We start from the raw sequence: 115683 nt of genomic DNA, 5'->3' as shown, positions 1-115683 counted from the left end.
CACGTCCCATTGATGTATGTCAGTCACTATTGAGAACGGGACTATTCCCACCTCTCGTTCCCACCGCTGCAACTCCTGTGTAGCCAGGATCTGCAGCTTGACCGCCAATAATCCAACCAGTGAAGGTCAAGTTTGTCCCGGGGGAAAGTTAAACTGTCATTAATTAGTGGCACCAGGATTGTCTCAACCCACGCCATAGAAAAAGCTACCAATGAGCAACCTTGGCATATGGGGCCAAATCTTTTTTCAAATAAACGTGCTAAGTTTTAAAAATCTAAGATTCCAAAATCCTGTTTAAGCAGGAAATATTAAAACCGTATATTAGAGCTAATTTTATTGATCTTTTTTGAAAGCAGTTATATTTTATTGCTAAAATGTCAATTGATTGAGGTTTTTCTATGTTTTAACTTATATGACTAATGGTCTTTATGCATCGATAGTCATAACCTATAACATCATCCGTTACAATATTAAAATATTGGTATTAAAAGTTTTTAAATCTGAAGCTAAAAAGTTCTTGTATTGGACTCCCGAATTTGACTTTTTTTTTTCTTCCGCCACTGGTTTAAATTCAATACCAGCAATGCTGGAATTAGTAAAATCGTACTTATGACTTTTTACTGACACTGCTACTTCCATCCCTAGGCACTCCATAGTTTTTTTTATGCATAACAAGGCAGGTATTTGACCGCAATCGCACCTGGTGTTAAGTGAGATGCAGTCTGGGATGATACATATCAGCCATGTAAGAGCTTATTTACTCACGCCTTGAAAAGGCCTGGATTATAGTCTTCGGGAAAGACAGCAGCAGGCAGCGAATTCCAGTCCCTAGCTGTTCGCATTATAAACGAGTCGTCGAAACGCTTAGTGCAAGCTGGTGGAATTTCGACAATGTAGGGATGGTACGCTAACCTGCATCTGGTTTCCCAGTGATGGAAGGGGGCTGGTGGAATTAGATCGTTGCCCAAAACAATGTTATTTTACACCACTGCTGAGCTACAAATATCTTTCCACCATTGAGCTACCATCTCTAAAACTGAGCTGCAGTCCAAAACAAACAGCAATTGTAATCTTATTATGTACCTGACCTAATACCATTTTGAGAAAGGTCAGGCATGAGTCAACGCTCCTAATATACGCAGACCTTATTCAGCATTGTTTCAATATGATTATGATTTACTCGTGCTTGCATATTCATACCGCCAGATGGCGTTATGAAGGCCACGAATCACAGTATTGAGAATATAATATCACGGGACTGTTCCCACCTCTCGTTCCCATGGCTGCAACTCCTGTGTAGCCAGGATCTGACTTGACCGCTAATAACCCAACCAGTGAAGGTCAAGATTGTCCCGGGGAAAGTTAAACTGTCATTGGACTCGCAAGAAATCTGTCATCAGTCATAGGCCCTTTCCAGGGCGCTTATATGTCCCAAATATAGCTTGCCCTACCACCATTCGGGACAACATATAGGCTGGTGCTGAGAAGAAGTGGTGGAAGAAACTCCGTCAGCCTTGCCAGCCTCTTTTTCAATTAAATGCAGAAAATGCTTACTTTAAACAAGATTTAACTACGAGCGAAATTCAAATTCAAATTCAAAACGTTTATTTGCCAAAAACATATACCGCGATATCGAAGGGTAGCGAGAGTTATTGGTAGAGTCTGGTCTGTGAACACGTAGAATTTTGTCCAATGACCCCAAGCAACCCACCCTTATCGCTCGCGCGTAATTATATTGCTATCTCGCTCGCACACACACTGCGGGTGCCATCGCACAGTCGCGACAGCAATATAATTACGCGCGAGCGATAAGGATGGGAAGCTAGGGGTCATTGGACAAAATTCTACGTGCTCACGGACCGGGCTTTAACTCCGTTCATTTCAGCCAAATGACATCCACTGCTTCACAAAGGCCTCCCTCAAGGTTTCCACAGCGAGCGGTCCTGCGCTGCCCACGTCCTAAGATCGGGCCTGTCAAATGTAAAGACATCTTTGGTTTAACAGGTTTAACCACAACTGGGCGGGCGGGGCACACAGCTCGTAGAGACGATGGCCGTTGGGGCAGAAAAGTTCTCGAGTGGAGACCACGGGCTAGAAGACGTAGCGTGGGCAGGCCTCCTACTAGGTGGACCGACGATCTGGTAAAGGTCGCGGGAGGAGCCTGGATGCGGGCAACGGACCGTTCATTGTGGAAAACCTTGGGGGAGGCCTTTGTCCAGCAGTGGACGTCATTTGGCTGAAACGAACGAACGAACGAAATGCAACAGGGAAGCTCATGGCCTGCATCTCACCTGATGGAATGTGATGATCAGGCCGAAGATGGAAGCGAGCGTCAGCCGGAATCCTCAACAACAGGAACTGGCTATGAAGACCAAAGTTGTCCACGTGACATTCGATGAAATTCAGTGTTTGAAAGAATTTTTTTTTTTCTTTTCGTCCAAAATCTTTATACTACAACATCAGTATTAGTACATAGTTTGTTTTAATGTTTTTATGTAATTTATCACTTCACTACACAATAGAACGCAAAATAACACGTAACATTATATTAATTAATTAATTAAAAACATTATTTATTTATTTATCATTCATTTGCATATTTAGCATCGTACAAAATGACCGATCGTTCTTTTCATTCAACCAAATTATTGGATTTTTCATGACATTGTTTATCTTAATTGATTTCCAATATTAGCACGAATTATAAATTAATTTAAAGTTTTGAATCCCTGAACCTATAATTAAACATTATACTAAATAAAGTTAATTATATTTAAATTTATTTATGACTGCATCTAAAATTCTGAAGTGCGTCCGAAATATTAAACTTTTTAGCCTTGTCTTCTATGGAATTTGATTAAGTTGTGTTTGACTTTTGGTCGGTAAAAAATGTCAGATCTTTCTTAGAGACATTACAGGTTAAGGTTTTTGTAAATAGTCAATTTAATTAAATGGCAATACTGGACGTAAGCCTCTCTCAAGGAAAACCACAAAGTGCAATAATAAAGTATTGGAGAGTCGAGCCATAACGTCGAACTCCTATGTTCTTCTGATTAATTTAGTTGCGGGTCCAATGACAGTTTAACTTTCCCCCGGGACAAACTTGACCTTCACTGATTGGGTTATTGGCGGTCAAGCTGTAGATCCTGGCTACACAGGAGTTGCAGCGGTGGGGACGAGAGGTGGGAATAGTCCCGTTTATTTGTACATCACAAAAATCAAAACACACATAACATTAGCCTTTCTTTGTTAATAAGGTGTATTTGTTGTTATTACTTTGTATTATTATTTGACGTCAGAGAGTGATTCAATAAATCAGAACGATCACCCATCATCTCTCAACCACAGCGTGGGTTGCTTAACTCAATTAATCACTGACAATCGTAATGGGATCACATATTTGCTTAAGAAAATATCTTCCTTTGTACAATTAATTAATTGACAGCTAATCTTGATAATTATACGACGAAGTAAACAATGGGCTTTATTATTTCATAACCGATCGGTTTAATTGTAATCTTTTGTAAAATAAGGAAAACTGATGATGTATAATGTACGTAGACGTAATTATACATTACCTACGTATAATGTGTTTGTCTTTCTAACTTTATGAAGATTTTCAACCTAATATAACTGGTGACTGACTGACTCAGTCAGACACCAGTTATATTAGGACAGCCCAAACCACTGGACGGATCGGGCTGTTTGGCATGCAGGTAGATGTTATGAAGTAGGCATCCGCTAAGAAAAGATTTTACGAAACTCCACCCCTAAGGGGGTAAAACGGGATCCACGCGTACGAAATCGCGGGCGGCCGCTAGTTCTCAAATATTTACTAGGTATTATTTAAAATTTTGTTTGTCCGTATTCTTAAAAATGAAAAGGTACCTATTCATGTAGACCGAAGGTGGAAGCGAGCTTCACCCGGAATCCTCAACCACAGAGGAACTGGTTATCTTACCTCTAACTCCCGAAACACAACAATGCTTTTAACATTGTTTTTATGGCGACAGACATAGTAAGATGGTGGTAGCTAGCCAGGCGGACTTAAAACAAGCCCTACCACCATCCAAACCGATAAAATTTGCCCCCACTGGGAATTGAACCCGAGTCTTACCACTAGACCACAGAGGCGGTAAAATTTTATAGTATTAGTGCTATTTTATTTAGCAACTAGCAGCCGCCCGCGACTTCGTACGCGTGGATCCCGTTTTACCCCCTTAGTGGTGGAGTTTCGTAAAATCCTTTCTTAGCGGATGCCTATGTCATAACATCTACCTGCATGTCAAATTTCAGCCTGATCCGTCCAGTGTTTTGGGCTGTGCATTGATAGATCACTATGTCAGTCAGTCAGCTTTGAGTTATATGTATATATTTAGATTGCCATTTTACCAATGTTTTACCTGTCATCGTATTTTTATCGCGAGCGAATCCGTGAGAAAAGGTATTGTCTTAAATGATTTGCATATAGGTATCATCAAGAGATAGGTATTATGTCCAAAGGCTTTCAGTCTGGTCAGGGCTGAGTACATCCGGTCTGCAATGGCGTAAGCGACCTCATTGTAATAGGTGCAGTCGGGTAGAAAAGGCTTCTAAAACTTGTTTACTTTCATTTTTAGAACGAGAATATTCACGCCTCTCGTTCCCACTGCAACTCCTGTGTAGCCAGGATCTACAGCTTGACCGCCAATAACCCAACCAGTGGAGGTCAAGTTTGTCCCGGGGAAAGTTACTGTCATTGGATCCGCAACGAAATTAATCAGAAGAACATCATAGGAGTTGATAGGATATGTTTGTATTTCGATTTATACCGAGCGCCTTTTTGACACGAAAGTAGGTGCTGACTGTATTGTGTTTATTGTTCTTTTTGTATGTTTGAATTTCGTGGAAGTCATAAAAGTCATTTCTTTTCTGCAAATAGGCTTTTAAAAAGCGCTTTAACTTCGGGACAATAAATGGGCCAGTACTGAGAAGAAGCAGCGCAAGAAACTCAGTCACCATTGTCACAATTGTTTTCGATCGCTTTTCCGCACGTCAGTACATAAACGGAAAATACGGATGCGCACGCATCCTTGTGGATGCAGACGGATGTGTTAGGGAAAACATTTTCTAAGATCACTCATTAACGTAATTGTTCATTACGGACACAGCACATCGTTTAATATTTAGTTTTTTGCGGTAATCTAGGCATTGTACGATGGATCTAGATTTTAGATAAAAGTAACATAAAGACAAGAAAGAAAATTGTTGAAGTCGGATTTTCTTCCGCAAAAATTTAAAATTATGGGGTTTAAAATAATTCTTGGACATTTTACACTCCTATTTTATCATGAACTTAGCATAGTTTGTATTAAGGCCACTAGACAACGGACAAAAAGGAGATATTATTGTGATATTTATAAAATTTCTGGTGTAGAGTCACGTCATCTTAAAATAAAGTAAATAACTTGAAAAAATCGAACTGCCTTAGGTGGGAATCGAACCCACGACCTTTCGCTTGCCGGGCGACTTCTCTTCCATCTGAGCTACTTAGACACTAGATGAACCCGTCGTTTTCTATGAAAATATTACGACATTTTATAATAGAGCCTTTAAAATATTTAGATTCTAACACAATTTATTTTACAAACCAAACTCAACACGGGCAAAGTCGCAGTCATAACTAGTCCATAATTATATGAACAAATAAGTACTTAAACATTATAGTAATTAGTAATACTTTAAGGTCATTTTCTCGTTCTAAGAAGAAATCATCACATACTTCCTTAAATGTTTCTGATTCATACAATATCGGTCAAGGTTCGGTGACAAAGGACTTTGTTGCGTAAAAATGAATCAGTTATATTTTATGGAATTTAATTATGAAATGTATACTAATAAAGAGATTATCGCCCGTATCCATAAACATTACTTTGAGGTCTTACTGTGCGCGTGGACGCACAGGGTGACACACGAACCAATCACAGAGCTCTATTCAACGGTTTGCGTTCGATTGTTTGTGAATGCAGGCATATGGTTTATGGTAGGACTAGTTTCTGAGTGCGGCTTTGTCTTATTAATATAAATAAATATTGTCTTTTATAATGCGAACAGCTAGGGACTGGAATTCGCTGCCTGCTGCTGTTTCAAGGTCTCGCCTCGTGAATAGGCACTTACAGGGCAGATATGTACCATCCTAGACTGCATCCCACTTAACATCAGGTGCGATTGTGGTCAAATACCTGCCTTGTTATGCATAAAGAAAAAAAATATAGAAAGAAAAAGAACAGGCAAATAAAACTCTCCCAGCAAATTAGACTGAGACTGATGATCAAGATTGAGTTTCTTCCGCCACTTCTTCTCAGCACCAGCCCATATAATATGTTGTCCCGAAGTGGTGGTAGGGCAAGCTATATTTGGGACGTGTACAAGTGCCCTGGAAAGGGTCTAAGTACTGAATCATCATCATCATCATCATCATTTCAGCCACAGGACGTCCACTGCTGAACATAGGCCTCCCCCAATGACTTCCACATCGCACGGTTGGTAGCGGCCTGCATCCAGCGCCTTTCCGCTACCTTTATCAGGTCGTCGGTCCACCTTTACGAGATCGAATCAGAAATGAGGAGATCCGTAAACGAACTAAAGTCGCTGACATAGCCCGACGGATCAGCAAGCTGAAGTGGCAGTGGGCTGGGCACATAGTACGCAGAACTGACGGCCGATGGGGCAGCAAGGTTCTGGAATGGAGGCCACGTACCGGAAAACGCAGCGTGGGACGTCCCCCCACAAGTACTGAATAAATGATTTTAATCTTATAAACGTTGCAGGAAGGCGCTGGATGCGTACTAAACCAATCGGGCAATCTGGAAATCTTTGGGGGAGGCCTATGTTCAGCAGTGGACGTCCAGTATCTGAAATGATGATGAGAATTAGTTCCTAATACTGTTAAAATTGTATTTTATTGTTTCATCTTTGGTGACGTAAAAAAATATGTAGATTGTAAGCTTAACCTTAGCATTAGGTATACTTTATTTTTTTTTTTACAGTCATTAGTTTTGTTTCTTTAGTATTTTGACGGCCAGTTGTATTTTTTACTGTTTTATTATTTTATTTACCAATGTGCGAAAACACACAAGGTAGATAAACAAAAGACATAAGAAAACATTAGGTATATACTGCAGTAAAATGCAACTTTGAAGGTAAAAAGAATACACAATACAATTTGTTTGTTTATTTATTTAATTAATTGATATGAGTGTTACTTTTGGGTTCTACTTTAAAATAAAATGGATCTCTACCTACATTATTGCTGTCCTGAAAAATTTGGTTCATTTTTATCTCAAAGTATAGTCCCGTTATTCCCACCTCTCGTTCCCACCGCTGCAACTCCTGTGTAGCCAGGATCTACAGCTTGACCGCCAATAACTCAACCAGTGAAGGTCAAGTTTGTCCCGGGGGAAAGTTAAACTGTCATTGGATCCGCAACGAAATTAATCAGAAGAACATAGGAGGAGTTCGAAGTTAAGGTTTGACTTCCCTCCAGTGCAAAGCGGATGAGAGATGAGCATCTAAACATGTCCCAATATAGCATGCCCTACACCACTTCGGGACATCATATCGGCTGATGCTGAGAGGTCGGAAGAAACCCAGTCACCCTTTTTGCCTTTGTTTATTTATTTTGCTTTTAAAACCGCAGTTTAGGTTATTTATTTGTCAATCATCAAGTGTTTTGTTTTGAAGAATTAAGGACGTAGCACACTTATCAATCCGGAAAGGGATCGTAACCGTATCAACACGAGGCGGTCAATATTCTTTGTATGAAACTCCATACTGCAACGCACACTTTTCCGGACCGTAACGTAAACGCCTCGCGGTTGACGCACGAAAGGCGATGACAGACAGCTCGCGAAGGCGATACGGTGTTGATCCCTTTCCGAGTCGATAACCCACTGGCCGTCCCCATAGACCAGTAGCGCAAAGCATATCCCGACGAAAAAAAAAGTGTTGTCCAACTATAAGCCTAGTCCACCTGACTCAGAACGAGTTTACCTATAAGAAAGAATTACTAAGTGGCATAAAATATCTGTCATCAATATTGAGATAATATAAATATTTTAAGTCTAGATGCAAAATGTCATGCGTTTAACCTTATGAATGAACCAAAACTAATTTAAATCCTCATTTAAATGAATTCGTTACACTCAGCAATATGCTATTCTGAAAATGTTAATACTATACCATACTGAGTCATAGATCTGTGTGACATCAGGTAATAATAGTGCAGGATCTATATAAATCATAGTTTGACATGTTCGCGAACGTCACTTAGCATCAATGATTACATACTTCTAAACAGGTGACTGCCAATTTCATATGTAGAATATATTTACATCCACTTATTTACTATCAGGTCATTTAGTCTCCATTGCAGGAGCACGACTCTCTCTAATTGACCAGAGGCAAGAGGATTTGTCCTACACTCCCCACGCTGGCCAGACGGGTTGGGGAGGAGGCCTGATGTTTCGCATATTTGTCCCTTAGTCACCTCTTACGACATCCTTTAATGAAATATTGTTGTCAATAGTGACTGAGTTTCTTGCGCTGCTTCTTCTCAGCACTGGTCCATTTATTATCCTGAAGCAGTGTAGGGTTGATACTGTAAAAGTTCTTTTTAAAAGCCTATTTGGCTAAAAATGAGTTTTATGAATAGGCTAGTTGCCTAAAAAAATTTTTTTAGTCCGTAATGTTTAATATCAAAAAATATTGGACACATATATTTTTATTTGTCAATCTAACAAATAATTACATAGTTATGGTGCGTTGAAGTTGCGCACGACGTCACAACGTGCGGCATTTTTAAGCAAGCGTTGAGTCACGGGCCTCTTCTTATGAACTTTGGGGCNAGTATTTTTTGATAAGTTAACTGACGGACTAATTAAAACTCTTGCTTTTTGACCCAGGCAACATCCCCATTCGTTGCCTGCTGCTGTCTTTACTGAACACTATAATCCGGGCCTCTTCAAGGCGAGAGTGAATAGGCACTTACAGGGCAATTACGTACCATCCTAAAAGACTTTAGGCTCACTTATCATCAGGTGTGATTCCATTAAAATATCTACTCTGCAAAACTAAGATTCTTCCGCTGCTTCTTCTCAGCACTGGCCAATATGTCCCGAGCAGTGGCAGGGTTATCCATTTCATTAGTGCCACAATACTGGTCAAAATTGTATAAAATATTCTCCAGATTCTGAAAAAAAAATAGCGAAGAGAAAAAATGCTGGTTTAAAGTGGCACCAACAATAAAATGGCTTTTAAACACATTATACAGAACTAATGGCCAATTTCCAGCACTTATCATTAATGAATAATTTACCATCATATTATTTATGACAATGCCTAAATCTAGATTCGTAACAGACTAGGAATGTTATGGATATGTAGTTTCGGTTATGGATACGGTTACGGATATAGGAATAATATTATACCGGTTTCGGTTACGGTTACGGATATCTGTGCTTTAGAATGAAATTTGCAATAGTTGTCCAACACGGTTCATTCATGGCCGCACACTTTATTACTTATTTATTTATTTATTTTTAGGGAAACATACAGTTACAATAAAAAAATAAAAATTGAAAGGTACTAGATGGCATTACAAAGATAAATCAGGCTGTTATGCCTTTACATAATGTTATACAAAAAACTATTTAAACTGCCTACATCCGAAACTTTTCAATCGGTTACGGTTTCGGATATTTTTTATTTTGGATATCCGAAACTTTCGGTTACGGTTACGGATATCCATAACATCCCTGTAACAGACATAAGAGTTGTTCTATATGTCAATAGTTCAGTCGGAGCTATGCGGTCCGCCCACGGTGCGGATTCGAATCCGGCCGCCAAATGTACCATAAACTTTGGATTAAGATGTGAGACCGGTTGCACCGATGCTTGACGATTGGTTAACTATACTGGTAGAGGCTTGAATTTGTGTATGGTCAGGCCTGTTTATCTCCGCGAGTTTACATCAAAAACAAAACACGCACGATGCCCCCCTACAGGATTACTATTCGACAAGGCTTCACATACGAGCGAACATTGACTCACGCACGCGTATTCTTTTGTATGATGGAAAAAAATAAAGAAAATGGTGTACTAGTACACCAATTTTTTTATAAGTTAAATACTGCACAGTATTTAGTTAACTGCCTAAATAATAATAAAAACACAGAATGTACTTTTTTAAGTTGCCTGAAGACACTGAGAGGTAAATAAGTAGTTAATATTATTCATGATAATTCATGGCTAAGTCATGTAGTATTTCCTCCGCCATTTTCAACAAATATATATATACGTTTTTAAAATAGGTTACTTGTTAGGCTTTACAAAATAACGTTCATAACTCGACTCCTACTCGAATATTAATAGGTAGGCGAATATAATCTAACTATACCTACCTTGTTGATGAAAGAAAGATTTGATTTATTTATTTTATTGATTGTATAATCTGAATAGGTCGTATTTTGTGACAAAAATGTAAAGCCTGAAAGCTCTTTCTTCCCGTTTGCTAAAATTTGCTATTGATTTATCCAAATTTTGTGGTAACAGCGAATTTAGCTCAATTAGGTACCTAACAGCTAGTTATTTTCTCGTTTAAATATTGTTTTACAAATACCTCTGCAAGTAGTATATTTAGTTAAACTTTAAATAATGTTACGAACGAGTTACTTATCGAATGGTAGTGCAACCCGCCCGACTCTTCAGTAATTTATTCTTTAGAATAAAGTTCACTTGTCATGTGAAATGAGTCAGTAATGGCCACCATATATTTACTGGACTTGGAAGTCCCAGGATCCGGGATGTTTATAGTTCACAGCACAACAAGCTACCCATTGTTGTTCTAAAATAGTATTTAATACGATTCAATAAGATGCCACAGTATTAAACTCGATATGAACCAGTCATCGTCTTTGTGACACCCAAAGTAGCCAAAAAGTTCGCAACACGTCTTTGTTACAATGATGGCTATCGTTTTTATACTTAACAGTTGGTACCCCTGGCGATTGACAGGACCTTACTCTACAGTGGCGCCATCTTGATGAGTGCAATTGCGATAGTCCTCCTACCACTTTAGCGCTCACCAGTTGGCGCCACTGTCTTCGCTACTAGCAAGTGACAGGACCTTACTCTACAGTGGCGCTAACTGGTGAGCGCTACAACGATAGCCCTCATTGGAATAAGGTTGTGTGTCAACATTTTGGCCACTTTAGGTGTTATTATTTGACTTGACTGTACTATGTAATTTATTAGGATAATTAATGTTGGTTTGCTTGGATTAAAATCTACACTACTATTATAAAGAGGAAAGATTTCATTATTTGTTTGTATATGTCAACGTGAAATTGTGAACTCTGTCAGTTTATAATATAACGCGTTAGATTGTAAACTAACAGTGGGTTAGGTTAGGTTAGATTGTAATTTAACTACGTCAGATTATAATCTGACGGTTTTCACAATTTTACGGTGACATATATAACAGGCTCCGAAACTACTGGACCGATTTGGAAAATTCTTTCACCATTAGAATCCTAAATTATTTCTGATGAACATAGGCGGTACAAAGTTCGCTGGCGTAGCTATTAGGTAGGTACAATAATGTTGTTTTTTATAGCTTCGTTCGTTCTTTCGTTCGTTCGTTTCAGCCAAATGCCGTCCACTGCTAGAAAAAGACCTACCCCAAGGTTTTCCACAATGAACGGTCCTGCGCTGCTCGCATCCAGGCTCTTCCCGCGACCTTTACCAGATCGTCGGTCCACCTAGTAAAGTAACATCAAGTAGCAGTGGGCGGGGCACATAGCTCGTAGAGACTATGGCCATTGGGGCAGGAAAGTCCCCGAATGGCGACCACGGGGAAGACGTAGCGTGGGCAGTTGAGAAGGTACTTAAGTAAATTTCCCAGAGGATATTCTTAGTTCAGCTCAATTTGAGGAAGATGTTGATTATTTAATTTGTTTTAATAGCTCTAATAAAGGCTCATTTGGAAAGATACCTATTGATCTAAGACTCGATTTGAAATGCCTATCTTTTTAGGTAAAACCTTGGGGTAAAATCTATTTTGACAAATTACAGGAAAATCAATCAATTGCTTTTGACCAAAAACTGTCTACCTATTTGGTTTCTTTAAATGTTAAGTTTTATGATTTAATAAGGAAATCTACTAATTTGACAAAGATAGAACGAAATTGTCTGTAACCTATCTTTTTATACCATTTTTTGGAATTTACACTTTAGTCCGTCAATTACATTATAAAAAATATTGGATAGAGATTTTTGATGTGTCAATCAAACAAGTAATTACGAAGTTATGATGAGTTCAAGTTCCGCGTGACGTCACAAACTACAATTTTAAGCACTCCTTGACGTCACGGGTCTGTTCTTTTGAACTTTGGCGCCCTTTATCTCTTTCAATTTTCAATACATAGTTTGAACAAGTGAAGTCAATTAAAGCTTGTAAAAAATGAAAAATACGTGTCAAGTATTTTTTGATGGACTAGTACCCACCACTATTGCTTTTTTACCCAGGAAACATTACTATTAAAAACCTTCCTCTTGAATTACTCTCTCTATTGCTGAAAACTGCATTACAATCCGTATGGTTTATAAATAAATAAATATCGTTGGACATTTTACACTGCGCTTCTAGTCCCAAACTAAGCAAAGCTTGTACTATGGGTACTAGACAACGGATATAAACATACTTAAATACTTTTTTTTTTTGTAAATACATACTTATTATACATAGAAAACACCCAGTCCAATACAAAGAAATATGTTCATGCACACAAATGTTTGTACTGTGCTGTGTTTATAAGATCTAAGCTCAGAGACTGCGGGAGTAACTTTGGTTTACCTATACGTACTATGTAAAGAAAAATATTTTTGATTTGTTCGTTTCAGCCAAATGACGTCCACTGCTGGACAAAGGCCTCCCCCAAGTATTTCCATAACGACCTGTCCAGCGCTGCCCGCATCCAGGCACCCGCGACCTTCACCAGATGTATTTTAATTCGTTCGTTCGTTCGTTTCAGCCAAATGACGTCCACTGCTGGACAAAGGCCTCCCCCAAGGTTTTCCACAATGAACGGTCCTGCGCTCGTAGAGACGATGGCCGTTGGGGCAGGAAAGTTCTCGAGTGGCGACCACGGGCTGGAAGACGTAGCGTGGGCAGGCCTCCTACTAGGTGGACCGACGATCTGGTAAAGGTCGCGGGAAGAGCCTGGATGCGGGCAGCGCAGGACCGTATTTTAATTACTTTCACCAAATATTAGGTTACAGGTATTAATCAGTATTCAGTATAAATAAAGAAGATCATTATTATGTTTTCATGTTGTAAGAACAAGTTTTGTTCACTGTTTACGGCCACCGAAACTAGATGGCGCTAGCTACATCAAAGTGCTATCGTAAAACCTTTGAAATATTCTTTCAGTTTTTTTTACAATTCAATACTTTATTAATTTATATCCATATAAAATATGACAAAGATCGACAGAATCACGAAAAGTTCATGTCAATTTAGGCAGTCTTAACGCTAGGATGCAATCTCTTCCAGACTAGGGTGATTTTATGGTTTCATGGCATAATGTTTGTATTAATTTGTGTGTTTTCTATATAATAATTTGGAAATAAGGGTATATTAAAAGACGAAAATGTTAGAATGTTATAAACTGCCTATCTCACATCAATATCTATTATAGTACTCGTAAACCCTTAAAAAAGGGGCTAAGTTTCTTGAGATATTTCTTAGAATTATATTTTAGGTCACTATATTCCCTAAGTACTATACTCCAAGATGGTAAAGGTCGCGGGAAGAGCCTGGATGCGGGCAGCGCAGGACCGTTCATTGTGGAAAACCTTGGGGGAGGCCTTTGTCCAGCAGTGGACGTCATTTGGCTGAAACGAAACGAACTATACTCCAAGGCACTTTAATAAAGCCTAACACTGAAACTGAGTGAAGAATCAAAAACTTTTATGAGTTTTACATTTAAACACACTTCAAGACTAGATCACATAAATTGACCATAATTTCATCTTTAACGTTCTTAATAGATTATCCCCGAAAGGTTATTTCCAAAGCTACACGACTCTATTCTTCTTTTCCCACATCAACGAACATAAATAAGATGGACCGACGACATCATAAAGGTAGCAGGAAGGCGCTGGACGCAGGCCGCTACCAACCGGGCAACATGGAAAGCATTGGGGAGGCCTATGTTCAGCAGTGGACGTCCTGTGGCTGAAATGATGATGATGACTATGATTATGAATAAGAATCGGGAATATTCCCACGTCTCGTTCCCACCGCTGCAACTCCTGTGTAGCCAGGATCTACAGCTTGACCGCCAATAACCCAACCAGTGAAGGTCAAGTTTGTCCCGGGGGACAGTTAAACTGTCATTGGACCCGCAACGAAATTAATCAGAAGAACACAGGAGTTCGAAATTGAAGTTTGACTTCCCTCCATTGCAAAGGGATGACATGGAAGTTGAACCATAATTTTGAACTATGATTAAGAAGTTTCCTCCCCGAAAGTCAGGGGTTTTTTCCCAAACGCTCGCGCGAGGTCAAACCTGCCTCGCTATATAAGCGCTTGTCTCATCCTCCAGCGTTTTGTTGTCACACAGACTTGTTGGTGTTTCGAAAAACGGTGACGTCACGAAAATTTTAAATACGAACGCGTTCGGCTCGCAAGTTTCAGTGCGTGGTGCGATCTAGTGAAGTGACTACGTGGTGCTTATAGTCGATGTGAGTTATTTTTATTTATTTTATTTTATTTAGTGCAGTGACGGTTGATGAAAGTGAATTTTTAATTTAGGGAAAATAAGTCAGCGGATTTTTTTTGGAATTTAATCGTTTTAGAAAGTGCGTATTTTGGAAAAATTTATGCAATTAAAATTAGTAGGAAGAAATACAAATTAGAGAAAATAAATCTTCTGAAATAATACGTAAAGATTTTAAATTGTTTTTAAAATAAGTGCACTTATTTTTTAAACATAACATAATTATAAAACTAACTAAACATATTATAGTACTTTGTTTAATTCAATACGTTTAATTATTTGTTAATCTGTGTGCGGACTATTAAATTTAATTTAAAAAGTGTACTCGTAAGTCAAAGTTATGCCGCATGACTAAAAATCACGTCTAGCCATCTGCTTTTTGAAATAATATAAGATTGTTTTCAATATACAAATAAATACAATTAAAACTATCAAAAATAATTCGCAGTTCATATTGCTTATTAATTTCACAATATTACAAATAAGTTTCAAAACTAATTTCTTTAAACTACAGTTAATATTTTGACCAAAAGTATATTCTCTTAACGTATTATATTATTTCAAAGTATTTAAACAAAATATTTATAAACAATAACCTAAAATTAACATGAAATGAATTTTTGGAAGTCACTTGCTCGTTGAAGTCTTTTGTACGACGTTTCTCAGTTCAAGGAGAAAAAACATATTTTGAAACATTTTTGTATTAATAATGTGTGCTCGTGAATTAATATTAAATATTTGTCTTCGAGGAACTTTACACAATATGCAATTTATTATGTTAATCACATTTGTTTTACATATCTTAGTTTTTAAATAACTTGGAAAAATCTAACTGCTTAGTGGGAATCGAACCCACGACCTTTCGCTTGCCGGGCGACTGCTCTTCCATCTGACTCATCGTGGTTTCAATTTGCACCTTAGGCATTCGATTCTCACATAAACAGTTTGATTTTTCCAAGTTATTTTACAAAAGATCGAGAGGCGACTCTAAACGCCATACATTTTTAGAGTAGGCGCACACCGTTGATTTTTCGTCGGCCGATAGTTTAGTCGGGCAGTTGATCAGTATGGGCATGTATGGGAGTGCGCACACTACGCCGATTCGATTTGGCCGATTCTTTTTTTTTTTTTTTTTTTTTTATCCACAACGAGGAAGCTCTTGGTCTGTATCTCACCTGATGGTAAGTGACGATCAGGCCGAAGGTGGAAGCGAGCTTCACCCGGAATCCGCAACCACGGAGGAACTGGCTATCTTACCTCTAACTGCCGGAACACAACAATGCTGTTAACATTGTTGTTATGGCGACAGACTTAGGTAAGATGGTGGTTAGTCCCGAAGCAGTGGTAGGGTTAATATTGGGACGTGTAAAAGTGCTTTTTAAAAGCCTTTTTGCAAAAATAAATGAGTTTTATGAGTTTTTTTAGTTCTAAATGGCTCGACGATACTTTGAAGTTGAGATGAAAGATTTAATCTACAATATTTAGCACTAAAAAAAACTTGTGAAGATTAAGCCATCTATGGTAGCGGTAGCAAATGTTAGTGCAATAAGCGCGAATATTAATTGACGATTTATAATAGGTCTGTGGTTCCCAAAGTTGTCTGGGCTATACGACTCATCTAATAAAAGTTCCCAAACTCGGGACCCAGCTATAGGAAATTTAACCATTACCAATATACCTACCTAAAATATAATACTTTCTACCAGCAGGGCCCACTCAAAGTTCGCGATTGATAGTTTGGGAAACCATGCTATAGGTACATACATTCTAGTTTGTGCGTTTATTAAATTAAGAGTAGGTATGTATGATTTTTCGTTTCGGTTCGGATTAGGTAATTAGGTACTAATTTTGATACGGGATTGTTTGATTATACGATACGATATATTTAAACATGTTTCAAGAGTATTTAGCTTTTGTATTATTATTGTAAATATTGATTCAACAATGAGGTTTCGAAACACCATGTAGGTACGTACAGGTATATACTCGTATAAGTACGTACAGGTATATGACATGTAGTCGTCTCGCAAAATTGGAATGATGTCTAGCCTTCAATGATTCTCATTTATTTAATTCAATAACCAACTTATTGACTATTATTACAGTAATTTATTTAATACAAATTATAATTTCGTTTTGATTTATAACTACTGTAAATACATTATGCTAAATTCATATCCTTTTTTGACATGAAAGAAAATAAAAGTGTTGTATTTTGTTTCGCAAAATCTCTTGAATGATTCATTTTAGTATCAATTTTAATACGTAACTTAATTGATATCGCCGAATTATAATAATTATCTACGAAATTCTGAACTAGCAAAGTTGAATCTAATTTACATCTGACTTTTTGACACTAAAAAGTATGTCAGTCGGTAAAAAGTGGTGGCATTTGGTAAGTTCTCGGTCAGTTTTATTGGAAAACTAGCGACCGTCCGCGACTTCGTACTCGTGGATCCCGTTTTACCCCCTTAGGGGTGGAGTTTCGTAAAATCCTTTCTTAGCGGATGCCTACGTCATAACATCTACCTGCATGCCAAATTTCAGCCCGATCCGTCCAGTGGTTTGGGCTGTGCGTTGATAGATCACTATGTCAGTCAGTCAGTCACCTTTGAGTTATAGATTGTTTTATTTTTATCCTCAAAAAGAAAGCTCTTTAGATTATAGTAGGTACTCTTGAATTGTTCATGGAAACAAGAGATTAAATGTTCATATATTCTTAATTCATCATCATCAGGTCATTTAGTCTCCACTGCAGGAGCACGTCTCTAATTGACCAGAGGCAAGAGGATTTGTCCTACACTCCCCACGCTGGCCAGACGGGTTGGGGAGGCCTGATGGTCGCATATTTGTCCCTTAGTCGCCTCTTACGACATCCACGGGAAGAGTGGGGTTGGTCCTATTCTAACCTGAAGGCACCACAGGTCATAATTATACGAGCAGCTGGCCTCACAACCCGTCTGGCCAGCGTGTAGGACAAATCCTCTTGCCTCTGGTCAATTAGAGGGGGTCATGCTCCTGCAATGGAGGCTAAATGACCTGATGATTATGATGAATGAATAGTATTTATTTAGTTTAGGATGGAGATTTTGAATGAATTCTATTGCGTTTGAAGTTTTACCAATAAAATCAAACTACGTTACCGCGAATTGTTATTCGACAAAATTATACAAATCTTAAGTTTATTTTGTACAATTTACATAACTCAACCACTCGGTATCCGGGATGACGTCACTTGGCGAGTAACACGCACAAAATCGACTTTGACACTATCGTAATAAGGTGTATTTTGTGACGACAGTTTTGCTATCTACGATTGGAATACATAAGTTTCGTTATTTATTGGGCAAGAGGATTATTTTTTAGGAAAATCTTATTTAATGTCGATATATTATGCACAGACTAGTATAAATAAATAAATTGCCTAAACATTCCTAAACAGCGCCATCAAGTCCAAAAACTAGGCAAAAATTCATGAAATATGTAATTCATTGAAAAGGAGGCTGACAATAGTGACTGAGATTCTTGCGCTGAGTGCTGAGAAGAGCAGCACTGGCCCATTTATTGTACCGAAGCAGTGGTAGGGTTAATACTGGGACGTGTAAAAGTGCTTTTTTAAAGCCTATTTGCATAAAGAAATGAATTTTAAATAAGGTTACAAGGTCACCTTATTTAGCAACTGGAAATTTCTTCCAGCCTTTAATTACTTGTTTTAGTAAACATATTATTTAAACAAAGCATATGCTATTAAAATTAACGTAACATACTCAGAAACGGTCATAAAGTATGTATATTTTAGCATAGCAAAGCAAATATATTTTGACACATTCATACGCGTTGGGTAAGTTGAGACTTTAAGACTTTGTGTGTGTAAGCAGTGTAAGCTGGAATTACTTTACTTGTAGCTTAATAAGACGAAAGACTCCCACCCATATCTCAGACACTGACCCAGTTAAGAAATAATTCAAAGTTGTTAAAAATCATGCAAGCAGGTCCAGTAGTTAAGCTACAGTGAAGATATTTATACTGAATTCCGGCTTTTTACTTAAATTTCACAAAAATCTCAATAACTTTGGAACCATTGAAAATCGCGGAACATACATGGGGGTTATATCGATAGGTATTGAAGTCCCCCATCGTTTGACTTACGATGATCCACCCCCCCTTTTACACCCTGTATAGTTTAAAGCACTTTTTCAGGGCACTTATACACGTCCTAAATGTCTTATGCCCGTTTTCACCATCAATTCCTAATTTTTAAGTGACCCCTATGGTACTCGTAACTCATAACAGAAATTTTGTTTTCATAGGGGTCACTTTTTAAAAATTAGTGCTCGATGGTGAAAACGGGCATTATTCTATCACTTCAGGACAAAAAAGCTGGTGCTAAGAACTGTTGAAACAAACTTATTTGTTTGGACAATAATTAGAAGTTGTTTCCTCATCATCATCAGTTTTGACCATCCCAACCCCTTGCTTAATAATCCTTTTAGGGTAGCTGCCAAAGCCACGATGACCCAAACTTCATGATGCACCAAACTTTCTTACCTATTTTGGGAACATGCGCTGACATATCAAGCAAATAAATGAATTTTGATTTTGATTTGATTTGATAATTTCAGCTTTTATAAAATAACGTAGGTCTGGCATTTACTAGCTCTTAGGCGAGTTGCACCACCTTTGACCGTAACTTTAACGATAACCGGTGATTTTTATATAGAGTTTGAAAATAAGATGGTGCAACCCAGCCTTACACCCGTATTCACAAACGATGCTTGCTTAAGTGAAGCAGCAAATCGAATGCACAGAGTTTAATAGAGCTCTGTGATTAATTCGTGTGACACCCTGTGCGTCCACGCGCACTGTGAGACCTCATAGTAATGTTTGTGAGGGCGTTAGTTTATGTGCTTTCGTTAAAATTTTTAGATAGACCGATGTCTCTAAAATATATTTTAAAATGCATTGAAGAACCTACCTCAATACAATTTTTCAAAAGATTTATCAACATTACAAATGCAACTGACCTTTTTAACATACGGCTTGTATTTAGAAATGTCATACAGAATTGATGAGTCGAATTCGCCACGGCCATACAAACGATGTTAATCCTTCAATTATGTGGATTAGTGATGTCAACGGTCAAGTCGATTTGGCAATATCGATAGAATCGTAATTGGCAAATAAAAATATATCGTGAATAATTTTTAAGAGGATAAAAAATATACGTTATGTTGGATTTAGTTACTGTTTAAACAGAAAAGAGATTATTGGGTATTACAAAATATAAAACTGTTAAAAATTCTTTTTTTAAGCGGTAAGCTTAAAGCTTGCTTTAAGTTTTAGGGGGTTGAATTTAGCAAAATCCAAGGCAGGTATTTGACCGCAATCGCATCTGATGTTAAGTGAGATGCAGTCTAGGATGGTACATATCTGCCCTGTAAGTATACCTAGTTGTTGCAATTCACGAAGGCCAGTGAGCTTTACATGTGTGGTGGCTCGCTACTGTTCGTTTTACAAAAGTTTTGATAGACATTACACTATCGTTATGTGCATGTACACGTACATACACAAGTAAAGCTCACTCGCCTTCGTGAGTTGTAAGAACTATACGAGTATTTAAAGTACGGCCAACGAGAAGCGATACCAAATGTAAACAAACCCAATGTCATGGGTGAACCCGTCTGACTTTGACATATTTTGGCGGGAGAACGAGACATTACGACAAATACACAAGATGGGAAGAGACAGAATATTGTCAACTCGACAGTCGCATCGACCTTTTGTATCGCTGCTATAGTCTGGTCCGGTAGCGCATTTTCTTACATAACTTTTCAATTCCTATCATTGGAGGTCCGAAAATATTTCTCATACAATTTGATACCATAATGATCATTCTTCAGAAAAAATTTAAAACCTACATATTTAAAAACATAATCATTGATATTCATAATATCACTAATCATACACTTAGTTTTTACTAATATTTGTTTTCATATATTTTTCTATACTAATGATCGAAACTCATAATCATTCGAATAAATAACTATAATATTCATAAATGTGATGTATCCTAATATATGTTTTCATAAATTTATTACTCATAAGTGTATTTATCCATATTATTGAAAATCATGATGTCTATATTCGTATTAAATCGTATTTTAATATTAAATTAATTTGAAATGGTCCAAAACAGGCTATTTTGTGCCACAAAACTAACGTGACAGAAACGAATCGCTGCAAAACCGACTCCACGTAGTCTTGTCTGCCCTACCCCTAGAGTGTAATTTAAAAGCCGGAGGCGCGGAGGGAGGGCAGCCCTCGCCCGCTGTAACGAGGCTCAGGCGCCCGGGCGAGCTGGAGCGGCTGAGGCTGGTCGCCGAGGCGCCGAAGGCGCCGATGGCGGTCCAAAAAGCCGAAGCTGCGGAAGCAAGCGTGGGTGCCTGAGCCTCGTTACGCAAGGGCGGAAGGGCTGCACATCCCGCAGCGCCGGAGACGACGAGATACCAATGCATGCTGCATGCTTGCTTTCATGCTGCATGCTCTGCATGCTTATTTACTCTATTAAATTATATATGATTTTTTTAAAGATACGAGTATGTCTGTTATAAAGTAAATTATTCTGAACAACAACATTATGAGTTGAAGTATGTTCTTAGTAACAACATTATTAATTAAAACAATATGATCAATGAAAGTTATGAAGAAAAAAGATCTGAAAATAAAAATTATGTATTTTAAATGGTTCTTGGTAGTAACAGTATTGATAAAAAAAATATGATTACTAACTGTTATGAGCTCCGATGGTAGTAATAAAAATGTATGAATAAAAAAAGTATGAAAAATAAAATTATGAAGAGAGATTATTATGAACACAAATCGGTAGTAAGACAAAGAATAGGATTTAGAATTGTATGTGAGCCAATATAGAACCGTCTGGTCCGTGAGCACGTAGAATTTTGTCTAATGACCCCAAGCTACCCATCCTTATCGCTCGCGCGTAATTATGTTGCTATCGCGCTCGCACACTCACTGCGGGTGCCAATCGCACAGTCGCGACAGCAATATAATTACGCGCGAGCGATAAGGATGGGTAGCTAGGGGTCATTGGACAAAATTCTACGTGCTCACGGACCGGGCTTTAGTTGGCCGTACTTTACTCATTCTCGCCTTTAAAAAGGCCCAGATTGTAGTATCCTTTATGTTATCGATATAATTTCACAACACTACCCCTTACGGATCAGTAGAGCCTGCTAAGACTATTGTCTTAAAATGAACATTTGCCTGTAGATCAAACCATTTACATTATTGTTTTAATATGCTAATTTAAACCTTGCTATGGTTTAGGCACCAATAAATACACCCAAATATGTATGTCGTTACAGCATAAGGTAATAAAAATTTAGTTTTGCAATACATTTTGAGTGGATCATTTTTCTTTATGTTGTTTTGATAGACGTCAATGTTCATATTTGTTTATTTCCTTGTTTATTATATTATTATCTAACTAGCTTTTGCCCGCGACTTCGCTCGCTTGGAATTTTGTCTGTCACAGAAAAACTTTATCGCGCGCGTCCCTGCTCAAAAACCGGGATAAAAACTACCTATGTCCTTTCCAGGGACTCAAACTATCTCTATGCAAAATTTCATCAAAATCGGTTCAGTGGTTTAGGCGTGAAGCAAGACAGACAGACAGAGTTACTTTCGCATTTATAATATTAGTATAGAGTACCTATATAGATTATCTAATAACAAGATATTGGTATGTCGCGAAAAATTAAAAATCTCTTTCTACACAAAGCCTTCAGTGGAGTAGGACCTAAGGATATTATGGCTGACTATTATTTAAAAGACAAGAGGGCATGGATTTTACTTGCTTTGCTCTTATTCGATATCAAGTGCGTGCCAGAGTGAGAAAAAAATTAAAAACTAATCTTATCTCCTAAACTAAGTAAAATCATAGAACATACATGGGGTGATTTAGATACACCTTAATAATAATAATAAATACACTTTATTGCACACCAAACAAATAACATAACAGAAGAAAAGGAACACACAAGGTACAATTAGGCGGTCTTATCGCTATGAAGCGATCTCTTCCAGACAACCTATGGTGAGGACAGTTACTTGAAACAAATATGAAGGGATGTAAGGAATCTTAATTTTAGCTTTGAATGTAAACTCCCTTGCGATCCTGTTTAAATAAATAAATAAAAATAAATATCCTTGGAGATTTTTACACTACGCTTCTAGTCCCAAACTAAGCAAAGCTTGTACTATGGGTACTAGACAACGGATATAAACATAATTAAATACTTTTTTTTTGTAAATACATACATATTATACATAGACCACCCAGACACGTCACAGAAATTAAAGTTCATCATTTCAATTTCTGCCCGGCCGGGAATCGAACCCGGGACCTCTCGGCATAGTAGTCCGTTCCGAACCACTACACCAAACGGCCGACTATAATGGTTTAATACAAACATGATTTTTCTCTTAAAAAATCACTTGCTTCAAGCAGGACGTGAACTGGCGACATTTCACTCGTCGACTACTCCATCACAAGCGATGCTTACTTAAATGAAGCAGGAAATCGAACACACAGCGTTGAATAGAGCTCTGTGATTGGTTCGTGTGTCACCCTGTGCGTCCACGCGCACTGTGAGACCTCATATTTGTAAATACGGGCGTAACCACTAAGCAATAGAGACATCGGTACACTGTCGAAATATTCAAGTGTATTTTACGCTGTGTCCATGCAAGTATCACCCTTATGCGAAGCGGCAAGCGAAAGGTCACAAGTTCAAGTCCTACCTGAGGCAGTTTTTTTCAAGTAAGAAATCTTGTGATATCTTTCGTCACTTTTTCGAAGAGCGTCATAGTTATACATCTCTATATAAGCCAGTGGTTTCACGTGAGGATTTATTTGGCACAAAAAGTTTTATATGCACTCTTTTGGATATAATTTTATAGGATAACTAGCAGCCGCCGGCAACTTCGTACGCGTGGATCCCGTTTTACCCCCTTAGGGGTTGAATTTTGCAAAATCCCGTCTTAGTGAGCACCTACGTTCTAAAAGGAACCCTCATGCAAAATTTGAGGTCCAACTACTTGTAGTTTCTGAGATTTCGTAATGAGTGAGTCAGTAACACTTGGGTGTTTTCACATCTTTGGAACCAATAAAAGCATTAACATTAACTACTACGTGACGTGCGAAACGTAAACTTAATATTATTCAAGAATTCTTTCTTTCCGTGGATGTCGTAAGCGATTAATGGACAATAAGCAACTTATTCGTTCCAAAGAACACTCCGAGTGACACTTTGCCATCCTTTAATCACCTATGGATAGGTGATCAAAGTGTACCTACTTTTTATCCATAGGTTATCAAATGACACCAATGATACCTGGAGTTCACTTTGAACACCTGGATTATATCACCCAGGTGATCAAAGTGGACTCCGTCCGAGTGACACTTTGGCATCCTTTGACCACCTATGGATAGGTGATCAAAGTGGACTCCAGTGTACCTACCATGAGTTTACGTAAGGTGTGCTCGCTAGCGACTGCGTAAAAAAATGACATTAATTGTATGACATATTGTGCCGCGCCCCTAGCGGCTACTTTCAAGAACCAAAATCTTCATAGATATTTTTGACGTACTCGCTAGCGAGCACACCTAACGTAAACTCATGGTAGGTACACAGGTGACATTTTGATGTCCTTTGATCACACGTGGAAAAGAATCACCCAGGTGATCAAAGTGAACCCCGAGTGCCACTTTGGCGTTCTATAATTACCTATAAATATAAGATTTTAAACTTTCGCGTTCCATTTCAATTATACATAGTAAGACTCGGGTCTTAACGTGACCTATGGATAGGTGATCAAAGTGGGCTCCAGGTGACATTTTGGTGTCCTTTGATCACACGTGGAATAAGAATCACCGTCAAAACACCCAATATTTGATAATAAGCTCCTAGTTTCACCTTCGCTCGAGGTCAGTTTCATTATTGACACTTTAGTCATACTCGTAAGAATACGTAATGCCGTTTGTAGGTCACTGTTTGTGCTCGAGCTAGCACCTTATATGATTGTGATAGGTGTGATATTGCAATGACAAGGGTAGGATGATGTGCGTCAACGTTAAAACCGGTCACAGATTTATGTGATAATTAAAAGATAGATGATTATTATTTAGAATCTTAATTTCAAACCTATATAATACTAGCGACCTGCCCCTGCTTCATACAGGCATGTACAATGTATTATTCCTACTTAAAAAAACTTTCATCTTGAATCACTCTATCTATTAAAAAAATCCATTGCGTAGTTTTATTCATTAAAATCGGTTAAGTGGTTTAGGCGTTTAGCGACACAGACAGACAGACAGAGCTACTTTCGCATTTATAATATTAGTAGGGATATCCTAGACGAGTGAACACAAGCTGAGCCGCACTACTCGTGTATATTTTGGTAAATGAATAATCAATTTCATTAACTCTATTGATTGATATTTTTTCTTGCATCACAGTAGCCATTGTTGAAAGTTAAAAAACAGCAAACAAGTTTTTATTTTATTCTTTAATTGGACGTGTTTATCCAAATATTTATGAACATTTTAACACTACCTTTTGCCAGTGACTTCTCTCGAGTAGATTAGAGACTACCTCTTCACAAACGATACTTGCCTAAGTGGAGCAGCAAATCGAATGCACAGCGTTTAATAGAGCTCTCTGATTGGTTCGTGTGACACCATGTGCGTCCACGCGCACTGTGAGACCTCATAGTAATGTTTGCGAGTCAATACGGGCGTTAGTCATGGTCTAATATAGTTTTCATCGCGCTTCAAATACAATCGTAAATTGTCAACTATGTATTTTTAATCAATCTTTATTTTCTTACTAAAGGCATAAATATAAATATTTCAGATCTCTTACTAGATAAATTTACTCAATACTCTACGTTTTATTGCATCCATTATGTACTTAATATTAGAACATTTTGGGCCCTGTAGGGCACGGCAATTAGGAGAGAGGAGTTGTTGGTTGGTTCCTGATCAAACTTGTCTTTTGTGTACGCTTTTACATGTCCCGTTAGTACTTTAACCCTACCACTGCTTCGGGACAACAAATGGGACAAATAATGGAACCATTTCACCTCTTTTCATCCCTTTATTTGGGACAAATAACGATAGAAAAGTTTATCAACATTTGTTCAGTGGTTTACCTAAGAATGAAATCGTAACAGACAGATAGAGACTTTGTTTAATAATAATATATCTGTTTACTAATAACATTCATATATTTTGCCAAAATATCATCAGTCAATTTATTTATTATGAGTTCTTTACAATCATGTTAATCTGACATTTGTAGACATTTATTCGATTGAATGTCAATTAATCAGTGTGTTCATTTAAAAATAACAAGCTTTGCCCGCGGCTTCTTACGCGTGAAAATAAATTGAATGTTTTTTCCCGTTTTTGCAAGATTTTTCTTTACTGCTCCGCCCCTATTAGCTGTAGGGTGATGTGAAACAGCCATAGCCTTCCTCAACAAATGGGCTATCAAACACAAAAATATTTTATCAATTCGGACTTGTAATTACTGAGATAAGTCGAACCTTAACTTCGAACTCCACATATGCTCTTCTGATTAATTTCGTTGCGGGTCCAATGACAGTTTAACTTTCCCCCGGGACAAACTTGACCTTCACTGGTTGGGTTATTGGCGGTCAAGCTGTAGATCCTGGCTACACAGGAGTTGCAGCGGTGGGAACGAGAGGTGGGAATAGTCCCGTACCGATATTAGCGCGTTCAACAAAACAAACAAACTCTTTAGTTTTTTAATATTAGTATTAATAAATGCTACTTAATTATATCAATTGTGCTAAGCCTCAATGAATCATACAACTTACATTTTTAGAGAAACATAGCCGGATGTTTGCAATGTATCGCGTAAAAAATATTCTTCAACTGTGTACTTATTTTTTGCAAACAATACTTACTCAGAATTCAATTGAATAAATGATGAATGTGAGTACAGTTCGTTAGGAAGAGCTCATTATATTCGTTTTGTTATTTCCCAGATTTTAATTATAGTAGAGATGTTGAATTTATTAAGTAACTAGCGGCCGCCCGCGACTTCGTACGCGTGGATCCCGTTTTACCCCCTTAGGGGTGGAGTTTCGTAAAATCCTTTCTTAGCGGACGCCTACGTCATAACATCTATCTGCATGCCAAATTTCAGCCAGATCCGTCCAGTGATTTGGGCTGTTTGTTGATAGATCACTATGTCAGTGAGTCAGTCACCTTTGAGTTATAATTTGGAAGATTGTTTTAATTAATTTCTTATTTATTATTTAATTTATCCATTGGACTATTTGTTTATTAAAAATCTTTATTTCACACATAAAAAAAGCGGTACAACAGGCGAACTTAATGCCATGTGGCATTCTCTACCAGATAACCTTGGGCAAAATAGAAAATTTAGGTAGTAGACTATTGTGGTGAACCTATATTTTGACGTTCATAAGTGCCACTTGTGGTCTAAACTGAATAAATATATTTTTGATTTTGATTTTTTATTTTGAACCCACTCGTAACACAAGCATAATGTACGATCACTATAGTTTACATTATGCATTAAACAAAATATATTATTATGATAGAGCTTGAGCTATAGGCTATAAAAATTAATAATTTATGCTTAAATATTTTAAAGAAAGTAAAAAAGTACCTAATACCTGTAACATAAAAAATAAATTACAAATAACCCAAAACTGTTGCCAAGTAAACTTAGAGCTATCTTAACTACGTACATAAATAAATAATGTAAGTATAATATTATGTAAATATCTTTTATTGGACTGGTTTGGAGCAGGATCTTTAGTTATTTTAGTATAATTGAAGATATATACGAAATTTATGTGAAAATTGTTGGTGGGCTTCGTTTATCTAAGATTTTGATGTCTATCGTCTAGTAAATAAAATATATTTAATCTTTTCAAATACCAATTTTTAGCATACTCAATTTTTTATAAGTTATCTAAAAGTTACTGAAACTCGAAGAAAGTGACTAAGCGTTTCGATAACTCTTTTATAATGCGAATAGCTAGGGACTGGAATTCGCTGCCTGCTGCTGTCTTTCCTGAACACTATAATCCGGGCCTTTTCAAGGCGAGAGTGAATAGGCACTTACAGGACAGATATGTACCATCTAAGGCTGCATCTCACTGAATCAGGTGTGATTGCGGTCAAACACCTGCCTTGTTCTGCATAAAAAATCAAGCAAAACATTGTGTTATCTTATTACACTGTAAGGTTCTACTATTTTAGCAAAAAAGTGGTCTGATATGCTATTATAACTACTTAATAAAAGTCGCGTTGGAGTCCCGTTGCATGATTTAAATGAAAAAAAGAACTAATTTGCATATTTTTTAAACAGACAAGCACATACAGACATCTAATTGTGTCTAGAATGTGAAATGATTCAGAATTTATTGCAGCTAAAATTTATAAAATTATAGACAAACAAAAAAGCGTTGCTTGCAATAAATTAATTTTTAATAGAGATGAAAACTGGATTTCCAATTATAATCGAAGCATTTTAGATACATTATTGTTTATAGTGTCTGTTTTTTAAGAATTTTAAATAAATTGCATTTCTTTTAATTTAATGTGCTAAATAAAATGCTCAAAAAAAGTCCTGCCAACGTGGGGAGTGCAGCCCAAATCCTCCATTTCGTTCGTTCGTTTCAGCCGAAAGACGTTCACTGCTGGACAAAGGCCTCCCAAGGATTTCCAAATCCTCCATTTGCGGGTAAATTAGACAGGGTCGTGCTCCTGCAATGGAGACTAAATGACCTGATGATCCTTTTACAAATAAAATACGCCTTCGTGTTTTGAAACCAGATTGATTTCAAAATGCTTACGTATCTCTCTCCAGTGTCGGAATAAATAACAATACTACAATGTGTCCAATAAAAACTATAATCAATTGATAACAACTGTGGGGACATGCGATGCGCGCGTCGTTTACGTAAGATTTCCTTGAAGTGTACGACGAAAGACGTTGTTTTCAACCACAACGGGGACGCTTTTGGTCTGTATCTTATATGACTTAAATTCTATCAGGGTTTAAGGTGTTAAGTGGTCAAGGGGTCAGACTGGCCAACTCGTGATCCGGGGAACGCGGGATCGGTTCTCGCCGCCGCTCAACTATTGTGGTGAGCTCACTCGTGACACAAGCATATTTAGCTCCATACATAGTAAATATTTAAAAAGACTAAGAATTCCCTTCTCGTTTCCACCGCTGCAACTCCTGGGAGTTAGGATTAGGAGCTAGGATCTACAACTTTGTCCTCGAGGAAAGTAAAAAAATCGTGAAGAAGCTTGTCTGTATAAAAAGGCAACTGTCTTTGTCGGATCTATCAACACAGCTTAAATGTTAATGTTAACAGCATTATTGTGTTCCGGCAGTCAGAGGTAAGATATAGCCAGTTCATTCGTGGTTGAGGATTCCGGGTGAAGCTCACTTCCACCTTCGGCCTGATCATTACTTACCATCAGGTGCGATTGTGGTCAAATACCTGCATACAGGCCAATAGCTTCCATGTTGTGGATAAAAAAAACTTTTAGTTACTTGTTTTTGTTTTTTTCAGGCAGTAAATTATTTATGACGTCTAGGCATCTAATAATAAAGGATTTCCCGAAATTCACCGCATAAGGGGATGAAAATAGGGTCCAAAGATTAACGTGAGTGAAGCAGTGGAAAAAAAGCTAGTTCTCAATAAATCATATTCACAGAAAATGTTATTAAAATGTCACATCATTCATCAGGTAATCAATCCTAAGAAACTCTATTCCGATGCGCCAATTATCGTAATTAACTGTAGTAGACACGTGACTTGCCATGTGACAATGGCATTTCTATGGTGTTCTTTCTATGCCATGGGTATGATTTTTTTCAAATTCAAGACTACGGCTTTTTTAATGCAAAAACCTTTATTTGTCATCTGCCATCCACATTGAAATGGAGGGAGGTCGATCTTAGCTTGGAACTCCTATGTTCTTCTGATTAATTTCGTAGCGGGTCCGATGACAGTTTAACTTTCCCCCGGGACAAACTTGGCCTTCACTGGTTGGATTTGCAACGGTAGGAACAAGAGTTGGGCTTAGTCCCATTCATCTTCTTCATCATCATCGGGTCGTAGTCTCCACTGCAGGATCACGCCTCTCTAATTTACCAGAGGCAAATGGAGGATTTGTCCTACACTCCCCACGCTGGCCAGACGGGTTGGGGAGGCCTGCTGATGTTCGCATATTTGTCCCTTAGTCACCTCTTACGACATCTGATCCTTTTCTGCCGGAACCGGCATGGTTACGACATTGCTGGCTCAAATAATTCTGATGTCAGATAAGAAATACCTACTTATTCTCTGAACTGTATTTCACATTAATCATGGAGTGATGTCAAACATTTGATGACGTCCATAAAACTGACAGAGCGCAGGCGACAAAAAACCAGAACGTCTCAAAAATATCTAGATACAACATCTAAATCGATCCATTTATGCTATAAATTACGCTTATTACCTATTGTGATGGGATCTTCAATGGTAAAGGTGCTTACACATTACAATATTTGCATGTAACAGCTATTCTATGTCGAACCGAACATTATAGATTATGAGACGTTTATATAAAGGCTCGCTAAGATCAAATCTTTAAGTTTTTTTATCACCTTTTGGTATCAAGTTAAAATTTTGTTTGGTTTGACTGATAGAGTTTATTCTAAGTCTGCCTTGCTTACTACCACCATCTGACCTAAGTCTGTCGCCGTAACAACAATGTTGACAGCATTGTAAGATAGCTAATTTCTTTGTGGTTGAGGATTCCGAGTTAAGTTCGCTTCCACCTTCGTCAATCACGTAATGCTCAGATTTTTTTATTATCTAGTAATTTTTTACTGACCGAAGATCTGGTGAACATCGCGAGAAGTGCAAGACTGGTCAATATAGAAATTCGTTAGAGAGGCTTTTGTCCAGCATTGGACGTCATTTGACTGAAAAGAACGAACATTTATGTTGCAATTGACTGCTACAATGCGTGTCCACCTTAAGACCTTATCCGAATGACAAACAGTCTTTCATATCTATATTTTGGCGTTACGTAAAAACAATACTTATAAGCTGTAACAAAGGTAAGCTCGTGACCCATTGGGTATGACATAATGCATTACCTGGAGATATACTGCCTAATATATGACCAGGTCATACAGGTTATTCATTTTATAAACACAAGAAAGTCAAGTGTAAAGATGTCACTCGTTTTTGGATATGTATGAGAGTGCAGGTCAATTTTCAACCGACTTCAAAAAAGGAGGAGGTTCTCAATTCGACCCGTATGTTTTTTTTTTTCTATGTTTGTTACGCGATAACTCCGCCAATTATGAACCGATTTGAACAAATCTTTTTTCGGCGTATAGGTAATAATACCTCAAGGGTGGTCCCATTTAAATTTAATAATAGAAAAAACAACCCCCAAGGGTGGAAAATTGGGGATGAACTAAATGAACTTTTTTATACGCAATATCGCCGCCGATTATAAATCAATTTGAACGATTATTTTTTTATTGAATAGGTATTATATTATCAAAAGGGTGGTTTCGTGCGAATTTGAAGTAATATTTTACCCTTGTAATTCCACTCTAGTTACTTTGGTTAACAAAAAACTGTAGATTTTGCCAAAATACTTACTACTTTTTTTTAATGCAGAACAAGGCAGGTATTTGACCACAATCGCACCTGGTGTTAAGTTAGATGCAGTCTAGGATAGTACATAATTTATCTGCCCTGTAAGTGCCTGTTCACTCTCGCCTTGAAAAGGCCCGGATTATAGTGTTCAGGAAAGACAGCAGCAGGCAACGAATTCCAGTCCCTAGCCGTTCGTATTATAAAAGAATTATCGAATCATTGTCAAAATATCTTCAGACAGAAATACCAGTAAAACTAGGTCATTTAAAATGTGCGCGATACCCTCCGGTCATATCGCTGGCTTTAAAGCGTCCGTTTAACATACGAGTGTATTACATACAATATAAACGATACTACGCCCAAAGATTCGGTGAAAGTGTTTATATAGTATGATGCTTTAATACTTTAAGATGCTTCTAAGTGGCGATAATAGGCAAGAGCTTTTTAACCTACAACGCAAACGTAAAAGAGGGTATTGTGTTTTAACAAACATGTTCTTTTATGACACTAGTAAAAAAGGCAGTCATTTACGCCCGTATTCACAAACATTACTGTGAGGTCTTACAGTGCGCGTGGACGCACAGGGTGACACACGAATCAATCACAGAGCTCTATCAATGTGTGCGTTCGATTTGCTACTTCACTTAAGCAAACATCGTTTAGTCTCCACTGCAGGAGCACGCCTCTAATTGACCAGAGGCAAGAGGATTTGTCCTACACTCCCCACGCTGGCCAGACGGGTTGGGGAGGCCTGGTGCTCGCATATTTGTCCCTTAGTCGCTTCTGACATCCACGGGAAGAGTGGGATTCTTCTATTCGACTCTACAGAAACGATACCGTTAAATGTATCTGTCTACAACCATTTAACGGTATTAAGAACAATTTATTTATCTAAAATTAAACTTTGTTATGTCACCTGTCATCCGCTTTGCGCTGGAGGGAAGTCGAACCTAACTTCGAACTCCTCCTAATGTTCTTCTAATTAATTTTGTTGCGGGTCCACTGACAGTTTAACTTTCCCCCGGGACAAACTTGAGCGTCACTGGTTGGGTTATTGGCGGTCAAGCTGTAGATCCTGGCTACACAGGAGTTGCAGTTGGGAACGAGAGATCCGAATAGTCCCGTACTCTAACGGAACCACACAGTTAAATATCTACAATCATTTAACGGTATACTGGGGCTTAGCAACAACTTATGTATTTAAAACTAGCTTTCCGCCCGCGGAATCGCCCGCGTGTAATTTTTTTTGTCACAAAAAACTTTATCGCGCGCGTCCCTGTTTCAAAAACCGGGATAAAAACTATCCTATGTCCTTTCCCGGTACTCAAACTATCTCTATGCCAAATTTCATCAAAATCGCTTCAGTGGTTTAGGCGTGAAAGCGTGACAGACAGACAGAGTTACTTTCGCATTTATAATATTAGTATGGATTAACAGTATATTTGAACTAAATGTCGATGTGCATCCTGTATATCGGTAAATTGTAATTTAAAACTTAAAACTAGATCGGCAGACATGTCTGCTTCCGTTACCTAATTACCAAACGTGATAAGAACTGGTATTAGGATAACAGATTGGCAATTAGTCTAAAGATTTAATGCACTAGCTTTTGCCCACGACTGTGTCTACATGTTCAATAATGACAAGTAACTCTCTTTATATGAAAAGCGAAACAGTGACAAAATATGGGACTATTCCCACCTCTCGTTCCCACCGCTGCAACTCCTGTGCAGCCAGGATCTACAGCTTGACCGTCAATAACCCAACCAGTGAAGGTCAAGTTAGTGGAAAAGAGTCTAACTTCTCGTATGTTCTTCTAATTGATATTTATATTGCGGGACCAAAGACAGTTTAATTTTCCATCGGGAACAAAAGTTAGTTAAATTTTTATATAAAAATAATTAAATATCCAAATCGTTTTAAAATCCTTGAACATTCACGAATCGAAACGAATTTTCAGCCAAACAAAATAAATGTTTGTATTGTGCGGGGTACGAACCCACAACTTCTGGCATTGTAATAACAAAACCACCTACAAATTCAACCCACTGCGTGAAAAACGCCACTGACCCTTCGTGTCACACTTATAACTACATAACATTACCCACATTTAAGCAGTCGGCTAAAATCGGCAAACAACTTAACCTCCGTAACCTTATCATCACAGCGTAGGCGCAAGGCCGTTGAAAGCCGGTAGGCGAGCCACAGTCTAGTGATGGGACACTACCGATATCGATACTACTTTCTAAAGAGGAAAGATTTGATTGTTGGTTTGTATTGAATAGGTTCAGAAACTACTGGACCGATTCGAAAAACTCTTTCACCGTTAGAATTCTACAATATTTCTGATGAAAATAGGCGGTACGAAATTCGCCGGATCAGATTATTGTTTAATCCTCCGTAGTTGATGAGGATTCCGAGTCAAGCTCGCTTCTATCTTCTTACTTTCTATCAGGTGAGGAGGTGCAGGTTAACAACTTCCATTGTGATGAAAAAGGATACAAAATAATAAATAAAGCCTTTGATTGGTCTAAATATCGAAATTCAACTAATTAAAAGTTGAATCTATACTTCAAATTGTAACGAGTTTAGAGCTCGGTTCTATAGTGCGCACCTAAATCTTGATATTGATTTGAAATCAATTGATACTTGAATATTATATCGATATTTAAATCGATACGTACACAACACTAAAACCGGTGGCCAAACTTGTAGGTTAACCGAATAACTTTGGCATGACGAAGCTTATGTAATGAAGCTTAACGAAAGTGGCTTTATTATTCAGTTGAAGCTTACACCGGTGTACCATCTCATAATATGTTTAAAACAAGCTGTGCCCGCGACTTCTTACGCGTGAAAATAGTTTGAATAATGGGCTGTAGGGTGAAGTTATATAGCCTTAAGCCTTCTTCGATAAATGGGCTATCTAAAACAAAAATATTTTTTTAAATCGCACCAGTCGTTCCTGAGATTAGCGCGTTCAAGCAAAGAAAGCTTCAGCTCTTCAGATTTATATTATTAGTATAGAGAAATAAACTAGCTTTTGCAGCTGTTTTGCCCGCGTGAATTAAGTGTGCTATAGCCTGTGATAATTAGGGATAATACCTATAACATTCTGATGGTGAAAAAATTATTGAAATCGGTTCAGTTGTTTTTGAGTTTAATCGCTACAAACATACAAAAAATAATAGCTATAAAGCAGCTTTTTGCCCTGTTCTTCTGGCAATGTATAATAGGACCATCCCGACTCTTCCCGTGGATGTCGTAAGAGGCGACTAAGGGACAAATATGCGAACATCAGGCCTCCTCCCCAACCCGTCTGGCCAGCGTGGGGAGTGTAGGACAAATCCTCTTGCCTCTGGTCAATTAGAGACGTGCTCCTGCAGTGGAGACTAAATGACCTGATGATGTTACATAATAGACTTATGACCTTATTAAATAGAGCACATTTAAGATGAAGATAAATACTCCATTGTATACTTAATGTTATTACAATGCAAAACACACATCCATTCGTACCTAATCAATATTTGCGATCTGGGAACAATATATTTTGATAGGTATCGAGGGTCTTATAGACTTATTTGGTTAGGTCGACTGTTAGAACTCAAATACAACAAGTACAATTAAATATCGAATGACACAGTATAGTTTTGTCACGTAAATATTTCTATACTAATATTATAAATGCGAAAGTAACTCCGTTTGACTGTCTGCCCGTCTGTTTGTCTGTCACGCTATCACGCCTAAACCACTGAAGCGATTTTGATTAAATTTGGCATAGAGATAGTTTGAGTCCCGGGAAAGGAAAGGTTTTTGAAACAGGGACTCGCGCGATAAGGTTTTTTTGTGACAGACAAAATTCAACGCGGGCAAAGCCGCGGGCGGAAAGCTAGTAATCTTATATATCGTAAAATGTGAAGCTGCTTCTCAGCACTTGCCCAATGTTGTTCTCGAAGCGCGCTGGCAGGGTAAAAAGATGAGACATGTAGAGGCTCCTTAAGAGCAAAATATTTGACGATTTGTAAGTACTATTTTTAGTCTATACAAATAAAGAACATTTTAATAATAATAATAAAAATCGTTTATTGCTTGCTTTACAAAAAAGAAATTACAAAAAAAAACTTATATTAAAAAGGTGGAAGCAAATTTTGACTTTGATTTATTAGATTCTATAGCGACCTCCCCGGCTTTTCACGGTGCTATGTATTCTTCTTCTTGTCGTGTCGACAACAAACCTACACAGTGTCAGCCCAAAACTCCGCTACAAGAGTGTTGTCAGTAGCATTCATTAAATCTTCCTGCGTGCAGTTGTTTGGGCACGCAGGGCACGACATCATGTGCTTCATCGACTGGGGAATACAACCACACTTGCCGTATGAGTCCCAAATTTTACACGGGGGGGTTCCTTTTAGAATGTATGTGCTCACTAAGATGGGATTTTGCAAAATTCAACCCCTAAGGGAATAAAACGGGATCCACCGTATGAAGTCGCGGGCGGCCGCTAGTTATACATATAATCCTTCCTCTTGAATCACTCTATTAGCCAAGCTGAAGATCCTGACTGTACTAGACTATACAGAAGATAGATAAGTCCCATTAACTTAACTTTAGTTACTGCCTAACTTTACTGTGGTCGCCTACGCTCAGCCTTAGACTGAGTCTGATTCATACGCCTTCGACTTCCATTTATATCGACACTTAGTACAGCAGAGGTGAAATGAGTAAATCTCTACATAGGTAGTTATCAGTTTTGGCGTAGGCGTAGTTATTTATAAAAATTTGACAGCTCACACTTTACCCTGGTTCATGATTCATACGTACTTCTCGTGGCTGTCCAATTGTATGAAACTAGCTGACCTGGCGAACTTCGTACCGCCTATGTTCATCAAAAATAATGTAGGATTGTAATGGTGAAAGAATTATTCAAACCAGCCCAGTAGTTTCGGAGCCTATACAATACGAAAAATCCGGGAATCTCGGGAAAAGAAACAAATACCGGGAATTATTAAAATCAAATTTCCCCCGGGACAAACTTGACCTTCACTGGTTGGGTTATTGGCGGTCAAGCTGTAGATCCTGGCTGCACAGGAGTTGCAGTTGGGAACGAGAGGTGGGAAAAGTCCTGTAAAGGTTGTACAAATGCACCTTACTGCAGCATTCCTGCACTGTGTACTTTAACATGTGATGCATCGTTTCTAATTTGGTTCGGGCAACCTTGGACGCCGTCTTTGAACTTTTCTTCAAATAAATGACATTATATTCTTAGGCAGTTCTGTCGAATCATTAATTAAAATCAACTTTGTATCAGTTGAGATTGATTTAAGCGATAGGCTTTGGCCTTCTTACCTAAGTATTTGGACAAATCCTCAGTACCATAATATGAAAGCTAAAAATCTTGATTCAGAAACTAGGGGTAAGATAAAAGGAACAATCTAACCAATACATCAATACATCAGTGAACGACAGGCTTTTCGTAGGATTTGATTAGGTAGTAAATTGTACCACAAAATTTGGCTAATAAATTAGTTCTCGATTGGGTACCGTTTCAAAAATTAGGATAAAAACTATCCTGTTTTTCCCTGGCTCTCAAAAAGTATCTCTATATCTTTCTAAAAGTATAATAAATTCAGTTCGATTTAAGCGTGAAAGAGTAACAAATATCCTTACAAACTTTTACATTTATAATACATATTAGTAGGTAATTAAGCTTTAATTTGACACTAAAATAGTGTCATATCCGACGAAATTCATTAAAAACATAACCCATCTTCTCACAGGCGGGCAAGCCATCATCATTCCAAACAAAAGAGCTCCACGTTATAGTTCAAGGGCGTATATTTTAATACTAATTATATACAAATTTATCTTCGACGTATCTTCAAATTCGAGTTAAAATAACTACGACTACGTCAATATTGGTTCCTCAAATATTGGTTTCTTAAATAGTAAAGAATCTGTGGTAGGAATACCAAAAAATATTAACTACTTAGCCGGCGACTTCGCACGCGTGAAAATAGTTTCAATAATATTTCCCGTATTTGTGACATTTTTCTTTACTGCTCCGCCCCTATTGGCTGTAGGGTGATGTTATATAGCCTAAAGCCTACCTCGATAAATGGACTATCCAACGCACAAATATTTTTTCAAATCGGATCAGCAGTTTCTGAGATTAGCGCGTTCAAACAAACACATTTTTCTAAATATAAAAGTTTGTTAAAATTGCGAGCCTAAGTTACTTAAAACGAGTTTGATTTTACATAAAATTTATTTGTATTGATGATAAACCATGATTATATCATCGAATATGTATTTGTCCCTATTGTGTATTGACTTGCCTTAAAACGGACTTTAAACTCATCAACACCTGTTTATAATCAACCAGTTTTTGTTGACAGTATCCGTAATAAATCAAAATTAATATTTTTTGTAATTCGAGATTATGTCATAAATACCTACCTATCTTCATTTTATTAATGCGATTGTTAATTTTTGTTGAATCATTCCAGTCATATTAAAATGGCGGCTTTTGTTAATAAATCTTCAGTGAAACAAAACTCAATTAAAATGTCTTTCAAGTTATTAAATAAAAAGCTTAACGGGTTTTAAGACTGAAAATATATGTATAAACACTCATTTAATATATTAGGTACGGCAGATAATCAAATCAAATCAAAACATTTTCTCAATATTTAATAGGTACTCAATACTCAATCGTTTATTGCATAACCACATTAGCACATTCACATTAGGTCTTACAATTTAGGCAGTTATAAAATATAGCATGATATATTTAATAAATTATATTCTTTTAATTAAACCTTTGAGTAATTTAGACGTAGCTTACCCCTCAATTGGAGGCTAAGTTTGTCTCAGTGGAAAGTTAAACTACTTATCATGGGACCCGCAACGAATCTAATAATTTGTGTACCAAAATTGACGTACCATTTCTCTTGTTCCAGAAAAATGAAGCCACTACAGGCAGTGGTGGCCATCTGCCTGGTCCTCGCCATAGGCGCTCGCTCCGAAACCCTCGAGAACACCAAGGAGTCTACCAAAGACGTCATTTCAGAATCTGAACAAAGCGAACCTCAAGCAAGAGCCGAACGCTGCACAAGCTGCTCAGGAGGCGTCAAGCTAAGCTTCAAATCTCCCAACGATGTGCTTGCAGCGATTCAAGCGCTGCCCGGAGGAGAAGTCCACACTCAGCAGTCTTTCGAAGGCTGCTCAAGCGACAAGGGCTGCGCTGGACTGAAAGTAAAAGATGGACGCGTCGTCGAAAAGTTCGGAAACGTAGACGCGTTCCAAGCAGCTGCAGCCGCTGATACTGGCAACGAATTCCAGTTCCATGCTGGCGGTGGTTTGGGAAATGTCTTCGAAGGTGGCATCCCTGATGGAGGTCCATTCTGGTGGATGAACCAGAACTCGCCATTCAAAAACGGCGCCGCTGGAGGAAACTTTGAAAAATTCAGCAAATCGTCCAGCTCTTTCACTAGCAGCGGAACAGCAGGCGCTGGTGGCGTTGATATCGCTGCGAATCCATTCCTGAACGGTGATTTCTCGAAACTGGCAGGAGGATTCGCTGCTGGTGCTGAATCTAAGCCCGGATTCTCGTCTTCTTCATTCGAATCGTCCTCCTTCAGTTCTTCAAGCAAAGGGGACGTTGATATCTCGAAGAACCCCTTCCTGAATGGAGGCGTTAAGTTCGGACAGAACGGTTTCGCCGCGCAAGGCGGATTTGGAGCTGGAAGCGCGCAGTTTGGCGCTGGAGCGGCCGGTGCTGGTCAATCAGGCGCAGGACAATCCGCTAGTCAATTTGGAGCAAGCCAAAGCGCTTTCTCTGCATCTAACAACGCATTCGGAGCTCAGGGCAGTCAAGGAGCTGGAGCTGGAAACAGCGGGCTCACATCAGGATCCGCTCAAGGCGGTGCCTTCGGCGGCAGCTTCTCCGGCTCTGCCTTCAATTCTGCGTCCAACAAATTCGGTGCTTCAGGATATACCGGATCCTCTCCCAGCCCATTCACGGCTTCAACCGGTTCCAACGTGAACCTGATCCAAAGTTCGCAAAAAGGCAGTGAATTCGACTTCGAACAGCAGCAGCAAACGCAGCAGAACATCGATGAGGCTTTCCAATCGACTGGAAATGTGCATGCCCATGAGCATTCTGGTGGAGACTTGCAGCAGACCTGTGCTGGACAAGGCTACGTGTGCGTCCACAAGGCTCAGTGCAACAACGGTGTAGTGAACACGAACGGAGCTGGTGTTGTCCAGGCGAGAACCCAGGTGAGTCTTCTTGGTTTTTTTTCGTTCTTGTAACATGCAATAGGTTAGAATATTATGAACAGATTTGTGATTTTAAGCACACTTATCAACCCGGAAACGAATCATAACCGTATCAACTCAAGGCGGTCAGTATTCTTTGTATGAAACAACGCAACAACGCATACTTATCCGCGCCGTAACGTAAACGCCTCGCTTTGCGGTTAACAGCACGGTGAAGGGCGATAGTGTGTTGATCCCTTTCCAGGTCGATAAGTGTGCTATGTACCTTAAAAGTGATGAATTCTCTCCAAGGTCAACTCTGGCCCAAAATTATAGGTAATCTTTCAGCGGTGCAGTTTGCGTTCTTAACTCGTGCCCGCACGGACAAATCGCATCAATACAAATTATAATAAAGACTGACAAAGTCATACAGGCTGCGTTCACTTTGACCACAGACCGCAGATCGCAAGTGAGGCAAATCCTTGACTAAACAATGCCAATAATTGTTTTCAAATTATCATCATTTACTGTCTAAAGACAATCTATAATGTCTTCGGGCTATATTAAATGGTCAAGGCACACAAGATTCCACCGTCTTATAGGTCAATCATTAAATAGGCATTATTTGGACATTAAACAACTATGTAACGTACTGTTAACACTACAAAATAAACACAGTATTAACTGCTAAAGAACCAAGCAAGTGACTTTTTATCTTCGTTCGTTTTCACTAAGAGACGACCCTCTCTAATTTACCAGAGGCAAATGGAGGATTTTTCCTACACTCCCCACGCTGGCCAGACGGGTTGAGGAGGCCTGATATTCGCATATTTGTCCCTTTTAGGTTATGATATTTTGTTCCCAAGGATACATTTAATCAAAAGATAAAAAGTTTGAGAGAAATAAACCCATATAAGGGTTAAATAAATATAGTATGACTATTTAAAAAAGAGCTTTCACATTTAGGCGATTTAGCAGCGCGACAAACGCGCGACAGACGCGCTGCCGAAAATTTCATACTATGTGCTGTGTACTAAAAACGCCGCTGTCGCGCACTGATGTTGCGCTTCTAACGCCCTAATGCTTTGTGAAAGCGCTCTTGTATTCATTAAGCAACATTTGTTGATAAACTGTTTATGACTAGTGTGAAACAAGTTTACCATAAACACAGGTTTCTGAAACTTGGCCGTCCACACTTGCTCTCCACTCATAGCGGGGAGCACGGCAACATGTATCATTAACAATGTTTCATCACCTATGTTTATGGACTGTTTATAAACTGTTTACAGAGATGATGACGATTATGAAACTTTGTCTATGAACAGTTTAAAAACAGAGTATCAACAAATGTTGCCTAATGAATACATGGCTTGACAAACTACATTTCGCGGGCAAAATCGCAGACAAAAGCTAGTTAGTTATACTTGAACTGTACTTAGACCAATCATCAATAATATTGTTTTGTATACGTCCGCATTGCAAAACAAACGTGGTTTACAAATTTATCAAACGCTATCTTACTAAAAGGTTGGCCTGTCAATGATACCATCAAACGTGACCTTTATGTCATCGCGACCTTTGCTTTTTGTGTATTTAACAAACTGTAGGCAGTTTCTGCAAGTGTGACCCGGAGGTCTTCGGTTTGGTTCCCTGCTGGGGCATAGTATACTAGCTTTCCGCCCGCGGCTTCGGCGTGGAATTTTGTCTGTCACAGAAAGACTTTATCGCGCGTGTCCCTGTTTCCAAAACCGGGAAAAACTATCCTATGTCCTTTCCCGGGACCCAAACTATCTCTATGCCAAATATCATGAAAATCGATTCAGTGGTTTAGGCGTGAAAGCAAGACAGACAGATTCTGATAGACAGACGAGTTACTTTCGCATTTATAATATTAGTATAGACTAGGTTTGTATGCGTGAAAATAGTTTGAATAATATTTCCAGTTTTTGCAACATTTTCCTTTACTGCTCCGCCCCTATTGGCTGTAGGGTAATGTTTAGCCTAAAACCTTCCTCGATAAATGAGCTATCCTATATCATATAATATCTAGTTCCTGAGATTAGCGCGTTCAAGCAAACAAACTCTTTAATTTTATAATAGGTAGGTACTAGCGGCCGCCCGCGACTTCGTACGCGTGGATCCCTTTTTATCCCCTTAGGGGTTGAATTTAGCAAAATCCCGTCTTAGTGAGCACCTACGTTATAAAAGAAACTCCCATGCAAAATTTGAGACTCCTAGCACTTGTAGTTTCTGAGATTTCGTGATGACTTTCGCTTTTATGGATATTGATTAAGCACAGATAGGCTCCGAAACTGCTGGACCGATTTGGAAATGTCTTTCACTATTAGAATCGTACATCATTCCTGATGAACATAGACGGTCCTACGATCTGATAAAGGTAGCAGGAAGGCGCTGGATGCAGGCCGCTACCAACCGTGCGATGTGGAAGTCATTGGGGGAGGCCTATGTTCAGCAGTGGACGTCCTGTGGCTGAAATGATGAAGATGATGATGACAGGCGGTAGGAAATTCATCAGGTCAGCTAGTGGGCTTAAACACACCTCCTCTGCGATGTCGGCTAAAAGACTCATCTGGCTATCCTTCGTAAGGACGTATAGGTAATAAATTAACATACTCAGAATTACAAAACTGGCTACAGGAAGGCTTGAAGCGATATCTTTATAAATGATTAATTTATTTCTGTTTTGGGGTTCCATAGAGATGAGCAAAAACTTTGGTACTTATTTTATCAGTTTAAAAAGTGTTGTTTTTTGGAAACTCTTTCATCTAAAAATAATTTGTCAAAATGTATAATGACAAAATCAGTAAATCAACATAAAACTAATTATTATAATTTTCTTATTTTTCCCTTTCACTTTTTTATGCAGAAAAAGGCAGGTATTTGACTGCAATCGCACCTGGTGTTAAGTGAGATGCAATCTAGGATGGTAGGTATAGTTACATAATTATTATCTGCCCTGTAAGAACTTATTCATTTCATCCACTCTTGTAGCGGAGTTTTGGACTGACACTGAGGTGTGTTGTCGACACGATAAGAAGAAGAAGTGCTTATTCACTCTCGCCTTGAAAGGCCCGGTTATTGTTTAAAAAATTGATATAGAAAAAGCAGGTTGTGTCTTCACAGTTTTTAAAATAAACTGGTTGAATGACTAATCATTATTAATATTAAAATCTAATTTATATAATCCAAATCAGCTTACATATTAAAATTTTTCTAGGCCAAATCCTTTGGCAAATTAGAGAGTTTTGTCCTTCTGCAGTGGAGACTAAATGACCTGATGATGATGATTCATTTAATAAAATAATATTACAGGACTTCTATGATAAAATGAATTAGTGATTTTTATGAAGTTGTGTCCATCAAAGTTCATCATCATAGGATGGGACGTCCACTGCTAAACATAGGCCTCCCCCAATGCTTTCCATGTTGGTCGATTGGTAGCGGCCTGCGTCCAGCGCTTACCTGCTACCTTTATGATGTCGTCTGTTCACCCAGTGTGTCTTAATATCATTAGCTAAGGCGACAAATACCATGAAAAATGTATACGGAACCTAATGACGTCAACTCAACTGTCATAAAGTATTTTTGAAGACGATTTATGATTCAAGGTGCTTTAAAAGAAACCAGGATACGGTGATGACAAATATGCCTTATGGTTATGGTCATGGCAAGGGTAAAGTGCTTATTGAAGACTAGCTTTTGCCCGCGACTTTGTCCACAAAAAGATCGGATTAAATAACACATAACGTTGTGTTATAAAGTCACTGACTGACTGACTCATTTACTCATCACGATATCTCAGAAACCACAAGTGCTAGGAGTCTCAAATTTTGCATGGGGGTTTCTTTTAGGACGTAGGTGCTCACTAAGACGGGATTTAGCAAAATACAACCCCTAAGGGGGTAAAACGGGGTCCACGCGCACGAAGTCGCGGTCACCCGCTAGTATCGTTATAAAATTCAACATTTATAAGGTCGTCTGTCCATCGAGCGGTCATAATACGCTCATTAATTTGCTTTGTCCTTAAAATATTTTGACCATAATGTCGAGTTATATCCTAATGTCTGGTATATTCTATGTTAAGAAGGAAGCTTTAAATTTATGTAAATACATTAGATGGAGACGGACTTAAGCAATTGTGGAAAACATCGCTTTAATAGATAGCTAAAACATGTACGGTCAGCAAAGTTATTGTAAAAATATTGTGGCCGATTTTTTTTCCAAAATGTAATGAAAATTAAAATCATTATCAAAATATTTATATTAGACTAGCTTTCCGCCCGCGGCTTCGCGCGCGTGGACCGCTGAACCCTATGTTTTTCCAAAATAAAATTTAGCCTATGTTACTCGTGGATAATGTAGCTTTCGAATGGTGAAAGAATTTAAAAAAATGGTCCAGTAGTTTTTGAGCCTATTCATTACAACCAAACAAACAAACATACAAAATAGAACACTAAGAAATAACATAGTATACAACTAATATTGTGACGAGTAAAAGAGCTTTTTAAAAGCTTTTTTTATCCACAATGGAGAAATTCTTGGCCTACGTCTCACCTGATGGAGTGACGATCAGACCGAAAAGAAGCGAGTTTTACCCAGGATCCTCAACCACAAAGAAACTGGCTACCTTACTTGCAACTGCCGAAACATAACAATACTGTTCTGTAATCTATAACGAAGTCAGAATTTAATAATAGTATTTTTTTATGGTTAAATTATGTATTACCTGTAGCTATCTTTTTTGCTGACTCTACCAACAAATCTCGATGTCCTTTGTACACAGTTTCGTAGCCGATCCCGCGACCTGTTGCCAAACTGATTTTTATTTGCCATGCGTTTGAGACACGTTGTTGCGATAATACGATAATAGATGGCGCTGTGTGTCTTTTAAATCGCAGCAATGGTTGGTTGTTTGTTTGGATATGAAATTAATACGTGTATTGTTCTATTATTGTGGCTTTTGAGCCTGGCTTTTGGAGTTGTAGTCCCATTGGTAGCTGTATTACACATTTCAAAGTATATATTTCAAATTCAATGACGAACGCAGGACCGGCTGTCATGGAAATCCTTTGTCCAGCAGTGGACGTCATTTGGCTGAAACGAACGATACACGTCCCAAATATAGCTTGCCTACCACTTCGGGACAACATATGGGCTGGAGCTGGGAAGTCGAACCTTAATTTCGTTAAACTTAACATGGGAGATGTTCTTCTGATTAATTTCGTTGCGGGTCCAATGACAGTTTAACTTTCCCCCGGGACAAACGTGACCTTCATTGGTTGGGTTATTGGCGGTCAAGCTGTAGATCCTGGCTACACAGGAGTTGCAGCGGTGGGAACGAGAGTTAGGAATAGTCTCGTATATTGGCTGGAGCTAAGAATTTTTATTACTATGTAAGTCTTATTTTCAATTCTGCAGAAACTAAAATGTATCTATACCTTTATTGATACTTAAATCACAAATTTAAGATCTACACTGTCTAAATACTTATTTTCAATTTACCGCACAGACTTGTATTAAAACGTGTCGCATATTTCAAGTGTGACTCATAGATAGACAAACTTGACAGCTGTTTAACATATAAATGTTTATGTTTATTGGTTGGCGACTAACGAAACTTATCTTGGAAAATGTAGGTATAATTTTGATATTTTAATACTTTTAATAAACTACACATATCGTAGATAATAAATACAGAGTGATTTTCTTATCAGTATCCAATTTTTTTGATAAGCTCTATCGAATAATTTAACAATACAACTTTATCTTAATTTTTTTAATCGTGCTTTTTCGCGAAAAAAAATATCGAAAAACTAATTCGCGGCTGCTCATTTCTTAATTTTTAAAGGTTAAGCTTATTTTCGCGCACCATTATGTCAATTTAAGCTTTGGAGATAACTAAGTACGTATTTTTCTACGGAACGAAGCAAATTATCCCCGTGTGCCAATTTTGAAACCTCGCGCAAAGGATAAAAAAAATGGTTGGTGGCAAGGCTTGTTCTAAGTCCGCCAGGCTAGCTACCACCATCTTACCTAAGTCTGTCGCCATAACAACAATGTTATCAGCATTGTTGTGTTCCGGCAGTTAGAGGTAAGATAGCCAGTTCCTCCGTGGTTGAGGATTCCGGGTGAAGCTCGCTTCCACCTTCGGCCTGATCATCACTTACCATCAGGTGAGATACAGGCAAAGAGCTTCCTCGTTGTGGATAAAAAAAAATGAAAGTTACTGGTTCTAAGTCGCTCCTAAAAATTTGGATACTGATAACAAAATCCCAATATTATATGAGAAAGTAGCTCTGTCTGTTAGGTACTTATTAATGTGTCACTATCATGATGCACTGAAGTAACGAGAATTTAACTAAGTAATAAATAATTCTCAGTACCATTTATTACTTACATAATAGTAATGAATGGCGATCTGTCCGTCCTACCGTTAGCGTCTTGGGAACTAATTAGTAAAATTAATTAAAAGATTCAAATAAAGGTTAATGAAACCAGTTTGATTTGGTAATGTTTTGATGCGGATAACCTTTAAACTTAGTAACTCCCAGTCTTACTTTAAGACTGCATTTTAAAACAACGCTTAAAACTAGATTCAATTTCACTGCAGGAGCACGTCTCTAATTTACCAGAGGCAAGAGGATTTGTCCTACACTCCCCACGCTGGCCAGACGGGTTGGGGAGGCCTGATGCTCGCATGTTTGTCCCTTAGTCGCCTCTTACGACATCCACGGGAAGAGTGTATCCTATTCTCTTGGTCAATTCAATAACACCCGTATCCACAAACGATGCTTGCTTAAATGAAGCAGCAAATTGAACGCACAGCGTTAAACAGCGCTTGGCTGGCAGCCTCAATATGGTCTCGGTCAAGAGGGCGCGCAATCCGCAATCTTCATCGTGTTGGTTCCCGCTGAAAACCAGCTTCTTGACATGGCGCTTGTTATGTCGAGTATAGCTGAGCGGACGCCTCTTCAGCATAGCTTGTAGTTTAATGTTATATGTACTGTATTTTTATTTTATTTTCTATGCTGAATAAAGTATTCTCATTCTTATTCTATGTGATTGGTTCGTGTGAGAATCTGCGTCCACGCGCACTGCGAGACCTCATAGTAATGTTTGTGAATAAGTTCGTAAGAATCAAATCAAGAACAAACGTATGACAATAATTATACTTTACATTTTCCATAGAAATTATGAATTCTCGGTACAAAACGGAAGTCACGAGATCCAAGTAGGATTTGATTAAAAAATCAGAAAAAAAACAGATCGTGTAAAACAATGAACAATGAGTCGCACGGTAAAAAAAATAATTAGAGACACAATTATTTATGGATTGCGATGAGCGCGTGTTTGTGCACTTGAACTTGGATGTTGATTTTGTAGAGAATTACTGATAAAAACTCATTTACTTATGCAAATAGGCTTTTAAAAAGCACTTTTACAGGTCCCAGTATTAACCCTACCACTGCTTCGGGACAATAAATGGGCCAGTGCTGAGAAGAAGCAGCGCAAGAAACTCAGTCACTATAATTATTTATATGATCCCGACATCTATAGGTAGCAGGAACGCGCTGGATGCAGGCCGCTACCAACCGTGCAATGTGGAAATCATTGGGGAGGCCTATGTTCAGCAGTGGAAGTCCTGTGGCTGAAATGATGATGATAATACCTGGCAGATCCTGCAAAAAAACAGTTCCAACAAAAAACGGAATGTCTCTATGGTAAAAGGCCTTAAAAGGCAAACACACGTTGTGTCTCACTTGGTGGACCGACGATCTGATGAAGGTCGCGGGAGGTACCTGGATGCGGGCAGCGCGACCGGTCTTACAGGAAATCCTTGGGGGAGGCCTTTGTCCAGCAGTGGACGGAATTAGGCTGAAATTAGAAAGTAAGGGAACTCTATTAACATATTACAGTACCTAATAATTAGTGATTTCACACTAATAATAATAAGTATAACTCGGTTAGACGTGTGGAATGCATATTTTAAAATAATGACTCAATAACCAACTTATAATTATAATGCAACAAAATTATAATAATAAATTATATTAACATCAATAGACATCTACGAGGGATTCTACAATTTATTACAACAATTAAAACTGTATAAACATGTAATAATGTAGTAAACAATATAATTATACATAATACATCATGTTAACTAGCGTAGTTTTTTCCTTAATTAATATTAAATAGACAAAAAAAAATCTAGTAGTGTAATAGTAGGAACACCACCCCCACTCTTCCCGTGGATGTCGTAAGAGGCGACTAAGGGACAAACATGCGAGCATCAGGCCTCCCCAGCCCGTCTGGCCAGCGTGGGGAGTGTAGGACAAATCCTCTTGCCTCTGGTCAATTAGAGGGTCGTGTTCCTGCAAAGGAGACTCAATGACATGTTGATGAAGGCTAGAGCCGTAGAAAGTTCAGGGTTTACAATCTGCTTAATTCTAAGTCGATTGTTATAATACATCATACATAAATACATAGCAACATTTACAAGAGCAGCCGTAGACAAAGGCTAGTTAATTATGTTTTTTGTCTCATCTAATAACAATGATCTACATGATTGTCTTGTTTTTAAACTGGCTTCTATGTTAACATATTCACTATTCAGTGATACCACGATAAGGCATTGTAATGAGCAAAAATACAAATGCTGGAGTAAGGAAATAGCACACTTGTCAACCCGGAAACGGATCGTAACCGTATCAACTCGAGGCGGTCAGTATTCTTTGTGTGAAACTCCATACTGCAACGTAACCGCCTCGTCTCGCGGTTGACAGCGCGAAAGGCAATGACAGCTCGCGAAAGGCAATGACAGTTCGCGAAAGGCGATACGGTGTTGATCCCTTTCCGAGTTGATAAGTCTGCTATGACCTTTCAACAGGGTGAAGTCATTAAAAAGTTATGATAGTAACTTATTTGTAGCAAATAGGCTTTTTTATAGCTCTTTTACGCGTCCTAGAAAAAAATATAGCCTACTTAGGTACTGGCTTTTGCCCGCGGCTTCACACGCGTGAAATTTTGCTTGTCACAGATCGTCATAAAATATAGCCTATATGTTATTCTGGGTTATAAACAACAATGTAAAGTTTTACCAAAATCCGTTCAGTAGTTTTTGCGTGAAAGAGTAACAAACATGTTGACATCCAGACATTCATACTTTCGCATTTAGGAAAGTAGGACTGCTTCGGCGCGTTTAATACATCTGTCAAACTTTCAGGAATACTTCTTGAAAATTCGACATGTGTTTAAGAATAAGTTAATTATTGAGTTGGTTAACTGTAGCACGTAACTCCGTCACTGTCTGAGGTACGGGAGGGCGTTTTTGAGACGTCAAATCCGTTCTTAGTGAGCACCTACGTTCTAAAAGGAACCTCCATGCAGAATTTGAGACTCCTAGCCCTTGTAGTTTCTGAGATTTTGTGATGAGTGAGTGAGTCAGTCAATCAGTGACCTTTCGCTTTTATAGATATCGATTATGTCCTAGAAACTCTAGGTTTATTTGGTCTATTACTCTAACCTGCCTTTCCAGAGAGCTCTACATAACTAAAGTCCATAAGCCCAAAAACCAATTAACTTTGAAATCATAAAGCATCGAACCATTGCTTCATAATTAATTATCTCTTAATATAATAAAGAAATCCATAAATATTTGCCGTCTCCAATTTATATTGCGCAAAGTGTACAATTGATTCACGGACAGTAGCTCCACTTTTTAGTACAACGTCAAATACTTCGTGACACCCAAAGTAGCCAAAAAGTTCGCAACACGTCTTTGTTACAATGAGGGCTATCGTTTTAGCGCTCACCAGTTGGCGCCACTGTAGAGTAAGGTCCTGTCACTTGCTAGTAGCGAAGACAGTGGCACCAACTGGTGAGCGCTAAAGTGGTAGGAGGACTATCGCATTTGCACTCATCAAGATGGCGCCACTGTATGGTAAGGTCCTGTCAATCGCCAGGGGTGCCAACTGTTAAGTATAAAAACGATAGCCCTCATTGGAATAAGGTTGAGTTGTCAACTTTTTGACCACTTTGGGAGTCATTATCTACCAAAATGATAGGTATTTAATTACACATAATACAAAAAAGTATTTAAGTTTGTTTATATCTGTTGTCCATTTAACCATAGTATAAGTTTTGCTTAGGCTGAGTTGCACCGCCTAACTTTGACCGTAACTAAACGATAAACGGTGTATTTTGTATGGAGTTTCACAGATTTTTGACGTTTGTCAAAGTCAAAGTAAAATGGTACAACCCAGCCTTACTGCAAAGGTATTAATTAAAAACTTTATTGCACATATTATACTGAAATGAAAAGGCGAACTTAATGCCATATGGCCTTCTCTTCCAGTCAAAGTGCGAAGCAGATGTTTTTTCGTTTCTGAGCCCACTGTCTGTCTCTACATTAGTAAATATCATATTAAACAGATCGCCCTGAACGTCTGTGTTACGCAATTATTAATATGTACATATTGACGAATCATTTTAGCGAAAAAACATGACATTGGGTCGCGTAGATAAAATTTTAATTGATGATGTTTTAGTGACCGTACCTATTTGTAGCTTCTGAATTACGATCTTTTTTTGTTTTGTGTTTTTGACAAATCTTGCCTATCTTTTCAAAATAAAAGTAAACTAAGTTACTAATTGGGATATCAGCTATCTACCAGTGAAATTCCCGTCAAAGTCGGTCCAGCCGATTCGTAACAGACAAACGATTTCGAAAGTTGACTTAACTTCTAGTTTCTTACTCATTTAGGGTATTTTAGAAACTCATATTATTTTGACATTACTGATTGATTTTTGTACGAGTATGATGCCTATCACAGCCATTCAACGCTGTGCATTCGATTTGCTGCTTCACTTAAGCAAGCATTGTTTGTGCGGGCGTTATACTTTTATCGACGTACTCTTACTAAAGCTATCTGTTGACATATCTTTCTCTGTCATCGGTTTGTCAATATGACAGCTGTCAATTGACACAATGGACATTTTACAAAATGACGACCGCTGATTTGTAGTGTCGTAAGTTAAGTAAAGACGTATTGTGATTTTTCAGATCATATCAAGACATGTCTTGAGTGCGTATCAATAAAATGGATCTTGAGTTCAAAATGTTGTATTCTTTTCTCAGAACTGTCAAATATCTTGATCTGGTAGAACAAAAAATAATAAAGTCATTAATTTTCAATATAGGCTTCTTCGGGACAATAAATGACCCAGTGCTGAGAAGAAGCAGCGCAAGAAACTCAGTCACCTATAAAGGGTTAATAAGTAATTTTACTTTCGGGACTATTCCCACCTCTCGTTCCCACCTCTCGTTCCCATCTCTCGTTCCCACCGCTGCAACTCCTGTGTAGCCAGGATCTACAGCTTGACCGCCATTAAAAATCCAATCAGTAAAGGTCAAGTAATTTTATTTATTAAACATTTTTCTAACATCCAAACTACATGGATGTCGTAAGTGGCGACTAAGGGACAAATACGCGAGCATCAGGCCTCCCCAACCCGTCTGGCCAGCGTGGGGAGTGTAGACAAAACCCTGCATTTAAAAACATAACCCTCCTTCTGGCGCAGTTGGGTAAAAACTTAGTTTTGCCTAATTTATAATCTACAACAAATAATGAGGTGTCAACAAGAATTATTGCATAAAAATGTGTGTCGAATTAGTGACAAATAGAATTGGCGAGAATTAACAAACTAACATCTTAATCTGATGTTATGTTAAATAATACTAAGGCACATTAGTTATGTTGTCAGCTTATTCATAAACATTGTCCATATTGGGCAATATCAAGCCTTGAAGCATTATGCCCGCGAATTCGTACGCGTGAAAATAGTTTGAATAATATTTCCCGTTTGTCCAACATTTTTCTTTACTGCTCCGCCCCTATTGGCTGTAGGGTGATGTTATATAGCCTAAAGCCTTCCTCGATAAATGGGCTATCCAACACAAAAATATTTTTTCAAATCGGACCAATAGTTCCTGAGATTAGCGCGTTCTTACCATAATTAGTTGATTCAGCATCCTCATCAGGACTTTTAGTCTCCACTACAGGAGCACCACTCTCTCTAATTTACCAGTCGCTAAAGGACGTTACCTACAAAATTAAATATCCGTCCGTCTTTTCTTTAAGTTTTCTTTACCTTTGTTTGGTCACCTGTCATCCGTTTTGCTCTAAATAAGTCGAACCTTAACTTCGAACTCCTATGTTCTTCTGATTAATTTCGTTGCGGGTCTAATGACAGTTTAACTTTCCCCCGGGACAAGCTTGACCTTCACTGGTTGGGTTATTGGCGGTCAAGCTGTAGATCCTGGCTACACAGGAGTTGCAGCGGTGGGAACGAGAGGTGGGAATAGTCCTGTACCTACAAGTACAGAGAAATGTCCACTGCTGAACATTATATTTTCCTCTTGCTCAAAAGCAATTTTTGCATTTCCTTGTATATTATGAAATGTTATTAAGTATACATAATCCCGCAAATATGTGTGCTTAATATTCAAAGATTAGAAATTTGAAGCTCAAATCTGCATGGTTTCAACACCGTGAGTCAGAAATGCAAAGCCGCGGTTGGATGTTAGCGACGATTATCCAATTTAAGGATGCGTAATACTCGTAGGTTACATCGATGATTTTTGTTCGCTTTCGAGCATCATATTTATTTTATTTAATAGGACATCCAACTAGACATACCTACACTAAAACCATCTTAACAACATTTTGTTAACTTAATCAAGAGCTACCTTAATTATTATACGTATTATTTGTGATTTAAATCTACTTCTATCGTGAACTCTTAAAATCACAACTAATATCACCATAATCCTGATGTCAGAACTTAAGAGCAAATATGAGCATGAGCATTTTGCGTAAGTATATGCATATTGCATATGCCGTAGAAATAAATGATAGAGCCCTATGTTCTCGCTAGTAGAGCTGGTGCCCTTCTTTCAATTTTTTTTTTTTGCAAGCTTCCCAATTAACTACCATGTCTCCCCCTGCATTGCGACGAACTGCTTAATGTAGTTTCTATTTGTATATATTTAAGCGTAGCTTCCTCGCTTATAGTCCAGCCACAGCCTTACAGGGCTCGGCGTAATTTGTCCATACATCAGCAGGGACTTGACTGACAGATGACAGCGAGATATGCCTCGCAAAGGGCATTCAGTAAAAACTTGTTATTAAACGCAAACATTTGATAAATATCTTCAAACTATGTTTACATAAAATTATAATTAGCGGCTCCTTTGATATGTTTTAGCTAACTCTAGCTGTTCCCGTGACTTCGTACGCGTGAAGATTGTTTAAATATTTCTCCGGTTTTTGCAACATTTTTCATTCTTGTTTGGCTCATATTGGTCGTTGCTTGATATAATGTAGGATATAGCGTATAGCCTTCCTCAATAAATAGACTCTAATAGAAGGATTTTTCAAATCAAACCAGTACTTAGTTCAAGCAAATAACTCTTCAGCTTTATAATATTAAAAATATCTATAGATCAAAATCTAGTTCGAAACTAAACAGCATAACCTACATTAATTTCAGTCTGTCACAGAAATACCTTTATCGCACGCATGTCCCCCTTCCAAAATCTGGGATAAAAACTATCCTACGCAATATACGCGAATTTAGTGAATTTAGATGAAATCTAGTTTACTGATCTCATTCAATGGTTTTAACTTGAAAAAGTAACAGACAGACTCAATCATTTTCATATTAGAATATTATTAGTACGGATATTATTAGTATGAATAATAATCTTAACACTTCAACACGCAACAGTTAAGTTATGGTCGCCGAGTCGCAGGTTCGAAAGACAAACACGGTCCTTTAATCTGGATTATGCAAATTGAATAGGCGCCGATAGAAACTGACAGTTTTGTGAACATCCGTACCTACTAACCAATATTCAGTCAAAATTTCTTTATATGTATAGACTATTATATTATTATAGTGCTTACAAATTTCAAATATTTTGCTCTTAAGGACACACTACATGTCCCATAATCTTTTTTACCCTACCTTCGAGACCAACATTTGGCAAGTGCTGAGAAGAAGCGCCGCAACAAAGTCAGTCACCACTGTCTGCCGTATTATAATGCAAATGTCTGTCTTTTACCTTTCCAGGACCATTACCATTGAACGGATTTAGATGGAAGGCTTTTCTAGATATACTTTGAGACCTAAGCAAGGAATAATATAACTTAAAAAAAACCGACTTCAAATGCGTGAACACAAATAATACCTATTCAACAAAAAAATAATCGTTCAAATTGGTTCATAATCGGCGGAGATATTGCGTATAAAAAAGTTCATCCCCAATTTTCCACCCTTGGGGGTTGTTTTTTTATTATTAAATTTAAATGGGACCACCCTTGAGGTATCCCAACTAATATTATAAATGCGAAAGTAACTCTGTCTGTCTGTCTGTCTGTCTGTCTGTCTGTCTGTCTGTCTGTTACGCTTTCCCGCTTAAACCTCGCAACCGATTTTGATGAAATTTGGCATAGAGATAGTTTGAGTCCCGGGAAAGAACATAGGATAGTTTTTATCCCGGTTTTTGAAACAGGGACGCGCGCGATAACGTTTTTCTGTGACAGACAAAAATCCACGCGGGTGAAGCCGCGGGCGGAAAGCTAGTTACCTATACGCCGAAAAAATATTTGTTCAAATCGGTTCATAATTGGCGGAGCTATCGCGTAACAAACATAGAAAAAAAAACATACGGGTCGAATTGAGAACCTCCTTCTTTTTTTGAAGTCGGTTGAAAACGTAAGATAGTTTTATCCCAATTTTAGAAACAGGGACACGCGTGCGGTATAGACTCCCTGTTACAGAGCGAATCACATGATAATCTACACTAAAAGGAGATTTGTTTTTTTTTGTATTTAATAGGCTCCAAAACAACTGGGCCGAATTGAAAAATTCTTTCACCATGAGAATCCCACACTATTTTTGATGAACATAGATACAAAGTTCGCCGGGTCAGCTAGTTTACAATGAAATGTCCTATTAACTTTTTGACACAACAAAGCTTGAAAAGAAAACGTCACATTGCAAAAACCTTTTTTATCCCAAAGTTGATTGACTGTCAACGGCCACCCATCCACGATTAGCCAAGGCGTGCGTTGCTTAATCTGACAGTACTGTAAATCATATACAACATGTCGAAACAGCTCGTTTGCTGTATCATTAATAATGACAATTTACTGTCAATACATGTTTGTACCGTATTAATCATTATTAAAACAAGCTTTAGGATTTGCCACACTGGTTCTGCGGTCTGCGTTCTGCGGTCAAAGTGAACGCAGCCCGCATTGTCAGTACAAATCAAATCAAATCAAAAAGTTTATTCAGTACATAGGCCCTTTCCAAGGCGCTTATACACGTCCCAAATATAGCTTGCCCTACCACCACTTCGAGACAACATACGGGTTGGTGCTGAGAAGAAGTGGCGGTAGAAACTCAGTCACCTTTAGTACCAATTTTGAATTGATGCGATCTCACCGACCTCTGAAAATCACATGAGCAAAGTCGCGGGCAAAAGTTAAGACATACTTATATTATAAAGAGTAAAGATTTGATTGTTTGTTTGTGTTGAATAAGCTCCGAAACTACTAGGTCGATTTGAATAATTCTTTCACTATTAGAATCCTACATTATTTCTGATAAACATAGGCGGTACAAAGTTCGCCAGGTCAGCTAGTATATTGTAATATTGTTCATTGGATTAGCTAGTGCAGCGGTTCCCGAAAGGTGGTCCGCGGAACCCTGGGGTTCCGTGGAAAGGCCGCAAGGGTTCCGTAAAAAATATTATCCCACGTTTCGTGACCGACGTTGTTCGCTCGCACCGACTTGTTTACGCACAAGGGAGGGGCAGGGCGTGCGCGCGAAATAGTACAGGAGTTCCGCTAGGAAAAGTATAATCAATTAGGGTTCCTTGGCAAAAAAAAATGGAAAACCCTGAGCTAGTGTATTAAAATAACGAAGTGAGTTTGAACTTGCGGTGCAATCAACGTCAAATAGTTCGTGGCACGAACTATATCACACTGACTGTAGAGTGTAGGTACCTACCATAGTTGTCAATTCCACTCCAAGGGTCAGAAGCCATATTTAATGTCAAACATGGCTTATCAGTTATCACATAGCGAAACAGTGTTTATCTGGGACCACAGTTAAATATGCCTGACATTTAGTGTGGAAATGTGAAAGGTCTATATTTTACGACTATTGCTACCGACAGCTAGCTTATAGGTACGGGAGGGGTGACATTGACATATTACGTCACAGATGTTATAAAGATCTGTGGGTCTAGACTAAGTGCAAATTATAATCGCAAACCAGTCGAAAAGTGGTCGAAAAGCCCCTTTTTTGTGTGGAGTTTTGACGGATTCGATTTTCGACATTATGATGGCTCAGAATACAGAACAAACCAGAAGGAGTGTTCGATAACATTTCTACGCGGCAACTTGTGTCCAAAATACTTCCCCTCCCGCGCCCCTCTACCCCCTTTAGTGTTACTAGCGCCGTGTGACACCCCCATTTTTGGGGTAAAATTATGTAATTTTTTAAAGAGATGTTAAACAAGTAAAAAATAAGTAAGTGAATAATAAGTACACACGGCCACAGTGTTAACTATCCATTTCCGTTTTTGCTCTCGCTCTTATCAAATGGTGATTCTTTGCGATAGAACGAGACGACATGACTGGCCATAGGCATAGATAGTACCTACCTACCTATGAATTTAATTTTTACTCCGAAGTAACTAAGTGTAGATGATTATTTATTTCTATTAAATAGTGTAATATACTATATGTAGGTATAATATGTTATTTAAAAGTCAATTACAAAAGTCGAATATAAATTTTAGAATGCCAAGTAAAACAAAAAAGAAACTTAAGGTTCTTTATTATGTAAACATATCGACAACAAAACATTTGTTTACGGCGCAGTAGTGCTTTTAGTTTAACTTTTCTTGGAGTCAAAAACAGAATCCAAATCAAAAACATCACCAATACTTAAATTTGATTGCGAGGCAACTCTGGCTGTGTATCCTGAAAGAAAATCAGAGTAAGTATGTAAGCAATAATTAATTACTTAAAATTATTATTAAATATACAAATATTGCTGCTGCTGATCTGTTGATACCAATGCCTTACTTTTGAATAAATGGGAAAGTATGAAATTCACGATAGTAATTTATTATCTCCTCATTATTAGGGAGTAATATTATAAATTAATTCAATATATTGAAATCAAATCAAAATCAAAAATATTTATTCAGTTTAGACCACAAGTGGCACTTATAATTTAATTAATCAGGTTGTCATGTCATGGATGAAATTACACTAAAAACTAATTAAAACAAAAAGGATGGGGAAAATATTCCATTATTCTGTGGTAACGCTAACAAAATTAACGCGTGAATTTTTTATAGACAAATGTAATTCAATATAAAAAAGTAGGGTAAAATATTCCGTTGACCTGTGGCAACACTTACAAAATACAACCGTGATTTTTTTTGAAAATTATTATTTAATTAAAATGAATTGGAAATGTGCTACTTACGGATAAAACATGATCCCATGCACTTTCTTCGTAATTCCAGTAGCATTCTTACATGTTGGAACGGCACAAGACGGCATAATTTAATTATAAAGTGTCAATCTGACGGATATGTAAACAATGCGCGCGCCGGCCATTGACTAATTGCTCTAAAGTCAAATTAGTGCGATTTGGAGTAATTTATATGAATACACATTTACGCCCGTTGACGGTTTCTGGTTTGTTCCGTATTCTGAGTATTCTGGTGAGAAAAACAATCTGCTGTTCATTATATGATACTACATCATCATCATCAGCTCATTCAGTCTTCACTGCAGGAGCACGACTCTCTAATTTACCAGAGGCAAATGATGTTTTGGCCTTTACACCAACTAAGCTAAATATATTTTTATTGGAAACTTCGTACGCGTGAGAATAATATTTCCCGTTTTTGAAAATTTTGTTGGATTGGCCATTTTTCGAGGAAGGCTTTAGGATATCTTACTAATATTATTTAAGTTTGTATGGAAGTCTGGATGTCTGGATGTTCATCATCATCATCATCATCATCACACTCTTTCACGCAAAATGAAAAAAATCTTTCAGTAGTGAACGAATTTTGATTATACTTTACAGTATTATTGTTACAGTATTATTGTACCCAGAATAACATATAATATAATATAATATAATAGGAATATATTATAGGATATAATTTATGACGATATGTGACAAACTAAATTTCACACGGGTGAAGCCGCGAGCAAAAGCTAGTTTAACATCATTTTACGACCAATAGGAGCATGCCAATGGAAAATGTTGCAAAAAGGGCAAATTATTCAAACCATTTTCACGCGTACGAAGTCACAGCACAGCTTGTCAATAAGCTTCAACTGCTTCTGAGTTACGCTCTTTTCAACACTAGTGGAAACTACGCAACGCGTTGAATTATGTGGTGTTAAGTCGGATTGAAATGCAAATTATGGCTGTAGATTCGATATTTATTATGACATGAATAAAACAGACATTTAGTCGCCCTTTGCGGATGGTAATTGCATAAATAAATACCTTGTTTGGATGATATATAGGAGCATTTGCGTATGAGGGTCAATTTCCCAAACACATTTTTTGAGCGGCGTAGCTGAAAATCATATGTTTTTTATGACATAGAACTTTGATTTTTTTTTACACGAAAATATACATAGGTTCCATTTTGAGGACAACATTATTAATGAGTATTTTCTTTTACAAATTCGACAAAAAATAATTGAACTAAGCGTTTCTAATTTTGGTGCAGTGTCCACATCCTTAATTTCTTACAATATGTATTTTTTTAGCTGAAGATCAAAACAGAACTTAGGGAAAAAGTATATTTTTGGATTATACAATCTATCTATTATCTAAGATTACCAAATTAAGCAAGTTTCCCAAATAACTGTGATTAAGTCACGTCCTTAAGTTTTGTCCGCGAAAAATTTATGATTTTGGTGTCAATAATGAAATAGCTCGTCAGTTTCTTTAAAGATCAAACAGGATTTAAACACTCCCATCATTCGTTAGGTTTAGTACCGCCCCCGCGAGCAGTGACGGCAGACGGGTGCAAGACCTCTGCGTCTTCCCGCCAAAAACGTAAATGTGTTGTTTTTTTTTAAACGGACAACAATTCTGCAATTTTGGTGTCTTTTTGTATAAGATTTCTAAGCTATTCTTTTTAGTTGAATTCCTCGTATAATGTAAAGGAACTGTTTTCATACCATGTGTTAAAATGTTATTGTTATATTTAAAACAGATTTCATATAATTTAGCTTTTTCAACGAGAATCTAATTTTGGTGAGTCAATTTTGGTGTTTTTGGTGGTGCACCAAAGCATTTTTAACCGACTTAACTCCGTCAATTGTGAACCGATTTTCAAAATTCTTTTTTTGTTCTATAGGGTACACTTATGTGGTGGTCCCATTGTCACCAAGTCAGGATCTGATGATGGGATCCTAGGGAAATCGAGAGTAAACCTCAAATTTTGTAGGAATGCAATACGTTTTCTAAAGTTATTCAAGTAGTCATCATCTAATGTTGATGAGGTGATGATGGAAGGTAAAACTCCTTAACGCTTAGGAGTTGGAGGATAATTCTTTAAATATTTTAGGTAGGTATGTACATACAGTTGTATTATTTCAGGTATTTAAGATGAGCTGATGATGAAAGGTCAAACAACATAAGTTAGGAGTTAGATGATACTCAATACTCATTTGTTGATACATACATTGACACACGATACATTGATACTTTTTAGTTGCCGATATTTAAAGTAGGAAGCCTGTATTTTGCTAGGAAGATTATTTACACTTGGATTGTGATTAAGACTATAATTTTCCATTACAAAATGGAAAATTATAGTCTTAATCACATTAAACATAGGTATTGTCCCTCTTCAGTGACAATAACAAGGACTAATCAACTAAAAAGCATGAAAAAAAATAATTTTAACAAAAAAATTAAAACCGACGCCAACAATCACTTAAAAGTAGAAAATAAGTACGTCGTTATTTAATTATTAGGACAATATACCATGATTAATATTTTTGGAGTCGGTGCTGGTAAATTTAAAACCATTTCTTGAGCTTGGCACTAAGATATGACCGACTGACAGCATATTTTCTAATTTTGGTGCTTTAATATAAATTTTGGTGTTCTCTTAATTTTGGTGTAAGGAAAATCTAAAAAACTACTGGACAAAATTTTATGTCTTAATCATTTTAGAAACAGTATAAGTTTCCAAAAAATTTGATCTATAATTAAAGAATAAAAATACACAAATAACAATTTCCACCAAAATTAGGCAAAAATATGCACTTGTTGAAATTCACCCATGAATAGGAGATGGCTACTTGTTACATTATGCACATCCTTAAAATACATGGTCTTGCGTTTAATTCAGTCAGTGTATGGGAGCGGCACGGGACATTGACATATTACCTTTGACGTGACAGAGCATACCTGACATCTCGCTGACGTTTGACAGCTCAAAAACACGTTCCCGTGCGTGATCACAGGCGAATGGAAAACCTGTTTAAATTATAGTTCTTGCAACTCACGAAGGCGAGTGAGCTTTACTTGTGTGTGTACGTTAGGGTGTCCCTTATAAGGCCGAAAAAAAATTTTTTTTAGATATTGAAATGCATACCCCCTATTTCTTTTCGTACTACTCAGACACACTTAAATACAAAATTTCATCTTCCTACGTCAACATTAACCCGTGCCGACCGAGCTCTGAAGATTTTGAAAAATGCTGGTTTTACCCCTTTCGTTATGTAGCTAAATCAATTAAAATATTTATTTTTTATAAAATATTTATAAAAAGAAGATAACATTACAGATACGACAATATATTTTACTTTTGAGGGACCCTTTTTTACATTCTGGATATAGATTTCCATGCTCCTGAATATTGGCCTGATTTTTGCTATACTGTGCGTAGCAAAAAAAGCTTTTGCTCTTCCTTGCAGTGATCAAACCATGAAAATCTTGCATAAGCTTTATAGCTCCTTCAGCTGTATCATTAACTACCCTTAGAGAAAGCACTTTTTTGCCTTTAAATAGGCAACATCTTTATCTCGTATAGAAATGTGTCTCAGGGGGAAATTATTATCAATTTTAAATCAAAAAAATAAATTTATACTCTTGACAGACACAAAACCACTCAATGGTTTTCCAGCAACAATAAATAAAGCAGTATTATTATCAACTCATTAAAAACATGCTAAAAATTAGTACAAAGTTCTATTTTACCATAGAAATAATCATACCTTCTTCAGACGGAATGTATCTCTTCCCAGAATCATACATACTCTCTCTTTGTACTTTTACTACAATATTTTATTTCTTTTTAAATCCTCCTCACTGCGGCGCTTAAAATCTTGATTTTTTTAAAATAATTTTTCTTGCAACTCCCTCCAAGCATGGTGAAGATACACAAGTTTTTTTACACAGTAAGGCTCTGGTAGGATTTATAGCTTTTCCCAAAATATAATACACTCCCGAATGATGAGATTAGAGCTTTCAAGAACATTTAATTAACTTCGCAAAATATGTTAAAAAATACTGCAAAATTGGAAGATTAACGGTAACTTTGTGCCTATTATTTGATAAATTTACGTCCCCGACTAAGAAAATACTTTTTTTATTGCTTCTTAATTCCACAGCCATCTTTTAAATGTCAAACAATAGGTGTTAATCACGAGATTAATTGAGAACAAATGACAAACACCGCGAATACGCACCGCTACTGCCGCGCAACATGTTTCGATGCAAGTCGGCACGGGTTATCGTACTCCAAATAAGGTAAAAATTTATTTCCGAGTGTTTTAGAGGCAAACAAACAAAACTAAGACCTATGCGTTACAAATTTAAAACTTTGAAAAATAAGGGACACCCTAGTGTACGTGTACATGCAGATAACGATAGTGTAATGTCTATCAATACTTTTGAAAAACGAACAGTAGCGAGCCACCACACATGTAAAGCTCACTCGCCTTCGTGAATTGCAACAACTTTAATTAAATTATGCAACGCGAAACTTCATAATTGAATTATTCTTTATGTCTTTTTATTAATCCACATTTTCTTTTGTTCCAGAAACAATACTGTAACACGAGAACCGAAATCTGCTGCCGGATTGAAGTCTCCTCAGTTGGAGCTGGAAGCGTTCAAGGTTCGCTTGGTGTCGGTTCTGCCACCTTCCAAGGCTCGAATGGCCAGGGTTCTGGGCTATTCGTCAGTGGACAGTCAAGCCAAGCTGGCCAGAGCTTTGGTGCTGGGCAATCCGCTTTTGGGCAAGGCCAGGGCAGCGGCCAAAGTGGTTTTAACAGTCAAGGCAGCGGGCAAAGCGCTTTTAACAGTCAAGGCAGTTCGCAAAGTGCGTTTAGTGGTCAAGGCAGTGGCCAAAGTGGTTTTAACAGTCAAGGCAGCGGGCAAAGTGGTTTTAACAGTCAAGGCAGTGCTTTTAGTGGTCAAGGCAGTGCTTTTAGTGGTCAGGGCAGCGGACAAAGTGCTTTCAGTGGTCAAGGCAATGGAGGACAGAGTACTTTTAACGGTCAAGGAAGAAGTGAAAGTGCCTTCAGTCAAAGCAGCGGTCAAAGTGCTTTTAACAGTCAAGGCAGCGGTCAAAATGCTTTTAACCAAGGCAGCGGGCCTAGTGCTTTTAACAATCAAGCCAGGGGCGAAAGTTCTTTTAGCAGCCAAGGGAGGGGTGAAACTAGTTTTACCAGTCAAAGGGGTGAAAATTTTGGTAGTCAAACTGGACAAAATGCTTTCGGTGTTCAAGGAGGCAGTGCTTTGGGAAACCGAGGGAGCGGTAGTGCTTTTGAGAGAGGGCAAAGCTCGTTTGAAAGCAGCCAAAGCTCTTTCGGAAGTCAAGGACAGGGTGCTTTTGGGAATGGGCAAGGCTTTGGTTCTCGGGAAACGCAAACTTCTTCGTTTGGCGCAAATAACTTTGGATCTTCGACCTTTGGTGCTGGTGATAGAAGCGCGTTTGGGCAAGGAACGCAAACCAGACAGGGAGCTGGTTTCCAAGGGTCTAGCACGTTCGGTGCTGGGCAAGGAGTGTTGGCGACTGGGTCATTTGGGTCGAACTCAGGTTGGTATCTGGTCATTTAGTCTCCCGAAAAACGACCATTTCTGCTTTACCTAGGGCAAATGGATTCGGTCTACACTACCCATGATATCCAGACCAATTGATGAGGCCCGACGTTGTGGAGAGGATATCTTATCATACTGTATTTTCCATCGTAATAGGTAGGATGCAAAAAAGCTACAAGTACATGTCATAGGGAGAAGAAGGTGCTTAGTTAAAGGACTTAGCACATTTATCAACTCGGAAAGGGATCGAAACCGTATCAAGTCGAGGCGGTCAGTATTCTTTTAGTATGAAATTCCATACTGCAACGCACACTTATCCGCACCGTAAAGTATACGCCTCACCTCGCGGTTGACAGCGCGCGAAAGACGATGACAGCTCCCGAAAGGCAATACGGTGTTGATCCCTTTCCGAGTTGATAAGTCTGCTATGACCTACCCAGAAATACATCGTGCTATAAATGAAACACGGCAGTTTTTGGCTCTTGGATTATAGACACAGTCCAGTTCGATATGAGGCAATGCCTATACTTCCCAGTGGGTCACTACAAAGGATGAAGATTCTATAGGTCAATGCTTTTAACTGCTTAAAAAGCTTACTAATTTAACTTAATTCTTTTCCAAATTTTCTAACAATCAATTGGCAATAACAATAATTGGTGGTTTTAAAATTTAAGTAAGATTAGTAATATTCATTGAAGGAAGAATATTTTTTTATTGATTCTTGCAATCATTATGATGGAGGGAGAGCTGAGTTTCATGATTTCTTCAGTACAAGAGATCTTTTCAATTGGTTTTCAATTAAACTTACAATTGGCATAAGTTCCAAGTCGGATCCAAAGAGTATAACATAATGAATCAACAGCATATTTCTGAAAAACAGAAATTCAGAAATTTATTTTATTTTTGCAAGTAGGCTTTTAAAAGGCACTTACACGTCCCAGTATTAACCCTACCGTTACTTCGGGACAATAAGTGAGAAGAAACTCAGCCACTAAACTCAGTTAAGAACCCGTTTTTTTGACTGTTTGTTTGACTAACATTATTTTCAACAGGATCCTCAAGCTTTGGAGCCCAAGGCCAATCAGCGTTCGGTGCGACCAACAACAGAGGAACAAGCAAATTCGGTGTGTCCGGATCAGTCGGAACTGGACTTGCACCCCCTGCTAACAAAATCAACAACGTATATAAATCCACTAGCCAGTCCAACTTCGTCGAGACGGATTCCTTCTCAGCTGGCAGTGAGGTCGCTGGCGTGTTCCGACCTGGCGCAGGCCCTGGTCTGAAGCCTGGAATTCCTTACCTACCTCCAGTAGACACTGTGACCCAACCTTCCTTCATCAGCTCTACTTCTGTCCCTTTCACCACCACCCCTAAACCTTTCGTTCCGGTCCGCCCTCCAGTGACTCCCCCTAGGCCCTACCTTCCTCCTGTCACTGTAACTACCTCCACGTCTGCTCCAGGATATCTGCCTCCAGATGTAGTACCTGGTGAATCTAAAGATCCACCACCGTATTACGTCACAGGATCGCTTTTAAAGGAACCATTCTTAACCAGTAAGTTATTTTTTGTAATTTAAACTAAATCAAATCATTTATTTAGTCTTACGCCCGTATTCACAAACGATGCTTGCTTAAGTGGAGCAGCAAATCGAACGCATAGCGTTAAATAGAGCTCTGTGATTGGTTCGTGTGTCACCCTGTGCGTCCACGCGCACTGTGAGACCTCATAATAATGTTTGTGAATACGGGCGTTTGGCGTTTTCCAGTCCGCCTCCATGCGTAGAACAAATGCTATCTAGTTCTGCTCATCATCATCATCGTTTCAGCCATAGGACGTCCACTGCTGAACACAGGCCTCAATTATTTCCATGTTGATCTGCAGTACCTGTAATAGTATAATATTTATTATCTAATTTACCATCTTTCCACCAGCGCCGTCGCCCGCCATCCCAGACACCCCTTCAGGATGCGCTGCGGCTCTGAAGTGTACCCCCATTGAGTTCTGTACAGCTGAGGGAGTCATCTCCACCACCCCTGTTGTTCTGACCAGAGACCAGGAGGCGTACAGAGTGCCTTTGACGGTAAGTCTAAGTTTCTACTGATTAATTTCAGTCAATGACAGTTAATTCTCAGACAAACGACCTTCACTGGTTGGGTTTTTGTAGGTCAAGCTGTAGATCCTGGCTGCACAGGAGTTGCAGCGGTGGGAACGAGAGGTGGGAATAGTTCCATTTAAATTCGTTTCGCTCTTGTCAGAGCGGTCGTGGTCACGTTGAGGCATTCGCGTCGGTTGTAGAGGTGAATTCAGCTCTCCGCGCGATCTCTCGCCATCTCTATCTGTTGGCAGACTGCCTGGTGCAGTCATATATGTTGTTAGCCACTGCCGGATAATAGGCCAATGATAGGTCGCTCGACCTGTCATTGGCCTATGATCGCGCCGGCGATGGCGATCTGCACGTATTGGCTTAGTTACTTGATCCCGCAAAACTGAATTGCCATGAAAACGAGCCCTAAGTGAACGATACTCGTTATTCTTCCAACAGGACTGCAAAGACGTTGGAACCGGTACAATCGGCAAGTGCTGCAGAGACCCGCTCTACACCGATCCCTGGCCCACCAACCAGCTCGGCAAATGGGTGCCCGGCGTATTCGGTGGGAACGACGGGAAATATGTGCCCGACAGCAATCCTCAATCAAACAATCCTCGCGGGCAGGTCACTGGAAGACCGCCGGTCACTGGTTCAGTGATCCGAAACGAGTACAAGTAAGTAATACCTCAGTAAGGCTATTGACAATTTCATTCTTTTGGCGGAGTTTTGGGCTGACGCTATGTAGGTTTTTGTCGACAAGAAGAAGAAGTAATACCTCATTGTTTTATTAGTCACTAAAATCCGGTCGCGGAGCAGATAGAATTACGTCCAATGACCCCAAGCTACCTACTGCGGCCGCCCGCACAGTGTGTGTGTGAGCGCGACATCTATATAATTACACGAGACCGATAAGGATGCATAGCTTAGGGTCATTGGACGAAATTCTATCTGTTCGGCGACCGGACTTTTAGCTTCTTCGCCCGTGATAAATTTTATCTGTCACAGAAAAATTTTATCGCGCGCATCCCTATATTATAATACCTATTATCTTCTTAAAATCCGGAAAAATCGGAGAGTTCTTAAAGTATCCTGGCGATATTAGAAAACTAGTCTTAAAAATAACGTTACTAAGAAATTAACAAAAGAACTCTTTCACAGGCCCTCAACTCCTGGTCCCTATGGTCCCAACCAAGTGACCCCTGGATTCCCCTCAAGCACCGTATCGTCCTTCAAAGGACAGGGCTCAGTTACATCATTCGGGCAAGGACAGTACAGCCAAGGCGGTGTAGGACAGTACAGCAAAGGAGGTCAAGGTCAATACACTGTGGGAGGCCAAGGTCAATACACTGTGGGAGGCCAAGGTCAAGTCTCGCAAGGCGGCAAGACTCAGTTCGTCCAGAGAGAACAGACTCAGTTCGGCCAAGGCGGACAAGGTCAAGTTGGAATTGGAGGACAAGGTCAAGTCGGAATTGGAGGACAAGGTCAATTCGGGATTGGACAACAAGGACAGATTGGAATCCAACAAGGTGCGTAACTAACTATAATATTATCAGGTCGTTCAGTCTCCATTGCAGGAGCACGACCCTCTAATTTACCAGACGAAAATGGATGAATATTTTAATAACTTTTGACATAATATTATTTATTGACATTTGTTTTTTATTATTATTTTAAATTTTCTATTAACATATTGTACATCCGAAATGGATAACTGTTGAAGCCATTAAATTATTGTTACCACCTTTTGTACACAGTTTTGACAATAAAATTATGATTATGATTATGACTATGAGGATTTGGTCTACACTCCCCACGCTGGCCAGACGGGTTGAGGAGGCAACATACAGACCAAAAAAATATTTGGTAACTGAGTCAATACTTAAACTAAATCATAAATTGCTTAAACAAAATTCATCTCAAAGCAGATTATTTATTGCCATACTTCTGCATATGAAATATTAATTAACTTGTTGCAAATTGAATGCTAATACTTATCTAATATTTTACAAAATCATAGTTTTACTGCTCTTTAATGGCCAGCAATAATTATCGATGCATCTAAAATCAGATTTTATGACTAAAGTTATAAACAGAAGCTCTGATTTTGAGTTTTATCACACTAATGGATTTATAAATGATTAGCATACGAGATGGTGTAATGCTGATCACAGATATGTGTCAAGATGTGTACAAATGTAACACACAAGTATTACAGTTATCGCCAAATAGTTCGTAACACCCAAAGTAGCCAAAAAGTTCGCAACACGTCTTTGTTACAATTGGAATAAGGTTGTGTTGTCAACTTTTTGGCCACTTTGGGTATCAAATAGTTTGTGACACCCAAAGTGGCCAAAAATAAATGTTTTGCAAAGTTTGACACTTAGCAAATGCGAAATCCCATACAGATTTCACAAATTGGAACAGTTTTTGCAAAGATGGTTCACTTGGTTTTTCACAAATATTGACAAATGACTGGTCACAGTTTTGGCGCATCTTCACAAACATCTTGACAATCTGTGACTGGCATGTTATTCTGATCGAATTATACGTTTTATAGCTTCACCAATAAAATGGCATTCTTGAGACGCTGCCAAATAGGACGTAACTCGGGCATGTTACCCTTTTACAAATGAGCTGCAAATGCTGCAATTGAGTCATGCATTGTTACATTCATATGATCATAGACATGGTTATTATGACTCCCCACAGACAGACTAGAGCGCTTTCACATTATGGCGTTAGAAGCGCGACAGCAGCGCGGCAGCGGCGTTTCTATAATGTGAAGGCATCCGCTGTCACATAGTATGAAATATTCGGCAGCGCGTCTGTCACGCGTTTGAGGAGCTGCTAAATCGCCTTAATGTGAAAGCGCTCAATCGGCCAATGGTTTGGTCGGCTTCTAGTTTGTATGAAGAATCGGCCGATACAAATCGGCCATACATGTGAATTTTTTATACTTACTGATTAACAGTCCGACGGGGTGTCCTTAATAGGGTATTTGCATAGAGATATAGAGAGCCAACTAATGCGCTGAGTGGCGCATTAGAAATTGACACAAACAAAGTAATCAAAATATGTGCTCAATATCCACTGCGGCATCAGTACTCAACGTTCGAATAATATTTAGTACTACGCAAGCAATGTAAACTGTTTACATTATGACGTCTGCAGCAATGTGTTCTGTTTTTGGGCATATTGCTGCGACACCGGCCCCGCCCCCTTATCACATCTCCCTTTAGTTTCTGTGATCTGTTGGTATTTGATACCATTTACCAATAATAATATGTCCAAAACGCAACTCTTTAACAATCATTCTGGTCTTAAAATCCCATCTAATTACTTTTCAATCAACTGCAAATGCCATCGGCGATCGTCTCATCGGCCATTTCAAGTCAGGGGCCAGGCTCTCCTGAAAAATTATCCTAGGGCAAACTCCAATGGGCAAAATTCACCCAACCATAAAATTTCACAGGTGGTGGCCAGACGCAGACTGCACAAGGAACTCAATTCAGCACTAACACCCAATCGTTTGGCCAAAAGGGTCAGGGTCAAGTCGTGAGGCAAGGTCAAGGGTCATACGTTGAACAAGGACAAGGAAGTTTCGGAGTGGGAGGAAGAGGACAATACACTGTGGGAGGACAGGGTCAACTGGAGATTGGAGGAGGCGTAAGTATCGTTCGTTTCAGCCAAATGACGCCCAGTGTTGGACAAAGGCCTCCTCAAGGATTTCCACAGTGATTGGTTCTGCGCTGCCCGCATCCTGGTGCTTTCCGCGACCTTTATCTAATCGTCGGACCATCTAGTGAGAAACCTGCCACATCACGTCTTCCGGCTCTGAGGCATCAAAACACTTTTTTTTAATTCTAAATCTAGTGAAACGCAAAAGCATATTTTCTATGTACAGTTAAACAGTGAACTTTAAATAACTATTCAGTTAAATAAATACTTATTTATTTAACTGAATAGTTATTTACTTAGTAACTTTACTTAGTAATTAGACAGGCGTTATTCTGCCAAGAATTAAAAAGGAAAAGAAAGCTGGTTCCTAATTCCATTGATATGATATTATGAGATTTTATGGATATTTTTAACTAGAAGTTTCAAGGATATTTTCTCCTCAGGGTGCCCAAGGTCAGTTCACCCAAGTCCAAGGAGAAACCCAGAAGACATTCGGCCAAGGATCAGGATTCGGTATCGGTATCGGCCAAGGACAGACTGGTTTCGGCATCTCTACTGGTTTCGGCCAAGGGGTCATTCAGGGTCAAGGTGAATATGACAATAGTGTTTTTTATCTTTTAGTTTGCCAAGAAAAAAAATCTTTTAGTTTTAGACATTAAAACTATTAAATTTTTCAATATCCGTGCTTTTTGCCCTTGAGTTTCAAAGATGTAGTTCTTTACTGATTGATGTACGATGTGTGTACTGAGACATCTCGCGGACATTTTGAGAGAATTTAAAGTGATTTTGCAGTTTTGTGTCATTTGCCTGCACTCGTGCACGTTGACTAACATAATGGTAATCCACCATTTTTAACTTCCGCGTTCCATTTCAACTAAAATAGATAACCATGGGTCTCAACGCGATATTTTTATATGAATTACATAGTACGTATTATGTACTCACGGTGTTTCGGCTGCTATGCTGCAGCTGTGGTCACAAGCATATCATAGCAGCCGAAACGTCAAGCCGTGAGTATAATTAAGTAACTCATTTAAATATGTCGCTTTCAGACCCGTGTTTCTCTATTTTAGTAATCCACGATTATTTTAAAACAATAATAAACTAAGCAAAAGTTTAAAAAGTTAAAACAAAACTGCCAAATATTACGACTCTCTCACTGACAAACGATGCTTGCATAAGTGAAGCAGAAAATCGAACGCACAGCGTTGAATAAAACTCTGTGATTGGTTCGTGTCATTCGTGTGTCACCCTGTGCGTCCACGCGCACTGCTAGACCTCATAGTAATGTTTGTGAATACGGGCGTCTTTCCCCAAGAAGACATGAGTTGAAGCCAAGTTCTTCCTTCAATCAGGCCAAGGAGTCCGCCAAGGTTTCGGTTCAGCCATCCAGCAAGGTTTTGGCCAAGCGATCGTCCAAGGGGAAGGGGAAACAAGCGCTTCCGAAGGAGTGTACCGAGTGTTCTTGGGACGATACAGCGGCGGCAACGGACAGTGCGGACTTCTGAACGTAAGTCATCATCATCATCATCTGAAGGTCATAGCACACTTGTCAACCAGGAAAGGGATCAACACCGTATCGCCTTTCGCGCTCTGTTATTGCTGTCAATCGCAAGGCGAGGCGTTTACGTTAGGCCCAGAACAGACGGTGATACGCAACTGCAACGAAACTGCAACTGCTAGTTACTTTTGAGTTGCATCTCGAGACCACACATGTTTGAAAGTTTCAAACTGGTCGCGTCATGTGTGGTGTCTCAACGGGCGCTATGGCAGAAACTTAGACGCAACTCAAAAGTAACTAGCAGTTGCAGTTTCGTTGCAGTTGCGTTTCACCGTCTGTTCTGGGCCTTACGGTGCGGATAAGTGCGTTGCGGAGTTTCATACAAAGAAGACTGACCGCCTCGAATTGATACGGTTACGATCCATTTCCGGGTTGACAAGTGTGCTTTGTTCTTTATGGAAACTTTATCTCACCTTATTATAATTTAGCCGTAGATCTACGCGTGAATTTTTACGTTAAAATACATCCTTTAACTTTGTCATTACACAGCATAATCTAACTAATGTTAGTTAATAAAACAAAAACGTCACGTTCCATCTAATTCGATGGGTGCCTGGAACAAAGCCGCAATCGACAAAACACAATTTTACAGGAGAAGAGATTTAGTGTCAATTTTGAATAATTCTAAACTACGAGACGTATCAAAACGGTTTGTATATCAAACGATGCGTTATTTTTTCTGGAGTAACATTGAATGTGCATAAGGTTATAGTGCTTAGAATATACTTTAAAAAAGGTAGAAATACATATTGCCGCTTCATACATTGAAAGTCGGTTCCGTAAGAGTCCATTGTGGTTTTATTTCGGTAAAAAGTGTGCAATTAATCAAACAGCAATAGTGTATTGCAGCCTCGGGCGCTGATCTGAAGGATACAGTAATAGCCGTTTGCTTGTAGAAGATTTAAATAAAAGTTTTAACATTGTATATGGCACGATTATTCCGGTCAACAAATTTTAAATGGTGAATGGGAATAACGATTCAATATCCATAGTGCTTTTGGCGTATCAAAACGGTTTGTATATCAAACGATGCGTTATTTTTTCTGGAGTAACATTGAATGTGCATAAGGTTATAGTGCTTAGAATATACTTTAAAAAAGGTAGAAATACATATTGCCGCTTCATACATTGAAAGTCGGTTCCGTAAGAGTCCATTGTGGTTTTATTTCGGTAAAAAGTGTGCAATTAATCAAACAGCAATAGTGTATTGCAGCCTCGGGCGCTGATCTGAAGGATACAGTAATAGCCGTTTGCTTGTAGAAGATTTAAATAAAAGTTTTAACATTGTATATGGCACGATTATTCCGGTCAACAAATTTTAAATGGTGAATGGGAATAACGATTCAATATCCATAGTGCTTTTGGTAAATCAGGCAGTTTTAAAGATAAAATTCTGAAAAAAATTCAAAACGTGTATAGGGACCCGCAGTTTACTAAAATCACTTAATCGGAAAACTGCTGCTATGGCTATTGCGGCTTTGTTCCAGGCACCCATCGAATTAACTATAATAATTATACCAAATCTTGTTAGAACAGACTTTATACTTCCGTCACCTTGACATCTAGAGCGGCCATCTTGAATTTTTTAACATAATGAAAAATAGATCAACTAATTTAAGCAATAAAGTCCAAAATCCAGTCTGATCTCGTAAATGTCAGTTACACAGTCATAGAAATTGGAACACCTTGATATTTTTACAAAAAGTTTTCGTAACTCTATAGCCTAGGTTCATCATCATCATTTCAGCCACAGGATGTCCACTGCTGAACATAGGCCTCCCTCAATGACTTCCACCTCGCCCGGTTGGTAGCGGCCTGCATCCAGCGCCTTCCTGCTACCTTTATGAGGTCTTCGGTCCACCTTGTGGGCTTTATACCTCGACGACCTCATAAAGGTGACAGGAAGCCATGTTCATCAGGGATCATTTAAGATTCTAAAATGGTGAAGAATTTTTCAAATCGGTCCAGTAGTTTCGGAGCTTATTCAAACAAACAAAAATTAAAATATTTCCTTTTAACTAGGTGGAAAATACTAATCTTCCAAGGAAATCATATAAAATCATATTGAAAGATAGATTAATGGATAAAAACTTTATTCCAAATCTACACTTTGTCGGCCGTTTGGTGTAGTGGTTCAGAACGGACTACTATGCCGAGAGGTCCCGGGTTCGATTCCCGGCCGGGCAGAAATTGAAATGATGAATTTTAATTTCTGTGACGGGTCTGGGTGTTTTCTATGTATAATATGTATGTATTTACAAAAAAAAGTATATAAGTATGTTTATCCCGTCGTCTAGTACCCATAGTACAAGCTTTGCTTAGTTTGGGACTAGAGGCGCAGTGTAAAATGTCCAGTAATTATTTATTTTATTTATTTTATTTACACTAATATTATAAAGAGGAAAGATTTGATTGTTTGTATTGAATAAGCTCCGAAACTACTGGACCGATTTGAAAAATTCTTTCACCATTAGAGTCTTAAATTTGATGAACATGGTTTTATGAGATCGTCGAGGTATGAGGCCTATAAGGTGGACCAACGACCTCATAAATGTAGCAGGAAGGCGCTGGATGCAGGCCGCTACCAACCGGACGATGTGGAAATCATTGAGGGAGGCCTATGTTCAGCAGTGGACGTCCTGTGGCTGAAATGATGATGATAAACATAGGATATAGAGTTATGACAACTTTTACTGGCGGTACGAAGTTCGCCAGGTAAGCTAGTGTTTTCAAATCACAAAGGTTCAGTTGAAGATCGAGATGATAAATTATAAAAATATTTTATGTAACCCGCCTTTATTAAGCTATAAATTGGTGCGATCTCAAACGCAGCCAAACCGTATTAAAATTAATATATTCATAGAGTTATAAGTTACTAAAATGACCTTTTCAAAATGTTGCAACGAATTCTAACGCCATCGTGACTTATTAGATTCTCTCTGCTCTAAATACTAAAAAGCTGAAAAAATTGTTTTTGTTTGTTTGAACGCGCTAATCTCAGGAACTACTGGTCCCAATTGAAAAAAATATTTTTGTGTTGGATAGCCCATTTATTGAGAAAAGTTTTAGGCTATATAACATCACCCTACAGCAAATAGGGGCAAAACTGTAAAGAAAACTGTTGCAAAAACGGGAAATATTATTCAAACTATTTTCACGTATGAAATCGCGAGGACAGTTAGTTAATTAATAAAAATGTTTTACCTATTCTAAACACTACAACTGGTGTAGAATGTCACCTTTACCGAATCTGTAATTATTTTGTTAATAAAGTATACCTACAAAGTTACAATAACACTGATGATGCACCAATCTAAAATTAACTGAGCGCTAATCGATTGTGATAATCGAAATCGCGATCGATCAATCATCGATACAGTCCCATCACTATGCGAATGCGGGTCAAGTGATCTTAGGAATTTTGGACGTCACAGAGTTGCGACTGCGACAAGAATTTATTCATCTCTGCATAGTATAATAGTCGGTCTGTTTGTCTTTACATAAGCTTCATTATCAGGTCGTTTAGTCTCCACTGCAGGAGCACGTCTCTAATTTACCAGAGGCAAGAGGATTTGTCCTACACTCCCCACGCTGGCCAGACGGGTTTGAGAGGCTTGATGTTCGTATATTTGTCCCTTAGTCACTCTTACGACATCCTTTAATGAAATATTGTTGTCAATAGTGACTAAGTTTCTTGCGCTGCTTCTTCTCAACACTGGCCCATTTATTGTCCCGAAGCAGTGGTGGAAAAAGAGGCTAACAAAGGTGACTGAGTTTCTTCCGCCACTTCTTCTCAGCACCAGCCCATATGTTGTCCCGAAGTGGTGGTAGGGCAAGCTATATTTGGGACGTGTATAAGTGCCCTGGAAAGGGCCTATAGTACTGAATAAACTACTTATTTCATTTCATTTCAATTCACTGGGATGTGTAAAGGTGCTTTTTAAAAGCTTACAAAAATAAATGACTTTTATGAGTAGGTATCTCTATGGCGTCCATGTTTCGTTTATGGTGTTTGATAGTTTATAACACTTAGTTCATGGTTATTATGAAATTTCCAAAGAAAACTCGTTTTGTGTGTAATCAGACGACATATTTATGTTTGCCGGGTTCTATTTGAGCGAAAAATTTAACTTTTTTGTAGCGGATATATAATTTGGTGGACAAACCAACTAAAGACTACCGTAACACACGCGATCTGTTTTAAAACTTTAGTAAAATAGTTTTTTTGCGATCAGATAAGAGTTGCATAGAAAACTGTCATGAATATTACTTTATTTATTTACTAGCTTTCCGCCCGCGGCTTCGCCCGCGTGGAATTTTGTCTGTCACAGAAAAACTTTATCGCGCGCGTCCCTGTTTCAAAAACCGGGATAAAAACTATCCTATGTTCTTTCCCGGGACTCAAACTATCTCTATGCCAAATTTCATCAAAATCGGTTGCGAGGTTTAAGCGGGAAAGCGTAACAGACAGACAGACAGACAGAGTTACTTTCGCATTTATAATATTAGTTGGGATACTTCAATGCCAAAAATATTAACACTAGGCGAACTTAATGCCATAAGGCATTCTCATCCAGTTTACCTTTGGGTTATGCAGAAAAAATAGTTTGGCAGTATCTTTAGCTAGGTCCCCAATGTGTTGTCTGTTATTTAAAACTAGCAGTGCCCCGCGGTGTTGCCCGCAATAAAACGTAGCCTATGTGTTAATCAAGGGTGTCAGCTTACCCCAAACCAAATATTATTAAAATCGCTCCAGCCGTTTAGACGTGGAAAAGTAACAAACATACACGCTCACAAACTTTCGCCTTTATATTAGTGTGATTACATTTCACTTCTTCTTACGAGTACTTACATTAATAGGGGACTAACACCATTCCACAGCCATCAAATGAACCCTTTTTCACCAAAACTCTTGTCTCCAGGGTCAGAAGCCTTACGGAAACCGCAACGACCTGGAGGTAGATTTCGCCGAGATCCCATGGCAAGCTATGGTCCTTCTCCAGACGAACAGAAGCCTCCTCTGCGGTGGAGTCATCACCAGACCTGATGTAGTGGTTACTTCGGCTTCCTGTGTTGATGGGTGAGAAATACCTTCGTTTTAACTAATGATTAAAGGCACGGGACTATTCCCACCTCTCGTTCCCATAGTTGCAACTCCTGTGTAGCCAGGATCTACAGCTTGACCGCCAATTACCCAACCAGTGAAGGCCAAGTTTGTCACGGGGAAAGTTAAAAACTGTCATTGGATCCGGAAAGGAAATCCATCTAAAACCAACTCTCTCTTCCAGCCTCGACGCCAAGAACGTTCTGATCAAGGGAGGAGAATGGAAACTTGGCGTGGACGACGAGCCACTGCCATTCCAGATCGTCCAGGTCAAAACCATCGTCAAGCACCCGTACTACAAGATCGGCAGCCTGAAGAACGACGCCGCCATCTTGGTTCTCTCTGAGAACTTACGACTGGCCAAGAACATCCAGCCCATTTGCCTGCCCGAGTCGGGAGAGACTCTGGACGCTTTTTACAACGGAGCTGGGGAGTGCATCGTGACTGGTTGGGGCAAGCAGGTTCTGCAAGGTAAGCTTAGCAACTAAATTACAGGTTTAACGCATAGACCAGTAAATGCTTGAGGTATAGGAGGATTGACATCTGACAATAGTCTGAAGCAATCTGAAGTCTCGCTGACTTTTGACGACACCAAAACACCCTTCCGTGCTGCTTTTCTACCTCAGACAGACACTGACTCTTTTATTCATTAGAGACCAGTTACTAGGTAGTTACACTTTTTCAGGATTTGATCGGTCATTTACATTACATAGACATATCAGTCAATTGAAGTACTTTTGATGAGCTGATAAATTAATTGAAATACTTTATGACCAAATGCTGTTCCTCCACAAGTTAAATAAAAATTAGTGACGAAAGAAACCATCGTTTTATGGGTTAGATCAATAAATTATTTCGGAGAGTCATTCAGGTAGTCAATACTTTATTGCATTTCACAGTGTAGATTACGGTCTTAAGTCACCTTAACAAAATACCCTTAGGTACTTATTATTTATTTATTTATTTATTATTCATTATTGAGCAATTACATATTTTATCCAAATAGCGTCCTAAATCCTCTTTAGGTTTGTCTAGACTAGACATTATTGTTCTCTATACAAATAAAAACAAACGTTTTAGTATAAGCATTATGTCGCCAGAACAACAATGTTACCAGCTTTATAAGTTTCGTTCTAAATATCAACCCAAAACAACAATGTTTACAGCATTGTTGTGTGTCGGCAGTCAGATAGCCAGTTCCTCGAGGATTACAATGACATATGACAATAACTTTCCACACAGCTTGACCACAATCTATACCAATAATACACAATATTCTAGGTATATTTTACGAATACGAACCGGATCCATTGGGTAACCTCACCCCGGGGTCCAAGTAATCAATTTTAGCAGTTTTATAACACTGTGACATAAGAAACGAAAATGCGGACTTATTTTGTGAGCGCACGATACATTTCGACCGATTTTTTACGTGGTTTGTTTTGGTATAATATTGATGTTACAAGATGTGTGACATAAAATATTAAACACATGCAAAGAGGGGCTCTTTAATTTTTATTTATATTGATTTTTTGATATTCATAAGTGACAAATCTTAGTCAAATTGAAATATAGACATTTCATTTTATGGATGCTTGGGTACGCCACCGTTTCGTGTAGATTTATTTAAAAAGAAACTCATTTAGATCCTCCTCCTTTTTTGGAAGTCGGTCAAAAAGTAGGTTGTCCAAATAACTATTTATTTGAAACTTTAGTACACGTTTGTAATGAAGATACATAAGAGTTTAATGCCATAGAGAATTTGCACTCAGTTAATCTTTGTGCCAAACTGAATCTAAAGCATCTTATGTGCAATAGCACATAGAATCAGAATACTTACAGATGTTTATTAGAAGATTATAAAGTTCAAAATGGGATTTTTTTCTATAAGTAATAAAAAACTACTTTTAAATAATCTCCATTCTCGTGTATTCAGTATTCCAAACTTGCAATTAAAAAAAATACCAACCGAATTGAGAACCTTCTCATTTTGTTGAAGTCGGTTAGTAAAAAAATAAAACCAAAACCAAATAAAACCAATGTCGCATTCGATAAATCTCGTGCGACTCCATAATACCGGCTTGTTTATGAAGATATTATTTAATGCGTTATCTTGTTTATTTATTTAGATTACCTACTTAACTTTACCAATATGTCAACCTAATCTTTTGACGTGTACCGCATTCCTTAAGTAAAAGGGTCTGTAATACTTGGCGGGAAAGTCAAGCGGCATGTTTACCCGGTTTCCACCAAAGCGGAGCAGAGCGGAGAAATGTCGGACCGTCAAATGTTAGCGGAGAAGTGTCGGACCGTCAAATGTTAGCGGAGAAGTGTCGGACTGTCAAATGTTAGCGGAGAAGTGTCGGACCGTCAAATGTTAGCGGAGAAGTGTCGGACCGTCAAATTTTTCTATACAATTTGACAGCTGTGCGGAGCGGAGAAGAGAAGTGGAAATAATGATTGGTGGTAACCGACGTCGTATGCGTGGTTTAGATGTAGCAATAAAACTTTTTTGTCATCTGTCATCCGCTTTGCAATGGAAGGAAGTCGAACCTTAACTTTGAACTCCTCTTGTTCTTCTGAATAATTTCGTTGCGGGTCCAATGACAGTTTAACTTTCCCCCGGGACGAACTTGACCTTCGTTGGTTTTTTTTGGCGGTCAAGCTGTAGATCCTGGCTACACAGGAGTTGCAGCGGTGGGAACGAGAGGTGGGAATAGTCCCATTAGCAATAAAAATTGCAGAAGTTGACTTCCGCAAGCTGTTTACCACTGTACATATATGCTGTGGCAAGCCAACTTTTGCAAGGTTTACACAGTGGTGACAGCTTGCGGAAGTCCCATGTAACCCCCATGAAAACAAAATTCCTGTTGTGTGGTAAGGTAGGGGGTCACTTAAAAATTAGGGATTGATGGTGAAAAAGGGCATAAACCTCGCTTTACTTTTTGAGAGTTTTGACAGCTCATAAAAGTCATCGATTTTCGCAAATAGGCTTCTAAAAAGCGCTTTTGACTTTCGAAAAGTATGTCAAATTGACTAGGGTGTCCTATATTTGGCAAATGTAGACACTTGGCCTGCAATGTCCCATCTCAAGTGGCAAGTAAACAAAAGTAATGTAAGAAAAGACTTCACAAAGGTCGCCAGAACCCGCTTTTCGTTTTTACCACCATAGTGTTAAAATTTGGCAAACATAACCTCAAAATTCACACACCAAAACCCTACCTTAACTTTATCAAAACAAGGCTGAAAATCGTTTAGCAAATTCCCAAACTAAAATTGCTCAGGCGCATGCAAAAATTACAATTTTGCGTTGTTATTTTAAGAAACCGTATTACAAAGGGTGTGAGTTGAAAATTTGAGTTTTCAGATGTAAGAGTTAAGTTTGTCGATATTTAATATACCGTTCGTGGAATATGGGCTTTTACATAACGATTTTTGGTTTATGTAAAGTCCTATTTTATGTATTCATGAGTTAAATAGGTGACATGGTAAGACGCCTGTATTCACAAACGATGCTTGCTTAAGTGAAGCAGCAAATCGTTGAAGCGTTGAATAGAGCTCTGTGATTGGTTCGTGTGTCACCCACGCGCACTGTAAAACCTCATAGCAATGTTTGTGAAACCGAGCATTAGGGACGTACGAACTGAAATCGCTGTTGGGATTTCGGTAGCTTGACGGATTAGCAAGCTGAAGTAGCAATGGTCAGGGCACTAGTACGCAGAACTGACGGCCGATGGGGCAGCAAAGTTCTAGAGTGGAGGCCGCGTACCGGAAAACGTAGTGGGCATCGTAAAGGTAGCAAGAAGGCGCTGGACGCAGGCCGCTACCAACCGGGCAACATAAAAAGCACTGGGGAGGCCTATGTTCAGCAGTGGACGTCCTATGGCTGAGATGATGATGATTCCGGTCAAAAATTGCGTGTTTCCCAAAAATTCCTTACCAATATTGCCTTACGACCTGACGATCCGTATGTCACTAGACGAAAATCAACTTACGGCGAAAAGGCGAGAGAGAGCGCGAATGTCGGGAGCTTTGTGGGTCAGTGTCAAGTGGTAGCGTGCGCAAAAAATTGGGAATTTTTTGAGAAAAATAATTTTTGAGATTTTTTTGTTTTTTCGAGGAAGCCTTACAATTTCGTGCAAGTGCAAGTTATCGTGCGCAAAAAATAGTATTTTTTGTGAAAAAGTATTTTGGTTTTTTTTTGAGGCAGTTTTATAAATTCGCCCAGTGCCCAGATTTTTTGATATATTTTTTTCATACCTACATTTTCACATTATTTTGTGTGGTAGATATGGGAGTAAAAATCATTAGACAGGGATATTCCCAAAGGCCCAGATTGTTCTTATTTTTCCCATCGGGTCCATGAAAAGATGGAATGAATTTTGAGTATCTTAACTATGTCAGAATATTAAGCTTGTTAAAAAAATAATAGGAAGAAGCTCATTTTGTTTCTTTATTCATGGCTAGATGGATCTTAGTCTAAAATAATTAAACTTTTAATAAAAATAAATCATGTTTAATTTTGCTTTCCAACATAAAATTCTTGTTATTTTTTGAGAAGATAGATAATATGAAATGCTGTTCACTATATTTTTAGGACATTTGATATGTCGTGTGGGTTGTAACAGACAGTGGTGTCGAATTTTACGAGCCAATTAACGTCTATTTTTATTGAAAGTATAGTTTTTTCTACCTATAAAACCATAAATATAAATAGTTTGTGGCACCTTTATAGGGGACAAAAATTATTAATTTGAGAGAATCGTCAGGTCATCTAATCTCCACTGCAGGAGCACGTCTCTAATTGACCAGAGGCAAGAGGATTTGTCCTACACTCCCCACGCTGGCCAGACGGGTTGGGGAGGCCTGATGCTCGCATGTTTGTCCCTTAGTCGCCTCTTACGACATCCACGGGAAGAGTTGGGAGTGGTCTGCTCTGTTTTATTTTGTCTACAATCCTATTTTGTTTTATCTAAAAGTTTGTTCCTAAAGTCTGCCGTAGTTAAAGCCATAAAAAGTTTGATTAGTTAATCCCAGAAAAGTACCTGGATGCGGGCAGCGTAGGACCGGTCTTTGGAAATCCTTGGGGGAGGCCTTTGTCCAGCAGACGTCATTTGGCTGAAAGAAACAAAACGGAATCCTAGAAAAGACATTGACTAAGTGATAAATTAATGAATTAATGACTAATGAACTTTGAAGAACCGCCGAAAGAGCATTCCGTGGCCTGTTCCATCTTGTGTTGACTTTGACATACAAATCAAATATAAATAAGCTGTGACCGTGAACCTTTGCTTGCCAACTTAACATATAGCATAATAAAATAGAATCAGTAGGCGTAGAGATAAATAGCATCAAGAAAGGCAACGCGGATGTGGATTTTGAATCATTTTGGATCACATCAATATATTCAATACTCACAGCCTACAAGTTATGCTTGAGAAATAAACTCTTCCCAAAATAATCTGAATAGCACAAAAAATAGCTACAAATCGATCTGGAGCACCTTTTTTTTATGTATGGCAATGCAAGCATTTGACCGCAATCGCACCTGGTGTTAAGTGAGATGCAGTCAAGGATGGTAAACATAATTATGTGCCCTGTAAGTGCCTATTCACTCTCGCATTCAAAACGTCAGCTTTCAAATTCAAATTCAAATATTTTATTCAGTACAGAGGCCCTTTCCAGGGCACTTATACACGTCCCAAATATAGCTTGCCCTACCACCACTTCGAGACAACATATTATGGGCTGGTGCTGAGAAGAAGTGGCGGAAGAAACTCAGTCACCTTTGTCAGTCTCAATTTGATCCGCATCAAAATTGATCCATTTTTCTCCAAGTTAATACAATGCTACAGACACAAAATTGATAACACTCTGTGTTGTTAATAAAGACAAAAGCTTTCAAGCTTTCGTCTCATCATAAATTACTTACTATTTCGATGAGCTTTCTTTCTTTAGAGTCCCAAGAAAATGTACCTTTCCCCCAGAACTAATTCAGCCTTTGTAAGTCAAGATCCTGGCTACACAGGATTGCAATGGGATCTCAAATAGAACATCGTTTCAGCCAAATGACGTCCACTGCTAGACAAAGGCCTCCCCTTTCCATAACGACCGGTCTTGCATCCTGGTACTACTATAAACCACGTATACTCTCGGCTCACTTAAGGGACTCTTATCTTAGGTTTAAATAAGACGTCAATATGTAGGTGACAATTTATTGCTTGACACAGGTTGTTAATTGTTCTCAAAGGTTCTTAATGAGCTACCTACACTTACGTACCTACTGTGTAAGGTAAATAGATCCTTCTTAATGTACTTCTACTATGCCCTGTGAAACCGTCGGAATCACATTGATTTCTAATTATATATTCAGAAAAATACAATATCATTACATCAATATTATCGTACTAACAAGGTCACAATTAAAATGCATAATTAATTGAACTTCTACAGTCTTCCTTGGACTTTAACAGTTATTTTTGGAGGAACTATAAATTATAATGTGAGACGCTCTTGGTGGACTGACGATCTTGAAGGTCGCGGGAAGTGCCTGGATGCAGGCAGCGCAGGACCGGTCCTCGTAGNCTTAGTATCGTCACCGTCGTGGCAGAATTAAATAACTGACAAAACCAAAGTTGCGAGATATTCACGTTTTTGTGTTTTTTTTCGTTAAAAATGGGGATAACTTTTAAGGGTAAAAATATTTTACTGTCGGTCTTTTGATATTTTATACAGCAAATTTACCTTTATTAATTCAATATTGTTCGATGATGTTACTTTGTATTATTTTAAATAAAAAAAATAAAAATGTAATTATTTAGTTTTGCCACAACCGTATTTTACAACTAAGTTGCAGTTATTTAGTTTTTGTATGTCACTTATTTAGTTTTGCTACAACCAAGGTATTACAAAAACGAATATTTCCATTGAATAAGTACACTTGTTTAATTTTGCCACACTTTCATTGACCTAAATGTTGATTTATTCATTTTATTTTATTTATTTTGTTAATGCGATTTTAGTCAAAATCTGTAAAATTGTTAAATAATACTAGAATATACCCACTTATTTAATACTTATAAATGTTTAACAAATTGCAATGGTAACCATCAACATCAGATTTTTATAACATTCAAATTAAATTGAAAGAACCAACATCCAAATGAATATCAAAATTAAAATAATCCAAAAACAATAAAACTGTAATAGGGATCTCTCCCTAAGGATCCATAGGGATCCTTTACCCTCAACGTCATGGCAGAACGACGTTCAATGTCACTGCAGATCTCCGTTGACGCTAAGGCACATCGGCAGCTCAATAGACAGATATGGAAGTTCTTGCGACATGATGTTCGTAACTTTAATACAAATAGTATTAAAGAGGCGATAGAGCGGAACCAGGCTCGAAAGTGTTCGAAAGAGACAACTCTAGGTATTGGGCGAAGCTAACTGACGAAGCTGAAGACTGCGGAAGGTAGTGTAACGTCAACAAAAGCCGAGATTCTGGGTGAGATTGAAAAGTTTTATGGACAGCTATATACCTCGACGAAGATATTGTGGATATCAGCATTATCAGCCGATACGAAATTAGGATGGCTCTCAAACACCTAAAGAACAACAAGGCGCCGGGTAATGACGGAATAACCTCGGAGCTTCTGAACGCGGATGGAACACCGATACTGAAGTCAAGTCCTTCAGAGACTATTTAACTTCGTCTAACTCCAGGGAATAACGCCAGAGGCATGGAACAGAAGCGTGGTGGTACTCTTCTTCAAGAAAGGGGATAAAACCTTGATGAAGAATTACTTGACCCATCTCGCTTCTGAGTCATGTCTACAAGCTGTTTTCGAAAGTTATCACGAATGATCTCGCGCGTAGTTTCGATGACTTCCAGCCTCCCGAACAAGCCGGTTTCTGAAAAGTATCGGTACATATCGAGGTGCTGTGTTGTACAGAAACGCCACCATGTTGGTCCGAGTATAGGAGTGGAGTACGAGGGCGATTCCTCTGCAGCGAGACATGAGGGAGATGTTATATCTCCGGACCTCCGAAACTATTCACTGCTGCATTGGAAGACGCTTTTAAACTCCTTGAATAGAAAGGATTCGGCATAAACATCAACGACGAGTACATCACTCACCTTCGGTTTGCCGAAGATATTGTGTGGTCATGGAAAAATCACTGGAAGACCTCGGCACAATGCTCGAAGACCTTAATCTTCCAAAAGGTAGGCCTTCGGGTGAACGACATGGAAAAACGAAGCTTTTGTCGAATGTCTATGTTGCGCCCAACCTAGTTTCGGTTAGGAGCTCAAATCTGGAGATTGTTGACAAGTATGTCTACCTCGGACCAACGTTTCAGCTAGGTAGAGAAAGAGGTCGAATCCAACTCGGCTGGGCAGCATTCGGGAAACTAAATATCTCAGTGCCTATAAAGACGAAAATCTACAATCTGTATGTGTTACCACTGATGATATACGGCTCGGGAACGCGGCCTCTTACTATAGGCCTTATAAATAAGCTCAAAGTTGAACAGCGTGATTTGAAGAGGGCTATGCTCGGTTTTTCTGTACAAGAGACAAGGCACATAGTACGCAGAACTGACAGACGATGGGGCAGCAAGGTTTTGAAGTGGAGGGCACGTACCGGAAAGCACAAAGTGGACTTCATAAAGTTAGCAGGAAAGCACTGGATGCAGATCGTTACCAGCCGGTCATAATTATTGGAAATCATTGGGGGAGGCCTCGGCAGTAGACGTCCTAATAGCTGAATGATGATGATGATGAAGGTAACTATCCAGATTCAACATCTGAGTAATGAACATTGAAATTAAAAGTAACATTTAAAGTAATGTTATAAAAATTTAATAAATCAAAAACACAATTGTACGCGTATTTTGAAGCAATGTTTCGGATCGAGTTGTAGCAGAATTAAATAAAGTCACTTATTGACTTCTTAGTACAAGTATTTTGAAGCAATGTTTCGCAGTGAGTTGTGGCAGAATTAAATAAAGTCACTTATTCAGTTTTTCCACGTAAATTCTACAACAAACAGAGTTGTAATTTATGGTCAATAGTTTCACTAAACTGAAGATATCTTTGGAAATATCATAGATATTGCCACGAGAGTAAGACTAAAATATAGGTAACACTTTCTACTATACAAAAAGTGGAAAAAGTGGTTTTTGCCAAAAGTGTCAGTTATTTAATTCTGCCACGACGGTGACGGTATNAAGGTAAGTTTAGCAACTAAATTACAGGTTTAACGCATAGACCAGTAAATGCCTGAGGTATAGGAGGATTGACATCTGACAATAGTCTGAAGCAATCTGAAGTCTCGCTGACTTTTGACGACACCAAAATACCATTCCGTGCTCTTCTACCTCAGACAGACACTGAATCTTTTATACATTAGAACAGTTACTAGGTACCTAGTTATACTTTTTCAGGATTTGATCGGTCATTTACATTACATAGACCTATCAGTCAATTGAAGTACTTTTGATGAGCTGACAAATTAATTGAAATACTTTATGACCAAATGCTGTTCTTCCACAAGTTAAATAAAAATTAGTGACGAAAGAAACCATCGTTTTATGGGTTAGATCAATAAATTATTTCGGAGAGTCATTCAGGTAGTCAATACTTTATTGCATTTCACAGTGTAGATTACCAGTCTTAAGTCACCTTAACAAAAATACCCTTATTATGTCGCCAGAACAACAATGTTACCAGCTTTATAAGCTTCGTTCTAAATATCAACCCATAACAACAATGTTTGTTTTGGCAGTCAGATAGCCAGTTCCTCGAGGATTACATATGACAATAACTTTCCACACAGCTTGACCACAATCTATACCAATAATACACAATATTCTAGGTATATTTTACGAATACGAACCGGATCCATTGGGTAACCTCACCCCGGGGTCCAAGTAATCAATTTTAGCAGTTTTATAACACTGTGACATAAGAAACGAAAATGCGGACTTATTTTGTGAGCGCGCGATACATTTCGACCGATTTTTTACGTGGTTTGTTTTGGTATAATATTGATGTTACAAGATGTGACATACAAAAGATTAAGACGTGAATAGATCTTTAATTTTTATTTATTTAAATTTTTTGATATTTATAAGTGACAAATCATAGTCAAATTTAAATTTCATTTCATTTTATGTAGGCCACCGTCTTGTGTAGATCTATTTAAAAATAAAATCATTTAGAACCTCCTCCTTTTTGGAAGTCGGTTAAAAAGTAGGTTGTCCAAATAACTATTTATTTGAAACTTTAGTACACGTTTGTAATGAAGATACATCAGAGTTTAATGCCATAGGGCATTTTCTCTCTGTTAATCTTTATGACAAAATGAAATTAGAACAGCTTATGTGCTATTCTGATGTTTATTAGAAGATTATAAAATGGGAAAATTTTCTAAAAGTAATAAAAAAACACTTAAATAATCTCCATTCCCATGTGTTCAGTATTCCAAACTTAGTACTAAAATTACTAAATCCCTAAAATCAAAAATAGAACCAGAACCGAAAAAAACAATGTCGCATTCGACAAATATCGTACGACTCCATAATACCGGCTTGTTTATGAAGATATTATTTAATGCGTTATCTTTTCGTTTATTTATTTAGATTACTTAACTTTACCAATATGTCAACCTAATCTTTTGACGTATACCGCATTCCTTAAGTAAAAGGGTCTGTAATACTTGGCGGGAAAGTCAAGCGGCATGCTTACCCGGTTTCCACCAAAGCGGAGCAGAGCGGAGAAGTGTCGGACCGTCAAATGTTAGCGGAGTAGTGTCGGACCGTCAAATGTTAGCGGAGTAGTGTCGGACCGTCAAATGTTAGCGGAGTAGTGTCGGACCGTCAAATGTTAGCGGAGTAGTGTCGGACCGTCAAATGTTAGCGGAGAAGTGTCGGACCATCAAATGTTAGCGGAGAAGTGTCGGACCGCAAATGTTAGCGGAGAAGTGTCGGACCGTCAAATGTTAGCGGAGAAGTGTCGGACCGTCAAATGTTAACGGAGAAGTGTAGGACCGTCAAATTTTTCCATAGAATTTGACAGCTGTGCGGAGCGGAGAAGAGAAGTGGAAATAATGATCTGATTGGTTATTTAAAACACTTTTCCGCTCTACTCCGCTCCGCTATGCCCCTATTGGTGAAAACCGACGTCATTCCCATATGCGAGGTTTGGACTAGCAATAAAACTTTTTTGTCACCTGTCATCCGCTTTGCAATGGAGGGAAGTCGAACCTTAACTTTGAACTCCTCTTGTTCTTCTGAATAAATTCGTTGCGGGTCCAATGACAGTTTAACTTTCCCCCGGGACGAACTTGACCTTCATTGGTTTTTATTGGCGGTCAAGCTGTAGATCCTAGCTACACAGGAGTTGCAGCGGTGGGAACGAGAGGTGGGAATAGTCCCATTAGCAATAAAAATTGCAGAAGTTGACTTCCGCAAGCTGTTTACCACTGTGTATAGCTGTGGCAAGCCAACTTCTGCAAGATTTACACAGTGGTGACAGCTTGCGGAAGTCGACTTCTGCAAGTTTTATTGCTAGTCTAATGCCCGTTTGCACCATCAATCCCTAATTTTTAAGTTACCCCCCATGAAAACAAAATTCCTGTTGTGTGGTAAGGTAGGGGTCACTTAAAAATTAGGGATTGATGGTGAAAAAGGGCATAAACCTCGCTTTACTTTTTGAGAGTTTTGACAGCTCATAAAAGTCATCGATTTTCGCAAATAGGCTTCTAAAAGCGCTTTTGACTTTCGAAAAGTATGTGAAATCGACTAGGGTGTCCTATATTTGGCAAATGTAGACACTTGGCCTGCAATGTCCCATCTCAAGTGGCAAGTAAACAAAAATTATGTAAGAAAAGACTTCACAAAGGTCGCCAGAACCCGCTTTTCGTTTTTACCACCATAGTGTTAAAATTTGGCAAACATAACCTCAAAATTCACACACCAAAACCCTACCTTAACTCTATCATAACAAAGTCGAAAATCGCTTAGCAAATTCCCAAACTGAAATTGCTCAGGCGCATGCAAAAATTACAATTTTGAGTTGTTATTTTAAGAAACCGTATTACAAAGGGTGTGAGTTGAAAATTTACGTTTTCAGATGTATGGATTAAGTTTGTCGATATTTAATATACCGTTCGTGGAATATGGGTTTTTACATAACGATTTTTAGTGTATGTAAAGTCCTATTTTATGTATTCACTAGCTTTTGCCCTCGGCTTCACCCGCGTGAAATTTAGTATCACAGATCGGCATAAATTACTATATGTTAATCTGGGTTACAAACAATAATACTGTAAAGTTTCAACAAAATCCGTTCAGTAGTTTTTGTGTGAAAGACTAACAAACATCCAGACATCCAAACTTTCGCATTTATGATATTAGTACATCCTACTAAATAGGTGACATGGTAAGATACACCTGTATTCACAAACGATGCTTGCTTAAGTGAAGCAGCAAATCGTTGAAGCGTTGAATAGAGCTCTATGATTGGTTCGTGTGTCACCCTGTGCGTCCACGCGCACTGTGAGACCTCATAGTAATGTTTGTGAATACGAGCATTAGGGACGTACGAACTGAAATCGCTGTTGGGATTCCGGTAGCCCGACGGATTAATAAGCTGAAGTAGCAATGGATAGGGCACATAGTACACAGAACTGACGGCCGATGGGGCAGCAAAGTTCTGGGGTCGAGGCCGCGTACCGAAAAACGTAGTGGGCATCGTAAAGGTAGCAAGAAGGCGCTGGACGCAGGCCGCTACCAACCGGGCAACATGGAAAGCATTGGGGAGGCCTATGTTCAGCAGTGGACGTCCTATGGCTGAGATGATGATGATGATGACGATTCCGATCAAAAATTGCATGTTTCCCAAAAATTCCTTACCAATATTACCTTATGTCTGACGATCCGTATGTCACTAGACGAAAATCAACTTACGGCGAAAAGGCGAGAGAGAGCGCGAATGTCGGGAGCTTTGTGGGTCAGTGTCAAGTGGTAGCGTGCGCAAAAAAATTGGGAATTTTTTGAGATTTTTTTGTTTTTTCGCCTTACAATTTCGTGCAAGTGCAAGTTATCGTGCGCAAAAAATGGTTATTTTTTTTTTGAGAAAAGTATTTTTTGGGATTTTTTTAGGGAGTTTTATAAATTCGCCCACTGTGTGCCCAGATGTCAAGTTATATTTTTAACACATTTTTTTTTTCAAACCTATATTATTATTTTCACATTATTTTGTGTGGTAGATATGGGAGTAAAAATCATTAGATAGGGTTATTCCCAAAGGTCCAGATTGTTCTTATTTTCCCACCGGGTCCATGAAAAGACGGAATGAATTTTGAGTATCTTGACGATGTCAGAATATTAAGCTTGTTAAAAAAATAATAGGAAGAAGTTCATTTTGTTTCTGTATTCATGGCTAGATGGATCTTAGTCTAAAAGAATTAATCTTTTAATAAAAAGAAATCGTGTTTAATTTTGCTTTCCAACATAAAATTCTTAGTATTTTTTGACAGGATACATATGAAATGCTGCTCAATATCTTTTATAGGACATTCGATATGTCGTGTGGGCTGTAACAGACAGTGGTGTCGGATTTTACGAGCCAATTAACGTCTTTTTTTATTATAAAAGTATAGTTTTTTCTGACTATAAAACCATGTTAAATCTTTTGTGGCACCTACGTAGGGGAATTGAAGAGAACCGTCAGGTCATTTAGTCTCCACTGCTGGAACACGACCCTCTAATTGACCAGAGGCAAGAGGATTTGTCCTACACTCCCCACGCTGGCCAGACGGGTTGGGGAGGCCTGATGCTCGCGTATTTGTCCCTTAGTCGCCTCTTACGACATCCACGGGAAGAGTGGGAGTGGTCTGCTCTGTCTTATTTTGTCTACAATCCTATTTTGTTTCATCTAAAAGTTTGTTCCTAAAGTCTGCCGTAGATAAAGCCATAAAAAGTTTGATTAATTAATCCCAGAAAAGTACCTGGATGCGGGCAGCGTAGGACCGGTCTTTGGAAATCCTTGGGGGAGGCCTTTGTCCAGCAGACGTCATTTGACTGAAAGAAACAAAACGGAATCCTAGAAAAGACATTGACTAAGTGATAAATTAATGAATTAATGACTAATGAACTTTGAAGAACCGCCGAAAGAGCATTCCGTGGCCTGTTCCATCTTGTGTTGACTTTGACATACAAATCAAATATAAATAAGCTGTGACCGTGAACCTTTGCTTGCCAACTTAACATATAGCATAATAAAATATAATCAGTAGGCGTAGAGACAAATAGCATCAAGAAAGGCAACGCGGATGTGTTTTTTTAATCATTTTGGATCATATCGATGTATAAATCGATACTCACAGATTACAAGTTAAGCTCGAGTAATAAATTTTTCCCAAAATAATCTAAATAGCACAAAAAATAGCTACAAATCGATCTGGAGCACCTTTTTTATGTATGGCAAGGCAAGCATTTGACCGCCATATCACCTGGTGTTAAGTGAGATGCATAACATCTGCCCTGTAAGTGCCTATTCACTCTCGCATTCAAAACGTCAGCTTTCAAATTCACATTCAAATATTTTATTCAGTACATAGGCCCTTTCCAGGGCACTTATACACGTCCCAAATATAGCTTGCCCTACCACCACTTCGGGACAACATATGGGATGGTGCTGAGAAGAAGTGGCTGAAGAAACTCAGTCACCTTTGTCAGTCTCAATTTGATCCGCATCAAAATTGATCCATTTTTCTCCAAGTTACTACAATGCTACAGACACAAAATTGACAACCCTCTGTGTTGTTAATAAGGCCAGTAGCTTTCAAGCTTTCGTCTTATCATAGATGACATACTATTTCGATAAGCTTTCTTTCTTTAAAGTCCCAAGAAAATGCACCTTTCCCCCAGAACTAATTCAACCTTTGAAAGTCAAGATCCTGGCTACACAGAATTGCAATCTCAAATAGAATCTGATTCAGTCAAATGACGTCCACTGCTGGACAAAGGCCTCCCCCAAGGATTTCTATAACGACCGGTCTTGCATCCAGGTACTTACCCAACTAAAGTTCTTATGAGCCTACCTTCACTTACATACTTTGTAAGGTAAATAAGTCCTTCTTAATGTACTTCTACTAATACGTCGCAATCACATTGATTTCTAATTAAATATTCAGAAACATACAATATCATTACATCAATATTATCGTACTAACAAGGTCGTAATTAAAATGCATAATTAATTGAACTTCTACAATCTTCCTTGGACTTTAACAGTTATTTTTGGAGGAACTATAAATTATAATGTCAGACGCTCTTGGTGGACCGACGATCTTGAAGGTCACGGGAAGCGCCTGGATGCGGGAAGCGCAGGACCGGTCCTCGTGGAAATACTTAATCCATCGGTACAGTTACGTGTGGTGACGGCAGAGTAATACATTTGTCACCAACCCCTNCTGGATGCAGGCAGCGCAGGACCGGTCCTCGTAGAAATACTTAATCCATCGGTACAGTTACGTGTGGTGACGGCAGAGTATAATACATTTGTCACCAACCCCTACTCTTCCCACGGGTGTCGTAAGGGGCGACTTAGGGACTACACATCAAACAGAGAACGGCAGCAGCGCTCTCTGAAACACATAAATCTTTTAAACTGCGATCTCCAACCCGCCTGCCAAGCGTGGAGATTATGGCAAAACCCTCCACTATAGTGGAGGAGGCTCATAGTTTAGCAGTGGACTGTAAAGGGCTGTTGATGATGATGATGAGAGTTGAATCAAACAATATAGTACCTACACACGAGTATATCTGAACCACTGCGCCTAATTTAGAAAATAACTTAGTTTTAACACAGTAAAATAAAAACTTATAATTCTCTTTTCATATTGACTAATTCTTATCACTGAAACATAGTCGTGCCTTCTAAACGAAACAAAACAAAAATTTCCATCAACTCGCAAATCATAGAAAGAAAACACACATTGGTTTTTCCAAATCCGTTTACGGATTCACTAACTTTAACTTTTGACTAATAACAACAATCTATTGTTCTGACAAATCCTATTATGATGGCTCATAGTTAGATTCCGGTTTAACTACCACACCTACTGTAATAGGTACCTCTCGGTAAATCATCAAAAATTTACATGACAGCATAGAAAAATTGAGTGGCAATGACGTCACTTGTGAACTACTATGGACTTCGGGTTTTCTTCTTGTTTTAGTTAATTAAACAAGATTAATTAATACAACTGAGTTTCTTCCGCCACTTCTTTTCCTAAGTGACCTGAAAAGGGCCTTTTTAACAAAGAATTTGAATATGAATTATATACTTACAAGCAAAAGTATGGAATCACGCCGTTGTGTTTGGTTTCGAGCCATCTTAAGAACTGAATGAATATGTATGTATCTGTAGTATCAATTTAAAGTATAAAACATTGCCTTTAAAATGGTATAATTTTTATTTATCTTCTATTAGTAATTTAGTTCTTACGGTCGCTTGGAACAAGTAGGATGATTCAAATATTTTTGCTCGCGAGTGTAGTTGTTGCAATGAAGGCGAGTGGGCTTTACATGTGTGGTGGCTCGCTACTGTTCGTTTTCAAAAGTTTTGATAGACATTACACTATCGTTATGTGCATGTACACGTACACACACAAGTAAACCTCACTCGCTCTCGTGAATTGCAAAAACTAAGTAAACTTAAAAAAATAACCAAAGGGTGTAGAAATGCTTGTTTATTTCGTTTTTTTTTTGTATTCATGAGCCAGTAATCAATGTACAACATACATAAGTTCTAAGATGCAATTTTTTTCTAATATAACATGTTTTTATCGTGTTTTTTCTCTTTTAAGTCTTTTACTTACAATTTTCATGATCTTGTGCATTCAAAACTTTTATAACTTAGTTATTATCGTATAACAAACGAAACAATACATCTATCTACCTTTAAAACAGCAAAACGGAAATCCTGTTCTCAAACATTGCTCCAAAAATATCTACTTCAAAACTGTAACAAAAACACTAATTACTAATCTAAAATTATAGCAAACAGTCCAAATTCTGTATCAGATTATTTTTTGTTTTGATTCCAAATAAAGTTGAAACCAATAATTAATATTCATAGAGCGGTTTTTCACAGCTATTTAAGAATTTATTAACAAAATACATCCTGTTGTTGACCCAAAAACGTTTCCGTATAGTTACTAAAATGCTAAAATCATTTAAATAAAACATTTGTCAATCTATAAATGCGAAATACCACTCACTGATTAGTCACAAAATCTTAAAAACTATAACACCTGTAAACTTTTAATTTGACAGGTAAGTTCCTTATAGGGTGTAGATATCCGCTGAGAACGGATTTTACGAAACTCCACCCCTAAGGGGGTAATTCAGGATCCACGCGTACCAAGTCGCGGCCGGTAGTAATTGATAATATAATTGACATAGGGACAAGAACAATGGAAAAAGGAAAGTTATATTAGGACGTGTGTAAGTGCCCTAAAAAGGACCTACAAACTTTTAAAGAATTGAATTAGAAAGGACCACGTACCAGTTAAAAGGACATCACTCAAAATACAACTAACTAGGCTTGTAAAAACAAAAAAAGAAGGAATACATCCTTATAAACAAAACAAAATTATGGCACCAAGTTGATCTCTACTCAAAATGAGGTCATAAACACTTTTACACACATACATACATACATGCTTATACTTTTTCTTATATAGTCTCTCAATTTTTGTGTTCTTTTTTCCTGAATTCTTCTTCTTCCTCGGTCCCTCACTAATGAGGATCGCGACCACAGATAGTGTTCCTCCACAGACTGCGGTCATAAGCTGTGTGGACCGCACGATGCAAACTTCCGCCCACCGTCTTCCTCAAGTTTTCTGAATTACACTAAGCCAAAAAATTGGGAACTTTCCGAGAAAAAACAATTTTTACATTTATCTTATTTTTTTTTTCTTATTCGAACAAATGCTACATTTTCTTTTTTTCTCAAACAAGAATTAAAATAATGAAACCTTATCATCTAAGGGCCTTTTCCTCATCTATTAACAACAAAAAAACTTACAGACATTTTTCTGCTCATACACAATAGTAATTTATTCATTCAAAACGTTTGTATGTAAATTCCAGTATTGGCGGCAGCGAGCAACCTTGGTGAGGTACAATGTCATGTCATTATTTAGCATAATACCTTGGGAATGCCCAGTTTTTTTATTGACATTATCAGAGATGAAGATAACCCATGATTAGGTGAGATTAAAAAAAATGGGCGAACGAAAAAGAATGGAGAAATTAGAAACAGAAATATTTCTCCTTCATTTTCAAAGTCTCATGTAATTTTTTTAAATAATAACGTTCATAGCTACGGGACTATTCCCTCCTCTCGTTTCCACTGCTGCAACTCCTGTGTAGCCAGGATCTACAGCTTACCGCCAATAAAACCCAAGCAGTGAAGGTCAAGTTTGTCCCGGGGGAAAGTTAAACTGTCATACTTTGACCCGCAACGAAAGGAGTTTAGTGTAGCACTGATTTTGGGTCATCCTTATTCTAATTAGCAGTTAATCAATTCACATCTAGTTATTTAATCAATACACATACACGCTCTCCCTAGAATTCGTAATTATTCAGAAACTAGACTGAGGGGTGGCTACACATTTTCACTTTGAGCTCTTATTTTGCGTAGTCTTGAAAAATGTTAGTTAGGTTAGGTTAGGTTAGGCGTGTTTATTTATTGTAGAGATAACAATATTTAGACTTTCTGTAAATTATTTTAGAATAGTATTAAAAAAAAACATACCAACTGGATTGAGAACCTCTTTTTGTTGAAGTCGGTTAAAAAGGACAAAACTTTAGCTAACAATACTCTAAAAAACCATAATTACATTGATAAAATGTCTGTAAGAGTCGACCGTCTTTGAAAAAAAAATGCAATAAATGAAAATGGTCCCAGATCCGTCTATATTAACCTGTGTTTTGTTGGAAAATAGCATTTATTACAACAAATATAAGGTACTAGTGTTCATTTTGATGCGCCGTGGTCTAAAAACCTGACAAATCAGTATTTCATCATTCGAAAAAAAGACTTGATAACCTTTTTCGAATCACGTGAAATGATCACGTTTTCTTTGCCATTTTATAGTTTTTATATATGAATTCAAATTACGACTGAGATAAGAAAAATGCTTTTAATCAGGTTGCATTTGGTATAAATTTTATCATCTATTTACTTTTTTAATATTTTCCGAGTGCATGCTTTTGTTTTTTTTTTAAATATCACGTGTTTGCATTGAGGACAGACGGTTATTTTTTTGTTACTTACGTTTCTAACGTTTTGGTTTTGTTTCGTTCTTTTTTATTAAGATACGATATCGAAAAACTATCACTTATTATAGGTACGAAAGTCAAAAATTGTAATGGAATAATAATTTAGGTGGCCTCATCATTAAGAAGCAATATATCTTTCAGATAGAGACAGCTGTTATTGTTATACAAATATAGATTAAATAATATTATTTTAAATACTTACATAACTGCCTAAAGTGTGCGTGTATACACGCACACTGTATGCAGCATTTTCCGATATTCAATTTATTTAGTACGATTATTTTTTAAACATTTTTCTTTAAGTACGAGTTAGCCTATAATGTACCATTATAAATAAAATTTTAAATATTTTTTATAAATTTTCTCCGCCATTTTTGCCGACCGTACTTGTCCCACCGGTTTGCCATCCGATGACCGGCGCGCGCGCATTGTGTAACTCGCTAACTTCGGAATCTGGGTGCACAGGCTTAATGAAATACCTAATAGACTATAAATAAACTTAAAAACCCATGTACAGTACAATAAATTAAAAGCGACTTGAAAAAAACATGGATTTTGATTCGATTTGATAAGGGACGAATATGCGAACAATTACCCACCCGACGACCTCATAAAGGTAGCAGGAAGGCGCTGGATGCAGGCCGCTACCAACCGGGCGATGTGGAAATCATTGGGCGAGGCCTATGTTGAGCAGTGGACATCCTATGGCTGAAATGATGATGATGATGCGAATAAAATGGCTGACACAGACGTTCATATCATAAGTAGTTCACCAGACTTATTTTACCACTCTTTCAGTGGATCGTAAGAGGCGACTAAGGGACAAATATGCGAACATCAGGCCTCCCCAACCCGTCTGGCCAGCGTGGGGAGTGCAGGACAAATCCTCGCTCCTGCAGTGGAGACTAAATGACCTGATGATGTTCATAACTAATTAGTACTCCTTGGTGCACTCAGTTTACGTTCTTCCGTAAATATTGGACAAGCACGCCCTGTTATACACGAGTACAAGCTCACAATGTCCGAACCACGACCTTAAGATGGGTTCTAAATTATTAATGTAAACAGCGGAGTCAATATTACATTACACCGTAGGAATGCGACCTCCAAAGCTATACCAATAGTTTTGGGTTGGATAATTCAGAAAGATACGCGTTTTCACATAGTTTTTTTATGTCATAGTCTCTACTTCAGGAGCACAACTGTCTAATTTACCAGAGGCAAATAGATTTGTCCTACACATCCCCACGCTGGCCAGACGGGTTGGGGAGGCCTAATGTTCGCATATGTGTCCCTGGGACTTTTCCCACCTCTCGTTCCCACCGCTGCAACTCCTGTGTAGCCAGGATCTACAGCTTGACCGCCAACAACCCAACCAGTGAAGGCAGAGTCGGGAGAAAGTTAACCTGTCATTGGACCTGCAACGAAATTAATCAGAAGACTTATAAAAGGATTTCGAAGTTAAGGATCGTCTTCCTATAGGTATAAAGGTTTACCAATGGTCTAATATAATGTCTAAAATCAAAATTGCAAATGCTTTAACCCAAATATGTTTTATTATGCATCCAATTTCGAAATATTTCGCTCGATGCGAAAATGTCACTTGCCAATTACTATTTGCGCTGTTAGTGCCTAATTTGGGTACAAATAGCTCTTATTTCTACACAAGATGAGTATATTGAATAAGTAATAAATACTGAGAGTAAACGCATGTGAAAACACTTTGGAATGTTAAGCAAGAAAGCTGGCATTTGGATATTCTTTTAGTACTTAATGAGTACTAAAGTTTAAGACTTAAGTAGATAAGCCGTATTCACAAACATTACTATGAGGTCTCAAAGTGCGCGTGGACGCACAGGGTGACACACGAAACAATCACAGAGCTCTATGCAACGCTGTGCGTTCGATTTGCTGATTTAAATAAGCAAGCATCGTTTGTTAATACGGGCGATAGTCAGCGTCAAATAGTTCGTGACACCCAAAGTGGCCAAAAAGTTGACAAAACTACCTTATTCCAATGAGGGCTATCGTTTTAGCGCTCACCAGTTAGCGCCACTGTAGAGTAAGGTCCTGTCACTTGCTAGTAGCGAAGACAGTGGCACCAACTGGTGAGCGCTAAAGTGGTAGGAGGACTATCGCATTTGCACTCATCAAGATGGCGCCACTGTAGAGTAAGGTCCTGTCAATCGCCAGGGGTGCCAAGTGTTAAGTATAAAAACGATAGCCCTCATTGTAGCAAAAACGTGTTGCGAACTTTTTGGCTACTTTGACTGTGAAAAATACTAGACAAGTTTTAAACAAAATGCGCACGTAAACAACACCTACACACATTAGAAACTTCCATTTCTGATGAAGAAACATTGGTACAAATTTCGACTGGTCTAAAAAGTATGAAATATTTTTGTAAACTGTGTTTGAGTTTCTTGCTGCTTCTTTTTAGCACTGGCCCACATTATTGTCCTAGAGCAGTGGTAGGGTTAAATGGGACGTGTCAAACTGCATAAAATGAATTACTATTTTTATTTGACTGCAAACTATGTAAGAGCCATTTCACACACCTTTTTACAAGATGGCTTTTTTGGAGATATTTCTTCCTAAGGCTGCCAAATCTTTCTTAAACTAATAGTTATTAAAGCCTGCCAGAAAATGCAGTGTCAGTTAAATAATTGCCTCATCGATGCAGACCGCATTCTACCCAATTGTCATAATAATGCTAAACAAAAATAAATTGGCAATGTTTTACCGCCAAATTGGACGACCTACAATTCGAATGTACCTACACGTGAATGCAAATTGTATGCAAATAGAAAATATTCGGTCTTTATTATACACATCCATTAATTTAAAATTCTATACTTATAATAAATCTGTAGAGAGGTCAATTCTGTACATGAAATATATTTTCAAAATAACTATCAGGGGGTGATTAGTGATCGATACTGATGCCAAAAATGCAATCAGTAAAATTTTTGTCTGTCTGTCTGTCTGTCTGTCTGTCTGTCTGTCTGTATGTTCCTTATAGAAACAAAAACTACTTAGGGGGCGCTGTTTAATTTTTCATACAAAATTTTTCGATGACACTTTGAATACGCAACGAAACGAACTCGAAAGTTTTTCCTACTAGAGGTACAGTACCTCTAGTAGGAACGTTGGTACTGAGGAACGTTGGTCCGACGAACCCCACCATCGCTAGTGGTGAATTCACTAGTAACTAGTGGCGGATTTACAGATTTACCACCCTTAGGCTGGGGGGAAGTGTTAGATCTTATTTTACTGGCCTGGCGTATCCGAAATTCGTACTTTGTGTGTAAAAAATAATTATGAACTAAATCTGCCGCCCCAGGCTTCAGCCTACTCAACCTGCTGGTAAATCCGCCACTGCTCGTAAGACAGATACCCGTAGCTTAGTTCGATGAGTTAGAATACTGTATTAGAAATTACCTACTATATTAATATGCTACCTACGAGCAAATTTGACCAGTGGGCTGAGTGTGAGTTTACATCAAAAGCGCTCACTAGTGAGCGTGTTTAAAAAATGTATGAAAATTTTAGTTTTTGAACGTTTCCCGCTAGGGGCGCAGTACAAACCGTCATACATTTAATGTCATTTTTTGACGCGCTCACGTGAGCGCGTTTGATGAAAACTCACACTAGGCCCTCAGAGTAGTTCATTTAGATTTTAAAACACAAAGCTAAGCCTCTCTCTCTTTCTCTTTCAGCCCACTTAGCTGGCAGCATCATGCACAGTCTCAACGTATCGCTGCTCAACCCCGGAGAATGCCAGGCCAAGCTGTCGTCCGACTACCCTCACCTACTGGAACAGTATGACCAGGACAGCTGCGCGTGCGGACAGCCGCTGAACCCTGTCAACAATATCTGCAAGGTATGGAGAAGTCAACATGGAAAGCATTGGGGGAGGCCTATGTTCAGGAGTGGACGTCCTATGGCTGAAATTATGATGATGATGATGGAGAAGTCAAATTCGTAAACAGTAAATAGCAAGCATTGGTTTCAATGCTTGCTTTTTTAAATTTTTTTATGCATCATGTTGGTTATCCAGCTTGTAAATTATTATTTTACTAACTTTTATTCTTCAATACGAATCAAACGAGCCCAAATTCGATGGGGTTGTGTCGTTTTATTGCGAAGTTTCTATGGCCACCTTCCGACTCCATCACCAGATCAGCTCCTATTGTTGTCATCATAATTTCACTGTCACGCGATTTACATGACGTGCATTGCAAAATTACAGCTCAATAGAAAACCGGGAAGAAACACGTACATCATAATTTCCACCAGACTAGTAAAAATTTTCTCTAGATAATAATAATAATAGCGTTCTTAATAATTTGTGCCTAATGGATTTTATTTATTTTACTTTCAGGTTGACATCGGAAGTGCTCTGGCTTGCACCACGGACAACTCGCACTATGTACTGAGAGGATTGTACTCATGGGACTCAGGTTGGCACTTATTTTCATGACAGTAAGGACATAGCACACTTATCAACCTGGAAAGGGATCGTAACCGTACCAACTCGTCAGTAATCTTTGTAAGAAACTCCATACTGCAACGCACACTCCACAACGTATAGTTCCAAAATACTGGACTGTCCTGTCGATGACATTGACAGTGGGGCGCCACCGTCAATACCGGATCGCTGGTTCAGATTTTTGCCATGTTGGAAACCATATAGTTGAACGATGGTAGCGCCCCCCTGTCATTGAGTTTGGTGGGACAGTTCAGCGTGGGTCATCTATAACGTAAACGCCTCGCCTCGCGGTTGACAGCAGCTCGCGAAAGGCGTTACAGTGTTGATGATCCCTTGCAAAGTCGATAAGTCTGCTATGACCGTAAAAGATAATCATCCATTCTTAAATAAAAAGTGCTTAAATAATAATAATAATGCTTTGTTAATCTAATGACGAACTTCAAAGGAGTGCCATAAAATATAATTGCTTTGACATTTGACATGTAAATTTATCAACAAGCCTGCCTTTGTATTGTCAGATAAATTAAAAAACGTGACAGAAGATTGTATCTTTTGAACATTGGATCCGGATTCAAAATGTATTTTCTATTTTAATGCCAAAGTATAAGACTAAGTCTAAGTATAAAAAACAAAAGCTAGCCCAAAAAAAGTAAGAGCACCTGCTAATGATGTCACGTTTTCCAAGGTTTGTGTGGAGATTATACTTTTAATGATAGACGAGAGTATGTAAGAGTTGTAAGCTCACAACGTATTTTCTAACAAAGCAGCAACAGCCACAGCTTGTGATCCAATAATAGTTATCCACCCACCCAATTGAAATCAAAATTACAGTGCAATAACCTCCTAACCCTTAATTTTCAATTTGCAGGCTGTCAGACCGGCAACCAAATCGCTGCATTCTACAAATTCGACCTCGAATGGTACGAATGGGCGATCGGCCTGATCGAAAGCACCCGCTTCGCGAAATTCGCCATCGGCTCCAAAGTTACCCAGAACCGCTTCTCCAGTCAAATCAAGGGCAGCAGCAGCCAGTTCGGAGGCAGCAGCCAATACAACAGTGGTGTTAAAGGAGTCACGTCAAGCGGAATCAAGGGTGGTGTTAAAGGTGCCGGTTTCCAGGAACAAACTGGTGGATTGATTGCTGGAGCATTCCAAGGATCTTCGGCCACCGCCTCAGCGACCACCGGATCANTTAAAGCTTAGTTACAACAGGATATTGCAAAATTCCAACGGGAACGGGAGTTAGCGGGAAAAAACATTTGTATGAAAAAATCTAAACCGCGTAAGATAGATGAAGGGGGTAAAACGGGATCAACGCGTACGAAGTCGCGGGCGGCCGCTAGTCGAATAATAAGTGCTTATTGGACTTAATATTTTATTTTTAATGTCTCTACATTTCTTTTCTTTTTGTTAGGGTACCACTAGCGCCATCTCTTGTTGGAATCTAAAATTATTAGTTCAACTACTCGCTACTAGATGGCGTTAATTGGTCAAGTGTTATTTTTAACTCAATTAAAATTGAAATGTATCAATTTACGACACTAATACCATTTAAATGTTATTTAACATCATCAATCATAAATATTCATTAGTATAACATAAAACTGTCAAAAGTAGATTAGAATTGGCGAGGTTACGGATTCAATAAATTTTGCAACGCCATTTTTAATATTGGCCTCGCAATAAAAGGTCATAAGTTGGAATATTTTAATTCATTTTGTTATACAACTAGATTAATAGATATAGTCATCTTTTTTGCCTTCCCATCGTTTGAATTTTGAATAAATTTGCTATTAAATAATATTACTCTATTACCATTTTAATCGACCAATAGATCACGAAAGCACTACAACGACCACACCCATTTATTTTTGATATAATAATAATATTTATTTCCTACTTTTTGTTTACTTGACCTTTTATCACAAAATATTTGAATGAGAGAATTTCGTTCTTCACAGCTCATAAAAAGTACGTCAATTGATTGAAAGATAAATGACTCGAGAACTGAGGAACGTTGGTCCGAACCCCACCATCGCTAGTGGTGAATTCACTCGTAACTAGAGGCGGATTTACAGATTTACCACCCTTAGGCTGGGGGGGAGTGTTAGATCTTATTTTACTGGCCTGGCGTATCCGAAATTCGTACTTTGTGTGTAAAAAATAATTATGAACTAAATCTGCCGCCCTAGGCTTCAGCCTACTCAGCCTGCTGGTAAATCCGCCACTGCTCGTAAGACAGATACTCGTAGCTTAGTTCGATGAGTTAACGGTAATACCGCATTAGAAATTACCTACTATACTAATACAGGGTGTTGATTTCAATCATCGCCATATTTATTTAGGTGATCTATTATGACTTATATTAATTTAAACGCATTATACATAAAAAAAATTACCAACGAAAGTGGAATTTTTAGCGAATATTTTCCGTGCGTCATCAACTGTATTGTGGCTCGCAATACTGCACCATACGTTTACACTACAGCTACGCGGATCGCTCGCTTATCATGTTAGATAACCTACGAAGGAAGCCACGGTAAAGTATGTAGTCTAAATAGGTATTTTTCTTTGACGAACTAAAGTTGAAGTTCGTTTTAAATTTTTTTCGAAGTCAATTTTTTTACTGATTCGTGATCAGAATAAGCTACTTAATCAAATCCCTAAAAATGGCGAGGATTGAAATCAGCACCCTGTATACTACGAGCAAATCTGACCAGAGCAGTTCATGTAGATTTTAAAACATAAAGCTAAGCCCGTCTCTCTTTCTCTTCCAGCCCACTTAGCTGGCAGCATCATGCACAGCCTCAACGTGTCGCTGCTCAACCCCGGAGAATGCCAGGCCAAGCTGTCGTCCGACTACCCTCACTTACTGGAACAGTATGACCAGGACAGCTGCGCGTGCGGACAGCCGTTGAACCCTGTCAACAATATCTGCAAGGTATGGAGAAGTCAAATTTGTAAACAGTAAATTAATTTTTTTTAATGCATCATGTTGGTTAGTCAGCTAATAAATTATTATTAATTTTAACTTTTATTCTTCAATACGAATCAAACGAGCCCAAGTTCATTGGGGTTGTGTCGTTTTATTGCGGAATTCCTATGGCCACTCGATTCAGTCGGAAGTTGATGGAGTCGGAAGCGACTTCATCAACAGATCAGCTCCTATTATTGTCATTATAATATTTCACTGTCACGCGATTTACATGACGTGCATGCAAAATGCAGCTCAATAGAAAACCGGGAAGAATTACGCACCTCTATAATTTCCATCAGACTAGTTATTTATTTATTTATTTGATCACCAACAAGGTTACATTATAGCGTTCACAAAAGTAACATAAAATAAAGACACTTGTTAAATGCAAACTTAATTAAAGGAGAAAACAACATGCTTTAGAGACTAAAGCAACAGCAATTAGGGGTTAAATAACTGAAAATATTTAATATGGTGTAAAGAAGTCCTTATGCTTGTTCAAATCGGTGAGATTTGTCCAACCATGTGGACTTGTATTTACGTAAACTAAAGAAAAAGTTCTAATAAAAATGTTCTCCAGATAATAATAGCGTTCTTAATTTTGTGCCTAATGGATTTTATTTATTTTACTTACAGGTTGACATCGGAAGTGCGTTGGCTTGCACCACGGACAACTCGCACTACGTACTGAGGGGATTGTACTCATGGGACTCAGGTTAGCACTTATTTTGTTTAAAAAGGACGTAGCACACTTATCAACCTGGAAAGGGATCGTAACCGTACCAACTCGTCAGTAATCTTTGTAAGAAACTCCATACTGCAACGCACACTCCACAACGTAACGTAAACGCCTCGCCTCGCGGTTGACAGCAGCTCGCGAAAGGCGTTACAGTGTTGATGATCCCTTGCAAAGTCGATAAGTCTGCTATTATGACCGTAAAAGATAATCTTCCATTCTTAAATAAAAAGTGCTTAAATAATAATAATGCTTTGTTAATCTAATGACGAACTTCAAAGGAGTGCCATAAAATATAATTGCTTTGACATTTGACATGTAAATTTATCAACAAGCCTGCCTTTGTATTGTCAGATAAATTAAAAAACGTGACAGAAGATTGTATCTTTTGAACATTGGATCCGGATTCAAAATGTATTTTCTATTTTAATGCCAAAGTATAAGACTAAGACTAAGTATAAAAAACAAAGGCTAGACCAAAAAAAGTAAGAGCACCTGCTAATGATGTCACGTTTTCCAAGATTTGTGTGGAGATTATACTTTTAATGATAGACGAGAGATATGTAAGAGTTGTAAGCTCACAACGTACCTATTTTCTAACATATCAGCAACAGCCACAGCTTGTGATCTAATAATAGTTATCCACCCACCCAATTGAAATCAAAATTACAGTGCAAGAACCTCCTAACCCTTTATTTTCAATTTGCAGGCTGTCAAACCGGCAACCAAATCGCTGCATTCTACAAATTCGACCTCGAATGGTACGAATGGGCGATCGGCCTGATCGAGAGCACCCGCTTCGCGAAATTCGCCATCGGCTTTAAAGTAACCCAGAACCGCTTCTCCAGTCAAATCAAGGGCAGCAGCAGCCAGTTCGGAGGCAACAGCCAATACAACAGCGGTGTTAAGGGAGTCACATCAAGCGGGATCAAGGGTGGCGTTAAAGGTGCCGGTTTCCAGGAACAAACTGGTGGATTGATCGCTGGAGCATTCCAAGGATCGTCAGCCACCGCCTCAGCGACCACCGGCTCATCAGGAACAGGTTTCGGATCTGGAATATCCGGATCAGGATTCGGCAACGGAGCCGGTTTCGGATCCGGCGCAGGCTTCGAAGGCTCAGCCATTAAAGGCGGATTCGGCACAGGCCAGTTCGGCTTCAGCCAGTTCGGCTCCANTGAAACTTGTGTGCAAATCTTTGGTCTTCTAAGTCAGCGCCATCTAGTTTGTCTATAAAGTGTTACTAAAGCATGCTTTAATAATACTTCAGCTATTCACCGCTAGATGGTGTTAAATAGGATAGAACTATTATTACTTCTTGCCGCTAGATGGTGCTAGTAATAATTTAATCTTGTATTTGTCTAAAAATTTTCATACGCATGGTTCCCAAATATTTGGTGGCCTTCATTTTTGGTTAAATATTAATTATAACAGATTGATGATTAATGTATGTGCAGTTTCCTGGAAAGATGAGCGGCCTTCACTCACACGTCAGAGTTTAATATTATTTATTATTATTCCATTAATATAGAAAACTGCTAATTTGGTTACATATTTTTACCCGGTCTATGTGATTCATATTACATTCCACGTAATACTGAATAACTGCGTATTCTATAACCTTAGTTTTTAGACATTCCTAGGTCGATGACCAGTAATAGGTATTTTTTACAATATTGTATAATATAGTGCTTGGGTTTTTGAATTACTTAGTAGAATTTTATTTGTTATTCTAAAACTAGCTGACCCCTGTACCGCCTATCTATACAGGGTGTTAGGTAAATGGGTATATGAGCCGACACTAGCCCATGTTAACATGGGCATATAAATGGTATGGTGAAGTCAGAAATTTGATATCATCATTTTATTTTTTTAAATTTTCATACAAAATACATTTTATAAAATCCGATTTATATGAAAATTAAAATGAAGATATCAATTTTCTGACTTCACCATACCATTTATATGCCCATGTTAACATGGGCTAGTGTCGGCTCATATACCCATTTACCTAACACCCTGTATAGATAGGCGGTACAGGGGTCAGCTAGTTTTAGAATAACAAATAAAATTCTACTAAGTAATTCAAAAACCCAAGCACTATATTATACAATATTGTAAAAAATACCTATTACTGGTCATCGACCTAGGAATGTCTAAAAACTAAGGTTATAGAATACGCAGTTATTCAGTATTACGTGGAATGTAATATGAATCACATAGACCGGGTAAAAATATGTAACCAAATTAGCAGTTTTCTATATTAATGGAATAATAATAAATAATATTAAACTCTGACGTGTGAGTGAAGGCCGCTCATCTTTCCAGGAAACTGCACATACATTAATCATCAATCTGTTATAATTAATATTTAACCAAAAATGAAGGCCACCAAATATTTGGGAACCATGCGTATGAAAATTTTTAGACAAATACAAGATTAAATTATTACTAGCACCATCTAGCGGCAAGAAGTAATAATAGTTCTATCCTATTTAACACCATCTAGCGGTGAATAGCTGAAGTATTATTAAAGCATGCTTTAGTAACACTTTATAGACAAACTAGATGGCGCTGACTTAGAAGACCAAAGATTTGCAGACAAGTTTGAAACAATTATTGACTTCTTACTTTATGTTACTTTGAATAAGTTTTAATTATCAACGAAAGCCAAGCTTTAATAAATCTACATCAATTTTAAAAACATACTACGTCAGCTGCTATGTCTGTCACTCAAAATCCTCTGTCAAGATTTTTATGCGTTTCTTCTATAATTCAACTCTTTTGTGACCGTAAAAACTCAAAATGAAGAGGCACAACAACACATTCAACCCTAAAGCCAAGATCCACATCTATACTCCATCATCTAGCAGTGATGATCAGTGGGGGAGCCTGCAGACTGATCAGGAGCATGCGAGGATCCGTTCCAACATGTCTCCGCTCACTTCTGATACGTCCACTTCTGTGTCTTTCACTTCGCTGTCTTCTTCTATAACCAGGTGAGAAGAAACGTACCTTCCAAGCTACACAAACTCTTTGGTACCCACTGCACAAGCACATCATCAACATTTCAGCCATAGGACCTCTGTCGTCCACTACTGAACATATTTAGGCCTCCCCCAATGATTTCCGCAATGACCGGTTGGTGGTGGCCTGCATCCAGCGCCTTCCTCTGACCCTACCTTTATGAGGTACCCTCAATTATAACCAGAAGCAAGTGGAGGATTTGGCCTCAGTCTCTTCTACCCTCATACCTTCTCTAATATCATAATGTAAAGTAACTCTGTCTCCTACTTTTTCACGCCTAGCTAACAACGCTAACACTCAGGGAGTCAGGGGCGTAGTTAAGTAAGTACCTACTTACCGCATCCGTGTCAATGATACGGGGCCCCTGAAATACAGTGGATTCTTTTTGGATAGGAAGAGTAGGCTCGGCTTTTAATTAAAAGGGTCACCTTGATCCAATGACCTTTTTAGATGGGGCCCCTAACAAATTTTGACACAGGGCCTGTCTACGCCTACGCCACTGAACTTCTTGGTATAAAGTGGATTGGGCCCTGGAAACAGGCAAGCTGTATATTTAGATCAGATAGGAGCTATTGAAACGCCCAAGTTCTTCAGGATACCTAGTTATATTACAAAAATGGCTCTTTACATTGCAAAGGTCGGTAGCGGAATGAGACTGACAGTTGGTTTCAATAATTAACTATGCAAACTACTTAAGCTAATTTATAGTTGATGTTACACGGAGGAAGAATTGTGGTAAAAGTTTGCGTAGGCGTTACGCGCCGAAACACAATAATTTTTTGTCATAATAACGAAAATTAAAGGGGATGAAATAGGGGATGAAAGTTTATAATGGAGAATCCGTAATTTAATACCATCGTTTTCGACGGGAGAATCAAGATATTCTTCGTATTTCCTTCTCAGATTCCGAACTGACTTCGACGAGTTAAAATGCAAGATGAGGATATTCGGGGAATCCCTGAATTTATGCCGTTGCATCGCCAGCGACTTCAAGAACAAGCTGCTAGCTATGGAACGAAGATTGGAGTACCTGGAGAGACGGCAGAAGATGGAGCGGGTAGGTCTGAAGGTTATATTGTTTCGAGTTATATTGTTACCCTTTTATCTTTCTTTCTAAACAGTTCCTCCCCAGTGATAGAGCCCATAAGCAAATTACTTAAGCAATTGCATAGAGCAGGGTTTCCTAAACTATGGGTCGCAAACCAGTGGTGGATCGCAAACGAACATTGAGTGGGCCCTGCCTATAGAACGATACACCACGCTACCGATCCAACCGCTGGGCAGCGGAAGAAATTTCCTATAGATGGGTCCCGAGTTTAGGAACTTGCATTAGATGAGTCGTAGCCCAGACAACTTTGGGAACCACTGGCTTAGGTAATCACGTTTTGGGAGGCACCAAAAGCAGCGACAAAAAATTACTATTACATTAAAAATATACGCGAATTTAATTCAAAAACGCTTAGATTTTTACCAGAATTTTAGCACAGATGTTCCTCCCGCCACTTTGGGGAAAATCTTTAAAATCCCGCCTAAAACTTGACCTTCATTTGTTTATTTTATTGGCGGTCAAGCTGTAGATCCTGGCTACACAGGAGTTGCAGCGGTGGGAATAGTCGTGTACCTACCTAGTTATTTCCCAATAACTTTCTTTGTCTTCTTTGTAAAGATTAGTTTAAGTCTTTTTAGCCAGGTCAGGTGGGTTCGATTGAATAGAATAAGTAGAAACAACCATACTCTTCCCATGGATGTCATGACCTAATTATCGTAGTTTTGTTTGTACTTTATACTCTGCTTTGCTCTGGATGGATTTCTCAGCTTCCATCATCTCCTATTAGTGTTTTGAATATTTATGTTGCTGGTCCAATTACTGTTTTCTTTCGTCTGGAAAAACTTGGTTTAGAAGTAACATCAGATCGGTAGGTAGAGTTTCAACTAGACCTACTTACATTTGAAATGTTAACAGTCTATCATCCGATCTTCACATTAAGTAACAATTTATTGTTAGGGGCAATGTCCTTGATAAATATAACAATAATAATATTATCTTTGATTGTAGAACTAAATAAATAAGTATGTTAGAACAATCGTTCTAGGAACTGATAAAATGGATCTGTTATTGCAAATGAAAATAATAATTATAATATTAACGGACTCTTACAAATTGTCATTTGATTGAAAAAAACCGGCCAAGTGCGAGTCGGGCTCGCGCACAAAGGGTTCCGTAGCAGCAAATATAATAAACTTATTATGTCAATTTAATCAACCTATCTCAAAAACTATAAGAGATACTTTGATCAAACCAAAAATCGTTGAAAGAGTTAATTAGCATGCATCACCTCTATTTTTTTTAGAATTTTATACCCCGTAGTTATAAAAATAGAGGGGGGGGGACATACTTTTTACGACTTTGAGAGCTGATATCTCAAAAACCGTTCACTTTAAGAAAAATGTTTTTTAGAAAACTTTATATCATTTTAAAAGACCTTTCCATTGATACCCCACACGGGTATGTACATCGAAAAAAAATTTTCATCCCTCAGTTACATGTATGGGGGGCCCCACCCCCAATTCTTTTTTTTACTATTTAGTGTCATAATTTTGTAGCGGTTCATACAACACATATTCCCATCAAATTTCATCACTGTAGTACTTATAGTTTCCGAGTAAATCGGCTGTGACAGACGGACAGACGGACAGACGGACAGACGGACAGACGGACAGGCTAACTCCCGTTCCCGTGGGAATTTTGCAATATCCTGTTGTAACTAAGCTTTGAGTTTACTAAGGTACCTGCATGCCAAATTTCAAGCGTCTAACTTAAGCGGTTTAGATTTTTCATACAAATGTTTTTTCCCGCTAACTCCCGTTCCCGTGGGAATTTTGCAATATCCTGTTGTAACTAAGCTTTAAGTTTACTAAGGTACCTGCATGCCAAATTTCAAGCGTCTAACTTAAGCAGTTTAGATTTTTCATACAAAAGGATTTTCCCGCTAATTTCCGTGCCCGTGGGAATTCCTAAGTATCCTATAACCTGCCCAGGAGTACGAAGAATAATTGTACCAAGTTTCGTTAAAATCCGTCAAGTAGTTTTTGTTTCTATAAGGAACATACAGACAGACAGACAGACAGACAGACAAAAATTTTACTGATTGCATTTTTGGCATCAGTATCGATCACTAATCACCCCCTGATAGTTATTTTGAAAATATATTTCATGTACAGAATTGACCTCTCTACAGATTTATTATAAGTTGTATAGATTTGTAATAAATTCCAAGCCAAAACTTCTCTAAAATATTTAGACCTGTATAATTAAATTAAGTCTAGATTTCTTTTAAGATAGACGCGATGTCATGTAATTTTGTATGACACGTGAAAAAACTGTGTTAATTTACAAGTAAGTAGGTAATCAGGCCAATTTATTACGTACAATAAAAATTTAGAATTTAATCTTAATGGGGCTTAGTAAGATGCATTATTTTTTGTAATATCTAATCCATTCTTGAGCTGTACTTGATAAAATACTACCACTTACTTACCAAACATACGGATACAGCACCGAGAATTGGTTTGGTTTTTTTGCTCCAACCAAAAAGACAGAATGTCGTCTTCTGTCTAGAATTATATTAATACTACTTTTACGGCTAATTTAAAAGCCGACTGATGGGGTAGCAAGGTTCTGGAGTAGAGGCAGCGTAAGACATCCATCCACAAGGTGGACCGACGACCTCATAAAAGTAGCAGGAAGACGCTGGATGCAGGCCAACCGGCCATTGTGGAAATCATTGGAGGAGGCTTATGTCTCTAGCCTCTAGCAGTGGACTCTATTTAATAATGATGATGACACGAACCTATGAAACTTAAATGGACAATTCCTCAATACACGGGTTATTGTCCTTGATAATTTTATCAACAATTACTTAACCATGTACATTTTATCACCTTTAGCTATGCAATTGTACAATTAACTTTATAGTCAGCAGATATGAGGCTATAAATCGATAAAATTTAGATTGGAATGCATTTACATAACGATAATTTCTGTTTCTAGACCTATGTAAGTAGTCAGTTACAAAAGTTGTTAAGATCTGTAGTTACACCTAAGTAAACGGGTCACTATTCCCACCTTTTTCCCACCGCTGCAACTCCTGTGTAGCCAGGATCTACAGCTTGACCGCCAATAAAAACCCAACCAGTGAAGATCAGATTTGTCCCGGGGGAAAGTTAAACTGCCATTCATTTGGTGGACCCGCAACGAAATTAATCAGAAGAACATAGGCTAAGGCTATACTTATTAATTAAGAAAATATATGCACCACGACTGTCGTACGCTGTTTATTAGCTATCTGTCAGTAAATACGAAAGCCCTCTATAATGGGATAAAGTTTCAACATAATATATTATGTTGACAATAGAAAGTTAAAACGCATTACTTTCATCGCTACAAGCGTATCCATTATTACACTACCTACATACTTAATACAAGGATGTCATACAAAATATTGTTGATCTTGTATACTCAACTATAACACATGTAAAGGTTTATCATGAGGAAAATACAACGAAAGATAATAATCAACATAAATAACACATGTAAGTAACGTGTACATATTTTTATCTTAAATCAAGATAAATGTGTTTAGTTTTGATAAAATACAGTAGCGAAATTTTCCGAGCGACTTTGGCTTTGTAAAAATATCATAGGAAAGCGCTCTAGTTATTTATTTTAACCAACTTTTAAAAATAGAGTTCAATATACATTGATTGATGCACCATTTATTTTGCATTTTAATGATTAAAATAATTAATGATTTTCAACCGACTTCAAAAAAAAAGAGGAGGTTCTCAATTCGACCCGTATGTTTTTTTTTTTCTATGTTTGTTACGCGATAACTCCGCCAATTATGAACCGATTTGAACAAATCTTTTTTCGGCGTATAGGTAAGTAATACCTCAAGGGTGGTCCCATTTAAATTTAATAATAGAAAAAACAACCCCCAAGGGTGGAAAATTGGGGATGAACTTTTTTATACGCAATATCTCCGCCGATTATAAATTATATTATATTATAAATCAATTTGAACGATTATTTTTTTGTTGAATAGGTATTATCAAAAGGGTGGTTTCATGCGAATTTGAAGAAAATATTTCACCCCCAAGGGTGGAAAATTGGGGATGAACTTTTTTATACGCAATATTTTTAATTTTTTTTTGTGTTCACGCATTTGAAGTCGGTTTTATTTTAAAAAAAAGTTAATTATGTAAAGTAATACCACAGATAGCCCTGTGACGCACCTTTAAACGTTTTTTAAAGTTTTTGACATTTATAAACAATACTTAATAGGTGGCGCTGTTAGTGTTGCTATAAAATTGCATTCTGGATTTATACACTTTTTATGCTCTACAATAAACAAATTAAAATCATACTAAAATTGTATTATATTTTTATTCAAACATACTAGTTTAAGTATAATAATAGCAAAAAATAATATTAATAAATGTTTGCGAAGGTCATAAACATAAATAAAATGAGTTTTCGGCAACGAAAATTTGGATTAAGGATAAATTATTTTACGGAAGAAAGACCTTGTGTTAAGAAGACCCGAAGTTTATTTTTAGGTGACACCAAATAATTTTGGAGGTTTTATAAAGTAATTCATTGAACTGTGAATGAAAAATTTTGGGTTTCATCAAATTAACTCTACTATTCCCATAAATACTGGTTTGGTTATGAAAACTTGTAAAAAATTTGGAGGGAAATTTTTGATAGTGATGAAAAAATTGACTATCTCAAAAAATGACTGAAAGTCATTACAGGTACGACGAGACACGAGTCTTAATAATAAAGTATCTACATACTTTAAAAGAAGAAACGTGACCAATCTCTTCAGAATGGGATTACTTTATCATTCACGTCAGACTATTATGTTGTTTTTGTAAAATCAGACCTATTAAAAGGAAATAAGGTGCCATGCAATATTTAACTTGATGTACCTAGGTACTTACAAGTGGTTTTGTGCACGTTTTTTGTGTTGTCTGGTTTCTTTAGCTCTTGTTTTTTTACTCTGATATAGTGGTAATGATCTTGCCACTACAGGTTTAGCGATTAACTCAGTCAGTGCTTGAGGTATGGGAGCGGCACGGGAGGGGTGATATTGACATACTATGACGTGACAGAGCATACCAATCTGAAGGAGAGCTGACGTCTTACTGACGTTTAACGTCTCAAAAACACCCATCGCGTGCCGTTGCTTTAAGAAATTAATGAAGAAGAATGATATCCTAATGAAGGCTTATATTGTAACTTGAGTGGGAAAGAAAAAACTGGAATTAAATGTAAAATACAGTGTAGTTTTATCTGTTTTTTCCTTTTTTTTCAGAGTGAGAGCAACTATTCGGCCATCATACAGAAGAACAAGCTTCTGTCGCACAAGACGTTGCAAGATGCGAAAGTAAGTTGTATGTATTCCTAATTTCCTTGTATTTTTCATATCTAAGTGATCTAACTTGAAATAATTAGGAAAATACAGTGTCCTACTTAGCAGGGTGATTCTTCTCCAGTCCATTGACTGGAAAAGTCAATTGTAATAGATTAGGCGACTAATAAGTATAGGAAATTAATTTGTCTTTACCATCATTATGGACTGCTGGACGCAGCTTAAAACTGGATTCTGTAAACCGCAGGTCACGTTTATTTTGACGATCGATTATTTACCAACAATATAGCGTTGTGGTCACCGGCTATTTGTTTGTCGGCAAAGCAGGTTTTGTTAATTAACGTGAGATATCAACACAGAACAACTAATAAAACCTACCCATTAGCTTTGTAAACATTTATACATAATATAATATCGCTTTACACAGTTATGACTTAATATCGACTGTCGATGTAGGTAATCTACCTTCTGAATGATAGATTTCATGCAGATAAGAGTTTTTATGTTTTTTATTGTGAAATGTGCGATAGAGACATTCAATGAGATACCAAAATGCTCGCGGATGCAGTAGCAAAAATGAACCATAAATAAATAAAAATGTGTATTGGTATTTGTATGTTATTTAATGTAATTTTGTAATGAAATAAAATATTTTGTATTTTTGTATTTTTGTATTTGTATTTGGTACTGCCGACTGCCAATCAGACTATAAAATTTTTCTTGCAAATAATTGACGTTATTACAACTGCATAAAATGCCAGAATTTAACTCGAAATGCCGTCATTTGTACATAGAAAATATAAACAGTGGATAAATCAAACGGTTGAAGCAGCATTTCTAAAACAAAGGCGTTAAAAATCTAGTTTATAACGTCGTCTGCGTCATCACTGCTGTGGAAGATTTAACTCATTACGCCAACATTACTAATTAACTTTAATGAAGAGCCATTTCTGTATCTAGAAAATAGAACCGTAATTTTCCGGTCACGATCTCTTAAAAGAACTACGTAGACTTCTAGAGTTGGAGTTGAAAGGATGCTAGGATTTTCCTTAGATTTAAATTGCCCTCATGATTGTAGAGCACCATAAACAAAGTCTTAATTAGTTAGGCAAGTTTTGGAAGATGCCATGGCAAAGAAAAATCGCAGAATACGATGTAAAGTCTACCTAACCTTCTTTATTGGCTTCTACGACAAGTTATTTGAAGTCAAAACTTACTATACCTGATTTATAACCTAATGAATGTCTCAAAACTATAAAAGAACTGCGTAGTTCGCTAAGCTAATTCTGAGTCGTACTAAATCGGCAGTCTGCATGCGACGCTAAGTTGAAAAAATATTATTTAAAAGCTGTATTTACTCAGACTTAGGTATTATGTTTTGGTATAATTATTGCCTTTAGATTATTATATACTTATCGCACTCGTCATTTAGTTGGTACTGTTGTCTCATTACATTTTATGCACATGACGTATTCTCATATCAGATTTTATCTCAACGTTGAAAAGATACAATTGTGATTCCAGTGAAACCTTCATTCAGAGAAAACATGATCTAGCCATTTTAATCTGTCATTACCAGTAATAATTATGAACTTTAGTACGCACACACAAACTGATAAGCCAGACAATGTTTTATTGAAAGGATTATACCTACCTAGTTGTATCTTGATTATGTTGACAAGATTTACACATTGGCTTTGAAACTACCGACTAATCAGTCGTTTAGCAAGGATTATTAAGGCATTTTGCGATGTTTACATCACTTCACAATTTAAGATTGCTTATCATGAAACAATTAAATGCCATTGAAGATATAAAAATTAAAGCCTAAGGCACGCAGCGTAATTGTAGCGCAAAGTGTGCGCAGCGATATTATTATGTTTATGTCACCGGAAAATAACAAGAACCGCAAATTTATAAATTTCCTAGGAAATTGATAAACTTCCGTAGAATTTTAAATTAGAGATGTATTATTTTACGCCACATTTTCGCAAATTGATAGCAACGTCTCGTGGTAAATTGATAAACTTACGGAAACCTATCCATAAATTAAAATCCATAGCAATTTCCTTCTTGTCTCACTATAAACAACAGCATTTCTTTTACAACCAAAGTGAAAAATTATAAAGTTCGTTAAAACCTTTGTCTGTCTTATAGGTTTTTATTATTATAACGCAATAAAGTAAAAGTGAAATTAATTGAAACAACTGCTTCAATGAAATATGAATAATATTGAAACAAGTGTGAGGATTTCCCTTTACGATTCACTCCGAGAAAGAAAAGTCACGGAAATAACAAAGAAAGTGAGTTTTAACTGTTTTATGTGACAAAAATATCAGAAACAACTAGTTACCGTGACCTAAATTATATTTTTGTTTATTAAAATTTGTGTTATAGTTAGCGATGTTTAGTGAGTGAAAAACGCTAACTAGTGTATTATGGTTTCAGTTAAAAGTAAAATTACACCTGAATTACGTACCTCTGTCTAAAATCCTACTAATCCTTAATATTTTGCATTTATTAATGCGAACTAGAGTTTTAGTTTTTAATTTGGGACCTAATTAATTCATTATTGAAGTATTTATTTTGCAGAATTTTAAGGATGATTCTTGGGTTTTACTTAAAATAAGTAATGAACAATGAAATAAGTATCTATGTTTTTTTTATTAATTTGTTATCTTTTCAACGATGTGTAAGAATGACTGACGACATCACATCAGACTATCCATTTTTATTACAAACTAGCTGACCCGGCGAACTTCGTACCGCCTTAGCGTAGAGATTTTCTTTATATTTTTTCCGTAAAAACCTTGTACAGAGTATTAGAAAACTACAAAAAAAAAATCAGCCAAATCGGTCAAGCCGTTTTCATGTTATGTCGTGACAACGGAAAACGGGTTTCATTTTTATATAATAATATATAGAATTACAAAATAGGTCATAATTACTAAGTAATAGGATACTCAATACTCAATCATTTATTTCATACCACGGTGTTTACTTTGATGAACTGTCTGTACCTATAGAGAAATATCAAACTATTATTTACCCACTCATTTGATCAGACTTTAACAACCACTCGAAGTAAAGACAGGCTGACAGAAAATCAATACGTGCAGTAACTACGACTCAATACAGCCAACAGACGCGTAGGTGGATTTATTGAC

General features: G+C 38.0%; 1 protein-coding gene across 1 annotated transcript; it reads left to right on the top strand.

Moving 5' to 3' along the window:
* Window positions 1-14664: 14664 nt before the first annotated feature.
* On the top strand, window positions 14665-104288 carry LOC114363065 (inactive serine protease scarface). The gene is made up of 15 exons (XM_028318671.1): window positions 14665-14784; window positions 38549-39869; window positions 62055-62130; window positions 64109-64609; window positions 64988-65136; window positions 65599-65819; window positions 66304-66671; window positions 68618-68811; window positions 69267-69411; window positions 70179-70333; window positions 75307-75464; window positions 75673-75959; window positions 102120-102283; window positions 102956-103034; window positions 103765-104288. The coding sequence occupies exons 2-15, from the start codon at window positions 38553-38555 to the stop codon at window positions 104286-104288; spliced, it is 4338 nt and encodes a 1445-aa protein (XP_028174472.1). The 5' UTR covers window positions 14665-14784; window positions 38549-38552.
* The last annotated feature ends 11395 nt before the right edge of the window (window positions 104289-115683 follow it).

This window comes from Ostrinia furnacalis, unplaced genomic scaffold, assembly GCF_004193835.3.
Source record: "Ostrinia furnacalis isolate ACB-3 unplaced genomic scaffold, ASM419383v2 OfSCF6976, whole genome shotgun sequence".
NCBI lineage: Eukaryota > Metazoa > Arthropoda > Insecta > Lepidoptera > Crambidae > Ostrinia > Ostrinia furnacalis.
The sequence above is the reverse complement of the archived record's forward strand: the minus strand, read 5'-3'. Positions and strand labels throughout refer to the sequence as shown.